The sequence below is a fragment of the Enhydra lutris genome, unplaced genomic scaffold, assembly GCF_002288905.1.
Source record: "Enhydra lutris kenyoni isolate GAN:26980312 unplaced genomic scaffold, ASM228890v2 scaffoldscaffold40, whole genome shotgun sequence".
In the NCBI taxonomy this organism is placed as follows: Eukaryota; Metazoa; Chordata; class Mammalia; order Carnivora; family Mustelidae; genus Enhydra; species Enhydra lutris.
In genome coordinates this window covers 6,736,584-6,871,906 of record NW_019154124.1, presented here as the reverse complement: position 1 = coordinate 6,871,906, position 135,323 = coordinate 6,736,584, and the positions used below count along the sequence as shown (strand labels likewise).

General features: G+C 37.2%; 1 protein-coding gene across 6 annotated transcripts; it reads right to left on the bottom strand.

Annotated features, from left to right (window-relative positions):
- Positions 1-13,636: 13,636 nt before the first annotated feature.
- LOC111155257 (protein tyrosine phosphatase, non-receptor type 12) lies at positions 13,637-102,524 on the bottom strand. 6 transcript variants are annotated; one of them, XM_022515361.1, is made up of 19 exons: positions 102,306-102,312; positions 101,780-101,902; positions 63,273-63,381; positions 54,178-54,254; positions 52,035-52,130; positions 51,176-51,214; positions 49,090-49,161; positions 44,460-44,519; positions 43,110-43,252; positions 39,129-39,195; positions 36,187-36,264; positions 35,951-36,049; positions 28,619-28,707; positions 23,484-24,460; positions 19,325-19,402; positions 18,362-18,429; positions 17,518-17,548; positions 14,732-14,839; positions 13,637-14,500 (listed from the first exon to the last, which is right to left on the bottom strand). In XM_022515361.1, exons 1-19 carry the CDS (start codon positions 102,306-102,308, stop codon positions 14,439-14,441), a joined length of 2,379 nt encoding a protein of 792 aa, XP_022371069.1. In that variant the 5' UTR covers positions 102,309-102,312; the 3' UTR covers positions 13,637-14,438. The 6 variants fall into 6 exon arrangements, with proteins under 6 accessions (XP_022371069.1, XP_022371071.1, XP_022371073.1 ...); XM_022515363.1 differs by having other exon boundaries at positions 28,619-28,704; XM_022515365.1 differs by having other exon boundaries at positions 36,187-36,254; positions 39,129-39,175; positions 43,233-43,252.
- Positions 102,525-135,323: the final 32,799 nt, after the last annotated feature.

Below are 135,323 nucleotides of genomic sequence, written 5' to 3'. Positions count from 1 at the left end.
TTGTATTTGACATTACTGTATTAAAATTTTTAGACATTTAAAACATTTAGACAATTTCAGTAAAATTGTCTTTGTTAATGGACATGGATTAATTTTCCTTAACATGATTAATTTCTAAATGTTTAAAAAGCACTTTGTATTTGACATTACTGTATTAAAATTTTTAGACATTTAAAACATTTAGACAATTTCAGTAAAATTGTCTTTGTTAATGGACATGGATTAATTTTCCTTAACATGATTAATTTCTAAATGTTTAAAAAGCACTTAAGGGACGCCTGGGTGGCTCAGTTGGTTGAGCGGCTGCCTTCGGCTCGGGTCATGATCCCGCCATCCTGGGATCGAGTCCCACATCGGGCTCCTGCTCAGCAGGAAGCTTGCTTCTCCCTCTGTCTCTGCTCACTCTCTCTGACAAAAAAAAAAAAAAAAAAAAAAAAAGCACTTAAGAAAGTTTATACAGTGAGACTATGAAATAGTTATATGATTTTTTTTTATGTTTATCGTAACTGCAATGAGATACACACCTCACACTGTCAGAATGGCTAAAATCAAAAACTCTGGAAACAAATGTTGCAGAGGATGTGGGAAAAAAGGAAATTCCATGCACTGTTGGTGGAAATGCAAATTGGAAACTGGAAAACCGTATGGAGTTTCCTCAAAAAATTTTTAAGGGGCACCTGGGTGGCTCAGTGGGTTAAAGCCTCTGCTTTCGGCTCAGGTCATGATCCCAGGGTCCTAGGATTGAGCCCCGAATCGGGGTCTCTGCTCAGAAGGGAGACTGCTTCCCTCTCTCCCTCTCTCTCTGCCTGCCTCTTTGCCTACTTGTGATCTCACTCTCTGTCAAATAAATAAATAAAATCTTTAAAAGAAAAAAAAAAAGAGTACACTTATGGTGATGAGCACTGAGTAACATATAGAATTGTTGCATCACTAGATTGTACACCTGAAACTAATACAACACTGTACATTACACACTGGAATTTTAAAAATAAATAAATGTTTATCTTCCTAGAATATCTATTTTACAAACTGGGGCAATTGTTAGCAAGTTAACTAGATTCTTTTTCTTTTTTTTAAAGATTTATTTATTTATTTGACAGACAGAGATCATAGGTAGGCAGAGAGGCAGGCACAGAGAGAGGGGGAAACAGGCTCCCTGCTGAGCGGAGAGCCCGATGTGGGGCTTGATCCCAGGACCCTGGGATCATGACCTGAGCTGAAGGCAGAGGCTTTAACCCACTGAGCCACCCAGGTGCCCCAATTCTTTTTTTTTTTTTTAATTAGAGAAGCAGTTGTTTGACAATTTCTGACAATTAGTCAGGCTTCAATGCAGAGAACAAAATCCACCCTTAAGTAATTTAAGCCCAAAGGGATTTATTGCCTGGTATATTACAAATGGCAGGGCTGTAACCTGAGCTTCAGGAGTGACTCACAAATCCATGCTTTAGGACTGGGCTGTCAAAGGACCGCTGCTCATGTCATAATTAGGGAGCCGCCTGCTGAACAGGGAAGCCGCCCTTACAGCCACTGTTACAGTCGCATCACCTTCACTGTAATACGCCCCATTGAGGAGGATGCCTCAGAACCTGGCCCTCCCCCCTGCAATTCTAGATTTTTCACAGTACACGAGTGCCTCTAGGGGGTGGAATTTAAATTATATCCATAACTCAGCTGCAAGGGAGTTTGAGAAATACATTTTTAGCCTTCCTGATGCTAAAGCCTAGGAAAGCCTGTAAAGAGGAAGATGGCATGAAATGAAAGGCTGTTGGAAACTTGAGTGAACAGATCACAACAAACAGGCTGACAGTACCTGAACACACTGATCAGCATTACCCCTAAGACTTAGACATTATGACCCTTCTGACGCAAGTAGTAAGTAGGTAGCAGCATCTATGAAGCATTCTTGCCTCAAAACAGCAAACCTGAGAGCCTCCAGATCCAAACACCAAGTTTACAAGAAATAGAGGGATAGAGGCACACGTTAACACCACCACAGGGTTGCAGCTGGTGCAGCCTGCAGTGTGGGAAACTCTACAGGACAAATGACCCAGATTCCTCAATGAATACATGGCAAGAAAAAAGGGCAGGGAAGAGAAAATTAAAGGATTTAAAAGACATAGCAAGTAAATGCAGCATGGGGCTTGATTCAAACAAACCAGTTGTCAAAAACATTTTATGAGACTCAGAAATTTGAACACATACTTGAATAATTGGTCACAATAAAGAATTGTAAAGATTGTTAATTTTTTATTTTAAATTATTATTATTATTATTTTTAAAGATTTTATTTATTTGACAGAGATCACAAGTAGATGGAGAGGCAGGCAGAGAGAGAGAGAGAGAGAGGGAAGCAGGCTCCCCGCTGAGCAGAGAGCCCAATGCGGGGCTCGATCCCAGGACCCTGAGACCATGACCCGAGGTGAAGGCAGCAGCTTAACCCACTGAGCCACCCAGGCACCCCTTAAATTATTATTTTTTAAGATGTAATTTATTTGACAGAAAGAGAGAGCACAAGAAGGGGGAGCAGCAGGCAGAGGCAGAGGCAGAAGCAGGCTCTCCACTGAGCAGAGAGCCCGACTCAGGGCTTGATCCCAGGACCCTGGGATCATGACCCAAGGCAGATGCCTAACCAATGAGCCACCCAGGTGTCCCTAGAATGGTTGTTAATTTTTTTTTTAAGATTTTATTTATTTATTTGACGAGAGAGAGATCACAAGTAGGCAGAGAGGCAGGCAAAGATGGGGAAGCAGGCTCCCTGTTGAGCAGAGAGCCTGATGCAGGGCTTGATCCCAGAACCCTGAGATCATGACCTGAGCCGAAGGCAGAAGCTTAACCCACTGAGCCACCCAGGCGCCCCAGTTGTTAATTTTTTAGATGCATAACGATATTACAGTTATGTCAATAATCACTCCAATCACTTTTACAAAAAGCTCTTTGTCTTTTCATATTGTTATACATTGTTTCTTTCATAATTAATTTATGGCTCTGTGTTTTATGCCAGAAAGTTTATTGTGCTATGCATTTTATGTATGTTAAATAACTTAATCCTTATAGCAGTGTTTGTGAGGAAGGTAAATCATAGTGTTCATTAAGAGAAACATCACAGACTTTCTGGAAGTGGATAAAAATAATTGTGTATTTTAAAGTATATTTGGTATGTCTAGGAATGAAGAAGAAGGCAGGCAGCCTTTCAGAAGTAACACCACTAATTATATGGAAAGTAAATTTTCAGATAATATCTCTTTTTTTAAGACTTCCCAGTTTTTATAGAGTAAACATTAGATTTGATGTTTAAAATATTTTCTTACTGTTCTTTTCATCCCTGAATATTTGAGAGTGCACTTTGTCTCATTTTAAAGAGGAAGAATAGGGGCCCCTGGTGGCTCAGTCAGTTGGATATCTGCCTTTGGCCTGGGTCATGATCCCGGGGTCCTGGGATCAAGCCCCACGTCGGGCTCCCTCCTTGGTAGGAAGTCTGCTTCTCCCTCTCCCTCTGCGCCTACTACCCCCACCTCATGCTTGCTCTCTCTCTCTCTCTCAAATAAATAAAATAAAATCTTGAAAAAAAAAAAAAAAAGGAGGAAGAACAACTCAAATCACACTCCCAGCCAGGTGAGATGAGTGTGAGAAGCACAAGGAGACCCTTGGTGTTATCAGATGCAGCCAAGGGGATGACACAGGGGCGATCTGTGCCTCCCAGAACTAGCTGGCTGCAATCTTGAACTTGCAATTCTCTCTGTTAATGGGCTTAGCCCATGCATTCTAAAATTCTGTCCTAGGGGGCAACAATGGTCTTAGACATTACAGTGGACTGTGCCCTTCCAAAGCTCAATAGGACCAACAAAATATTATTCCTACTTCTCTCACTAGGGAGAATTTTAATCTATACTTTCTCCTATTTTTTGGGGGGGGGGGGGGGGGGAATAAGGGACCGATAATAAAAAAAAGTTTCAAAGACACTGGCTTAGGCCAACAGATGTTTTATCTAGGATACGGTGATTATGTCCTTTCCCCCCAGATTCCGAATAGCTTACAAAATCAAAATGCTACCTTGTTTTTCTAAAATTAATCCCCCAAATGCCACTTTCTTCAAGGAAAATTGTGGCATCTCTGCCTAATGGAAAATTGGCGATTAGTTGGTTAAAGGGAGGTCTGAATAGTTCCCTTGGGGAACTGCAGCCCCAGTTAACTTGAGCTATTCTTTTTTTTATTTTTTATTTTTTTTTTTTTAAGATTTTATTTATTTATTTGACAGAGAGAGATCACAAGTAGACAGAGAGGCAGGCAGAGAGAGAGGGAGAGAGGGAAGCAGTCTCCCTGCTGAGCAGAGAGCCCCATGCGGGACTCGATCCCAGGATCCTGAGATCATGACCTGAGCAGAAGGCAGCGGCTTAACCCACTGAGCCACCCAAGCTTCCCAACTTGAGCTATTCTTACAGCGAGCTTATTAACTAGTGATCACTAGTCTCTACTAAACTTTGTGCTTCATAAACAATCTTAAAACCTGTTAGTAGGTAACTATTTAGAGTTAGTGTCCTACACCTCTGGATTTCACTCCCTTGCTTATATGGAACTGCTAGAATTTTCTAGCTTGAACCGAAGACATGAATTTGCTATTCCTTACCCTTAAACCAACACTGCGCTGAGGTAATACCGGAAGTGTCATTCTGCTTGTCTCTAAAATTTATATAACAGGGGGCGCCTGGTTGGCTCAGTGGGTTGGGCCTCTGCCTTCAGCTCGGGTCATGGTCCCGGAGTCCTGGGATCGAGTCCCACATCGGGTTCTCTGCTAGGCGGGGAGCCTGCTTCCCCCTCTCTCTCTGCCTGCCTCTCTCCCTACTTGTGATCTCTGTCAAATAAACAAATAAAATCTTTAAAAAAAAATAAATAAAATAAAATAAAATAAAATAAAATTTATGTAATAGGATTTGAGCCTGAAAAAGATTTCCTCTTCCCCCTGACTGAATGCCACTTCTATTCACATGATTTTATTGCAACTAATGTGTTCACAATGTAGAGAGAAAACTGGGTTAGGCACTCAGGAGGTTTGCAAGATAATGCAGAAGATACATTTATAAAACAGCTCATTTTATTATATATGTTTTTTAAGATTTTATTTTTAAGTAATCTCTACACCCAATGTAGGGCTCGAACTCACAATCCCCTGAGATCAAGAGTGGCCTGCTCCATTGACAGAGCCAGCCAGGCTCCCCCTAAAACAGCTAATTTTAAATGATGTGGAAAAAAATTGCTTAGCATGCTAGAGCTAAGGAGACTTGATGGAAGAGCAGGTCACTGGGCCAGAAGTCAAGGCACTGATGCACTGAGAAGTAGGAAGGTTTATGAAGAGAGGACCGCTGCTGGACTGTGAAAGGTAGGCAAGTGCACACTGCTCTTGAAGAAGGTGGTGACAGTATTCCATGCAGGGGCTGGATGTTGAGGAGACCCAAAGAACAAAGCACAGAGGTGAAAAATTCCAAGGTATATGTGCGGGCTACATTTCTCTAGCTAAAGTGTAGGGTGGCGAGCCAGTGGTGGCAGGTGGAGCTAGAAAGCTTGGAGCCACATCGTGGATCTCAAATGACGCGCAAAGGCCTCCCTGCTCTTGTGGTTAGTTCCCAGGGTTACTGAAGGGGACTGTTATTTGAATACATAATGCCGCCTAACCCCATATCCGCCTCCACCGCCACTGTCTTCATCCAGTAGAAAAAGACCAAAATTTTGGTGAGTGTGATCTTGGACAAGTTAGTTAACCTCTCTTTGTACCCTGACTTTCTCTTCTATAAAATGGAGATTAAAGACAGTGCCTACCTCATTAAATGAGTCATTCACAATAGTATGTGGATATAGGAGGCATTATAAGAGTGTTTGTTAAATAAGTTATTTATCAAAAGTTCTCAATCGTTTTGAGGCATGGGGGGAAAAAAAGGGACGGATTTTAGATCTGTGTTACCTCCCAACCAGGGGCTTAAGACTTCTCTCATTAAAAATTATTATGTATTATGTAGCTTGAATATAATACCTAAAAGGACTCCTAGGATGTCCTTTTATTTTAGAGCTCATGTAAATGGTTTTCCTGCCCTAAGATCTGCTTACAGAGGGTTATTAAATGGGTGTTACATTTCAGGGTAACTGACTGGCTGTTGGAATAGCATGAGACTCTTGATCTTGGTGTCGTGAATTCAAGCCCTACACTGGGTATAGAGATTACTTGAAAATATATGTGTGTTGTGGATATATGTATATATATGGTGTGTGTGTGTGTGTATTTATATAAATATATAAATAAATATTTATATTTATTTATTTATATATACATATATATAAGTTGGGTACATTTCTAATTCCTTAAGGCGGGATTTAAAACTTTGGAAATTCCTTTGCTTTAAGCTACAGCCTTTTGACATTTTCACTGTGCATCAGCAACCACATTTGAGAAAAGGCAGTGAAAGGACACACGGTTATTTCATACACCTTTGAATAGTGGAAAAGTAACAGTAGACAGGAAAAAAGTCGAACCTACCTTAAGTATTCGTAGACTTGGGACATTTTTGGTTTTCCATTGTTATTATTTCACTTATATTGACTTATATTCACTTATATATTGTTGCATAATAATAAACCACCATAAAACATAGCAGTTTCAAGACACTTGAATATTTCTCACCGTTCTGGGGACAGGAAGCGTGAGGCGGGATGCTTCTCTCCCACGTGGTATTGGCTGGGGCTGATGCTCCACATAGTCTCTCAGGAGTGGTGTGGTTAACTTCTTTACATGCCAGCAGCAGGGCTCCAGGAGACGGGAGGAGTCTGACCTCTTAGGTTCTAGAAACAGAATCAGTCCAGAAATCAGTCCACATCTGCTGTGTTTTATTAGCCAAAGCAAGGTAGAAGGTCAGCCTAGGTACCAAGGGTAAGAAACCAGACTCCACCCCCATGGGAGAAGCTGCAAAATACTGTGGCCATGATTTCCAGGCTTCATTGGTGTTCAGGCCGTAGGTTTTAAAGCTTACAAATGACATTTGACCTAAGTAACTAGCCCCTTTTCTAGTCAGTTAACGTGCAAACATTTCTTGCCTGCTGAAGCCTACACCCCCTAGCTTCTCTGAACAGAGGCATATAGTGAGGAGTTAAATCCTTAAGTTAAGGATTTAAGGATTGGGAATAGGAGCTAGGTTTAAATTCTGGCTTTGCTTCTTTGTGCAACTTGAAATTACCTAAAGTCTGTGTTCTTCAGATTCATCCATTAAACAGGGATATTTACCTGGCAAGGTTTTTATAACAATTAAGCAAGGTTATATGTGTTCAGAGATTATCAGGGTGCCTGGCACCTGGTAAGCATTTAGCAAAGTTAATAATTTTTATTAGATAAGTCTGAGTCTACCTGAAGGCTACTGATGCCTTAAGATTTGCTCCTGCCTCTTGCAAAGTGGGACACTTGGTATTAGGGCCTTGATAAACATTCTCAAACAGTGAAGCCACTCACAGAAGCTTTCAGGCTGTTAGTTTTCTCAATTTTCTTGAGTGCCTTTCCTGACTTTTTTGGATCCATCCATTTCCTCTTGGTTTGCTTTGCTGCCCCCTTCTGGTTGAATGGGGAAAAGTTCGATCATATTCCAATGTTTACAGCCACAGTAAAAGCTCTATTTGAAATCCTTTGTCAAGGAATCCAACTTTCAAAAATCTTTGATCCTAACTTCCTAAGTAAATTCAGATGAAAGTAACATCTAAAGATAAAACTTGTACATATACATTTCAGTTTATTTCTGTTACGGGCAAATTGATAGTGACAGAGGGAACAGTAACGTTAAAATGGACAGCTCACTTTGGGTGGAAAAGATGGTAAAAAATACTTTGTTATGCTGATTAGCAATAGGAAATTCCCTAGAAACTGCATTTCACTTTTCTGAAACAAATGTGTATGTAGAAAATTTTAATTTTAAAAATGTTTTTCTAATGTTAATCTCAGCTAATGTCTACATCTTTCAAAGTATGACATATGTAGTATCCCTAGATTGGTAGTTTCAATTTTTTGCACAGAAGCTGCATGAAAATGTTATTGTATGCTTACTTCAAATACAATAAGAGATGCTAAATACTTAGATTTTATATTATATATATTATAATATATATTATATATTATAATATATATTTTATATTAAGCTCCCTGCTCAGAGGAGAGCCTGCTTCTCCTTCTCCTCCCTACTCATGTTATTTCTGTCTCTCTCTCTCTCTCTCAAATAAATAAAATCTTAAAAAAAAGTGAACATATTCTAATAAGTTATATATAAGTAGATAAAGCTACAATTTAAAAGGAACAATACTTTAAAATATTACAGAGGTCTAGATAATCTGCACATTTGTATATTTAATCCTACTGAAGAATTTTTCAATCAGAAAAAATGTAATATCGAGGGTCAAGGTAGGCAAAATGGGTGAAGTGGGTCAATCGTACAAACTTCTGGTTATAAAATAAGTCAGTCATGGATATGTAATGTACAATGACTGTAGTTAATACTGTATTGCATATTTGAGAATTGCTAAGAGAGTGGATCTTTAAAGTTCTCATGGCAAAAAAAAGAAAAAAAGATTAACTATGAAAAAAAAGAATTACTGATTTAAAAAAAATAGTATTTTAAGAAATTTAGAACTGTTTTCCTGTTTCCTGCTTAGCTCTTTAGGCATAACTCTGTAGTAGCTAAGAGTATGTTCTTGTTGACATTTTGGCAAACACATTTTCAAGTCACAAATGCTACTTTATTAAGTCATGATAGCAGTACATATGCCATGCTATCTCTAAAAAATGTAAAATGACCTGACTCTGGAATTCCCTTCCCCCACTAATTCAACAAAGCCCAGATTTGTTATAGTATAGAACAGAGACACACCTCCTGGAGCTACTCAAGCATCGCTGCTTTTTGCTGGTTTAATGATCTAAGTACTGGTGATTTGCAGTAATCCCATACATTTTATGGGATTTGTGCACCTTAAAGACAAGTAACTGAGGAAACAGATTGCAGCAAATCTGTTAAGAAAATACAGTTTATATTCAAAACTACATCTGCTTTACACTTTTAGGAAATATGCAAGGGCTTCTTATTGAGTGGATATGTGCCAAAATCTTAGTTTAATGCTTTTGCAATTCTCCATCTGCCAGAATGAAAATTTGAGCTTCAGGCCTTTAAGAGCTATGTAACAAAGATCTAGTATTAGAGAATAGAGAATTTAAAATCAGAAATTAATTCACATTTCATTATTTGGAAAGCTATTAATAGGGCCTGGGGGCGCCTGGCTGGCTCAGTCAGTAAAGCGTACAACTCTTGATCTGGGGGTTGTGAGTTTAAGTGCCATGTTGGACACAGAGCTTACTTAAAAAAAATTTAAAAAGGAAAGCTATTAATAGAATTTTTGATATCCAATGTAACATCACTAAAAGCAGATATTGAGGAGATATCTGTATAAGAAAACAAAAGCAGCAAGAACTTTTCCCAAACTAGCATAATAGTGATTTAATTCAATTTAATCCTATATTTAGGATTGAACCAGAATGATTTCATGGATTGCAATCCATGTACCAAATACGTACCATATTTCAAGAAAAATATTACAATCAGAACACATTATTGGGTTCAGTATAATAAGATGGCGTTCTTCCCTTAAGTATGTCTCAAAAGCTTCAGATTGCAAATTGCAGTTATTCTTTGTATTGCTCCCTTCCCATTTAGCACAAAACAGTCTTCTTTTAGTTTAATTGTGAAAAAGTCCTTAATATTTATGTATAGTGTCTTCAGAACAGAGCCAGCTATTCGGTTGTAAACTATGGATATATTCTTGGGAAAGTACTCACAGTTAGTGGGTCACGTTTTTGACCACTCCTACTTTTGAGCTGACTCCAGGAGCAGGGACAAGTATATAAACAACGTATTACTAAGCTTCACTCCCTGAGTGTATTTATGTGGGTGCTTGAAATCACATGTCAAAAGGTATGAAGTTGGAAAATACAAAAACTTAATAGAAGGGTGGTTGGGAATATAAACCAAAATCAGGTGTGGACTAACTATCTTAACACGTGCTATGGACTTGGATTCAGTTCACCTAGTCAATGGACATTTATTTTTTACTCTGTCAGGACACTGTTTAGGAACATACATATATCTAAAATTAGTTCTACTTTGTACATTTAGATGTTTTCAAAGTATATACATATATACCAACATTTTCACTGAATATCATGATCATTTCTCTCAAGGGGCTAGGTTAGTAGAGCAGGTCTAAGTACATTGACAGATAAATGGGGTCCTAGATGACTAGTATGGGTAATGGGAGAATGAAGACACCATTCACCAAGGTGGGGGATAGTGCCCATGTTTAACCTAAATCAAGTTTCAACAAATAGAAACGTGAAGATTTACAATATTACTACAAAAGTTCATTTAAATATCAATCTCCTGGGGTTTTTGTGCTCTCAGGGTTTCATTCCTGGCTGTGTTAATTCCCTATGATTGATCTCTAGTCTGGACATGTCTTTTTTTTTTTTTTTTTTAAGATTTTATTTATTTATTTGACAGAAAGAGGGAGATTACAGGTAGGCAAAGAGCCAGGCAGAGAGAGAGGAGGAAGCAGGCTCCCTGCTGAACAGAGAGCCCGATGCGGGGCTCGATCCCAGGACCCTGAGATCATGACCTGAGCTGAAGGCAGACACTTAATCGACTGAGCCACCCAGGCGCCCCATAGTCTGGGCACTTCTTAACCAACTGAGCCACCCAGGCGTCCCTAGTCTGGGCACTTCTTATTGAACTTCAAATCTGCCTATGGACTAAACATCACCTCCTGGGTGCTCTGGGGTTATCTCAAACTCAACATATTTAAAATTGAGATTTTCCTTTCCCAACCAGAATTCTGGGAACCAAGATACCCTCCCTTTCCCTCATATCCATCTAGTTACTCAAATAGGAATAAGAACTTGACTCTCTACTTATTTGTAAATTCAGTCTGAGAAGATAAAAAGACAAACTGATATGCAGTAAACTCTTCACATTCAAGAATTTAACCTTCAGTTTCAACGACTTTAAGTGACCCCAGGGATTTAGAACACAGATTGTGATTTCCCTCCTGTCCCTCAGGAACTGATTTCCCTCAGGTCCTACCTGAGGCTGTTATACTTAAGTTACTTAGCTAAAGACTGAGGCTGGCTCAGCACGGACCTAGAACTATGACTTTATTGCTGTTTATCAATATATAGAGAAAACATCCATAAAGTAGAAAGTACTAGAGTGAAAAGTACTATTTATGAAAAATTGCTTCCAAAGGAAAGCTAACCTGATTATTATGGAAATAGAAAGATTTAAAGATTTAAAGGCCTTTGTAGCCTCAGCTATACAAGGTGGAAGTTTTAGATAAAGAGGCAGGAGGAATTTGGCAGTGATTTAACTCAGATACAAAAGAATTACCAGGGGTGCCTGGGTGGCTCAGTCATTAAGCGTCTGCCAGGTCATGATCCCAGGGTCCTGGGATGGAGCCCTGCATTGGGCTCCCTGCTCAGTGGGAAGACTGCTTCTCCCTCTCCCCCTCCCCGTGCTTGTGTTCCCTCTCTTGCTGTGTTTCTGTGAAATAAATAAAATCTTTAAAAAAAAAAAAAAGAAAGGAACTTACCATATGCTTTACATGAAAGAAGAAAAATGAGTAATTGTTCTACCAGTGTTCCAGGCAATATAAAAATTAACCCGTGAGAGAAAGCTAAAGCTAGAAAAAGGCAGAATTTAAAATATCATCCTAAGAAGGATGCCTGGGTGTCTCAGTCAGTTAAGTGTCTACCTTCAGCTCAAGTCATGATCCCAGGGTCCTGGGATCAAGCCCTGTGTCCGAATCCCTGCTCACTAGAGCCTCTGCTTCTCCTTCTCCCTCTGCCCCTCCCCCTACTCATGGTCGCATGTGCTCTCTCTCAAATAAATAAATAAGATCTAAAAAAAAATATCATCCTACAGATAGGCAATAGAATGCAAAGGAAAAAAAAAAAAAACAACAAGAAATATACTTGCAGATCAACAGATACCTAACTGGTATCAATGGATACCTGACAAAACTGTGACAGTGGAGCAAGGGCATTAAATGGTGATTGATCAATGGGAAAAAAAATCTACATCATTCCCTGAACCAAAAAATGCAGTCTTAGATAAAAAATATAAATTCCTTGAGACTAGGATAGGTAGTTCATAAAAAAAGAATATCCATGTGGTTGGTCACAAGCACATAAAATGTGCTCAACATCATTAGTCATGAAGGAAATATATATTTGGATCCTAACCAATACCACTTTGTACCCATTAGGAAGGCTAAAATGAAAATTAAGGGCAATATCAAGAAATACTTAACAGAGCCACTTAGGACAATTGTTTTAAAGGAGACTATGTATGCATACATCATAATCCCAAAATTCTACTCCTTGATATATAGCCAACAGATTTATGTATATACGTACACCAAATAACACATTAAAGAATGTTCGTAGTACGCTTGGTGCAGAGTCTGCTTGGGATTCTTTCCCGTTGTCTCTCAAATAAATCAATCTTAAAAAAATTGTTCAGAGTAGCATAGTTTGTAATATTCCCAAACCAGAAATAACAAAATGTCTATTAATAGCAGAATGGGTACCCTGGGGTACATGCATACAATGCAAAATTCTATAGCAATGAAAAATAAGTAACCGCTACTCACGGGACAACAAACAAATCTCGTAAGTCCAAGGGGAAAGCTTCTCAGTGGCTGATCCCATTCTGTTCAACCTAGATGGTGGTCACACTCACACATGTGTGTAAACTTTGTGATGATTAATATGATTTTTGCACTCTTCTGAATACATGTTATTTTTCAATGAAGATGTTCCAAGCAACTGCTTCCTAACAAAAAAATGTTTGTAAATGATTTTAGTACATTACACAAATCATCCAGTGTGTGGAGGAGCTAAATATTTTTTTTAAGTTACACTCTATTTCAGTTTAAAGATTTTTAGGAAAATGATATGCTACAGAGGTGTCTGTGTCTCGTGAATGTCAAGGGTCCACTGTATTCACATTTCCTTATGACCAAAATATACGGGGGAAATGGGAGATTCTAAGAACGAACATGAAGACCATTGAGCTTAAAGAAAAACTGACAAGAAATTATAGTATTATTTTCTCTTCCACAGTAATCCTATTCATATAAGGTCACTCTGTCTCACTTTAGTCTCATAATTTCTTCTTTCTTTTGTATACAGAGGGAAAATACAGACGTCCATTAACTTCAATTCCTGGTGTCAGAATTCAACCTTGAGACTTACGGATGGGAGCCATGCTCCAGTTGTGGAGTGGGAAGAAACCAGTTTCCCTTTCCTAGCCTCATGTCTCTTTGCTTGGTGTTTTATTTTATCTTAGTAGGCAATAACGAGAAGGCTGCCTAGGGCTGACTTAAGGATAAATATTAACATTAGTAGAAATATTAAAATGGTGAAGCCATGATTTTGCAGACGGTGCTCCCTACTCTTTAATTAAGAGTTTAAACCCCATTCACACTCATGACTTCAAGGCTGAGCCAGTAGGAAGGTGGATACTAACTCTAATTTCCTAGGAATGAGGAATGAAAAACCGAGACAAGTAGGCACTGTAAAATTGTTTTTGCTTTTTTAATGCAGGTCAAATATCCTGAAACATACATGTATTTTGATATCAGTCTGCTAATCTCACTTGAGTTCAAATATTAAAGTAACACACACGAGCTAAGAGAATTCAATATTGTTCAAAGGCACTTACTGAATCTCCATGACTAGATGAAAACAAGGACAATTAGGAGGACAATTAGACAGTATATAATATAAAAATAACTTTTTGCTTACAATTTACAAAATGTATTATTATTACAATCTTTGATCTCTGATAACCTGCAAAGCTGGCTGCATGAATCCAGCAACTTTAAAATTCAGAAACTATTTTCTAAAACTTCAGGGCAAATAATTTACAAATAAGGTACACAAAGATTTAGACCATGCAGAATTTCTTACATCTTCTGTTAATAATATTTTGACTGCAACTTTATCAAATTATATACCTACTTGCCCTGTACATATACAAAATAATGCATACATGATAAAACATTAGCAAAAGAGTAGTCCTTAAACTCAATTTATCATAAAAGTATTACTATATTAACATGTCTACAAGCAGCGTGTAACAGGGTTAAGAGACATTAAGGCAATAATACTTGAAGTTACAAAATAAACCATATGTAATACTTTTTCCTAAGTGTAGTATAAGGCAGGTAGATGGTCCCAGCAAAAAAAATACTAAGGTAACAATCTACACTGCTGTTAGTCCCACATTTTTTAAGATGGAATACTATAAATCTGGCTTTCAGTGGCACTTGAATTTTCCAGTATAATTTAAAGTGTCTTTTAGCTCCCTGAATCATGTCCATTCTGAAGGTGGTTCTCTTGGTCCTTTGGGTTTTCCACAGCGATTACGAAAACCTGTAATCAAAACACCAGAGTAACTGGTCAGTGTCTGGAAATGTATTTTCATTTACTAAAAACTCTTAATTTGCTTTGGGTAGTTCACTTAAGAACCTGAATAAATCATGGCAAAAAGTTTGATAAGCTTGGCCTTCAGGAAAGCGTGTCATGATGGCAAATAACCTTTTCTCATTTTTGCCAGCATTAACTACAGAACAAAGTTTTAAACTTATTTAGTAAACAAATTACCAATATCTGTGGCCTCTGTTGGACTTTCTGAAATTTGATCTTTCTTGTTACTGAAAATAGGTGGACATTCTGTACAAGTCTCTGTGTGAATACCTCCTGCTGGATGATCTAAAATGCAAAATAAAGCCATTGTTAATCACCATCATTTGTAGCATCGTATGTAGAATCCTCTAAGTGTTTTAATGTCTGTATTAATTTAAAAGAGCAAGTTTTCTCTCTTGGGTATCATAATTTCAGAGGCCCAGATACATACAAATGCAATGGTAGTGAACACAAGAAAATGTGTTACGGGTTCCTAGGGGTACACAGAAATCTTCTGTGAGTTGTTCTGCAATGTATGGATACTCCTTATGCTCGTATTTAATAAATCTCAATCTTGCCATTTCATATTTCCTTAAGGTAGTTATACTATGTGCCAATGTCTGAAGGCAAAAATTGCAAGTGAAATGCCTTATATGGAAATCAATGACAATCAAGTTCATAGTTAATTAATGAACTACTGGCTTTTTGTTTTTTTTCTGGACTACTGGTTTCTAACTGTAATTATTTTCTTTGAAAGTTTTACAGCACTTAAATTTTAGTTTACTTATTTAATTACCAATGCCTAAGATTAATAACAAAAGAAATTTTGTTAAAGATACTTTTACAGAAACCTGGGATACAGATTGAGGAATGTAACTTCCTTGTCCTTAAGCGCTTATAGTTTAGACAAGAGTCACCAAACTTTTTCTATAAAGGGCTATAGAGAATAACTATTTTAGGCTTTGCAAGCCACGTACAGTCTCTGTCACATATTCTTCATTTTTGCTTGTTTCTTTGTTTTTAAACAACTTTTTTTTTTTTTTTAAGTAAGCTCTAAACCCGAAGTGGAGCTTGAATTCATGATCCTGAGATCAAGAGTCCCATGCTCTACCAGCTGAGCCAGCCAGAGACCCCTATACAACTCTTCAAAAACCTAAGAATTAATTAATTCAGCTCAAGGTCAGAACAAAAACAAGCCGAGGCCTAGTCTAGTAGGAGACTGACAAGCACATTATCATTGTACTTGTGTGCTAAGTTTTTTTTTTAATATTTTATTTATTTATTTAAGAGAGGGAGAGAGCATGAGAGGAGAGATGTCAGTGGGAAAAGCAGACTCCCTGGTAAGCAGAGAGCCTAATGTGGGACTCGATCCCACGACTCCAGGATCATGACCTGAGCCGAAGGCAGTCACCCAACTAACTGAGCCACCCAGGCGCCCCTGGTGTGGTAAGTTTGATAGTAAAATGATGTACAGTGCAGTGGGGACAGAGAGGAGATGCATGACGATGAAACTAGTGGTTTCAGGACTGACTTCTAGAAAGAAATGAGGATCTAGTCAAAAGGCCTCGATTTTCTCAGTGAAGTAAAAGGTCATCTACTGAGTAAGAGGACTGATGATTTTATTTTATTTTATTTATTTTTGGTGGGCAGCAAAGCGAAGTTTATTGAGGGATAGTACAAAGTTCCCGACGAGGGAGGGGACCTGAGAGGGTTGCCCAGAAGAAATTAAAGATTTAGAAAATTCAAGAAAAATAGAAAGGATACCAACCAGAACATGTAAGATAAAGCAAAGCTAAAGGCCGAACTATGGATGTAGATCCAGAACTGCAGGCTCAATCTGTAAAGCGGAGTGATGTTCCCCAGCAGCAATGAGGAGTTTCAAAGGATAAAATAAAATGGTATGGGAGTTAAGAGCAAGAAAGTGGAGGATAATTTAGAGTGTGACTAGAGTAATGGAGGAGTGTCTAGATGGACTAGAGAATTCAGAAAGGAGTTAGCATACATTAAGAAATAAAGGACACAGGGATCCAGCAATATCAGCAGAAGTAACAGAATAAAGACAGTAACAGTAATAGCCTGGCTTCCGTTTGAGTGCCTATCATGTGACGAGCACACTGCTGATATTCCATGAATGTGATCTGATTAACTTCCCACAACAATGCTCTCAGGTAGGTGCAATTATTACCTCCATTTCTCAGAGGAAAAACAACAACAACAACAAACAGGGCTAAGATGAGGTGACTTGGCCTAAGTCACACAGTAAGTAAAATGGTAAAAATGAAATTGCAAACCAGGTGAGGCTTAACTCTAAAGCTTCTGTTCTTTCCTTATGATATGTTGCCCCAGAAAAGGAGACAAAAAGTAATAAGAATTTATGAGAGGGAATGGAGCCCCATTAAGCAGAGATGCAGGGAGCGGCCAGCTGAAGCAGAAGGGAGGGCAAGGGCAGAGATGACTGATGAATTGGGGGAACTATACAGGCTAGGCTGTTTGATGAGCTGCTTTCATGGCACCGATTCATAGAAATTAATAATAATAATATATTTTACCATGATAATATAAGAAATATGGCAGAAAAATTTTCTAATTTGGGATTATAACATTGGGCTGAGCCTCATAATCTTACTGGTCTTCACGGATGCGAAGTGCTAAAAGGAAGAATTCCAAACAACTGATTTCTAGGGACCTCATTCAATAATCTAGATGAATTTGGGACATTTATTCAAATCACAGTCAGATCTAGATTCTAAGTGTTTTTATAAGCAAAAGAAATTAAAACATAGAAAAAATATTTTTAAAATAAATTTTTCTCCATTAGCCTGTAACTACCAATTATAAATGTTACTTTCCAGATTAGTAATATCTGAGACAGTAATTTAGAAGAATTATACTACATAGTTCAGGTTCAGTACACCATGAGACGTGCTATTTTATGAAGATTAATCTATATAATCTATAACAAAAAGGAACAAAATCTAACTTACCACATTTTTCAGTGCCAGAGGGTATCAAGCCCTAAAAGGAAGATATTTTAATAGCTATTACAATATATCCCTTTTATAACAAATAAGAAAAAATTTGGTCTGAGTATATATCCCAAGAAATCAAGATCTACTAAAATTCTCACTGTCAAAGGGAAAGAAAACAATGGTGTTTTCAATTAGGCTTAAAATTTTTAAATGTTATGGTATTTTATACTGAGATGAGAAAGATAGGGGAACTACTTTTTCCTTCTAGATGAAACGGAAAATGCAGGAGCTACTACACAAAGGACGATACAACTCCATTTTGCCAGTCCTCTACCATATTCATCAAATTATATCATAAGATATAACATCATTAGTACAGGTTACCACTATTTTATATGCCAAGTATATTATGTTTCTTAATCAACTGTAAGATGTACCCTAATTTGGGAGACATTATAATATGGGGGAAATATGGAAAATATTAATATTGATGAAAAATGCTATTTCCCATGACTAATATATTTAGCTACCAAACATTTCCTGAATGTGAAAGGAAATGTCTTGCGACCAGACAAACCAAAGGATGGGACAATGTACTTAGTGTTAGTGGGAGGGAACATCTAAGAAAGTATTATGACCCTGAAAATGTAACTCCTGTTCTAGTCACACCTCCAAAATGATTTAAAACATGGCATAATTCAGAAATTTCAGAAACAGTCTAGAAAATGACACTCTGAAGTCATGATCAAAAATTATATCTAATGGTCTTAAGGTGACAGTTTCTGTAACAAACTAAGATAAAATAACAAAAGAACAAAAATACTGAGTATATAGCTGTTCCAGTCCCAAAAGGACTCACTTCGGATATTTTTTGTTCAGACTGTTCCTGACTTTGAAGTTCACTCCATTCAGATCTCACAGGTGTATCTGAGAAAAATGAAATCTTACAATTAACATGTTTAATTCTTAAATTTCTTGCACTAAAGACACAAATAGTCCCTATTATTTTAGAAACTATCACTTCCATAAAATATTCTCTTATCTATTAATTCAAGAAAATCCCTTTAGGTTTCCTTTCTTAAAATTTAAAGGAATTCAGTCATCCGAGTTTATTATGTTACTTTAAATAAGCTCATTGTAATCTACACATGTAACAGACTTAGATGTACTCATTTAGTAGTATTGAAGTATATGGCTTCAGGGTTTTTAACATTCTTGAAATCAGCTGAAATTAATAAAATATTGGTAAAATGTAACTCAGATAAGACTAGGGAGGACCCCACTAAGCATGAGACACTGTAAACACATTAAAGCTGTTTCTGTACTCTTTTTTAAGAAGAGACAGAGGAGAAATATATTATCAAGGCTTTGAAATATTATCACTTTCTCCCAGTTCTCACTAATACTCAGGTGGCCTAACATCTCCCTCAATTCACACCAACTGAACTGATGCCCACCTACAACCCAATTTAAATATTTACTTACCTAAAATGGCACCCAGTGAGGCAATTAATGCCTTTTCATAAATAAGTGCTATATTTAGTGAATGAAAAGACACCAACTGGCAAATACAACTGTACTGAATTTAACTAAATTTAAGTAACATTTTAGCAATCTTGCAAATAAAAAATATAATTTTCAAATATTTTAAAAAATGAAGTTTTTTTCATATAAGGAATTAAAAACATTTGTCAGTATCAATTCAATTCAAACCTCTTGAACTTTATTATGCAATTCAGCAGCAACTAGACTAAAATCAGCCATGTTTTTTGGATTTTATTATTATGGTATGAAGTATGTAAAAAGCAGAAAAGACACTCACTATGTTCACTTGCTAATACAAAAGATTCAGGAGTTCTTTCAGGTAGCGGAGGAGGTGAATCTTCACTAACGTCAACATCTATATTAAATACATTAAGATTCAGACAATTATAAACTTGTTAAAGAATATTAATTCATTAAAGAATCAATCTGTTATCTAAACAAGAAAACTCTGACATGCTAAAAATCAATTCCACAAGTATCTAAGAAAGCCAGTTTTTTAAAAAGCAAAAAACAAACAAGAAATCCTTACTACCTGACTCGATATCAAGAATTATGAAGCTTAATGAACAAAAGCTTAATGAACAAATGAACTCCCATCACTGCTGCACTCTTCCTGACTTTCCAGACACCCTGCAGATGTTACTCACTCTGCCCTCTGAGTCGGAATGCAGTTTTCAGTAGAAAGCAAGGGTTTTCAGATGATGTTTTGGTTCCATGAAGGAAAGCTTTGGTCATTTGACTTAAGCCAGTGTTTCCCAAACTGGAATCAACTGCTTAATTCCTTTCACGAATTGTGCCATGTTACATACCACCATCTGTCCTATTTACTTTTTAAGTCCCACTCATTTTTAACTTAACTATGTCCTTTGGTCACATTGTATTAATTTTTCGGGTCATATTTTTTTTTAAAGATTTTATTTATTTATTTATTTGACAGACAGAGATCACAAGTAGGCAGAGAGGCAGGCAGAGAGAGAGAGGAGGAAGCAGGCTCCCTGCAGAGCAGACAGCCCGATGTGGGGCTCGATCCCAGGACACTGGGATCATGACCCGAGCCGAAGGCAGAGGCTTTAACCCACTGAGCCACCCAGGTGCCCCTCGGGTCATATTTTAAACAGTAACGACAAATACCAAATTTGAAGTGTTATTTTTCTAATATACACAGAACTATTAAACTTTTTCGAATGTTCTTTTATTTAATGCCTAAAATCTTCTGAACAGTGGCATATGACCTACTCTGAGAATACTGACTGAAATCTTATTAAAGCTTTTCACCAATAAAAACAAAATCACTCTTGGAAAAGATAAAGCACTGAGTCTCATCAGTTAACTTATAACATAGACTATATTAGATTTCTTTTTAAAAGATTTTATTTAGTTATTTGAGAAAGAGCACATGTGCACACAATCGGGGGGAGCAACAGGCAGAGGGAGAGGGAGAAGCAGGCTTCCAGCTGAGCAGAGAGCAGGACGTAGGCTTGATCCCAGGATCCTGGGATCATGGCCTGAGCTGAAGGCAGTCACTTAACCAGCTGAGGCACCCAGGTGTCCCTGTATTAGATTTTTTGAGGTTTCACTGGAGGCAGAGAAAGGAAATGTGAGGATATAATTCTGTGTATGGATTCTCAGTTTAGAAAGGATAGAATGAGGAAAGGGAAATATAAGAATCCTATATTATTTTGTCTGGGTCCAACAACTATTCTCTTTAAAAAATGAACAATCTTGGTTGTTCATTTCATTGAACTTGAAATCTTTTCAAGTTTCAACTAGCATGAGCTAGGTAGGATTGCTCTTCTCCTTCCTACATTTATTTAACTAAAGACCAAAGAAAATACAGCTTCTGGATCCTGCTGAGAAAATAATTATAGCTCATTACTTTACATACAGTCCATCACTGGAACTGGAACTCTCTCCTGCATATAAAGTTAAGCCACTATAGAACAATCCACCTTATCCAGTGGTAATAATTAGAGCCATCACCATTCTTCCCTTGCCTTTATATTACTAAGAGCTTACAACCGAAGGGACGGCTGCTGGAAGGAAGGGATGCATAAACTCGCATTGTGCCATTTCATAATAAAGTGAACAAATCAGGAAGAGCAGTCTTGCTTAGTTTACATCAAATATCAGGTATCTTTCCAGAAACTCTGTATCTCTTCTTCTCATGACAATCTTTATTCTTAAAGGCTTTTATTTTCTAACTATGGCTCTTGCTTCTCAGCTCCATGTTTTTCCTTGGATTTCGGCATCGCCTTTCCTATGTTATAAACTTCTGTTTTAGAGGGTATCCAACCAGAGACTGCATATTTTACACAGGCTTTTTGCAAATCATACACTGAATGGGGACTTAGTGTAGCCAAGTTGGAGAAATCTTTCAGGAGGCCTGAGTCAATATTAAAATAAGAATTCACAGCCAGGAATTTTTGTCAGGCAGTTAACTTACACAAAAGGGTGTTTAAGGAATCAAAACGGAATTATTCTGTTTAACTCCCTAACAAGTTCTAGAACAAGCAAACAAAAACCTAATTCTTATGCTAGTGATTCATCTATAAAGCAAATAACTAAACATTAAAAATAGGACTACTTGTTGTCAAGTCATAGCATGGAATACTTACACAGGAAAATTTTCAGTTAATACCAAACCCATTTAGCATAGTTAGAATAGGGCAAAAGGAAACCACAAATCACATTTATAGCTATCTTTGCCTTGGCATACGAATAAAATGGAGAGAATACAAGTGAGGTGGTATACAGCAGGATGATTCCAACTCTCCTTACATAGTATTTTGTATTTTAAAGGAACTCCTTCTGTTATCACAGAAAGACTCATCAGGTAGTAATAACTTTTTATGAGCATATCCTTTCTGTCCTCACACCAAATTCTATTTCCACGAATGGTTTAAAGAAATATATTTCCTAGGTACGAGATGCATGCCTGACATGCTACAAAAGCCTAAGATGAAAATTTCAACTCATTTTCTTGCATAGTTGTACCTTGGCAGTTATTTTTCAAACTCCGAAGTGGAGGAAGAAAAAGATATTAACAATTTTAAATTATGGCTAACTGGTAAAGTAGTATTTATGGCGGTAACCATCATCTTCTGAAGATCCAGAAGAGGGGCACCTGGGTGGCTCAGTCAGTTAAGTGTCTGACGCTTCACCTCAGCTTGGGTTGTGATCTTGGGGTCCTGAAATGGAGCCCTGCACTGGGCTCTGTACTCTGCATGGAGTCTGCTTGTCCCTTTCCTACTGCTTCTCCCTCACCTCCACTCTCTCTCTGGAATAAATAAATAAAATCTTAAAACACACACACACACACACACACACACACACACACACACACACACAGAGAGAAGAATCAAGACTACAGAGAATCCTGTAAATTTAAGAAACTACCTTAGATTCTCCATACTCTACCAGATAGTCTCAAGATTAAAAAACACAGTATGTGGGAGCTGGGGGAAATAAAGGCACCATAGTATGAGTGGTACTTATTAGGTAAGAAATAGAAAAACGAAGTTATCTTTCAAGTTCACAGTACTTACTTTGCCCACACTTTGTAAATACCAACCTATGTAAGTCAAGACCAAAGTTCACTGACAAGTAAATGACCACTGATAATCAATCTACCTGTAATAGCTTTTGTGTTTATTACATTTGCTCTCAACTTTATGGCCTATTTAAGAAGGCAGCCAGGATTTTTTTAGATTAAGGATGAGTTTCAACAACCAACAATACATCTTGGGAACCAAATGTACGTATTACCTTGAAAACCTAAGACAGTTTTAAAAAGAGAGTCATTAATTAAATAATAGTAGCAGTGACTTAGGTAAGGAGGATATATCACATTCACTACTGACTGAATTAAATTTCCTGTATTCTGCTAAGTAGTTGCAATTTTGCTTCTGGGTTAATCTCAGAGTTGAAAGTAGCTTCATTTGCAAGTATTTTGTGAAGAGAATTGTTTTAAAAGGTGTTTTGTAGTTAAACAAGCAAAAAAAGATGATTAACCAGTATTTGTGATAAACGTGGATGAAATTAAATGGCCAGTCAAGCCATCCCACATTATTTGTGTCACTGTTACTTTAAGCCATTCTATCTTCCCCAAAGGATTTCTAATTATTCAGTGAGCTAAATCTCTGACCCCACAGAAAATACTAAAAACTGTAACATAGGAAGGAAAAAAAAAAGCACAAAAATTTTCAGTTACATCAACTAAAATACCTGGGAAACACAAAAACTAGTGATTCAATTAACCAAATTAAGGAAACAATATACAAAAGCTTACTTTTAAAAAAAAGTATGTAAGATACTGAAATTCTGCTGTAGGTACTAGAGTGAAATGTGGAATAGAACATAATTAATATAGATAAGTGCTTAGAACAGTGACTGGCACAGAATAAAAATATTTAAGTGTTAGATACTGTTATTATTACCTTTTTCAGCACCTGAATGTATTGTTCCTGCTATATCATGTCTAGCAATGGACATTGGCAATACTTTCCTTGTAGAAATGCTTTCAGTACTAGTGGCAGCAGAGACCGTGGCACTTGCTGTTGAAATATTAGTTTTATTCGTGGTCACAGCACCATCAGAGTTTCTCTCATCTGAGTCCGAATCATCAGAGTGAAGAGGATTAGTGAAACTGAGGGGTGCTCTGAATAGAGACGGACTGTTGGGATGATCTGCAAGATCCTGGGTCTCAGCTGGTGTTGAGGGGCTCGGTGTTAGACTCACAGTTTTCACTGCTTGACAGTGGATATCTGAGGATTTGCCTTCTGATGAATCAGGCCTGGGTAGGGTATTTTCAGGTCCATGAAATGACCATGTTACATGTCCTTTCTCATCAAGAGGCAAGCGGTCTGGCCTTGGAGGTGTGCATGAATTCTTCTGTGATTCTTCTGGAGGAGTAAGTGGAACTTTATTCGACTGTGTTGCACTGCAGTCCACACAAGAATTCTGAGAAACATCATCAACTTTTAGATCCCCTGAACTCAATTCCTGTGACTTAGAGATTTTATCAACTATACAAGGTGGAGTTGATTTAATTTTAATGGCATGTCCCCTATTCAAAAGTGTGTTCCCATCAAAACTTTTTGGTCCCTCTTGGAGGGGGACCTTCTTAATCTCAAAACTTAAATTTCGCTCCAATTTTTTATCCATCTGTTCACCAGCTGATTCATTTTTCCCTGGAAGATCTGCTGATTTGTTATAGTTTCTGTTGAGGTCTGTTGAATGTTGTTCTGATGAAACCATATGCAACACTGGCTTTGGATGGTATCTATCATTGTCCTGCCACACAGTAGTGACTGTTGGAAAAGCTGAAGGGGGAGAGGGTGTCAAGATGGGTGGCACTGGATGAGGTTCTGGTGGCTGAAGTATTTCTTCCTTGGCATCCCCTTCTACAAGGCAACTGGAAAACAGTAAGAAAAGAGTATAATAAGAATATTCATCCCTTTATGAATAAAACATTATAAACTGTCAAACAAAACTTAATGGTTAATAAGGTAATACATGTACACTGTTTACAAATACAAGAATTTTAATGAAAAACAGCAGTCTCCTCCCACAGCCCTTCCGCTATCCAGAGACATGAACTTTCAACTTTCTTAAATAGCTGCTTCTAAGATTCATTTCCATAATTTCAAAATATTTCAAAATGCATAAATTGCTATTTCTTGATCTCCCTCACACATTCTCCATTGTCTTCCTACTGTGTATCTTTTCCATCTTCTCAATACTGTTCTACTGTAACATTTAATTCAATCTTATGACTACAGATATTCTTACAGATTACACCATGATTTCCTATATTTTCTTCCAAAACTTCCTGTTTTTCTTAATTGTCTTGGGTTTCAGAAGGCTTAGTTCTCTATGTATCATCAGTAATTCAGCCCTTCTTTGAACTTTCTAACAGATTTGTACACCTCCTTTTAACTGGTCAATCAAGCACACTAGGTAACTATCAATACCACAGATGTCCCTCTTAGATCCTTGGGCCCTGTGCTCCAGTGTGTACCACTGACTACCTAGGTCACCACAGAGCTGATTTCTTTCCTGTGTCAGACCCTTCTGTTTTCCAGGTCCCATCTTAGTTTCTCTAGTTCCACTTCCTTGTTTTGGTGGCCATATCCTCAGTTGCTTCTTAAAAACTATATATAGGAGGCAGAACTGCCTGGGTGGCTCAGTCAGTTAAGTGTCTGCCTTCAGCTCAGGTCATGATCTCAGGGTCCTGGGATCAAGCCCCACATCGGGCTCCCCATTCAACAGGGAATCTGCTTCTCCCTCTCTTCTCTGCCCCAACCCACCTCCACTCGTTCACTCTCTTGCTCTCTCTCAAATAAAATCTTTGGGAAAAAAAAGAATGGAGTATTAAAAATGACTGGAAGATGTCTACATATTATGTAAGTGGGAGGGCTTGAGGCTTGGGGCTTAGTGGTCATCTAACTGCATGGTAACTGAGTACCGCCCTTGCAAATCACTGGTGGGCCACAACCATGAATAAGTATACATTTCATCTCTTGGGTTGGTTAGTTCTTCCAGAGGGAGATTCTCTCCCACCAGCAATCTGGCAGCAAGGGAGCTGGAGGATCTGACCATTCAGCATACATATTCCTGTTTTCAGTAAGGCACTACAAACCCCACCATCACCTGGACCTGATGTCCTTGAATCCAGAGACTCCCTGGTTCAACTGCTCCTGAGTAAATCCTTCCTGTGTGCCCAAATGATTTAAGAAGAAGCAGTCCTTTGCTCAATTTAATGTAAGGAATCTAGTATCATGAACTCATTAATACTCGAAACACTCTATAGAGTACTTAAATACTCTTCTTGTTTTTAGTCCCATCCTACACACCAGCCTTAAGGAGGCCTTCCAATTTCTGAGCGTTTCTGGGGGTTCTTTGGGAAATCATGTTGGTTCTTACTGGTTTCCCCCACCTACGGGAAAGCAAGTTTTAGCTTTCTCTGTTAAGTCCCTTTTCAATGGTCATGTGCTTTCTACAATTTTGTTGACGTATCTGATGCCACCCCTCTCCAATTTTGTTTTTTAATCTCTATACATTTTTATATCCCTTCACTATAATTTTAGGAAGTTCATGGAGGGACCAGAGTTAAATGTGTTCAAGCAGGCTTATTTAACCAGTAATCTTTTTCTTAAGATTTATTTGAGAGAGTGTGTACACACATGTATGCGTGTGGGTGAGGAGAGCCAGAGGGAGAGAGAGAATCTCATGCTGACTCCTGCTGAGTTTGCAGCCAGACACATGACTTGATCCCACAACCCATGAGACCATGACCTGAGATGAAATCAAGAGTCAGATGTTCAACTGACTGAGCCACTCAGGTACCCCTTAACCAAGAATATTCTAAGTGCTTTTTGGAAGCAGTCTGTGTAGGATATGTTGATAATTCACATTTTAAAAAATAGCTTTACTTAGGTACAGTTGATACACAAAAACCAATACATTTTATGTATAAATCTGATGAGTTTGGACATGTGCATATACCCATGATACTATCACCACAATCAAGGTAATAAACATATATCCATCACCCCCAAGTTTCCTTGTGTCCCTTTGTGGGTTTTTGTGGCTACTCAAATGTGACTGGTAATTACACTAACAAACTTTTTTCCTCATCCTTCCTTGATGTAAGGTTACAACAAGGCTTAAAACACTTAAATAGCACTTATTCTAAGCCCAGCCACAAAAAATATATGCAACATATGGATTGTCCACTATAGTGTCCAACACTCACATTTTTTTTTTAAGATTTTATTTATTTATTTGAGAGACTGAGTGAGAAAGAGAGAGAGAAGGAGCAGGGGGAGGAGCAGAGGGAGAAGGAGACTCCCCGCTGAGCAGGGAGCGGGACATGGGGTTCGATCCTCAGACTCCAAGATCATGACCTGAGCCGAAGGCACATACTTAACCGACTGAGCCAACCAGGTACCCCAATGTCTAGCAAACTTTTAAGGAGGAAAAAAATTGTTGAATCCTATATAAAAGAAGTCCTACTTTGAGGGATGGCCAATCCATTTGGGCAGATCTTTGCTTAAAACAAGACCCTGGATAAGTCATTCTAATAGTTTATTATTACAGATCTTCTACTGTGCCTCCTTTTAAAAGTAATTCAATTATACAAGCTGATGCAACCACTCTGGAAAACAGCAAGGAGGTTCCTCAAAAAGTTGAAAACAGAGCTACCTTACGACCCAGCAATTGCACTACTGGATATTTACCCTAAAGATACAAACGTAGTGATCCAAAGGGGCATGTGCACCCAAATGTTTATAGCTGCAATGTCTACAATAGCCAAACTATGGAAAGAACCTGGATGTCCATCAACAGGTGAATGGATAAAGAAGAAGTGGTATGGGTGTGGGTGTGTGTGTGTGTGTGTGTGTGTGTGTGTAAAATGGAATACTATGCAGCCATCAAAAGAAATGAAATCTTGCCATTTGTGACAACGTGGATGGAGCTAGCGGGTATTATGCTTAGCGAAGTAAGTCAGTCAGAGAAAGACAATTATCATATGATCTCCCTGATATGAGGAATTTGAGAGGCAATGTGGGGAGTTTGGGGGGGTAGGAAAGGAATAAATGAAACAAGATGGGATCAGGAGAGAGACAAACTATGAGACTACTGTCACAAAACAAACAGAGGGTGATGGGGGGGAGGGAGAGGGTGGTAGGGTTATGGACATTGGGGAGGGTATGTGCTATGGTGAGTGCTGTGAAGTGTGTAAACCTGGCAATTCACAGACCTGTACCCCTGGGGCAACATACATTATATGTTAATAAAAAAATTAAAAAGTAATTCAATAACACCATTTTAATTCTACACTATCATGGGAAAACGAATATGTAATGGAAATCTAATATGTGCCAAGTCCCATATGTAGCATTTTCACATAGTTTATCTCATTTCATCCTTAGGACAATACTTTAAAAAAAACCAAAACCAACCCAGGATCAAGTAAGTTAAGTAACTTAATCACAACTTCAAAGGTGGTAAACAGATGAAAAGGACTTGAAACTAAAGCTTTCTGATTTTACCTATATTCTTTCTATACTACCACGTAACTGACTTAGCAGCTACCCTAAAAGAAAAAAGAAATAAAAAGGAATACAAGACTATATCTTGACTTTATTACAAATGAGTTTGGTATGAAAGTAATAAAATGCTGAGAGAAATAAACTCATCTTTGCTAGTAATATTATTAATTTCTTTAATGCACATACAATTTTTGACAATATTACTTTTTTAGTCATTATGCAAAAACAGAAATCTTTATAGAGTATTTAAAAATTTAATTGTACTACATACCAAAATATGAGCTACTATCAATTTCACAGTTATGTTCACTACCCTGGTACAGGGTACTACTGAGATTTTACCCAAAGTGCGACAGAATTTTTAGTACACCAGTAACAAATCAGTTGCCATGTACATGCCAAACCCAAGACAAAAGAATGATAAAAGTTATAAAAATAACTTGGAAATAATCAGAATTTAATTAACGGTGGGTAAAATAAAAATATCCTTTCAAAGAAAATGTGACGTACAATACCTGCGGGTCCTTGGTGGTTTTGGAGGAGGAGAATCTTGTTTGTCAGGATCTATGGAGCTGACCATATTTTCAGTGTTAATTTCATTCTCCTGAGAGGGGAGGAAAAATGCTTCATTAAAGTTAGAAGAAAATTAATTCTCCTTTCTCATGTTTCACATAAACTGCCTCTATCTAGGCTTTTCAATTTTTAAAATAATGCCAATTTCCCCAAACAACAAAATGAGTTTTATATTCTCTATATTTTAGATTAAATAAGGGCCAAACTTCAATGAGAGAGATTAATATCAAAGAACAGTCTGGCAATTATCATATGATCTCCCTGATAGAGGAATTTGAAAGGCAAAGTGGAGGGTTTGGGGGTAGGGAAGGAAAAAATGAAACAAGATGGGATCGGGAGGTAGACAAACCATAAGAGACTCTTAATGTCAACAAAACAAACTGAGGGTTGCAGGGGTGTGTATGGAGGGGTGTGGTATGGAGAGGGTGGTGGGGTTACGGACATTTGGGGAGGCTGTGCTACGGTGAGTGCTGTGAAGTGTATAAGCCTGAGGATTCACAGACCTGTACCCCTGGGGCAAATAATACATTATATGTTAATAAAAAAATATATGTATCTTTAGAAATATATAAATAAATAAAATTAAATGATTAAAAACAAAACAAAACAAAAACCAGTCTGTGACTCCTGGCTGGCTCAATCAAAAGAGCATGTGACTCCTGATCTTGGGGTCATGAGTTTGAGCCCCACACTAGATAGAGATTACTAAAAAATAAATAAATAAACTTAAAACAAACCTAGTCTATCTCCAGTTACCGAAAACTTAATTGTGTACCATGGCTTTTCAACACATTTCAAATGCTACTATAAAGGAACAGATTTCCAAGAATATAAAGATAAAAAAAGATACCACCTTTTTCAGGCATCACTACCAGTATAATCTTAACATGTACAGAGGCGGGGGGGGGGGGGGACAAAGCCAACAAAATAAGGCTTCTATCTTTTACTTTTCCTAATTTTTGGGGATTCCTCTTGCTATCTAGTACTTTTAAGCAGGCTCAGATCGCATTTCAATCACTCTTTGCCCTACCCTTTATCACCACAGAGTGCCCTGCTCCATTAGCATATATAGCCCTTGTATCACTCCCTAACCAAATAAACCCCAAAAAGGCAGCGAGAGCCCAATTCAGGGATTTCCTTGTTCTTGCTGGTCTTGAGGACCAGTAATATTCCTTAACATGGATGTTCCAGAGTCAATACAGTTTAAAGAATCTTAGGTTGTGTTTAGGACTGTGAATAGAAGAGTTGTGAAATTAATACATAAAACACTGCCTTGAATTAGTTTCACCCTCAAGGAAGTAACTCAGTTTTATCTGGCTAGGATATGTTAACAGGCCAGAAGACAACGATTTTTACCCTTGCCAACATCTCAGATTAATTTTAAAGAAAAAAAGCTATCTTTACACACACATTATGATTAAAGAACTCTCAAACTGTAGTTGCTTTTTTTTTTTTTTTTACATCAAAAGACACTCTTACTGTGTCCATCGTAGCACTTTCTCTGCCTTTGTAACTATTTCTTGCCAGTGACTTTTTTTTTAACTAAGTATGCCCAACTAAGGAAAACAGAGATCTCAGCTTTTCCACAATTTTCAGTGCACTCCATCTCCTGATACATAATCAGATGTATTAGAAGAGTTTTATGCATCTTAATATGTATCTCACTCTGACGAAAACAGTAACATGGAATGGATATTTTCACTCTTAATTAAAGCCACCTAGCCATAACAAAGGCATCTGTTGTAGGGATATCTGCTAAGGTAGGGTACCAGGTAATCTATTGTCCGAATCAGGGCTCTTTGAGAACGGAAATGGGAGCACTAATTATTATTACACCTAGACAAATATAAATTGGTATTGCCTCAGGTAAATCAGGTCTTTTGGATGCCAAACTTGGATCCTCAAACATCACCAGAATTTAGACATTCTTTGCATCATAAAGATAATTCATTTGCTTACACAGTCCCAAAACAGTTAATATTTTTGTATCAAAATCTGTACACATTCACATTAAGTAGGTTAAATAAAAGTTAACCATATGAAACTGCTTCTAATCTGTAAAACACACCGATTTTTTATAGTATAATATGAACAGCCTCAAGTCAAGTCAGGTTTTCCTGTCAAATGAGTATAGTACCAAACCAACATTCTCACCTCTCTTTTCCCCCTTCTCTTCTCTCACCCCTCCTCCCTACAACTTTAGGTTTTCAGAGCATTTTGGATTCTGGAATAGTAGGTAAGGCAATGTGGATCAATATGAGACATGCACTAAACAGTAATCACTAGAGAGGATACAAAAATGTAAAGTACCTAGTACTTAACTCCAAGAGGTATAGTCTAGTAATATTACCAAATTAGGAAGTAAAGGGGTAATCATAAAATCATAAAGTAGTGAAAGTGGAGATGTTGTTTAAAGGTGAGAATATTAAGAATATAGCTAAAAAAAAAAAGGATATAGCTGAAAAATATTAAGAAGTTGGGAGTATTAAGGCAGCATGTAGAATGACATTAAGAGACAGGTAAGAGGGGCACCTGGGTGGTTCAGTGGGTTGGCCATCCGCCTTCGGCTCAGGTCATGATCCCAGGGTCTTGGGATCAAGCCCCAAATTGGGCTTCCTGCGCAGTGGGGAATCTGCTTCTCCCTCTGACCCCCCTGCTGCTCCTGCTCACTCTCTCTCAAATAACTAAATAATATATTAAAAATAAACAAGAGAGAGATAGTAAGATATTGAGAAGAAAAAAGAAAAGAACAGAATGTGGAAGGGAACAGGTGGGAAGGGAGTAAGAAGATAAATTAAGGGCATTTTCAAACAAATATGACAAAGGAAAGAAGGCGTCATGAAGGATTCCTCATTTTGGATAAATGAGAGAACGGTGGAACCATTAACAGAAAGGGCCAAAAGAGGAAAACAAACTCTGGGGGGAGGTAAGACTTTTGAACATGTTGAATTTCATCTGATGAAAGAAATCAATGTGGTAGAATAGAAATGCAGCTCAGAGAACCATTGCCTGCACAGCATGAACAAATCCTCCTGGCTATTGGACTTCAAAAAAGGACAATGTTCTTCTTAGATTCCTTATTTTTCCTATAGTAATGTTTGCTCTATTCATATCTCCTGACACTATTAACTATAGCTTTTGTCCTCTCATTTGTCCTAATGTATATAGCTCTCTTAAGGGGCTTTTATTACCAATTGAAACAATCACCAACTTTTGAAGGTGAAAGGAATTTTAGCAGTTAAATAATCTACTGAAATTAGGTTCTAGTATATTCTTTTGTTTCAAGAAGAGCTTACTAAAGTTATTTTTTTTACCTTTGACCACCTTCACTCATTTCACTAATTTTGTGTCTTAATATTTACTACATAACAGCCATATCAGAGGCTACAAAAAAAGATCAGAACCTAATTATCAAGTACTTAAAGATATATTATCAACTGCAAAACAAAATAAATATTAAACCAAAGTGGGGCGCCTGTGTGGCTCAGTGGGTTAAGCCTCTGCTTTCAGCTCAGGTCATGATCTCAGGGTCCTGGGATCGAACCCTGCATCGGGCTCTCTGCTCAGCAGGGAACCTGCTTCCCCACCCCTCTCTCTCTGCCTGCCTCTCTGCCTACTTGTGCTCTCTCTGTCAAATAAAAAAAATAAAATATTAAAAAAAAATTAAACCAAAGTGCTTTAAAAACAAAGGACATTATATTTGAGGAAAAAATACTCAGAATTCAGTATCACATCTAAAATGTACAGGGGCGCCTGGGTGGCTCAGTGGGTTAAAGCCTCTGCCTTCGGCTCAGATCATGATCCCGGGGTCCTCAAATCGAGCACTGCATTGGGCTCCCTACTCAGCGGGGAGCCTGCTTCCCCCTCTCTCTCTCTGCCTGCCTCTCTGTCTACTTGAGATCTCTGTCAAATAAATAAATAAATAATCTTAAAAAAAATAAATAAAATATTCAATAACAACAGAAGGATGATAACACAAACTATTGTTGCTATTACTCCATCATTCTAGAATTGAAAATCCTGGTATTGATAACTGGTTTTTTATATAAGAGATAAAAAGGCATGCATGTACATCTTACAGATATTTGCTTACTGAAGTGTTTCTAAATCCCAGATCAATAGGCTACTCAATTCCAGAATAAACTTTTTTAGATCTCCTACTCTGGAAAGTCATCTTGGTTGTAAATACCTCTAACAAATATCATCTATTATAGAGTCTTATATTGTTGACCAGCATTCCAACCAAAATTTCTATGAAAATAATTCTGGAACATACATTTTAAGAGGTTTTTGTTTGTCTGTTTTTTTTAAAACTTTACCTTTAAATCAGAGAAATAATAAATATATTTATAACTGTTTCTCACAGCATAGGTTCAGAAACGTTAAGTAATATATTTCTAATCATTTTACTCAACCACATAGTTCTAAGATGATTTTCTCCAAATTTTAGATTCCAATTTTTTTCTGACTGGGATTTATGGTCTCCAGCCACATATAAACCTGCTATAAAAACAGTCAACTAGATTCAGAAATACCTAGAAAGCAAGATTTCTTAAGAGGACACTATCAAAAAATTACCTAGAACGATAAAGCTATCTTTTCTTCTATTCTGTTGTCCTTCCCCTTTTCAAATCCATTCATCTACTGAGTTATATAGTTACATAGTGTCAGACACTACAGTATACAACCTTTGGCAATATGGCAATATATTTATTCTTACCAAATACAGTTTTCTCAGAATGGATTCCTTGGAAAACTGTTTTTCCTTTTTACAAAACAGAAATACCCATCTCACCCAGAGGTAATCCAGCAGTCACCATTTCAGCTTTAAAATGCAAAGACATAATCTAACATTTTAAATTCAGTTAGCAAACATTTAGTGGGTGTCTCCTATGTACCAGGCAGAGATAAGAAAGTAGGCTTGAAATAACCATTAATCTGCCATTAGGTGGTATTTCATCTCATCCCGTAACATGTGTACCATCTTTCTTCTATTCCTTATCTGTAAACCTCTGACGTATCAAACAGAAACATTCTATAACAAAATTATAATCCTAGTGTGAAATTCAGACTAATGGAAGTTTAATTTATGGAATAAAACCTAAAAACAATCAGATAATGAGAAAACAAAGATGAAAGAGCAATGCAATATTTATCACATATCATTTTTTGGAGATTACTTAAATACACTTAAAAGCTTTGAAGGTACTAAATACTGCATTAAAATTATTTTCAAGTAAAGACAACAAAAGCAAAAATAAACAAGTGGGACTACATCAAACTAAAAAGCTTCTACACAGCAAAGGAAACTATCAACAAAATGAAAAGGCAACCTATGAAATAAGAGAACTGAATAGCAAAAAAAACCCAACAAACAAATTGATTAAAAATGGGCAGAAGACTTGGATAGACATTTCTTCAAAGAGGACATACAGATGGTCAACGGGAATATATGAAAATATGTTCAACATCACTAATCATTAGGGAAATACAAATCAGAACCACGATGAGACCTGATACCTGTTAGAATGGCTAGCATCAAAAAGACAAGAAATAACAAGTGTTGGAGAGGATGTGGAGATAAGGAAAACCTCATGCACTGTTGGTGGGGATGTAAACTGGTGCAGCTATATGGAAACAATGTGGAGGTTCCTCAAAAAAATTAAAAAAAAAAAAAAAAGAACTATCATATGATCCAATAATCCCATTTCTGGGTATTTATCCGAAGGAAGTGAAAACAAAAAGACACATGTACCACCATGTTCACTGTAGCCTTAGTTACAAGAGCCAAGACATGAAAGCAACCCAAATGTCCATTTATCAAAGAATGGATAAAGAAAATGTGACATATACACACAATGGAATATCATTCAGTCATAAAAAAGAAAGAATTCTTGGCATTTCCAGCAACACGGATGGATGGACCTTGAGAGCATTATACTAAGTGAAAGAAGTCAAACAGAGAAAGACAAATACCATATGATCTCACCTATCTGTAGAATCTAAGAACAAACAAACAAAAAACTGAACTCAGAGATATAAAGAACAGATTGGCGCTTGCCAGAGGGGGGAGGTGGGTGAAATGGGTATAGGAGGTCAAAGGACACAAACTTCCAGTTATAAAATAATCTATAATTATCACTTGGCTAATAAAGGAAATACACAGTCTCTAAAACTCATGGATCAATATTAGATTAAGACACTGAGATCAGCATTTGGTAACAAGTCTCTCATTTATAAAACCAAGAAATTTCAAACAAATAGTCTGGGAAAATGCCAAAAACAATGTGAAGAAGAAAAAGGAAACAAAGGTTATAAATTTTGCAACTTATTTCCTCATTTTACTTCAGTTATTGAGACTAAGTTGATTTATCATTTGATGGCTATCAGGTTCAGGGATAAAAACATAAAGAAATTTTATCAAAAAAAATAACTCAATACTTTCAAGGACAAGATGATTACAGAAAGACAGCAAATAAAAGAACTAGTTAGAAAAAAGAGGCACACATGAGAACACTATGAGAACAAACTATTTTTGTCAGGTCAAAATGTCTGAAAGTCCAATAAGATCTTTTAAGGCTAAAATGACACTGAACTAAACACATGCCCAAAAGGGACTTCGCTGCAGGCTGTAATTCTGCTTAATTAAAAAGTCTGTACAAAATTAACTACAACACTTTTTATCACCATGACCAAGAATACAATTCAATTCATGTAGAATCAACTTAAAATTACTTTTTAATTTTAAGTAGGGGTAGAAGAAAAGAGAGAACAATGCAGTTAATTTTGTTAAAAGCAATTTATATGTGAAACAGTAAAGATTTTTGACATAAGACCTATCTTCCTAACTATATTCTATTTTGAATATTATTTAACTTGTACTGGAGTCTTTAAATATTCATGACAATTGAGAGATGCAAACAGAAAGAAGGAAAGGAGTTAATAAAATCAAGGTCAAATAAAAATAACTGTCACAGATATACTCATGTCAGGTAAAACATAGATGACTATTAAAAAGCTAAATATTACATCTTGGTAAAAAAAAGTTTTCAGGGTGCCTGGCTGGCTCAGTCATAGAGCATAGGACTCTTGATCCTGGAGTCAAGTTTGAGCCCCACACTGGGTGTAGAGATTACCTAAAAAAATTAAAAGAAAAAAGGAAGGAAGGAAGGAAGGAAAAGAAAGAAAGGTTGGTTTTCTAGAAGGAAAGAAAGAAAGTAAGAAAACAAAGAAAGAAAGAAGTTTTCTAAAATTAATAGGCCAAGAACACCTACCACTCCTTCAGCAAGTTTCTGCGCTCCATGAATTTCATATAGTTGTAGCTGTTTTTCAAACAGTTGGGCGATAGCTCTATGAACAAGCTCATACTGCTCCTATTAGGGAGATGACATGATAAACAGGGGAAAATAAACAAGGGAAAGACATTTGGAAAAAAAAAAAAAAAACAAAAAATAAACCAAGAAGGCATAAAAAAAAAATACAGTCTATAAAGTGAAACAAAAAACGGTACCTTAGTTTGCACTGCAGAATGCCTTTGTGTTCTCATTTCTTGTATTAAGTTAAATACATTAAATTCCTCTGGTATTTTCTAAAACAAAGAATTTAATACATCAACTCTTTCATATAGACCTTTAACGTTTCAAACAGACCTTCTATACATGCTGGATGACTGAAAACATTTACTGAGCACGACCTACCATCCATCAGACACTGTTGTTGGCATTATAGACAGAAAGTGAATCTGGACCCTAAGCTGTCAAGCTAGTGAGGTAGTGAACAAGTAAGTACCCAGCCACAGTATAACTGCAGTGCAGTGGGAATAAAAACACTGACTAGCACTGATTGGTGTGTGGAGTAAAAAGTTAAGGAAATACACCTAAGCACGGCAGATTAAATGTATAATCGGTTTGGGGAATTGAGAAACTTGATGTGGATACAGCCTAAAACTGAAAGGAGAGGTATTTAAGGAGGAAAGAAGACAAGGCTACCTGGAATCAGACTGTAAACATAATAGAGCTTGAACTCATTCCACAGGCGACTGTTTTCTGGGCTGGCTATGTAAGGACCAGCTAAGAAAGTTGGTAAAATACAGATCCCTCAGCTATATCTCTGGAGACTGTGAAACATCCCCAACAATTCTTTGGTACATCTGGAATCAGAACTACTACAGTAGGTAACACTGACATGAGCAGATTTGACATTCAGTCTGCTTTGCAGCAGGGAAGATAAGAGTCTGAAGGGGAGAAACTGGTAGAAGTTTACTGAAGGAATCTAAAAAAAGAAAGATACAAACAGATTTGTTCTGAGGCAGAACAATTAGAACTTGGTGATCAACAAGAATATTTTGAAGTGATAAAGACGAAGAGTTAAAAAGGTTCCCAGGCTGGGTGCCTGGGTGGCTCAACGAGTTAAGCTTCTGCTTTTGGCTCAGGTCAGATTCTAGGGTCCTGGGATGAAGCCCCGCTTCCCCGTCTCTCTCTGCCAGCCTCTCTACTTATGATCTCTCTGTGTCAAATAAATAAATAAAATCTTAAAAAAAAAAAAAAAAAGGTTCCCAGGCTTATTATTTGAGAGTCTTTATATACTTCAAAAGATTTTTAAAGGGTGCCTGGGTGGCTCAGTCAGTTAAGCGTCGTGCCTTCGGCTCAGGTCATGATCCAGGGTCCTTGGATCTAGTCTGTCATCAGGCTCCCTGATCAGCAGAGTCTGCTTCTCCTTCTCCCTCTGCCCCTTCCTCCTGCTTCTGCATGCACTCTCTCTCTTATGAATAAATAAAATCCTAAAAAAAAATTTTTTTTGACATCAAGTCTTAACCTAAAACATAAGATTATATATATTTAAGCCAAACACAATCAAATGAGGACTATGTTCAAAATACATAACTTCTGGAATGACCAGATTTTTTTTTAAAGATTTTATTTATTTATTTGATAGAGAGATCACAAGTAGGCAGAGAGGCAGGCAGAGACAGAGGGGGAAGCAGGCTCCCTGCAGACAGAGAGCCGGATGTGGGGCTCGATCCCAGGACCTTGAGATCATGACCAGAGCTGAAGGCAGAGGCTTAACCCACTAAGCCACCCAGGTGTCCCTGGAATGACCAGATGTTTATTCTGCTTACTGGCATTTATTTAAATGCCTCTTTCCATCCCATTTTTAATCTTTGACTTTCATGTTAAAAATAGGTTAGAATCCTAAATTTTGTTCAATTAAAGATTTTCATTTGAGGGGCGCCTGGGTGACTCAGTGGGTTAAAGCCTCTGCATTCGGCTTGGGTCATGATCCCAGGGTCCTGGGATCGAGCCCCGCATCGGGCTCTCTGCTCAGTGGGGAGCCTGCTTCTTCCTCTCTCTCTGCCTGCCTCTCTGCCTACTTGTGATCTCTCTCTGTCAAATAAATACTCTCTAGCAACACTGAAAAATGTTAAGGCAGGGGAAAAAAGAAGGAATAGAGGGAGGAAAGAAGTTAAAAAGAAAAAACCCTAAATATTTTATTAATTCTATTTGATATAAAATAAAAATTGACATATTCACAGAAACACACCTTAAAGCTACAAAGGGGGCAAAGCCTGGCTGGCTCAGTGAGTAGAGTATGTGACTCTTGATCTTGGGGTTGTGACTTCAAGCCTATGTTGGACATACTGTTTAAAAAAATAATTTTTTAAAAAGCTGTAAGAAATAGTGCATTGAAAATGAATACTACAGAACGAGCAAGAGAAGCAAATCTATATACAATGAGACAACCTAATGTTTTTCAAATCTGTAATAAGGGCTATGTTTCATTTACCTCTATATCCTCCATAGTATTGAACACAACATCTTTGAAATAGTAGTGGTAGTAACAACAATTAACACCAGTTTTAATGAAAACTAACATTGAACTGAGCACTTGCTATTTGTAGGACACACATAGTTCTAGGAACTTTACAAAGGTTAATTTATTTTTTACAAGTTATTAATATTTTTCAGTTGAAAAAACTGAGGCACAATGAAATTAAGTAACTGAACCCAAATCCCACAGACAATAAATGACTGAATTTTAATCTGGGCAGTTTGGTCCAGACTCAATATCCTTATAACCACTATAAAATAATATTTCCATTTAGGCATAAATATTTATTGAACTGATTATACTTACACCTAGAATAAATATAAAAGACAATGAGGATTCTGTATTTGGAAAAGTCAACCCGGAGTTTCCATTCTAAATGTAGGTATCAATTCACATAGAACAAGGGGTGGTAACATGTTTACTTTTCTGCCTCACAAATTATCTCAATGTAATATACATCATTTATACCTTTTCCAGTTCCATTACCTTTTTTCTTACATAGTAAAGCTATTTCTAAAGAAGTAACATAATGAAACACATGCTATAATTTACTACAATTTACCCTTAAGTTGGAAAATAATAACAGATCAATTGAATATAATGCTATATAAAAATTATTCTTACCCCAGCTTTTAGTAAATTCCACGTATAATCTATGGCACAAATGGCACCTGTTCTTCCACAGCCTGCACTATAAATATAAAGTTTGAAAGAACAATTTGATTTTTGTCATAAAATAACTATGAAATAAATATGGATGAACATGTTAATTTTTAGTGGCAAAAAAAATCATTTAAGAAACCTGACAATATTCTACTATTTTAGTACACAAATCATAACTTAAAGTATATGCATGGCAAACATCTTAAACATTAGTATTTACATCTTGTTTTTATTTAATTTAGGGAACTTCTAACATTCGGAGAATACCTAAGTGATTCACAGAATATCTAGCAGCTTTTAATTTGGAAATCTAATTCTATCTCAGAAAATCCTGTCTAGCCAACATAATAACTTGAAGAGAGAAATTTATTTTACATCCAATATGGCTCTGGTGCCTTAGAGGAGGAAACAATACACCGTTTCAATCTGCAAAAGGTACAGAAAAGATGAGGAATACCCAAGCCCTAGAAATTGGTTTGAACACTAGCAGTGATTTCAGCAGAAGAACAAAGATGAGTGACACACTCATCTCCTAAAGAACTCATAGAACCCAGAGAATGTAAAGTGAAATTCTGCAGGGTTTTTTTTTTTTTTTTTTAAAAACATGACAAAGGTACATTAGAGCAACTGCTCTCAACTAGAGGGAGATAGGAGATGTGCATTTCAGGATTGGGAATCACTCTGAGTAATTGAAGACATTACTGACATCACCAGAATAGTTTTTAGATAGAAAAAAAGTTGGGTAGCATTTTAATGCATATTTTGGAACCTTTAGAAACATCAGTAGTTTGTCAAACATGTCATCTAAGATTTCCTGATAAAATAAATCTATAAGCAACTTAGTATAATTTTTAAAAAGCTCTTAATAATCCATAATATTAATTTTTAACTGTTGATACATTTATCAATTCTTCATATCAAAACATTTCTAGAATACTGCATTGAGTTACTAGGGGTTAAATGACATATATTTAAAATCTGTTGGTTAAAAGTGTGACTAAGGTCACACAAAGATATACACAACCAGACTGATGAAACACACTGCCAAAATTGAAAAACAGATCTGAGTATATGTATGTATTACATAATGGTGGAGTCTCCCATGAAAGGGTAAAGATTAGACCATTCAATAAATGATACAGGGAATGTAAGCCTAATAAGAGCAAAACCTGGATTCGTACCTCATACCTTAATCATAAAAAAATTCCAGATGGATTAGAAATACGTTTACAAAAAAACCTATAGAAGTGCTAAAAAGATAGTTTATGTATTACTATTACAGAAGGACTCTCTAAGCATCTCAATGGACGGAACTCATAAATGAAGATTCACAACTCTGACTACATAACAACTTAAAATTTATGTGTGGCAAAAGATTGTTAGAATAAAAACCACTTAAAAACCATGCAACTGGGACGCCTGGGTGGCTCAGTTGGTTAAGCAGCTGCCTTCAGCTCGGGTCGTGATCCCAGCGTCCTGGGATCGAGTCTTGCATCAGGCTCCTTCCTTGGCGGGGAGCCTGCTTCTCCCTCTGCCTCTGCCTGCCACTCTGTCTGCCTGTGCTCGCTCTCGCTCCTCTCTCTCTGACAAATAAAAATGAATAAAATCTTTTTTTTTTTAAGATTTTATTTATTTATTTGACAGAGAGAGATCACAAGTAGGCAGAGAGGCAGGCAGAGAGAGAGGAAGAAGCAGGCTCCCTGCCAAGCAGAGAGCCCGATGCGGGACTTGATCCCAGGACCCTGAGATCATGACCTGAGCGGAAGGCAGAGGCTTAACCCACCGAGCCACCCAGGCACCCAAAAATAAATAAAATCTTAAAAAAAACAAACAAACAAACAAAAAAAAAACCATGCTACTTACAACATGACTAAAAGTTAACAACCTCAATATATAAAGATAAATAAAGAATTTGTAACATAATTGTTAAGAGATAAATGCCTGCTATGAAATAACTGGCAAAGTATACAAACAAGCAATTGACAAAAGAATATAAACAACCAAGAAAAAAAAAAAAAGCAGTTGGTTAAGCAACTGCCTTCAGCTCAGGTCATGATCCTGGAGTCCGGGATCGAGTCTGTCATTGGGCTCCCTGCTTGGCAGGGAGTCTGCTTCTCCCTCTGACCCTCCCCGCCTTCATGCTCTCTCTTACTCTCCCTCAAATAAACAAACCAAATCTTTAAAAAAAAAAGAAAAAGGGGGTAGCCTGTCATGCCGGCATTAAATCAAAACAAGATAACAGTATTAGGGAGAGTACGGGAACACAGCCACCCCACAAACTAATTATAATTAACATTAGCTTTATGGGTAACAAAATTTAAAATATGTATTAAAAGCATGAAAAAGTTTATGTTCTTTTTTTTTTTTTTTAAATATTTTATTTATTTATTTGACAGAGAGAAATCACAAGTAGGCAGAGAGGCAGGCAGAGAGAGAGGAGGAAGCAGGCTCCCCACCGAGCAGAAAGCCCGATGTGGGGCTTGAACCCAGGACCTGGGATCATGACCTGAGCTGAAGGCAGCGGCTTAACCCACTGAGCCACCCAGGTGCCCTATGTTCTTTTACTTAGAAATTACATTTGCTTATACCTATCCCAATGAAGTAATTACAGATGTGCTCAAAGATTGTACCATGAAAACAGCCACTTGGACATTTAAACTATTGTTTAAAATAGATGAAAAAGGGGATGCCCGTGTGGCTCAGTCTGTTAAGCATCTGCCTTTGGCTCAGGTCATGATCCCAGGGTCCTGGAATCAAGCCCCACATCAGGCTCCCTGCTCAGTGGGGAGTCTGCTTCTCCCTCTGCCTATTGCTCCCCACCTGCTTGTGCACTCTCTCTCTCTCTGACAAATAAAGAAATAAAATCTTTTAAAATAAATAAATGTTTTAAAAAGTTAAAATAAAATAGATGAAAAAGGATGGGGAGGGGTAGTAAATGCCAAGGAATGAAAGTTAAATATAAAATATAGGGTAGTCAAAATTCATTGCAGAAAGAACAGTTACATGATTTAGAAAAAAATGTACACAATTATATTACATGGGGAAACATTCTTTAAATACTAAGCACACATACACTGTGTGGACACAAACTGAAGGACATATACTGAAATTTTAACAATGAGCACCTCTTCTGGAATTGTGAGTGACTTCTTCCTTTTATATGTGTGTTTTCTAAGTCACTACAGTTAAAATACTATTTTGGGCTATTTAAAAATATTAAATGGTCTACTTCATTTTTTAAATGAAAACCTTCCTATCAAATTGGATTTATGAACTATGTACACTGGGCAACACAGAACAAAAAATGATTGTGATAAATCTGTGAAGAAGTCAAGTCAAAGCAATTTCTATAATTAGATTTTTCTCTTCTTAAAACAGTCAACTACTTAATTAAATCGTCAACTAACCACTGAATTAACTATAGAATAGAAAAGTGTTTTTTAATTAACCAAGTTGTCAACTGATTCCCACCTGTCCATCAGCATGTCACCTTTTTGGCCCATAAATAAAAAGCAGCCTTTCCAACTCACTAATAAGCATTACAATCCGACCTACTGGATAAGAAAAACTATCTTTGGTATTCTGTCTCCATTTAAAAAATCTCTGAACTCTTTAACCAGTTAATTTCTGACTCTCAGAAATTTCATTCACTCTTTATAGCAAATGTGAATGCAGACACAAGTCACTTAAAGAAACTGATAGCAGTTTTATGAAATATGTACTATATTTCTAAGTCTTTTAGAAGAAATATAACGTAAATTAAAAATTAAGAGAAGAAAAACTGCCTCAGGATTCAGATAGGTTTTACTATTTGGAAACCAATATAATGACCTATCTCACTTGGCAATCCTAAAAATTAGGTTTTAAAATATCAAACACGACCCATGTTATAATGCCACTTATATTTCAAAGTATTTAAATATTTGGAAAATTCTTTTGTACCTGCAATGAATACAAATAGGCACATCTTCATGTTCTTGGTATTTCCTCATTAAACTTATCATGTCCAGAATAGAATCAAATGATGTGGGAACATCATGGTCTGGCCAGTTCACATAATGAAACTGATATAGCCTACGCGATTCCTTTAAGAATAACAGAAATTCAGCAGTTATAAAAAGATATTACACATTTTAAAGCACACAGAAAAGCCACACATCTCACTTGACTGTCATTTATAAGATATTTATGTGGTATTTAACAATGCTTTAAAAAAAGAAATGATAACTACATTTATTGGCTCTCATATATCAAGTATTGATATAAGGGCTTCACATGTAAAAATTATTTATTCTCCACATGATGGTATGAGGAAGGCACTGTTAATACTATCCACATTTTATAGGTAAGGAAATCAAGACAGAAAGATTAAATAACTTGTCTAATGTTTCACATCAAGTGACAAATGCGGGATCTGAACCCAGGCATCTCCAGAGTATGCACCTTAACCCTTACACTATGCATATTTTTTACGTAATCCACAGTAAATGTTTGAGCAATATAGACTTGTATTTAAATCTATTGTAATTAGAGGACTAATAGAATGTTTAAACTGAAAAAGAAAGTTAGAAACTAACTTGTCTAACCCCAATCCATTTCTTTATTTTAGATCAACGTATGTCTCAAAGTATGGAGTGCTGGAACCATGTCTACTTGTAAACCAGAAGGTAGGAGATATAAGTTTGTTTACAAATTTAATAGTTGAAGAAGACTGATGCACTTGATCGCTATGTTTAATTTTTCATAATGCTTTCAAAAATTAAAATAAAAATACAGAGATCGAGGGAGAAGCCAATAGCATTCACTAATGTCCATCAGATTTTCTTTGATTTCTTCCTAGAAAATTGACATTTTTATATTGATCTGACACACTAAAGTCAAAGGCCTCAAGTAAGAACAATATATATCTAAATGAAAACTTAGCTTTGATGGTGGTTTGTTTCTAAAAAAGTTGTAAACTAGCAAAAGTGGGTAATAATTTTGCAAACAATGCTATAATCTGCTAACTGTAATAGAGGAAAAATATTTGCAGCAAAGAACCAAATATTCCAAATATAGTAAATTTAATTTAGGAAAATTGTTTTAAAAGTTAAAATTTATATTACTTTATCTAATTGGATAAGCTTACAGCTAAAAATAATAAAACGTTACACTCTGATTTTCTTCATTATCTTACATAAGAGAAATAATTAACAAACTTCCTTAACTATGCAAGATAAGATGGCATACAATTTATGTGTCTTCTCTTTAAAAACTATCCTTAGAAACCATCTCTAAATGGAAAATACTTACATTTTGAAATTCAAGTAAGAGTGTCCTAATGAAGTAGTCTGTTCTTGCTTGTTCAGCTTCCTAAAATAAAGGAAAACACTTGTGAGTCAGTGAGAACACTGAAACAAAGACAAACACACCAAAACAAACAATAACCTTGTATTTAAAGCCCACAATATAAAATTAACCATTAAAACTCCAGGTATACCTGGGTCATTACAAAAAAAACCATTCTAGGGCACCTGGGTGGCTCAGTCAGTTAAGCATCAGACTCTTGATTTTGGCTCAAGTCATGATCTCAAGAATTGTGAAATCAAGACCTGCAACAGACTACGGGTGGGTGTAGAGCTGGGTGTAAGATTCTCTTTCTCCCCCTGCCCTCCCCTCCCACCCCATGCTCTCTCTGTCCAAAACAAACAAAAACCATTATAAAAGTCACCAAGTTGTTTATCTAAGTACTACTTACAGTTTAAAAACAAAAACCCAGAAGTGTCTGTTAACCAATTACTTAACCAGGAGTCTGTCATGCATGGTTGCAAAATTACAGCCATCCCCAGAATTATGTAACAGAAATAATACAAAACGTACAATGTTCAGTACCCACTACCACCTTCAACTATTTTATCTTTCCCTAAAGCTTGATTTACCCTACCTGACACTCACCTCTCAGTTCACTGGATGTAGACGTGGGAAGGAAGAATATGCACTCATAAAATTTCAAATTACTATTTTGGTTGATGACAATATAACCACTTTAAAAGTCTCTTACTGGGGCACCTGGGTGGCTCAGTGGGTTAAGGCCTCTGCCTTCGGCTCAGGTCATGGTCCCAGTGTCCTGGGATCGAGCCCCGCATCGGGCTCTCTGCTCTGCGGGGAGCCTGCTTCCACCTCTCTCTCTATCTGTCTGCCTCTCGGCCTACTTGTGATCTCTGTCTGTCAAATAAATAAATAAAATCTTAAAAAAAAAAAAAAAAAAGTCTCTTACTATCATTTGACAAAGTATCAGAATAAAGCCACTGTATGTGTCCCTTAGGAAACTATTCTTTCTGCTTTGTATACAAAACCACATATAATCTATGGCAGTGACTGTCAAGAACAGGATATGGTGTTTTTTAATAAAAAGAATATTCAATAATAATCCTGCTTTAATTTTTTAAGTCACAGCAGTTCATTTTGAACTTTTCAAATAACATTAAGAGGAAGTTTATGTTTTTACTTTCAACAACAAAAAAAATGAGTACGGGTGAAAACATTGGTCCCAAAATTTTTCTTTTTTTTTTTTTAATTTGATTTTATTATTATTTTTTAAGTAATCTCTACACCCAATGTGGGGCTTGAATTACAATCCTAAAATCAAAAGTTGCACACTCCACCAACTGAGCCAACCAGGAGCCCCTAGACTTAACTTTTTCTTCCTAAGAAAGGCTAGATAGCAAATATTTTTGGCAATGTGGACCATAAAGTCTTTGTCTACTAAACTTTGCTATTGTGATAAGCAAATATATAAATTAATGGACATGGTTGTATTCTATTAAATATCTACAAAACAAGCAGCAGGTTAGACTGACCTATGCATAATGTGTTAACATCTGGTCTAAGTGGTTACATGCAGCAACATGTGACTGAGTTCCTCCTAGGTAGTCCTCCCTCTCCCATCAATACTTTACCCTCTTTCTCATCCCCAAACCAAGACAGCTTCTGATACTGTCTTTTCTCAGTCTCAAAAACTGAATGTCAAGTAGTCAAGTCACTTATTATGGTCATTACCACCAACTTGCTTTCTAAACTAAATTTTTGGGGGGCACCTGGGTGGCTCAGTGAGTTAAGCCTCTACCTTCAGGTCAGGTCATGATCTCAGGGTCCTGGGATTGAGCCCCGCATTGGGCTTTCTGCTCAGTGGGGAGCCTGCTTCCCCTTGTCCCTCTGCCTGTCTCTCTGCCTACTTGTGATCTCTCTCTGTGTCAAATAAATAAATATTAAAAAAACTAAAATTTTTTTTAGATTATTTGAGAGAGAGAGTACGCAGATGGAGAGGGAGAGGAGAAAGAGAGAATTCCAAACAGACTCCCCACTGAGTGTGGGAGGCCAACTTGGGGCTCACTGCTACAACCCTGAGACCATGACCTGAGCTAAAATCGAGAGTCAGACACTTAATCGACTGAGCCATCCAGGTGCCCCTATACACTTGATTTTTGTTTACATCAGTGATAACAAATCCTGAGTTGTTGGAAATAGCCACAAGACATACAAATTACCGTCCATGTGAAATCTTTAAGAATTTAGAACTTAAGAATTTAAGAATAAGAATTGCTTCTTTAGCATGGCTCAATCCCAATATTGGTAAGTCAAAGCAGCTACTGCTAATCAAATCAAACCTCTCATAGGGCCTTTTCAAATTATCTTTTAGTTCAATTTAAGCAATCACCCAAAAAAGTCAATTCAAGTTTTTCCAAACGATAATCTATTTCTTTCTTTCCTCTAGTCATTATTTTAAATGTTGTTTACTATTCTTGAACCCCAACACTTCAGAAATTTCAACTCATTTAGTTGTTGAATGTTAAGCAATATTTGTTTTCAGTTGAAATGTAACATTTAGTAGATACCTTATTATATTTAAACTTACAAATGTTCAATACAACTATATTGCACAGAAAATAGGTTTCCCGAACTGTCCAGGAACTTGACATTGTAGAATAGTTTATGGATTGCGGAGGAAGGAGTTGTTGCCTCACAGAAATACACAATGTGGTATGTATTATTTTTATCCATTCCAACTAACAGGAAATGCAATAGGTTTTTAAAATTTTATGTTTAACCCACAGTTAATTCTAACCAGGACTTCAGAATACTGGCTACTTATTAAATCCAGGCAATTCTTCACGTTCCTGTGAATGTGTTTTTGGGTGAGATTAAGATTTAAATCAGTGGACTTTTGAGTAGAGCAGACTGCCTCTATAGTGGGGGTGGCCTTCATCCAATCAGTTAGGGCCTGAACAGAATAAAAGGACCAGTCTTGCCCAGATGAGAGAATTCTCCAGTATACTACATTCATTTGCAACACTGCCTCTTCCTGTTTCTACAGCAGACTGTCTTTAAACTGGAAACGAGTATCAGTCTTTCTGGGTCTCTAGCCTGCCTGCCTTTGGACCAGAACCACTACCCTAATAGCTCTCCCAGTTTCGGGTTACTGGTCTTCAGACTGGAACTAAAGCATCAACTTTCCTGGGTCTCCAGTCTGGTTAACCACCCTGTGGACATTGGACTTACCAGCCTCCATGATCCTGTGAGCCAATTCCTTAAAATAAATCTTTTCTCTTTACATATATGCCTATCTTACTGGTTCTATTTCTCTAGAAAACCCTAATACAGGGAAGTTATTTATTTTTCATCTATGTTGTCATAAATTTTGAGTTTGAGTAAGCAAGACAACATATTTCTTTCAGGTGATTAAGAAAGATGCCATTGGGTATAATATTAAAAGCAAATTGTTGGTTCTTTCTAAAGCTCACTTGTGTTTCTCTTTTTTGCTTTTCCTTCATTATTTTTGTTTTCTAATTCATTTTCTCAGTTTTCAGCTGTGTTAGTTTTAGAACTTGAATTTAGCTCATTTCCAGAGCTTATTAAATAGGTGTATATTTTAAGTTTCATAATTAATAATCTGCCATATAAGATCAATCTTTACTCCTAGGACAGCAGTTCTCAAAACCATCTTTGTATATAATTACAAAAATTCTGGATAGCATAACAAACATGAAAGATTAACATGATACACTAAACTTCAGTCATCAAAGGTCTTTCCCATTTCAGCTTGAAACTTTATGCCAATTACCTTGAGATTAAGAGTCACATGCTTCACTGATTGAGCCAGCCAGGTACCTCAACTTTAATACCAATTTCCAAATAGATCACTCAAAGCATAGCTAGGTTACCCTATTTTCACTTTATATACATATACATTTGTTATCGACTTATATACAAAGACTAACAGAAAATTAACACAATAAAGTAAAAGGAAATTACACATTTATGAAGTCATTTTCAAAGCTTTTAAATTTAAAAGCAGTATAAAAACAAACACTGTTTTTTTGAAGATTTATATATTTAAGAGAGATAGCAGGAGGATGGGCAGGAGAGGGAGACAGAGAATTCTCAAGCAGACTCCCTGCCCAGCATGAAGCTTGACCTGGGGCTCAATCCCAAGATCCTGAAATTATGACACGGGGCCAAAATCAAGAGTTGGCCACTAACTGACTGAGCCACCCAGACCCGCCAAAACCAAACATTATTATTAATATATTAATATATATTTGTTATAATTAAGTGTACATGGAAATACTGAATGCTTGGCTTATATAAAACTGGCCTCATACCATATTAGAATTATTTATCAGTCTAGCATCCCAATTTTCTTTCTTTTTTTTTTTTTTTTTAATTTTGTTTATTTGACAGAGAGATCACAAGTAGGCAGGGCAGTAGGCAAAGAGAAAGGGGGAAGCAGGCTCCCTGCTGAGCAGACAGCCCAATGCGGGGCTTGATCCCAGGACCCTGAGACCATGACCTGAGCCGAAGGCAGAGGTTTAACCCACTGAGCCACCCATGTGCCCCTAGCATCTCAATTTTCTGAATAATATATACATAACTAAGTACTTACACAAGAAATTTTAAATGGTGCAAACGTTATAGGTTCTTCTCCATACAAAGGCCAATAGCGTTCACATTTTTTCTGTTGTACAAAAAAAAAAAAAGCCAGTAAGTAATCCATATGGTAGTTTTTCCTGAACTTCTATAAATATTTTGTGCCCTAGTGTTCAGCTTGTTGCTCTTCCCAGAAAACAGAAAAACTGACATTAGTAGGCAAAGTGTTAGAAGAGCTTAGACTTACACAACTGTTCTTAAAGGTAAGCTACTATTTGCTTTCCAAGATTACTCATAAGAACTTTATTAATATAAATGTCTAAGCTGTTCACTGCTATCTGCTTGGTCAACAGAGTAGATTCCAAAGATCCTCCTGTAGAAAAGAAACACTGCTTTAAAAAAACAAAGTGCCTGGTACAAGAAAGTCTGTTTAGTATAAAGGTTGCCAGGCAAGTTTTAATGCTTGTAAAATGACAACCTCTATAACATCTAGCTGAATTCCCATTAGGTATAAAATCTGTGGGATAGTAGAAAAGAACACTCTACTTGCTATAAGAAGAATTTCCCAAGTTGTAATTAAGTAAGGAATATGTTGGTATTTATATTCCGAGTATAAACTAATAAACAATTGACACCAAAAACTATGTGCTAAACATCATACATTGAATAATCTATAATCATATTATCACAGTCATTTCAGAGACAAGGAAACTAAAGCACCAAGGTGAAAATCCTAGTAAAGTGTAGGTTTATTTGATTTCATTACTTATGTTCTTTCCATTAGGTCTTATTCTAGGTCAAAATCAAAGTCAAGCTTATCAAATAAATTCGTGGGTCCTAATTCACTGACAATTTACTACTAACAAAATACTATGATCACAAAATCTTTAGCTTCAAAAATTCTGTACTCAATATGACCTTTTTTCATCAAGTATTACTACTGAAATACAAGTGGCAAATATTAACAGAATGAAAGGAAAAATGAATCCTAAACCTTAACAGTAACTTAAAAAAACAGTAGGAGAGTGAAATTTAAATTTTCTAATACAAACAATTAATAATACTGGTACTGAAGTACATCCTGTCAATTCTTAAAACAGATAACCTAATTTACTGGCTTATGTATTTTCTAATCTTAGACTGTTAATTTCCTATCCAATATTATGTAATACTTCTACTACTGGTAAAGGATTTAATGAGGAATGACAAAAATTATTAGTTAAAATAAGGTTTCCCAATGATTTATATTACAATGTCTCACATAACTAAAAGATGCACTACTTTGCTTTATGTAATATATCCTTTACTGAAAAAAATTTAACAAGAATTTTTACAAATTTTTTGCCAGAGGGGAGGTGGCTGAGGGGATGGGTGAAACAGATTTAAAAAAACTTTAACTAATCTACCACATTAGTATAAGAAAAATTGAAATCATCACATAATTTGTTTCTAAGTCTGATGTGTGTGTCACATTTATAGAAGACCACACTTGTTTTATTTAATATCTATTCTCTGTAAATATATTAGCACCTCCAACATTAAAAACTTTGTTGGTCTTGAAGCTGCAGGAGATCACAATGGTTTTAAAACTAATTTTACTTGCACAGAGTATAAAAATACCAATGATAAAAATTTCAGATTAAGAAATTTTGTTTTTGTATGAACAAATAAACATAATGGTACTCTCAGATAGAAAAATCAGAATATTCCAGCTATAAACTGATATAATTAATCAAAATTATTTTATTGAACTCATTTTCATTTGCTCAATGTAATTCCTATTTTAAAATACCTCTCTACTTCAGTCCATAGTGTTCTACTTACAACAATCATTAAACATCAAAAGACTAATGATATAGTATCTATTATTTTAAGTGTGTCGTAAAACATACCTATGAAATATTAAAAAAAAAGCTTATGCAGTTTTTAGGGATGATGATGTTTCTTTTATCAAGTAAAACCAGTAACAGAACACAAAAAAGAAGTATCTACTTTAACTACTTGGGCTCAGAATATAACAAAGGACTAGAACTATATATGCCTAGAAATGAAATGATAAAAACGATCCTCCACAATTATTTTGTGTTAATAGGTATACATACCCTTCCCATCTCAAATTCTCGACAGGCCATCACAATGATCTAAAAAGAAATGAGAGATGGGATGAGATGAAGACTGTATCAATTAAACACAATTTTACTTTTAAAATAAAATACGAATTCTAAGAATTACTTTTTACTGAGTGTAATTATACCTAGCCTATTTTAATATTAAAAGTAGGAACTAAAGAAATGATCAAAATCACACCTTGTAATCAAGGAATAACTATATAGCAACAAATTAAATTGGCTTCAATTATCATAATGTATTTAATTTGAATTAAATTTTATGATCCTTATAGACCAGCCTCTGACTTTGAAATTACATTAAAATATCACTTTTAGGACATTTACCCAAATAGCACTATGAAATATTTTAAATACATTTAATAAAATTATCTTAAGGCTGAATACATTTAATACTGTCTTTAAACAAGAAGGCTATTAGATTTGCTTCTTTATCCCAACATTTTATAATGTAATGTTTCAAACATATAGCAAAGTTGAAATAGTCTTAACAGTAAATTCTATATAGCTACCATCTATATTCTACCTTAACACTTCACTCTTTTTCTATCACATAGCTATCCCTGTATCCATCTAACTTGGTAGATATCTTAACAGTTACTGACTGATGAAAAGATTTAAAGTATTATCATACTCTCCCCTTAAAATATTTCAACTAATTTGTGAGAATCAAATGAAACATCCTAGACTTCAGTTTCGGTCTTTTTAGTAAACGTAAGTTATAATTAACACATCATTATAGCTAAAAAGTCTTCTCACCCCTTATTTAGTAAAACATCGTATGTCATGACATGTAATAATTGTCAAAACAGATTATGAAAAGTTAATTACTTACTACGACATTGTACTCCCATATCATTCTCCAAAAATCTATTACTGTATTTGCTAAAGGTCCTTGGGTTGCCACATATGCTTTTGGCCCATAAACACCCTAAAATGGTTAAAAGGAAATTTCATATTTATTACAATGACCAAAAGTATTTCCTTACCTAATTTTAAGGTTGAAACCTTAATTTGAAATTTGAAAATTTTATTAGTAATACTCCTCTTTTCACCTTAAGCATTTCCAAATAATATACTATTTTTGTGTATTTATTAGAAATGGCACACAGAATTGATAATTGAACTGCCTTCTGCTAATTTACAAATTATTATTTCCCTGGCTTCGAAAAAAAAAAGCCCCAATACCTAGTCACCAAAGCTAACTAGACAGAAACATAAAAAGCATGCTTTGATTCTAAAAATAACAGTAAAACTACCTAATAGTTCTTTCTTAGCTAGATTACTCCATAGCTACCTTCAATTATTTACACAACTTAAAAGGTTTTTGGGGTGTCTAATATATATATGTATCTAATAACAAGCCTGGGAATATACCAAATAAGACAGCAGACTAAAATACTAAACTAGCACATAATTAAATCACATGATAGATCAGTGTTACTAAGTAGAATTAAAAACTGGAGCTTTTTTTGGTTTTTAAAGATTTTATATTTAAGTAATCTTTATACCCAATGTGGTGCTCAAACTTACAACCCTGAGATCAAGAGCTGCATCCTTCATTGACTGAGCCAGCCAGGTGCCCCACAAAACTAGAACTTTTAACAATGTCCTTATAAAAAGAATACCAACATTGACAACATTTGAAACAGCAAACCACCTACATATTAGTTTTTGTTTAACTTCTTATTCTTAGTTTTGGGTTTTGTCATAATTTTAATTAAATTGATTTTGTTGGTGGGGGATTATATGAAACCATGACTGTTTAATGTTGCCATGGGTAATATTAATTTTACCATGTAACTTGTACCACTCGTAATATTTCTATCAACTAAATATTTTTATTTTATTTTATTTATTTATCTGACAGAGAGAAACACAGCTAGCAAGAGGGAACACAAGTAGGAGGAGTGGGAGAGGGAGAAGCAGGCTTCCTACTGAGCAGGAAGCCTGATGCAGGCCTCAATCCCAGGGCTCTGGGATCATGACCCGAGCTGAAGACAGAGGCCTAATGACTGAGCCACCCAGGCACCCCAAGAAAAAAAAATTTTTTTAAAGATTTTATTTATTTCACAGAGAGCAGGCAGAGAGGCAGGCAGAGAGAGAGGAGGACGCAGGCTCCCTACCGAGCAGAGAGCCCCATGTGGGGCTCGATCCCAGGACCCGAGCCGAAAGCAGAGGCTTTAACCCACTGAGCCACCCAGGCGCCCCCCAACAAAGTATTTTTTTAAAAGTATCTATAAATACCATATATAAAAGCATTGAAATTATACTGTCATTCAAAAACCCAGAATAACTAATGGAACAAAGTAGTTTTTATTTCATCAAGTAGCAATTTCAATCTGTCTATTGGTAACTACTATGCAAGAACTTGACTGCTTTCGATATAAGAGTATCCAAAAATGGTTATCTACATAAATGCTGTATTTAATCTTGTATTCAGTTGGCTTGTCACTCGAACACAATGACAATTTTCAAAAAGTTTTAATCTAAATTTATATTCTATAATTTTAAATCAGTATTACTCAGTAATTACAGCCCTGATAATTTATCCTAAGAAATTATTCAAAAGAATAACAAGGTTCAATGCAATATTACCATCAAGAAAATTGGAAAAGACCTATATAGTTCAAAAACAAGGAATAACCATGTATGTACAGTTGTGCATATAAACCAAAGGGACAATGGAGAAGATGATTTATCAAATGGTAAACTGTTCATAAGCCTTCAATGTTAAAAAAAGAAAAGAACAGAAAAAATGGAAAGCAATCTCAACTGTCATGAAACTAAGCAAAACTCTTTCTTTATGAATAAGGTTAGAAGAAAGGAAGGAAACCACACAGAGTCGGGGCTGTGATCTTTTTGTTTTGTCTTTGCTACTGGTATAATATTTAGGCAATTTAAAAAACTTTAATAAAACTAGTATGTAGGAGGACATTAAGTAGGGCAGAGAAACATCATTTGAAGTTAATACATACCTTAATAAAATTTGCATTGATATAGTCTGAATCTTGAGAAGGAGTCTTTAAAGTCAACTTAACTCGGCTGTGATCAACTATAAGAAAAAAAAAAAGGATTTCATAAACTACATCCTATTGGTAAACATGTGTTTTCTAATAAACTATATAACTTGAAAATATTTTCTTTGAAGAACAATTTCTAACATCATATTTATAGAAAATAAGTCTATAAAACCAAAAATCTGATGACGTAAAGCTGTATTTTAAAGCTATAATCAGAATAATCTCAGGAACTCTTTTAAAATACAAATTCCTGGGCATCATCCCAGATTTGCTAAACAAGAGCCAGGACTGCAAGTTTTTTAACAAACATACGAGGTAGTAGACACTAACCACTAATGCACAAGCTCATTTGCCAAAATTCTTAGTAGGAAATGCAGCTTTCGTGTTTCACAAGAAATTACAACAATTGAGCAAATTATGACAAACGAAGTAAGATGATGCATAAAAAGTGCTAAATACTGCACTTGGTAATGATATATATTATTAGATAATACCAAATTAAGGTAAAAAAAATCTTTACCAAAAAGTTAAAAAAATATAGGGGCGCCTGGGTGGCCCAGACGGTTAGGCGTCTGCCTTCAGGTGGGGTCGTGATCCCAGGATCCTGGAATCAAGCCCTGTATCAGGTTCCTTGCTCAGGGTGGGGCCTGATTTTCCCTCTCCCTCTGCTGCTCCCCCTGCTTATCCTCTCTCCCACTATTTCTCTTCTTGTCAAATAAATAAAATCTTTAAAATATACATATATAAATTTCATTAGTTTTATAAATTTTCAATTTTATTTTTTCAAATAAAATATGTATATGATTTTTAAAAATCAGATTTTAAAGAAAGGTTTTTTTTTTTTGGTTTGTTTTGTTTTAGTTTAAGCAGGCTCTACGCACAGCATGGAGCCCGGTGTGGGGCTTGAACTCACAACTCTGAGACCAAGACCTTAGCTGAGATCATCAAGTCAAACACCTAACCAACTGAGCCACCTAGGCACACGTTAAAGAAAGGAATAAAATGAAAAGTAATCTTCCCCTGTCCTTGAAGTCCAGGTATCTCTTTCCCAATAAAGACATTATTAAGGTTCTTTTTCCCTTCCAGAAGTAATTTTTATGCATATACCTACATTCTTTGAAAACTATGCAAATGCAATCATCCCATTCTCTGTTATTTCACTTTTTAGTTAATCCTATATCCTGGAACTCTTCCTAGAGCTAATATAATACAGGTCTATTTTATTCACATGTTACATAAAATCCACTGTATGGGTGTTTTGTTATTTATTCAACCAGCTACATTTCTGATGGCCCATTTCTTTCTATTAAAACCTAACACACTGAACACTGCGGTACATGTATCTGCTTTCACTGTGGTATAACCTAAGTTCCTAACAGAAGAAATGCTACTTGCCTTCTAAAAGTTGTATACGAACTTACACAATACAAATGCCATTTGTAAGAGTGACTGGGTATTATACTTTTTAATAGGTGATATTCTAAAAAGTAAAAAAAAATTAGACATGTATCTCTTGAACTATGCAAGTGGTCACACATTTTCATACAGTTACTGATTATTGAGGTTTCTTTTACCATATACTACTTCTTTATATCCTTTACACATTTTTACCTATGTCTATGTTTTTCTACCAATTTATATGAAAAAAGAAAAATCAGTCTTTAGTCTTAAGTAATGCAAATAGTTTTGTTTCAGTTTGTGTTCTTAAAAATTTTTTTCTCTTTCCAGGATCCCACATTACATATAGTTATTATTTCTCCTTCATTTGTTCTAGTCTACAAAAGTTGCTTTTATTATTTTTTTTTTAATGATTGGAATGAGGCTTATGAATTTTTAGCAAGAATACCAGGGAATGATGACGTGTCCTTCTCAGTGAAAAGACACACCAAGGGGTTTATGATGTCAATTTCATATTATTTGTGATATTAATCCTGAATACTTGGTTAATATGGTATTACCTGGTTGTCTCCCACTATAAAGTTACTACTTTCCATTTGTAGTAATAAATATTTGGGGGGAGATACTTTGAGCCTATGAAATCCTAAAGCAGTAGGACTGCCTAATATTCACAAGTATCTAGATTAGAAAGAACCACAGCATTTAATATATAAGATGCCATTATCATATTATGGTCCTGTCTAATCCAGGGATGAAGAATATTAAGGGCAATTAGAGTAGAAAAAGACAAATACAGAAAAAGTAACAGACATGAATAAAACTTTTTAGCAAACCCTTAAAGTCAACTAATGAATAACTAATTTGTCAATGACTCAAGTTGTTTTTTTTTTTAAAGATTTTATTTATTTATTTGACAGAGAAATCACAAGTAGGCAGAGAAGCCGGCAGAGAGAGAGGAGGAAGCAGGCTCCCTGCTGAGAAGAGAGACCGATGCGGGGCTTGATCCCAGGACCCTGGGATCATGACCTGAGCTGAAGGCAGAGGCTTTAACCCACTGAGCCACCCAGGCACCCCAATGACTCAAGTTTTATACATTAGTGCTAAGGCCCAGTTCTGCTGATTTTATTAATTTTTGGTGAAATCTTTGAGGATTTGTAGGAAGAGATACAGAAGACAGACATATTAGCCTCCAATTAAAATCATGTATCTCTTTTCCCTGTTTCCAGAAAAGAGAATGTTTGTATGTTTATCAATGCTCTGTTTCTTATCTCACTTGATCTTCTGGTAAATGGGAATATTTAGTAGTCAGGATAATGACAGTTAAGTAACTACACGAAGCTTCCTCTCACCATTGTTTACCAGTAACAAGGAGTCCCAATTAATTACCCTTATTCATGTGGAATATTAGTCTCTAGTTAAAGTATCTCAAACACGGGACCCAGTACAATAGTTGGTTTACCACTGGATCCTCAGTAAATGTTTCTGGGGATTGTGAACCCAAATGAGAACAGTGGCTCCCAAATGATAGTCAATACTGGTATCAGGCTGTTACATCCATGCTGGTAATTTTTTTTTTTTTTAAAGATTTTATTTATTTACTTGACAGAGAGAGAGATCACAAGTAGGAAGAGAGGCAGGCAGAAATAGAGGGGGAAGCAGGTTCCCTGCTGAGCAAAGAGCCCTACGTGGGGCTGGATCCCAGGACCCTGAGATCATGACCTGAGCCGAAGGCAGAGGCTTAACCCACTGAAACATCCAGGTGCCCCCATGCTGTTAATTTTTTAAAAATATTCATTGATGAAAATTTTATGCATACACAAAAATAACAAACTAAATCCCCATATAATCATTGCCCTGTTTTAATAATGTCAACATTTTTAAGTTTTTATTCAAATTCCAGTTAATTAACATACAGTGTAATATTAAATAATTTCAACATTTTGCCAATCTTATTTCATCTGTCTCTAATCATAACACCTGGAGGGCTATAAAAGCAAATTAAAATACAAGATTTCTAAGTACCATATTATTATTTTTTTTTTTTTAGATTTTATTTATTTGACAGAGAGAGAGAAAGAGAGCACAAGTAAGCAGAGCAGCAGGCAGAGGGAGAGAGAGAAGAAGGCTCTTTGCAGAGCAGGCAGCCCGATGCGGGTCTTGATCCCAGCACCCTGGAATCATGACCTGAGCTAAAGGCAGACAACCAACTGAGCTGCCCAGGTGCCCCCTGAGTACCATATTCTGTAAGAAGTTTGATTCAGTAAGTTCAAGATGGGGCAGAAAAATGGCTTATTTTAAACTCTAAACCACAAATTTTGTAGTCACTGCTTTATACTAAGTAATCATAGTATATTACTGATAATTTTATAAACCAATGTTGGTTGTTTATATAACATAACACATGATCACATGTATTTTCAGTTTTTCATTGGTGCTCCTATGAAGCATAAACATGTGTATAACTTAAAGAATATTAAAGAAATGAAAACAATCATTCCTCTCCATGGTTTTGCTGACTGCCTCTAAAATCTCCCAAGAATCCAATTCCAAACAGATAAAACCAAGATTGGCCACACAGGAGGCTCTCTAAAGCAGCAACTTTTCCCCCCCAAATAAACATCAACAACCTATGGCAACAAAAAGAAAATATTTAGATATTGTCATCTCCAAAGAAACTGAAACTTCTTATTGATTAAATCCTAGGCCTCAGGGAAAAACAAGAATCTTCATAATTAAATTATAGTACAATATTACACTGATTCATCACTTCTAAAGGCTAGCCAGCTTGACTTTAGTCCTCTAAGCAAACAAAGCACAGATCATTCTTGACTAAAGAGCATCTAGATATTTCTTAATTCTGGAACTGGCCTCAGTATTCTACTATAAAATAAATCAAATCTCTAAGATAGCTCTAGAAAAACCTATATAATCTTTGAACAATGATGAAACTACTTTTAATGGAGCAGAAGCAAAAAGTCTGCTCTTGGCTATTTCAACATTGTACTAGAGGGTCTAACTAGCAGAACAAGGCAAACGAGGCATTCAGATTGGAAAGGAAGTAGTAAAACTGTCATTATTTGGAGATAAAATGGCTCAGTATGTAAAAAAAAAAAAAAATCCTAAGGGATCCATAAAAAACTATTAAACTAATAAATGAGTTCAGGAGGGTCACTAGATTTTAAAAAATCAATACAAAAATATAACTTTTATTTCTATGTGCTAGTAATAAAGAATTAGAATAAAATAATTTCATTCCGGGGCACTTGGGTGGCTCATTTGGTTAAGTAAGTGTCTGCCTTTGACTCAGGTCATTATCTCAGGGTCCTGGGACGGAGCCCCACATGGGGTTCCCTGCTCAGTGGGGAACCTACTTCTCCCTCTCCCTCTGCCTCTCCCCCAGCTGTGCACTCTCTCTCACACAAATAAATAAAATCTTTAAAAATTTTTTTTCATTCAGATAAAGAATTAAAAAAATAAATACAAGACTTGTGCACTGAAAACCATAAAACACTGCTGAGAGAAATTAAATATTTAAATAAATGGAGAGACACAATTTTTTTTTTAAGATTTTATTTATTTATTTGACAGAGATCACAAGTAGGCAGGCAGGCAGGCAGAGAGAGAGAGAGAGAGGAGGAAGCAGGCTCCTCGCTGAGCAGAGAGCCCGACGCGGGACTCGATCCCAGGACCCCGGGATCATGACCTGAGCCGAAGGCAGAGGCTTTAACCCACTGAGCCACCCAGGCGCCCCCGAGAGACACAATTTATGTCATAGACTGAAGAATCAATATGGTTTAAGATGGCTTTTCTCCCCAAGCTGATCCACAGATTCAATGCAATCCTTATTAAAATACCATTAGGGTTTTTTGCATAAATTGACAAGCTGATCCCACCATTTATATGTAAATATAAAGGAACCAAAACAACCAAATATGGGGTGCCTGGTGGTGGGAAAATAAATGGACACAGCTACTTTCAAAAACAGTATAGCGGTTTCTTAAAAAGTTAAACATAAGCTACCACAGATCCAGAAATTCTATTCTGGGGTATCTATCCAAGAGAAAGAGAGCCATATGTCCATATAAAGATTTGTGTGGAAATGTTCATAGTATCATTATTCATAATGTTCATCAACCAGTGAATGGATAAACACAATGTGATATCCTTACAATGCAATACTGCTTAACAATAAAAAGGAATGAACTACTGATAGATACTACGACATGGATGAATCGCAAAAACATGCTTCACGAAAAATCCAGACATAAAAGACTACATATTGTGTACTTACATTTACATGAAATTTCCAAAATAGGAAAAGCTACAGACAGAAAGCATTAATGGTTGCCTGGGGCTAAGGACTACAAACTGGCATAAATGATCATTTGACGGCTGACAGAAATGCTCTAAAACTGCATCATGTCAATGGTTGCACAACTCTATATAAATTTACTAAAAATTATTGAATTGTATATTTAAAGTGGGTAAATTTTATGGTATGTATATTATACTTCAAAACTTTTAAAAAATACTGTCTGAAAGCACTGGATATGCTAAACATATCATAAAGGAAATTGGAAACATAAAGGAAACATAAAGGAAATTGATAACTTACTTTTTTTATATATATATTTTATTTATTTATTTGACACAGAGAGAGACAGACAGTGAGAGAAGGAACACAAGCAGGGGTAGTGGGAGAGAGGTAGGCTTCCCACTGAGCAGGGAGTCTGACATGGGGCTTGATCCCAGGACCCTGCTTTTATGACCTGAGCTAAAGTAGATGCTTAACAAGTGAGCCACCCAGGCACCCCAACTTATATTCTTTTTATGACAGAAAGCAAATATATATCTCTAAGTCTAATTGCTTTTAATATAATTTTCCAAATTAAAATGACTAGAAATGTATTGGAAACTGACTTATCAAACCTTAAATAACTTAAAAGGAAAAAAGATATTGCCAGTCTGACTATAGCACAATGATGAAGAACTCAGGATCTAGGGCAAGGCTTCTCAACCTCAGCACTACTGACATTTTGGCCTTGTGTAATTCTTTGTTGGAGGAAGAGATACAGAAGAAAGACATACTAACCTCCAATTAAAATTGTATCTCTTTTCTATGTTTCTAGAAAAGAGAATGTCTGTCTGTTTATCAATGCTCTGTTTCTTATCTCACTCGATCTTCTGGTAAATGGGAATATTTGGTAGTTACGGTAATGAGAGTTAAGTAACTACAGGAAGCTTCCTCTCACTATGTTTGCCAGTAATGAGGAGTCCCAATTAATTACCCTCATTCATGTGACTGTAGCCTCTGTATTACAGGCTGCAGCAGCATCCTTAGCCTCTACCCACTAGATACCAGTAGCAGCCTGCCACTCCATATCCCAGCTGTGACAACCAAAATGTCTCCAGATACTGCTAACTGTCTCTTCTAGGGGCAAAATCACCCTAGTTGAGAACGAGTGCTCTAGACAGGAATTACCGGAGTTTAAATTTTCATCTATTCTATTAGCTGCGTGACAAGCTATTTAATTTCTCTCTCAGTTGCCCATCTGCAAAGTGGCATATACTAGTACTTACCATAAAGTTTTGTTGTGATGATTATGGCAAATAATCCATTTACTACAGAAACTGACAAAAATACAAATTAAGGTTTTTATTTATTAGAGGGCCAATTTTATAGCACACCACTGAACTTCTCCCTCTGTCACTATTTAAAATTGTCAAGCTTCCCTCTTCTAGTCTCAGCTTTCTCTATGTGCCTCATCCCCACTGTATTATCCTCAATACCACTAACCACCATCTGAGACACCATAGAGGTTATTTGTATTTATTGCCCATTAACCCTTGACTAGAATATAAATTCCACAAGGGCAGGGATTTTTGACAGTTTGTTCTCTGCTGCATCTCCAGCATATAGTATAATGCTAAAACCTTTCTGTAAAATGAATGAATAAAACAAAACATATGAAAATAGAAAGCTGGAGCTGTTTAAGATTCATCTCCCCAGATGACAGAAAAAGAAGTAAAGAAACTGTCTCTTTAAGACTATGTGCATTAATTCCAGAGTACATTAAGAGTATGTTGAGATTATGCTGCTTAACAAAACTGTCCAGAAACCCAGACCACCCACCATTCTGAGTGGGACTAGTAAGAAAGTGGAGTGTGTTTTCCAAAAGCTGAATGTGTAGATACTAGGTGCTAGGTATAATTCTAAGCTTTTTAACATGCACATGTATTATTATTTCAACCTCCATTTTATAGATAAGGAAAAAAAGGAACAGAGAGATAAGTTCAAAATTAAATAAACAGCGGGTGGTAAAGCTAGGATTTGAACGTCCAGAGCCAAAATTCTTCACCAGTATACTATGTACACTTGCCACTTAGTAATTCTGCCAATACTGGACACCCAGTTTCCAGACGAGAATACAGTTGAACAACAAGAAAAAGATGAAGGATTAAATTTACGCAAAAAAGACAGTGAGAAAGAGAGGTACGAGGCAACTTGAAAGAAGGGTATCATGGAAGAAGACAATTTCAGAAACAGACACGTCAATGGCACTGGCAGCAAAACAGTAACAGAAAGGAGTAAGCACTGAAAAAAAGACTACAAAATCTGGAAGAAAGAAAGTCAATGGAAACTTTATCAAATTCATCTTAGAGAAAACAACCTTTAAAAATTAATGAGATTTGTCAATTATATCTCAACTTAAGGCTGGGGAAAACAACACATGAGAGTTGAGGGAATGGTACCATGGAATGTAGCTATTTCGAGACAGTAGAAGGAAAAGAAAAAGACTATTAGCATCTTTAAGAGATAGCATGTACAATGTAAAGTTTTTATATAAAACAGGAACACACTTACGTATGCATGCTGTTTTAAAAAAAAAAAATATTTTATTTATTATTTGACAGAGAGACACAGCAAGATAGGGAACACAAGCAGGGGGAGTGGGAGAGGGAGAAGCAGACTTCCCGCTGAGCAGAGAGCCCAATGTGGGGCTGGATCCCAGAACCCTAGATTCATGACCTGAGCCAAAGGCAGATGCTTAATGACTGAGCCACCCAGGCACCCCAAGTATGCATGCTTTTAGAGTTAAAGGTATTTTGCTAAAAAACATGTTTTTTAAAAATATAATTATATTATTATAATATAATGGTATCAGTCTAAGGTATACTCTCAGAGACACATATTCAGACTACTGAGAAAGCAGGTAAGCAGGCACGAATCACCTTATGGTTCATTTTTTCATGCATAATTAATTAAGGTTCTACTTGTGAACAGATAAGAATACTTTTAGCATTTTATAAAATCTATTCCATTATATTTACTGAATTATCTATTTTATTTTATTTTAACAAAATACCTTCTTTGAACAGGGAGTGCACAAAAGACATTCCTACTTGGATTTTTTTTTTGTTTGTTTAAAAGTATCAGTAATCGTGACACTTAAAGAAGAAAGCAAACAACAAAAACTACTTTCAAAAGAACAATGAAGCACAATTATAAGCTATCTTACAGTGTACTTTAAACAGAGAAGTTAATTACTAACTCCTTTACAGTCAAACTCATTAGGAAGAATAAAACTAGTTTAGGTTACAAGCTGCTAATGAACATTTTCAATCGTCCTATAAGAGCATTTCAAACTTACATGGCAGTATGTCCTTATATCTGTTCTTTTTAACATTTTCTTCTTTTTCTCCAGTAGCTGTGGGATAAATCTTTTCTGTTCTATATTTGGTAGACAATCTTCTTAATCGCTTAAAATATAAACAAAAAAATTCAAGTTTATAAAAACAATATTTTCAAAATTTTAACGATTTATAAAATATAAATTCCTTACAACTCATTTTCCTGTTTTTCTAAGCTCACAGTATCTCCCTATCCCTTAATAATTAACCCTGGGGATAATTTTTTTTAACCCTAAAACACAAGATTAATTTTCCAAGTAGCATTGAAAGGGGACACTAAAAGTAAGCAATTTTATTTAAAGAAATCATTAATAAGTTGAGGCAGAATATTTAACTCGGTCCTTAACTTACTCAAGTAACCTCTATGTTTAACTATGGGTCCCTAAAATCAAGTAAATCATGCCTAAAAGATTATGTACAAGTTTCTTTATTCCTTCTCTCAATAAACCTTGGGCACCCATGATGTGCCAGGCTCCTTCCAAGGCATAAGCTAATAATTACTTATAAGACACTGCAAAACAAAGTTCTTTCATATTGAATTGGAAATGTCCAACAAAGACCAATTCTGCTTATTCACTGCATTACAGAAGTGGTTTGTGAGTTAGTGACAAATTCTTACCACATATGGCAGTAGGGATGTTCTTTGGGCTGGAATATTTCTGCGTGTCAGTAATACACTTCCTGCTTTCAGAATCAGTGAAAGTCAGCATTGTGAATTGTTTAAATTCACTACTCAACTACATTGCTGAAATTTAATTTCAAAGAAGCCTACTTTCTTCCAAGCTTAAAGACATATTGAAGGCATTCTGGTTTTACTATTCAACAAATTATTGAATACAAATGAAATGAACAAAAAGTCTGGTAACATTTAACTTTTTCACCATTTTACTTTTGCTACTTGTGATGCTGATGTTTAAGCAACAGAACTTTTTTTTAAAAATCACAGAACTTAAGATTCTTAACTTACTATTGTTATGATATATTTCAATATATAGCACTTGAAATAATCTTATAAGCAGACAATTTTACACAGAATAGTGAATCTTTTTTTCTTTGAAAAACTACTAAATTTTATAATGACAATAAGAGACCTAAAACAGAAATGCACATTTTTTTTTTTCAGTAAGAAAAAAGACTTATTAGAATCTTGTTCTGCCTTGGCACAATGCTAAAATTAAATTACCCACATTTATGATGCTATTTTCTATGGTAATAACGTTCTCAAAAGTAGGTTAGGGAAAAAAAAACAAACCTACATTTAAAAGTAGATGGGATGTGGGAGGGTGTGGGAAAACCAAAACTTCAATACAATGCTGGTAGAAGAGAACATTAACACAAGCCCTAAGGAGGGTAATTTGACAATTGCAAATACACATAACCCCTTAACCCAGCAAGTGTATTTCTAAAAATTTATCCTCTAAACGGCACATGTGAAATGACATATTATGCACAAAGTTATTTACTGCAGCATTGTTAAAACAGCAAAAGACTGCAAATAAAAGTCTATTAATAGAGGACTTGCTAAATAGATTTGTCTCATTCATACAACTAAATATCATATAATTGAAAACAAGGAAGCTCTTTATATACAGTGATATGGAAATGCCTCAAAATAAATACTAAGTGTAAAAAGCAGGGCACACAATAGCGGATATAATACACTACCACTGGTGTTAAGAATAAAAATATATTTGCACTTCCTTGTACACGTGCATAAAGTATCTCTGGGAAAGAAACTGAACAAGGTTGTTATTATGAGTGAAGAACAGAAATGAATAGCTATAGGAAATGAATGGGAAAGAAACATAACTATATGTATTTCCTACCTATTAGAAAATATGAATATTTTGCCTATTCAAAAAATTAAATGCTAAAGGGGCACCTCACTGTTTCAGTTGAAGGAATGCAGGGTCATGAATTTGAGCCCCATGTTGGGTATAGAGATTAGTTAAATAAAAACTTAAAAAAAAAAAAAAAGATTTTAAAAATTAAATGCTAAAAAAAATTAAAGGAAAATAGGAAAGATTACTCGTGATTTTCTTAATCCATATTAACAAGACCCTCCCAGTTATACACATACACATCTTACATATTTAATTACAATCTCTATTTTTTTGCTCAAAGATTTTAATTTTCAGTTATTTATAAAATCTTAATGCGTTACAAAATATTGTATGTGACTGACTTACAGAAGGTTATCAAGGAATTAGGTAAAAATCACTGAAAATAAATGTATATAACTACAAAGAAAAGGGAAGAGGGGATGAATTTAATTATAAAATGTTAATGCACTTCTGGAATACCTGTAATCACTCCAACATTTCCTTTTTTACATGACGAATTATGTTGATTGAGAAATGGGCAAAATAAATTTTTATGTGGAATGACTACATTTTTCAAATAAACTTAAGAACGCTATGATGTACAAATAAACATTGAGTCTGAATTTTTATATATCCAGTTTTCTTAAAGCCCAGCACAGCATGGAATGCTTTCTACTTCAAGCTTCCAATGTCCTATTAAACTAAGTCTACATAAGTAGTATACTTAAAAAGTTTCATACTCATCAGCAATACTCATCTCTGGTGTAGAATAAATAAAACAACGGTGGTCCATTAAACATGAAAACTTTGTACATTAAAAAAAAAATTCTACCCAAGTGTTTTTAAAAGATATCAAGTAGGGTCTTATTTCCTAACAAAACAAAAAAAAATAAATCCAGCTTTACAGTTAGTTGCTTGAATTAAAATTCTGGATCTGCCACTTTCTAGCTGTATGACAATGAACCTATTTAACCTGTGTCATCTTCTGTAATATGAGGATAATACCCACACTCAGTAAACAAGCCTCCAAATCTTATCCATCTTTTAAGTCCCGGCTCCTTCAAAGTTTCTTAAGCCTCTCATGCAAAAGTAATCTTTCCCTTTTGAATTCTTCTTAGATTTTATATGCCCTCTTAAAACATCATTTCTTTCTCTTTATGATAAATACATAAAGAGAATACATCGTATTTACCAACTAAACTGTAAGCTCCATAAGATTATAATCAGATTAATATTTGTAATATCCTGTACCCCAGAACATATTAACAGCTTGTACGTTAAAAACATTAATCTTAGAATAAGATTTGAATGCCGGCCTAAACAAAAGATTTTGTTCTTTTAATACATCAAAGTTAATGTCCAAATAGTGCTAGAAGTAGAGGTAGCACCAAAGCTCATATAACTATATGAAATGGAAGTATCTACACGTAATTTCAATTTAACTTCCTGGCCACAAATTCCATTGTCTCTAGGTGAAATTAATTACTAGGAAATTAATTAATTGAGAAATGCTGTAAAATACTAAGGAATCTTATTCATAAATATACCGCCTGTGACAGACTGTGTGAAAACAGCACTGAACTAAAACACCAATAAAGTAATTCATTTATTGGGACACCTGAATGGCTCAGTCATTAAGTGTCGGCCTTCAGCTCAGGTCATGATCCCAGGGTCTTGGGATTGAGCCCCACATGGGGCTCCCTGCTCGGCGGGGAGCCTGCTTCTCCCTCTCCCACTGCCCCTGCCTGTGTTCCCTCTCTTGCTTTGTCTCTGTCAAATAAATAAATAAAATCTTTAAAAAAAGTAGTTAAGTTTAACATAATTATTTAATATAAACCTAAGCAAGAAAGTACTCTGAATCATTTACTATCCTAACTGGGCAAATTGTAGCCAAACGGTATTATTTACATAAACTTTTAAATACCATATCCTGTTACCATATGGATTTTTCAACATGCAAACAAAACAAAAAGACTAAGATTTTCAACTGTCTACCCTTAACCATCTTGAGAAAGTCACATAATAAATTCTTTTAAATAATTTCTTATCTCAGAGTTACTGTCCTAAAAGGTAAATCCAATCATTTTTAGTCCCTCACTTAAAAATCTTCTGGGTCCATCATCTCCAAGATAAACTACCAATTCCTTGTTTAATTATAACATTCTGAATGCTGCCTATTCAATTTCGTAACTTCTTTTCTTAACACTCTCTTACTTAAGAATCTGATGCTTCAGCCACATAGAATCACTTACCACCACCACCACAAACAATCCTCCGCCCCCTCAACATCACAGTTTGACAATTTTTACCCTTGCTAGTGAGTTAACAGTAGAACCCTGGCTAAAGTGTTACTTCCTTTGTGAAGCTTTCTTGACCCATCCCTTAACGGTTCCTCAGCCCCCAGCGTCGAAGAGTCCGAATACATTGCTGTATTACCGCTTGTGAGATTTCAATCTTGCTGGTCTCATCTACTGAACTATAAAGGCACAAACAAGATTATCTTACTAGACTTGACAGACCAAGATCTAATGCAAATCACATTTTAAAATGGGTGAATTCATTAACTTATTGAGCTTCCTCAGACAAGTCATACAGATGTCTCTAATACATTAGAATTTATGATGCAAATAAAAACGAAGTTTAATATTCAATTGTTTTAAAGTTCCAAATTATTTTTTACTTCTTAAAACACAAAAGTTTTATTCCCTTAATCCTAAATCAATAAACTGATTCTCAAAAGCTTCTAAAAGTCACACGCAATGTAACTATCCTCTTTTAAGGTATCCATTTGTGTGTCAAGATTTGAGTTTCTTAACAAGGTAGAACAGTTTCATTGTTTATCTATGGCTCTAGCTAATAAAAACGTGTGTTGTGTGATGTTTGCTGAATCTCTCCAAAGAGCTGTCTACTGGATTGTCCACTGGGTGTCTCATGGGCATCACAAACATGTCCAAATAGCACTACCATTCAACAGCTGCTCTAGTCTAAAAGCTAGGAATCATCTTGATTCCTTCCCTTTACCTCGCCTACAATATCCAGTGCATCAGTAAGCTGTATTAGCTCCACTTCTAAAATATATCAAATTCTCTTCATATTCACTGAATACTTAGAATTCAAAATATGTAGAGATAAGAATTAAACTTAATTGGGTGGACTTTAAATCAGAACAACTAAGAAAACAATGGACACAAAAAGTAATAGAGACGGATGGAACATAATTAATTAAATACTGGAGCTCAAGACTTCTTATGCTGTTACCAGGCCACACACTACTGCCCCAAATTCCTCGACGTCAACACTTAAAAAACGGTATAAGTTTCATAAGAGTACTTTCAGTAAACATGCACACAAGAATATACAATTCAGAAAATTGTACTTTAAAGTGAAATAAAAATCAAATTACACTTTAAGCTTAAAGGTTATACTGTACCAAAATATAATACCTAACCCATAAAATAGTAATGCATTTGCCACTGACCTGAAAAATTTCTGAGGCAATTACTGGAGAATCCATCTGAATTTTATTTTATTTAAAAAAAATTTTTTTTTTAAATATTTTATTTATTTACTTGACAGATCACAAGTAGGCAGAGAGGCAGGCAGAGAGAGAGAGCGAGAGGAAGAAGGAGGCTCCCTGCTGAGCAGAGAGCCCAATACGGGACTCGATCTCACGACCCTGAGATCATGACCTGAGCCGAAGGCAGAGGCTTAACTACAGGCGCCCTAAAAAAATTTTTTTAAAGATTTTATTTATCAGAGAGAGAGCACAAGCAGGGGGAGCAGCAGGCAGAGCAGGCAGAGCAGGCAGAGGGAGAAGCAGGCTTCCCGCTGAGTAGGGAGACCGATGCAGGACTCTATACCAGCACCCTAGGATCATGACCTGAGCCAACGGCAGACGCTTAACAGTCTGAGCCACCCAGGCGTCCCTATTTCTTAAATTTTTAAAAAAGACTCTATTTATCAGAGAGAGAGAGAGAGCACGAGCGCACAAGGAGAGAGAGCACAAGCAGGAAGAGTAGAAGGCAGAGGGAGAAGTAGGCTCCCTGCTGAGCAAGGACCCCCCCCCCCACCCCTGCCAATGCAGGACTTGATCCCAGGACCCTGGGATCATGACCTGAACCGAAAGTGGACACTTAACAAACTGAGTCACACAGGCATTCCTATTTAAAATTTTTTTTAGAGGGAGCAAGTGTGAGTGAACATATGTGAGGGTGGGGGTGGTAGGAGACGAGGGAGAGATTATCTCAAGCAGACACCTTGCTGAGTGTGGGGCTCCATCTCACAATCCCAAGAACCCTAAGATCATGACCTGAGCTGAAATCAAGAATCAGACACTTAACCAACTGAGTCACCCAGGGGCCCCGAATCCATCTGAAAAAATTTTAAAGATTTATTTATTTATTTATTTATTTATTTGACAGAGAGAGAGAGAAGGAGAGAGAGAGAGAGAGAGAGAGAGAGAGGAGATCATGAGAAGGCAGAGAGGCAGGCAAAGAGAGGGAAGCAGGCTCCCTGCTTAGCAACGAGCCTGATGCGGGGCTCAATCCCAGGACCCTGAGGTCACGACCTGAGCCGAAGGCAGAGGCATAACCCACTGAGCCACCCAGGCACCCCTCCATCTGAATTTTAAATGGGTGGGGGCTTCGCACATGTGTGGCACTAAGTAGTAACTGTTAAATGAATAGATTCATCTGGTTTTATACCTGAAACATGTAACCGTCATCTGTCACAAAAGCCACTCAACTGTAGTGTTACTAATACTACTATAGAAGTTATAGATCATTAAGACAAAACAAATTTTTTAAAACCCCAAATATAAAGTAACAGCAACAAGTAGTAAAATCAGAGTCTAATTTCCACCAAAAGTATACTATCTCTAACCAGCTTTACTTAAATCTTTACAAACCTATTTATATAAAAATATGCATATCTGTAATACCCATTTACAATCAATCAAAACAACCAAAGGGTCTTTAAACTATACAGCTGCAACATCTACCTTTAACTGCAAAACATGCAACTCTGCCTTTCAAAATGCATCTTCCTATCTTTGTTCACGCTTTACCTACTGCTATACAACAGACTAACTTGTCTGCCATTCTTCTTCGGAGAGCAAGCTGTGTGTTCTTACTTGAAGCTAAGTCAGGACTAATGGCCAAAGGACATATTTTTAAGTAGTGCCAATCATATGAGTCTTTGGGTAACAAAATGATTTTATTATTTATTCATATTGATTTTAATGCTTTAGTTATTTTCCTAATAGTATACAATCAAATAAACTCCTCACTTTCTTCTAGCTCACTAAAGAAATCCTCTCACTAAAACATTTCCTGAGACTAGTCCTAAGCACGAAACCTCATCTTCCACTTCCTCCCAAAGTGCTTCCTCATCTCTACCCACAGCCCGTTATATTTACCTCTAATCTAGGACATACCCCAATGTTACTTACATATGCATATACCATTAGAACACGAATTCCCTGAAAATGCAGACCATGTCTTCTTTCTATTAGTATCAGCTACTACAAGCATAATCCATGACAAACAGTAGTGAGTAAATACACTGTTCAGGCCTTCTCTGGTGGTAATGTTCAGAGAAAATTAATACAAATCAGAACTGACCAGGATACTTAAGAACCAAATTTCTCTGCCCTCTTAACATTTTATTAGTACTTCACAATGGGGCAGGTTTGAGTCAGAGGAACTAGGGTTCAATTCCTAGTTCCATCAACTACTAGCAAAGGAGATCTCTTCAACACAGCAGTTTTTAAAATACTCCCTGAAGGGGTAGCAATAGACCTTAATTTTGAGAACTTGTCTTTGTTTTTTAAAGGTTTATTTATTTGAGAGAAAGAGCGTGCACACATGTGCGAGCGTGTGACCACAGCGGGGGCAGGTGGAGTGGGGAAAGAGGGCGAGAAACCTAAGTAGACTCCGTGAGCATAGAGCATGACACAAGGCTTTATCCCCTCACCTTGAGATCATGACCTCAGTGGAAATCAAGAGTCAGATGCTTAATGGACTGCGCCACCTAGGTGCCCCTTGACAACTTGTTTAGAATAAAACTTTGTACTATATGCTTTGTATTTAAAAATAATAAATACAGCAAAGCATAAAAACTAAAAGGAAAAAAGGTTATAAAAAAATTCACAAGTCTATAATCATTTTTTGTTTATCGGGTTTTTTTTGCACAACCTATTCAACAAGCAATACTTCCTTAAAGGAAAGGTTCCTGTTCTTGGGTCGGAGAAGAAAATGCAGTGCTTTCTCAAGATCAAAGTAAGTCAAGGGCCACCTGGGTGGCTCAGTGGGTTAAAACCTCTGCCTTCGGCTCAGGTCATGATCTCAAGGTCCTGGGATCGAGCCCCACATCGGGTTCTCTGCTCAGTGGGGAGCCTGCTTCCTCCTCTCTCTCTCTCTCCCTCTACCTGCCTCTCTGCTTACTTGTGATCTCTCTCTGTCAAATAAATAAATAAAATCTTTAAAAAAAGAAAGATCAAAGTAAGTCAAGAAGATGTAATGAAAATTTATCCTCTACCTGCAAGTTATATTCTTATGGAAATAAAGTACAATTTCATTTGAGTTAAGAGGACACTAAAACTGCTTTGTTATATATATTAATTTTATTGAAATGAAGGTATTTAATACAACAAATGGCAAAGAAAAGTCTTCCTAGATTTGATTAATTTATTTGTTTCTACACACAGGTTCTCACCTTTTCATTCATTCCTTCTTCATCATCCTTTATTTATCTAATGCTCCTGTAGCCATTTAACTCATGAAACCACTGGTTCTACGTTTTGCAGGTTAATTCAAATTCAAATATTTTGTCCCATTGTCTCCAAATCAAACTGCTCAGAAATTCCAGAATTTGGGTAGTAAATCTATGGCTCCTGACCATGATCTGGTGATGTGTCCTGATTTAACAAAACACTGTCATTAAGCCCCTGTTACCCTTTTGTTTCCATAGGGGAATACCCTACACCAAGCCCAGGCTCTCAAAGTATTCCAAAGCAATCAGTCACCAATCTCATTATTTCATAACATAGAGTATAAACATACTGTAAAATTGAGAATACAGAGTTCCAGCTTTAACACATTAAGCCACAATAACATCAATTGTCCAACTAAAAAATTAAGGACAATCCCCAAATTAATAGCATGGTTGCAGAATTCCTGTTCGTCTTTGCAAAAACAAATATAGCACAGGAAGAGTGACCTTAGCAGTTTAAGAGTTCAATATGTATTTACCACTATATGGAAATAAATTATTTTTTTGCTCAGCCAGGCTGCCACAAAGCTGTGGTCAACAGACCACAGTTCTAAAGAGAAACCTGTACTTACTGGTGAATCATTAACTCCCAAACCCCTTAAAAATTTCAATCTTCTCTTTACCAATTCTACTGAAACTACTTTTATGAAGTCACCAATAATCTCCAGATAGCATCAAAGTCTCAAAGCCTCAATTTCTATATTTAAAACAGGTGATCCTCCCCTTTTTTAATTCCTTTCTTAGATTCTATCAGAAATGGTCTCTTGATTCTCCTCTTACCCTGCTAATTAGTCTTTTCTGCCTCCTCTGCTTCCCAACCCCTAAAATGTTGTGTTTTCTATGGAACTATTCTTTCCTCAGACTTCATCTTTTAGCAAGTTTATCCCCTCCCCATTGTGACTTTAGCCAAGTACATTTATGATGATTCCAGAATCTCTATTTCCATATTCTAGTTCCATATTCAAATGGCTTACTGAACATCCCTGAACATCCCCAACAGCAATTTAAACCTAACTAGATAAAAAGAAACCTACCTGATTTTTCAAATGATTCTATGTCTCTTTTTCATGGCACCTCTGACCTCCTTACCCATTCAGGCTTAAGACCTGGTAGTTTTGGCCTTTTCCCTCTTACCCCACTTGCTTCCTCTCGCACCTAATCATTTTCAAGTTCTGGTGAGTGTAGCTCATTAAACAACTCCCAAACCTGGACCCTTACTTTCCAGTCCCACCGCCAATGAAGACAGAAAACTATTTTAATATAGGATATAGGTAAGTTAATTTTCTTTGCTCTAATTACAATGTCCTTTTGATTAAAAACGAAAAGATTTAAGAAACACTTTGAATGAGGGAAAAGAACTTGGTGGGTGTAACAATATAAACACTATAAATAAATGAATAATTTATTTATGTAATAATTATCTTTTTTTTTAAGATTTTATTTATTTGACACACACAGAGAGAAATCACAAGTAGGCAGAGAGGCAGGCAGAGAGAGAGGGGGAAAGCAGGCTCTCCGATGAGCAGAGAGCCCGATGTGGGACTCAATCCCAGGACCCTGAGATCATGACCCAAGCTGAAGGCAGAGGCTTATCTTAACCCACTGAGCCACCCAGGTACCCTGTAAAATTATTTTTAATGTGACAATTAAACTAATTAATATAAATCAAGGAGTAAAGACAGAAGAAATCCATTTATTAAACCATGCATGTAAAGCACCCAACATAGCACCTACCATACAGCATGTCTTTAAATACGGAAAAATTGAGATGAGCGTGTAAGATTTACTAATAGGTGTGGAATTTAAGGGCAATTTTTATTTTATTTTAATTTTTTTAAAAAGATTTTATTTATTTATTTGACAGACAGAGATCACAGTAGGCAGAGAGGCAGGCAGAGAGAGAGGGAGAAGCAGGCTCCCTGATAAGCAGAGAGCCCGATGTGGGGCTCCATCCCAGAACCCTGGGATCATGACCTGAGCTGAAGGCAGAGGCTTTAACCCACTGAGCCACCCAGGCGCCCCTTAAGTGAAAATTTTAATTAGCTGCCTCAGATTAACCGAATTGGCAGACACCAAATTGCCTTTATCTGTATACTCAAATACTGCCAAAGTTTTGTTCTTAAAGAGCATTTTAATCCTCTTCTGTGTGTACCCTAAGATTTGATGCCATACTCGGAGTAGGATACTTGAGACCACACTGATTATTAGCAGCTCCAGTTCCTCTCTAAAAAACTCAGAAAGCAATTTTTAACTGTATACTGTAAGTCTACTTAGGCCCATTAAACAAAATAAATCATAAGCCAAAATCTAAAATGGTACAAAACAAACTGTCATTGATGTTCTCTCTAATCTTTCCACAATCAATCTATATACAGAGACAACACAAGTCCAAATTGTTATATATATCCAAAGGCTTGCAAATTACCTGGCAAATCAGAGTAAGTCTACAAGCCACACATTTGCACCTTTCCATTTCAACTTCCCAAGTCTAGTTAAATACATAAGGCATTACTATTAAGAAATCTGCTTGCCAATTTTCCTATGAATGCACAAAAACACTCTTTGTTTAATAAAAGGTATTTGTTTTGAGATATAAAAAATTAAGTGTAATAAATGATCTGCTGAACACAATCATTACCACTTTTCTAAAAGGAGAGACCAAGGAGAGATAAAGTCATGCTAAGTTACCAAACTTTTGTCTGTAGAATTAGGTTTTAAATTCCTAATAGAAACACAGTTTGGCAATTCCTCAATAGGTTAAATATAGAGTTACAACCCAGGAACTCCACTCCTAGGTATAATCCCAAGAGAATTAAAAATATGTGTCCACACAAAAACTTATACACAAATGTTCATAGCAGCATTATTCATAAGTGCCAAAAAGTGGAAATACCCCAAATGTCTATCAACTGATGAATGAATAAACAAAATATGGCCTATTCATACAGTGAGCTATCGTTCAGCGATAAAAAGGAATGAAGTACTGATAACATACTCAACAGATGAATCCTGAAAATGTTATACTACGTAAAATACACAAAAAGTGTATCTTATATGATTCCATTTATATGAAATGTCCACACTAGAAAAATCAATAGAGGCAGAAAGTAGATTAGTAGTTACCTCGGTATTGTGAAAGGGAGAAATAAGGTGTTACTGGTCATGGGCTGGGGTTTCTCTTGGTGATGAAATGTTCCAAAACTACATAGTGATAAAAGATGTCCAGCTTTGTGAGGTGCACTAAAAACCACTGAAATGTATATTTCAAAGAGGTGAATTTTATGGTATAAATGAATTAATCTCAATACATGTGAATGTACCTCAAAAAGCTGTTACAAAAAATCCTTAAAAGGAGGTTGTCATATTGTTAATAGTAATTATTGACAGCATCAGGGCACGCTAACCAAGGCATCCAGTTCCATCCAGTAATAAAGAATATCCATCCTCCTCAAAATGGGTATTACTAAGCTCCTGTTCTTTACTGTAGACTTTCTCATTAGAATATTAATTTGACAGGGTCAAACATAACAACAATGCAGAATTCGAATGAAATAGGAGTAACAACAAGAAAGTACAAACAAACAATTAGGTCTACTAGAAACTTTGGCCAGTGAACTTATAGTATGTAACTTTTTCAGGAAAGGTTAGTAAGTACGATGAGTAAGAAAGATAAAAAATACAGGTTTTAACATAACCTGATGTCCAAACTGCACTAATAACCTAGAAGACTAGATATTTAAGAGGAAGAGAGAAAACAGAAAATACTGAGGGAAAATGCTAAGCTATCTAAAATTAGGGTTAAAATCTAAATGCTATTGCTTCTGTAACTCTAACCCAAGATAGGAAAGAAGACTAAAATCAAAGAATTAAACCCAAACCTGGTAATTAAACAAATATGTGATCTTAAAGCTTTTGTATATTTCTCTGAGGAAACAAACTGGATGTTATTTTTGATATCAAACATTCAGATTACTTGCAAATAGTATTTCATTCTGGCATTATTTTAAAAGCCTTAATCCTGAAAGGCCAGATAATGAATATATGCACCCCAAGTTACTTAGGGCATTAGTTTGTCTTCAAATTTCTCTTTGTAATAATGATATTATTATGTGCTCCTCTTTCTTCCAACATGTAAAATCAAACAAAAATGATTTGTTTAATGTAATACCTAAAATAAAAATACAAACTTATGGGGCATCTGGGTGTCTCAGTCAGTTAAGTGTCCAACGCATGATTTTGACTCAGGTCATCATCTCTTGGGGTCTTGGGATCAAGCCCCATGGTGGGCTCTATGCTCAACAGGAAGTCTGCTTGAAATTCTCTCTCCCACTCCTGCTACCCTCCCCCAATCATGCATGATATCTCACATGCACGCTCTCATTCTTTCTCTCTTGCTCTCTCTCTCAAATAAATAGATAAATCTTAAAAATATACAAACCTATGATATAAGGGAAATACATAACTAAAAAGAACTTCCAAGTATCATCTAGAATGGGTGTCTTACCTTTTAAGGCAAATGCAATCAAAACACAATGACATATCATCTCACATCCACTACAATGGCTACTACCAAAAAGTTACAAAATAAGCCAAAGTTTTAAATAAAAGATGCAGTATTTTGACAGCTTTTCAAACTGTGTGGTCAAAGTCACTGAAGAGAATATACTAATATATTCACCAGAAGAAACTTTACTGAGACAAGCATAAGGTATGTCAATTGTAAAACAGTCTTGAGAGGAAAATGATAAATAACTGAAACTTCAGCTGATTTTAAGAACTAAAACTAAACTAGAAATATGATGCCACATAACTATCCTGTATGATGAGAGCATTTGAAAATGAATCATGGGGCATCTGGGTGGCCCAGTGGGTTAAGTAAGCCTCTGCCTTCCACTCAGGTCATGATCTCAGGGTCTGAGATCCAGCCCCGCATTCGGATCTCTGCTCAGCGGGGAGCCTGCTTCCCCCCTCTCTCTCTGCCTGCCTCTTTGCCTACTTGTGATCTCTCTCTCTGTCAAATAAATAAATAAAATCTTAAAAAAAAAAAAAAGAAAATGAATCATAAGTTTTGTTTTATTATGACTGGTAAACATTTATAAGCTGACTGAAGCTTCTCCGTGCTACAGATGAATATATAGAAATACCTTGATATAAAGGGCTCCCACAACCCAACAACTGCAACAAAAACTAAACACCACAATTAAAAAATAGGCAAAGGACTTGGGTAGATACTTCTCCAAAGAAAATATACAAATAGCCAACACACACAGGATTAGATGCTCAACATCACTAGTCAGGAGGCAAATGCAATCAAAACACAATGACGTATCATCTCACATCCATTACAATGGCTATTACCAAAAAAATAAAATAACAAATGTTGGTGACAATGTAGAGGAACTGGAATCTTTGTGCACTACTGGTGGGAGTGTAAAATGGTACAGCCATTATGAGAACCAGTATGGCAGTTCCTCCAAAAATTTTAACTTGAATTACCAGATGATCCACAAATTCCACTTCTGATAAATAAATAAAATCTTAAAAAAAATTAGATCGTTTGCCTCTACTCTTGAATGTTTGAACAGTTATAATTTTCAAAATACATCTACTTTTTCAGTTTGCTGACATACTGGATTCAGACACTTACAAAAGGAAGAGTGATACTCAATTACCACCTTCGTGAGGATGACTGATCCCACATAATTTTCTCCTAATCTAGCCCATATGCCAGGTTTTCTCTTAGGTGCTATAGCTACAGTGATAAACAGGACAAAATCCTGACTTCATGTAGCATACGGTCCAAAAGTATACCCTAGTTGTACAGCATTTATCATTTCTGCCTTTTATATCCATCATACATTTACATGGTTTAGCCCATCACTACCACAGCTGCTGCCAACTAAGATTATAATTCCCTGTGACAATTTTTTATATTTCTCTTTATTCACCGACAGTGCCCAGTGTTTTCCATATATTATATATCAAATAAAGCATGGGAAGTCTTTTAGATGTAATGGTAACAGGTAAGCACATTCAGATCACATAGTCAATGAAATTGGACCCTACTGTCACAGTTATAACACATTTAGTTCAGATAATATAGTCTGCGTAACTGGAGAGTATATACTTAAACCCCTTTTATTTGGTTATTATATTACCTACAATGTCACCAAGGAAAGCTTCAATCTTCTATTACCAGGGGAAGGTATGCAAAATAAATGGGTCACATAATACACACATATAAAAAAAACCTATCAATATATCCTTAGGAGGTAAGGCATATTTGTATGTACCTTATGTATATACATACACACGTAAAATTTAAACATGTAATACATTAAATTTAATATTTTAAAATTTATACAAGCAATACATGCAGATGCTAAAACATTCAAACCATACTGACAAGTTGTGTCATGTATTTCCAAGACCACCCTCAGGTTCAATGATTCACGACAGGTCATAGGACTATATATACAGTCATTCACAGCTATGATTTATTACAGCTAAAGGATACAAAGCCAAAGCAGCAAAGGAAAAGACGCATAAAGCAAAGTCCAAAAGAAACTAGGGATAAGCTTTCAAGAGTCCTCTCCTAATGGAGTCACATAAGACCCATTTAATTCCTCCAGTAACAAGTTGTGACATTTGTGAAATGTTGTCTACCAGGGAAGCTTTTTTAGAGATTTAGTGCCTGGTGTTTTCAATGGGGCTGGTTCCGGCCTACCATGAGCCAAAACTCCAGATTCCCAGAAACAAAGTAAGTGTCCAGCATAAACCATACACATATAGTAAAGACATGGTGAGCCACTCTTATCATGGAATGATGGGAACCCTCCCAAAGGGGCAAGTTCCCAGAGACTCTCCAAGAGCTAATCTTGCAAGCAGGCCTTTCTAAGGACAGCAGTTTCAGGCTTGCTATGTTAAATCTCTTATGCACACAATTATAAAATGAAAAAAATAACTCCTCCTCCTCCTCAATATTCTTTTCCTTAGAAGTAGCCAACCATGTTAAACCTCTTTATTGACAGATATTTTATTTTGTTTCACAAAAACTGCTACAGTGAAATACTTGGACGTACTATTTTATGTACATAGCAAATATTGTAAAGAAAGGATTCTTTAAAATATTGACATGCTGGGTCAGAGTACATACAACAATTCTACTAGAAGTGCCAAACTGCCTTTTGGAAAAAGGTTTCACCAGTTTACATTACTATCAACAGATCAAGAATGCCAGTTTTTCTATCTTTTCCAACATTTGTTGTCTCAATTTTTGAATTGCTACAATTATCAATTTTTGGATTTTACAAAATTTGGTAGAATCTGGTGAACATCTTCCCCCAAATTTAATGTTGATTTATCTTTCTCTAATTATTAGAGAAGTTGATGACTTTTCTCCATGTACAGTAATTATTTACATTTTTCTTCTGTTAATTACCATTCATAACATATGTTCGTTCTTCTTCTGGAGTGTTCTTTTTTCTTGAAATATAGAAGCTACTCATGTTTTAGATAACCCATCATCTGGTAAATGTATTGAAAACATTTTCTCTTAATCTATTGCTTATTCTTTGCATTACCTTTTGTTATCATAGAATTTTTTTTTTATTCTTATGAGGTCAAATCTGACTCTTATTATATTTGTGCTCATTCTAATTCAGAACTTGGTTTTACCCCTAAATGATGTTCCACTAATATCCTTACATAGGCATACTGACTTCCTCTAAGCAACTATTTATTACATTAAAAAAAAAATAATGGTGGATATTACGTCTTTTTTGAACTTATTTTTGAGGTGGGGAGGGGCAAAGGAAGAGGGAAATAATTTTAAGCAGGCTCTATGTCCAGTAGAGAGCCCAATTTGGAGCTTGATCTCACAATCCTGAGATTGTAACCTGAGCTGAAACCAAGAGCTGGATGCTTAACCAACTGAGCTACCCAGGAGCCCCTGAACTTGCTTATTTTAAAATAAAATGAGGAAATCTTATGATTCAGCTACTTTTTATATTACAAAAAGAAGTTTCAGGCAAAGTGGTATTCTTCTACATCACTTTGTGAAGTGACAATTCTCAGGTACCCAGCTAATTTCTAATAGGATGAGGATATCAGAGTGATTCAGTACTACACTGTCAGTTTGATTCCTTTGAGACATACAATACTGCTTGTATAAGCCTTAGCATTTAATGTGTAGTGTGGGTATGCTGACAATCTCTGGGGTTAAATTATTTTAGAGCATATCCCCCGTAATCATATCGTTTTTAAAAATTTATTTAACCGGGGTGCCTGGGTGGCTCAGTGGGTTAAAGCCTCTGTCTTCAGCTCAGGTCATGATCCCAGGGTCCTGGGATCGAGCCCCGAATCAGGCTCTCTGCTCAGCGGGGAGCCTGCTTCCTCCTCTTTCTGTCTCTGCCTGCCTCTCTGCCTACTTGTCTGTCATATAAGTAAATAAAATCTTAAAAAAAAAATTTTTATTTAACCTAAGGGCACCTGGGTGGCTCAGTGGGTTAAGCCTCTGCCTTCAGCTCAGGTCATGATCTCAGGGTCCTGGGATTGAGCCCCGCATCAGGCTCTCTGCTCAGAGGGGAGCCTGCTTCCTTCCCCCTCTCTCTCTGCCTGCCTCTCTGCCTACTTGTGATCTCTCTCTCTGTCAAATAAATAAATAAAATCTTTAAAAAATAAAAAAATAAAAATTTATTTAACCTAGAGAGGGAGAAAGTGAGAGAGCAGATATAGTGTGACAGCAGGTGTGGGGGAAGGGGCAGTGCAGGGGAGAGGGAGAGAGTCCTAAGCTGACTCCTCATCAAACCCAGAGCCCAATGTGGGGCTCAGTCCCACAACCCCAAGATCACAACCTGAACCAAATCAAGAGTTGGATGCTCTAACCAACTGAGCCACCCAGGTGCACCCCTTCTGGATTCACTTTAAAACTCTTTTCTTATAAAGCATTCTGTGACCTAACAGTATGTGATTTTTCCCTTTTAGGAATCTTCATTGCACAAAAATGTGAATATACTTAATGCCACTTAACTATACACTTTTAGAAATGGTTAAAATGGGTAAATTTGATGTACATTTTACTATAATTTTAAAAAGTTGCAAAAAAAAAAAAAAGAATCCTTAATGGCACTTTGTTCTATAGTATTATGCTCAGTTTTTGCATTAGTGATTTTATACATCATTATTTCCCCATCTCTACTGAAAATTCCCTTAGGAAAAAGATCACATATACAGGAAAGAGAACGGAATTTAAATGGGTTGAATTTGCCAAAAAACTCGGAATAACTCACTTCCCTCTGAAATGAATCAAATTTAGGATAATTCTACATACAATTCATTCCAACTCTGATGTGATTAAGAAATACAGAGGTGACCACTTAACATGTTTTTATAACTTCAGTAGGTGAAAAGGAGCCTATTAGCCTTACTTTTACATATTAAATTAGTGCTGACCTCTACTTTCAATGGAGTTTTGGTTCAATGAAGTTATTACACTGATAAAAGAGATTTTAAAAACATGATAATTATTTATCATCATATACCACTGAATAATATTTATCAAAATATACACTAACTAGGAGAATATATATGAACAGAAATGTTTTGATTGATAAGTTTGCAGAGAGAAAGCCATCTCCCACTCCCACCTGTGATTAAAAATGGTTAACATGGGGGCGCCTGGGTGGCTCCGTGGGTTAAAAGCCTCTGCCTTCAGCTCAGGTCATGATCTCAGGGTCCTGGGATCGAGCCCCACAACCCGGCTCAGTGGGGAGCCTGCTTCCCCCCTCTCTCTCTGCCTGCCTCTCTGCCTACTTGTGATCTGTCAAATAAATAAATAAAATCTTTTTTAAAAAAATGGTTAACATGTAGCATGTAAAAAAAAAATTCCATGCTAAAAGCTATGGGACACTAACATGTTCAATCTACACTCAAGTGTATTTAAGGTAAAGGATTCTGACAAATAGTTGTCAGCCAGCAGATACGTTAACAAATCCTAAGGTGTCAGACAACCACTTATTTTAATAGGTTAAAATATTGTGCCAGTCACTCACTCTCTCAAATTAGGAATGGATGATCATACTGCTGGTGGCAACAAGTGCACTGAAAGAGGCAATAAAACATAATAGTTAATAGCAGAAGTTTTATAGTTGGGATTGTTCTGCCACTTACTATCCACGTGACCTTGGGCAAGTTCAGATTCCTCATCTGCAAAAATAGGACTTGGGTCAGTCTGAGGATCCAATATAAAGAACCTGGTAACATTTCTTGCAGAGTTCATTATATAAACAAAAGATACAGCATTTAATATATACACACCATTATTTGTGTTATCTTGTAAATATATTTTATAAGTACATTATAACAATTTATTTAACAAGATTCACTGAGCACCTATCATGTAGCCATTGACTAGGTACCAGAAATATAAAAAGATAAGACAGATCCAGGCCACTGGATCTTAGAATCTCTGAATCTGGATCTCTGCTCACTGAAGTCCTTACAACCCAGTAAAAGGAATGTATAATTGCAGTATGATGTGGCAAATTATAATAGAGACAGATGCAAAGTACCATGGGAGCAAAAAAAAAGAAAGGATAAATATGTTATACCTTTACTCCGTCGAACTCTATTTACTTCATCAACAGTGGTAATCATTAGATTACCACTGACTGATGCACCTTTAAAGGGAAAAGTTCTGCATGGCATTACCTACTATTTGAGGTATACTGCTCCCAACGCCCTTACCATGTTGAAGGACAACTTTGGTATCAGTTTCCTCATCCGTAAAATGGCCATAACAGCTTGCTCATTGGGTTGTAGTAAGATGTATGAGAGTTTATTAAGCACAAACTGGCACCACCGCAACACTGTAGGGTTTTAAAATCACTTCCTTGATTCCATAATCCCTGGGCTTTAAGCCAGCTCTAGCTGCAATGGATGACCACCTTGCTTCAGTGGCAGAAAGCAATGTAAACAGCAGCACAACGATGGCAGCAGAGGGTAGAAACGGGAGAAGAAGGGATCCAAGGTTTAGAGAATGGAGAATAATAAGCCAAATCAATAGACCTGCAATCACTCCCTTCCCCAGTTTCTTTTCCCTAAAATGACTATGGCAGGTTTACCTTTCAGGACAACTCATATGTACGACAGGATTTCACAAACATGGTAATTCTCCTACTGCTTTAAAAAGTAAAATAAAAATCTATTCTAACCTATTAAAAACTGCCTAAAACTCCCTTAGTATCTCCTATTCCTCAAAAAAATGCAAATTTGTCATACCCTCTTCTCAGTGCTTCTGACAAGGTCACCCATGACTCCTAATCACCAAATCCACATTTAAATTCAAATTCTCTTTGAAAACCGTCAGTCCATTTGGCCTCCACACTAACCTCCAGATTCTGTTCCTAACTCTCTAGCAAGCACTGAGAATCTATCAACCTCAAGTAAACATGTGTCTCTAATGTTCTGTATTCTTCTCTGTTATTCTCAGTATATATTATCTCAGAAACATCACCTTCTTCCATGAGTTCACTAATTACCCATACACAAAAAAATTAAAGATCTGTAGGAGAAACCAGAACACTGATCTGAAATCTATGTTCACCTCAAACTCAATACATCTACAACAGAACTCAGCAGTACCCAACTCCTTATACCTTTCCTCCTGTATTCTCTATCTCAGCACTATCACTCAGTGTCCAACTTAGCTTAGGTGAGTTCTTCCTCATTTTTTTAAAAAAGATTTTATTTGTTTATTTGACCAACAGAGATCACAAGTAGGCTGAGAGGCGGGCGGAGAGAGGAAGGGAAGCAGGCTCCCTGCTGAGCAGAGAGCCCGATATGGGGCTGGATCCCAGAACCCTGGGATCACGACCTGAGCCATCGGAAAGCAGAGGCTTAACCCACTGAGCCACCCAGGCGCCCCTCTTCCTCACTTTCTAATATGACCAAGTCTTGTGAATAATACCTAGGAAATGCCTTCCAAATTCATCCTTTTTCCTCATACTCACTGGCATTATCTTGAGGCCCTCCTGCTTCAACTAATGGAAAAGCTTTAAATGATCTCTTATTCAGTCCTTAACTTTCTGCATTTTATTCTCCACACAGCAGCTAAGGTGATCTGTTAAAGTTAACATCATACCTAAGAGTAAAACCCAAAGGTTCTCATCTTACTTACAGTAAAAGCCATTCTTACAATGACCTACAAGAACCTAGACAGTTGGCCCTAACTCCCAACCCAACCACAAATATAGTACTTTCTTCATCACCTACTCTGCTCAAGCACAATGGCCTCCTTCAACACTCTTAACTTAGGTCCATGGGCACTTAATGCTGTCTGGAATGCTCTCCTCACAGATAACTGAATTTCAAGCTTTGGTTCAATGTCCTAACCAGCTTTTCTAATAGTATCTCCTATACCTATCATATGACAGATAGATCACATTAAAAGCCTATTTTTCATCCTTCCTGTATCAAAATCGTATGTGACTTTGCAGTTCTTTTGTTAAAAAGATGAAATCTACTTCCCCACTCCTTGAGGTGGAGATGGCATTGTAGCTTGCCTTGGTCAACAGAAAGTGATTAAAGTGACACTGTGCCAGTTCCAAGGCTAGATAGGTCTTGCATATTTTTTCTCCTTACCTGTACCTCTGCAACAGCTGGTAACCTATTGGGGAACATGAAACATGTAGACAAGGGACAAGCAATCCTAGTCATCCCAGCCACAGCCAAGCTAGGTGGGTTGACAGCCAGCCAACCCCCAGAAACATGAATGAACCCAGTCAAGATCAGCAAAACTGCTTAGCTGACAACCAACAGCATGTAAAAATATTTAACATATGCCACTAAGGTTTGTGGTTGTTATACAACACTACTGTGGTAATAGATAACTGATAGATTCTACTCCTTTTACTCCTTGCTGTTTTACTATTCTCCATGGCACTTAATATCTGACCTAGTTACATTTACTTGTTTATTAGGTTATTCTCTGACTCTTGCCAACAGAATGTAAGTTCCATGAGGAGTTTTAGTCTTCAGCCTAGAATAAACCTGGCACACAGTAGGCATTCAGTAACTATTAAATGAAAACTTAAAAAAAGCATGATGATTTAATAAATCACTTGTACCTATGTATCTTTGTCAGGTATCTTTTTTTTTTAAGATTTTATTTATTGGGGCGTCTGGGTGGCTCAGTGGGTTAAAGTCTCTGCCTTTGGCTCAGGTCATGAGCCTGATCCAGCATCCTGGCATCAAGCCCCACATCAGGCTCTCTGCTCAGGGAGCCTGTTTCCCTTCCTCTACCTCTGCCAGCCTCTCTGCCTACTTGTGATCTCTGTCAAATAAATAAATAAAATCTGAAAAAAAAAAAAAAAAGATTTTATTTATTTATTCAAGAGCAAGAGCACGCACAGGCAGCGGGGAGGGGCAGCAGGAGAGGAAGAAGCAGCACCCCACGGAGCATGGAGCCCATGGTGGGGCTTGATCACAGGCCCCTGAGATCATGACTCCAGCATAAGGCAGATGCTCAACTGACTGAGCCACCTAGGTGCACCTGTCAGGTATCTTTTTTTTTTTTTTTTAAGATTTTATTTTTTTATTGATTTGAGAGAGAGAGAATGAGAGCGAGCGAGAAGAGAGCATGAGAAGTGGGAGGGTGAGAGGGAGAAGCAGACTCCCTGCTGAGCAGGGAGCCCGATGTGGGACTCGATCCCGGGACTCCAGGATCATGACCTGAGCTGAAGGCAGTCACTTAGACAACTGAGCCACTCAGGCGTCCCATGTCAGGTATCTTTTTAACCTACGGAAGCCATTAAACTCAGAGCCAGTCTTTCAAACACTATTTCACAAACTGTTAAAATCAAGATTTTTATAACATATTGTAATTTTACTTAACAAATATACTTTGTCATTAGTGAATTTTTTTTAAGATTTATGAATATTATTTGTATAGGCTTTATCTCATCCCATTCTAATTTTTATATGTATTTTATAATAATAAATTTTAGCATAGTTGTAGAAGTACGTAATTTATAAATTAATGAAACTATATTAAGAAGATGCATGCTTAAAAGTTTTTATTGTAATCAAAAGTTTAGAGATCACTAGCTTAGAGGATAAAGCCAAAACTCCCAAGTTACTATCAATGATATTGTCAGACCATCACATTAGATACATTATTTTTTTCTCTATCATCAAAGAGGTCCAAAAGAGAAAAAGAACAAGGGGTTGCCTTTTCCCTTCACATTTATTTTACTTCTCACTTAATGTCCTTAATCATTCTTCATTTCTAACTGTCATTTATTTAGAATAACATCTAACACTACATTATGTCCTTTATTCATATTATTACTAATTCTCAAAGTGCAAAATATTCCTGTTTTATAAGGAAACTCAGATTTAGAGTAGCTTAAATAACTTACTCAAAAATTACATAGATATGTAAGTAATGGCTAAATTTAATCCAGATAAAACTCTTGTGATCTACATTTGCTAGAGTATCCAATATAACTTAGCACCAGACACTCAAATTGCTAAAATCAAATATATCACAAAAATATGCAACTATTCTGTCTGGTTTTTTCTTTCATGACATCTACACATTCCTTCCTTGACCTTCTATAATTAAATTCCCTCCCACCAGTATCAAAGATTAGTTTTCTTAGTCACAACATATTTTAAAGATAAAAGTGACAATTTATATATCTATGTTAGAATAAAATTTTCTAAACCTTTAATGAGAAAAATAATAAATGGTGAGATAATTCTAGGGCATAATTGAAAATATTAGATATGGTATAAACAACATACTGTTTGCAACCAATATATGGCTTATAAATAATATAAAAACTGGCATATAATAGAGTGACAGAAAGTTAAGTGTATTGGTTAAGTATTCATCCTACACTTGTAGTTTAGATTAAGTTACATTTTCCAAAAATACTTTAAAAATAATCTGTCAGTCATCACAAGAATGTAGAGTATGAGAAAATAAGCAGTACTTTATTTTTCTTTAAGACTCTTTAGCAACATTAGAGTAATCCATATCACTATAGTCAGTTTTATAGGATTAGTAAGATTCCTTCTCATGTCTAAATATTCAAGTATTCTGTTATATTTCCCACTGGACATGCCAGGGTTAAAAAATAGAAAGTATGTTGCATCTGAGCCACTATTAGTAGAGAGAGACTTATAGAGGTAGGTTTAAAAAAAAAAAAAGTATAAATGCTGCTTCAACATCAAGATAAGGACTTTAAAAAAGAAAAAGATAGTGAACAGTGCTGAATGCTAAAGAGGCATCGACAAATATACTACTGTAAAGAATCTACTGGATGTGTCCAGGGCATGTGAGGCAACCATAGTAAATGCTATTTTGGCAAAATGGTAGACCTTGAAATCAAATTACAATGGGGGAAGTTAAAGGAATGAAGAAGAGGCTGAGGATGTGGGGTTAGCCAATGCTTACCTAATTCCTCAACAAGAAAGGAAATAATAGTTCCTATGAATGTTGATTTTCACAAATACAAATTTTTTGTTTCAAGCTTTTGAACTATTAAAATACCCATCCTCCTTACTTTTCCACAAAATGAAAAGACTAAAGCATCTGGTATATTAAGCATTAAAACCACATTTTTCTTACTTTAATAATCTTCTATCCATATTACAAATTAAACAAGAAAAACTTTTTATTTTGAACATTTAATAATGCCAGTGAATAGGTTTAGCGTTAAGTGCTTCAACATACCCAGTTACTTCGGTTACAGAATCCTATTATTGATCTCCATCTACTCTATGTTCCTCCTTGGCATTTATTTATAAGCTATTTACTATATTAAAAATAAAGAATTACAGAGATGCCTAGGTGACTCAATTGGTGGAGCCTGTGACTCCTGAGGTCAGAACTATGAGTTCAAGACCCATCCATGTTGGGAGTAGAGCTTATTTAAAAAAAAAAAAGCAAAGAATTACAAACACTAGGCATAAATAACAGGAAATTTCTAAATTGCACAGTACATCCTGATCTATTTCTAACAGCCATTTCCAACACACATTAACAAATCTCAGGCACACACAGGTCAATGGACAGAGTAGAGAAAAGGTGAGTAGACAAAGGTGGCAGAGAGAGGCAGAAAGGCAAGCAGATACACAGGACAGGCACACTGACAATAAGGAAATATATTACAATACTTAATTTTTATATGATTGGGGAACTAAAGGAATTATAGATTTATTTTATTGATACATAATTATGAAGAAAATATACTGGTCTTTCAGACAGTGATATATTTCAGATTTATAGTCAAGGAGTCAACAAAGATTGACTATACAGTACTTCAATAAAACTGACCTTCAGAACAGTATTTACTTACAAGAAGGTAATGTTCTGGTTCCACATTTTAACACTAAAAAAATACAATTTAAATTTTAGATACCATAAATATGCAGCTTATAAACTATCTTAATTTTAGTTTCCACACAAACGAAAACTTGTCTAATGTTTAACATGTACCGTGTATGTGAAATAATGCTCTACCAGAGCCAAAAGAATGTTCTCTCAAGTTGTAAGGACTCTTTATGCTTCTTTTTCCCTTCTCTGAAAGAAAGTGGGTAGAAGTTTATTTGGGGCCAAAACCTTAATAGTTAAGAAAAAATTTTTTTTCAGTTTTGCTTCAAGGAATTTTGTACTAGGTGCTCTTCAGACTGCCTGCCTAGTTAGTAAACTGTCATTCTCTTTCCCTAAGAAAAGTCCCTTCCCTTACATACACTTGAACAAGCTCCCTACCTCGGTGACCTCACACAATACTCCTCTCACTGGCAAGTCGAATGATTCTTTCAGGGATGTGAAAATGAGATGCAGCAACGCTAGTCTTTCTGCTCTCTTACCCTAACCTGAAATAAAGTGAGTAAGATAGGTTAGACAGCAAAAGGATGCCTTTATTCAGAATATACAGTCCCAAACAGTGAAAGCCAAAATGCAGAGAGAATAAAACAGGTGCAAAGAAGCAAAGACAAGCATCCAAACAGCCCTCTAGACACACAGAAACTGATAAATTATAGAAAGAGGGGCTGTGAAGAGAAAAGGCAAGATTAGTGACAGCTCTCTATTTCTTGATTCCTGTCCTTCAAGCAGTATTCTATTACAACATTTTTTTTTTCACTTACACTAGTTTGGAAGTAGCCTGCAAACAAAAATCTATACCAATAAAGAATTGTTCTGTATTTCTCACGTCCACTTTTTTCACTGACCTTTTCCCTAAATAGTAAGAATGCAATTGTTGGCCTAGGAGACATCATGTCATAGAAAAAGCATCTGCTTTTATAACTTGGGACAAACTCGACTCTGCCAACTTCTAACTGTAAAACATGCAATAAACTCCTTAATTTTTAAACAGTTTTAATGTTTCTTTTAACATCAAAAGGTCTATAACTTATGAATAAATCCACTGTACATAATGGGAGGAGAAGGTATCCAGAAAAGCTATTCTCCACATGCTTGTATCATGGACTCTAGAACTCCTTTCAGTTTCTCACTTTGATTCTGGTCCCAAATGTGTAGTCTCAAAACTTCTTGAGTTATCTTATGCAAAATTTGAGAGTTACCTTATGCAAAACTCACATCTGCTAAGAAATCCAAACTTAGCAAGAAGTCTATCACTATAAATAATACATGTAGGTCCTAAAGACTTTTTTAATGTAATTTTTTTACAGGGCACTTTTAACAGAAGCCAATGAAAAACCCTAATCTAATCATCTAAGAACTATATACACAGAGTACTATTTTATATATCGGAGATAAAGTAAAACTACCAGATTTAAGAATACTGATCATATGGTTGGAACTCAGTTTTAAGATCTTTCATACCAACCAAATCGTACACTGCAAGAATAAACAACTACGCCATAATAATGAGACATCGGGGCACCTGGGTGGCTCAGTGGGTTAAAGCCTCTGCCTCCGGCTCCGGTCATGATCCCAGGGTCCTGGGATGGAGCCCCGCATCAGGCTCTCCGCTCAGCAGGGAGCCTGCTTCCTCCTCCCTCTCTGCCTGCTTCTCTGCCTACTTGTGATCTCCGTCTGTCAGATAACTAAATAAAATCTTAAAAGAAAAAAAAAAAAAAGAGACATCAAAATACTCTTCACCAAAACACTCAGGGATGCAAAGGCCAACTTCACATTCATCTCAGACTCAGCATTTAAGTTGTTCTCCCTTTGGAAATCTCCTCTTATTTCAGTATATGGGCTTTGCTTATTTTTTATTTATACTTTGCCACTCTTGTTCCTCTCTTCTAAAACCCAAAATTCTTATCTCTATGTTTGTGAGCGCTATTAGTTTTCTATATCTGAAATGCCTTTTATGCTAGTCCATCTGACAAACTCTTCCTTCAAGAGTCAGCTCAAATGTGGTCTCTTTGCTCAAACAGTCCATATCCTCCCTCTAAGGATTAAATATTGAATACACTTCCACTGGAATAGTAAGACCTCTTGAATAACTACTGATTATCTTGTATATACTATGTTAGTGGCTTTACAAACAAACTCTCTTGTTCTTGGTCTATCCAGGTAGGTATTATATCTACAATTTCCCCATATAGCCTGCCTATAATCATAGCACAGCCAGGATAAAAATTCCTGTATGGCTCCAAACCTTGCTATCTACTAGCCTAGAAATTCTAAGGTTTTTGGAACCCAAGCCCCTTGAGAATCTTAGCGCTATGAACCTTCTCTATCCCACCCCCCCAAAATGGGCTTATACACAAAATATTATGTATGATTTGAAAAGGTTCAGACCCTCTGAATGTCATCCAATACCCCCCAGAAAAACTTCTTGCTGCTTCTCACAAGTCCGTTCACAGTTGGTAAACTTAAGGAAAATGACTCCTATTTTCAATAGCCAATTCTACAACACTACCTAGGGCATAGTGGGCACTCCAGGAATACCTTATATATGAAGAGTGGATGGCAAGAATCATGGAAAAATGATAGGGATACATTTTTGCATTCCTTCAGAGCCTGTAAGGGTAGCTAATCAAATGTTGTTAAATAGCCTTTCAAATGCAGATTGCATCTAAGAACAGTTATTATAAGAAATGTAATGTAGCATATATCCCAAAGCCTCTGAGATTAATATGATCCACATTCCACACTCTCTAGGAAAAACTCTGAGGGATGAACTACTTCTATCTGCCATAAATCAGCTCATAGTATAGTATTATAGAAATGGAAACAAGACTTTTATGTATTTCATAGAGAAGGAGATAATTGTCAGGGTTGGACTGCATGAATCTAAAAAATTATTTTAGAATTTAAAGAACCTAAGAATCTAAAAATACTACTGGTTAAAAATAAATAAAAATAAAAATCCCAGGAAATACAAAATGTTGGAAGAGAAGTTCAACTACTTGGAAGAAAACGTAGGGTCTTAAGGTGTAGGATAACTGCGTACTACTGGACTTGTAGTAGGCAAGTCTTGAACTCAAATCTAATGCAAGGCTTTTCTCTATGACATTAAAAATCAAATTTTACAATGGAGGTATTATTACAATATGATTATTAATAGAGATATCATTACATGAGATATTACAATGGAGAAGTCCTTAAGATAAACTGGGCTAAAATATTTACCCCAGAAAGTGAGAATTAATTACATTTTTGCTTCTGAGTTCAGGGTAAACATAGTAAAATCATTCTAAATTTTTGGTGGTTTTTAAGATTTTGTTTATTCATTTGAGAAAGAGAGATACAGAGAGAGAGCATGTGCAGGGGGAGAGGCAGAGAGGCAGAGGGAGAAGCAGACTCTCCCCTGAGCCGGGAGCCTGACACAAGGCTTGATCCCAGGACTTGGAGATCATGTCTTTAACCAAAGACAGTTAACCATCTGAGCCACCCGGGTGCCCCAATTTTTAGTGTTTTGATCTTCAAAGTACTGGTCTATCAGGAAAGTTTTCTAAGTAATAGAAAAAGTATGTTTAATAGTACAACAACAGATAAGATTTCATTCATTCAGTGGGTATGCTCAAGGATAAGAAATAGCTTACTCTAGAGGTAAGGGGATATATACTACAGAGTACAGGAGTTTAATGCTGCAAATGTAACATGAGACTATGTTAAGATGACTCTGGAATGCCAAGCTAGGCGTAGACTTTATCCTACTGGGCTGTGATTCTAAACTAGGGCAAACGTTATAAAATTGGGAGGACAAGAGAAAGGGAAATTGGGAAGACAGCATATAATTACAGTTTGAAAATAAGCAGAGCTTGGATCTGATGCTCTGATTTGGCTTAGCCATTTAAAATTCTAATCATTTTAATGGTCTTCCAAGGGAGCCTTGAGTTGTTTTTGAACTTACATTTTTTGGATAAAAATAAAGCCATGTCTCTTTCTTTCTTTTTTTGTAGGCTACACACTAGGCATGGAGCCTGATGTGGGGCTTGAACTCACAACCCCAAAATGGAAACTTGAGATGAGATCAAGAGTTATGAAGCTTAACCAAATGAGAACCCAGACACCCCAAAAATAAAACCATGTTTCTGATACAGTACTAAATAAACATATGAAAGAAAACAAAACTAAACATCAACACAGGGACTAAAATTCACATATCCTGACTTTACAACCAGTTTGCTTTCTATTATCCCACAGATGCCAACACTTGAAAATGGTATTTTAGGAAAGTGAGTATGATACGTGGAATGGATTGGATGAGGCAAGAAGAGAGCAGCTACTGCTGTAATCACTCCCAAAACACCCACAAGTTACAAGATACTGCTATTTTTGAAGAAATGCCAGTAACAAGATATTTGGATTTTATTTTATTTTCAAGATTTATTTGTTTCTTTATTGGACAGAGAGATAGAGAGAGCATAAGTAGCCAGGGCGGCGGCAGAGGGAGAGGGAGAAGCAGGCTCTCCACTGAGCAGAGAGCCCAATGTGGGGCTCCAACCCAGAATCCTGGGATCATGACCTGAGCAAAGGCAGCCACTTAACCGACTGAGCCACCCAGGTGCCCCATATCTGGATCTTACTAATGAAATCTAAAATCGAAAGTTAAAAGTAGGTATTTTAATAAAATTAATATTCTAAGATAATGTTCTCCAAGTAGGATTCACGGGGTGGGGAGATAAGTAAGCAGTTACTTTAAATGGTTCCCTGAATCCTGAGCATACTAAGCAGTTTCCAGAGAAAAATATGTACTATTTTACATATTTATGCAGAAGATATTACAATTAATAAAACCCTATTTAAAAGTCTTCCTGAATGCAGCCTAGTACTTTATTCATATTTCTTTTTCAGTGGATACTGAAAATACAACCACATTGCGTAAGCACACACCAAGTGTATACACATATCAGGGGGAAAAGCAGTTCTCATGCTCATCTAAGACGACAAGCCCCTTGGACCATTTGAAGAATCCATCTGAAGAATAAATCTGTCTTACAGCTTAAAGCTAACTACAACTTCTGCTCATGCAATGGCCATTAATGCCTATTAAGTGCCAGGCACTATATTAAGCAATGAGGATACAAAGATAATTAAGTCCCAGTTGCTAGCCCTGGAGGCTCTCAGTCCGGGAAAGTCAGAAACGTAAATGTTTATGAATCTAATGAACTGAGTGCTAATAGAAACACAGAAGTGTTTAACATATGAACAAGAAATTTTTAATCTATCTAAATGTTAATGCCTTACTTTCAGTTTCAACCGTCAAAAACCTTTTCCAAACTAAATGTCAAATATTGAAGGGAAAAAAGCTGACAGTATTCTAAAAGTAAATACATACAATAAAACATTCTTGAGAATTAACACTTTTAAATTTGTAGTATGCTGTTTCTGGTAAACCATGTGGGGAGAGTTACTTAAAAGTTTATTTCCAATTGCAAAGTTCGTTAGAATCAAAGTATGTTTGCTTGGGTATCCAGTCGCAAATCTAAAAACAGAAAATATTTCCTATCACTCTAGGTTTGAAAGATATATTAAACATACAGCACCATTTATATAAACTTACTATTTTTTTAAAAGATTTTGTTTTTATTTATTTGACAGACAGAGATCACAAGTAGGCAGAGAGGCAGGCAGAGAGAGAGAGAGAGAGAGAGAGAGAGGGAAGCAGGCTCCCTGCTGAGCAGAGAGCCCCATGTGGGGCTTGATCCCAGGACCCTGGGATCACGACCTGAGCCGAAGGCAGAGGCTTTAACCCACTGAGCCACCCAGGCGCCCCTAAACTTACTATTTTAAAAAAACCTACAAGCCATCCACAAGATACACTTCACCCCACCAGGATGGCTATAATCAAGAAGAAGACAAGTGTTAGGATGTAGAAAAATTGGTGGGAATGTAAAATTTGAACTCTAGTAGTTCCTCAAAATGTTCAATGGTTACCATGTCACTCATTAATTCTACTCCTGGATATATACCCAAGGAAAACATATATTCTAACAAAAATGTGTACATAAATGTTCAGAGTAGCATTTTTAAAAATACAAAATACTCTATTTTACGTATTATTATACAAAGAAAAGATTCCAAAAAGCGGAAACAACTCAAATGTCCATCACTGGATGAATGGATGAACAAAATGTGGTATATCCATACAATGGAATATTATTTAGTCATAAAAAGAAGTATTTCTGATTCCAGCAACACATGGATGAACCTTGAAAATATTATATTAAGTCAAAGAACTCAGTCACAAAACACCACATACTGTATGATTCCATTTATATAAAGCAAATCTATAGAAGGTAGGTTAATGGTTACATAGGGCTGGAGGGTAGGAAAGGAGTGACTGCTACTGGGCATGGGGTGTCTTTTGGAGTGATAAAAATTGATTATAATGATGACTGCAAAATTTTTTTAATATACTAAAAACTATTAAATTATACAGCTTAAATGAATGAATTTTATGGTAGGTGAACCTCTAATAAAAGCTGTTACTGATTTTTTTTTAAAATCTACAAGCCGCAATATTAAACAGTTTAACATGAAAATTTTTATACTTATTTAGGCCGTGCAGCATAAAATCTTCCAGGTTTCCTGTCTTTCCTCCCTTCCTTTTTTCTAACATTTCAAATCCAAACTTTAAATAAAAAATTTCAGAGGTCTCATTCAACCAAAAGACAAGTTCTTATTATCTGTCTTTCAAAATTACATTTAAACAGCAATTATTTCACAAAAGAGGACATACACATAGTTAAGAAACATGGAAAATATTGTACCTATCTTTTCTTTAAAAAAAAAAAAAAAAGCAGGATGTGGGATGGGAGCTCTCCTTCAATCTGTCTTCCTCTAGTGTCTACCATCTACTTTCAGAATGTTAAATGAAAATGTTAAGAATTTATACCCTAAAATTACCTATTTTTTCCTCAATTAACTATAATCTAGATTCTTCCCAAATCACACCCAAACCACTTTTTGTGGTCACCAAATCACTCCTACTTGGCAAACAGAGTGGGGACATTCTCAACCTCACCTTACCAGTCCTCCAGAAGTACTTGATTTTGCTAACTACTCCTTTCCTGAAACTCTCCCAGGCTTTTCTGACATCCTCTGTGCTCCGTTTCCTCCTCTCTGAGCACACTCTCAGAGACAGTCACTGGACCTCTTTTTCAGGCTGCTCTTTAAATGTTGCTGCTCTCCAATCTAAAGCTGGTCACTCGTATGCTTGTCTGAATAAACTTAATTCACTCCCATGCTTTCAACTACCTCTTACATGATTATATGACAACTTCCAAATATTTAACTACACCCTATCACAGCTCTCTTGAGCTCTGCATTTGTACTCAGTATCTCAGGCACCTCAGTTTACCACATTTAAAACTAAACTAACTCTCTTCTATCTTGAGATTTCCTCCAACCATCTTCTGCTTGGTCCCCTCTACTTCTTTTTCCTCCCGTACTCCGAACCATACCAAATGGTATCTTCTAACTTCGGTGATGGTATACCAAACTAGGAACCGTGGAGACATACTGCAAATATTCCTTTCTCCATGACTACCCACATCTAGTGAGTCATTGAGACTTCTTTCTTAATCCTTATCAGATCATACATTCACTCTATATTCCCTGTCTTAGTTTAAGTTCAGGCCCTCATCTCACTTCTTCTATTTCAAATGCTTTCAAAATGCTCTCCTTCATCACTAATTCCATCCTTAATACTGCCACCAGAATCAACTTTCTACAACATGAATCTGTCAAATGACTGCTTACTCTTGTTAAAACATACAGTGGCTCTCCAGGGACCCATAGTACTGATTCTTAGCTTTTCTACTTGAACCTATGTGAATGATAAAAGTGAAGACTCATACTAAAGCAGGCTGAGGGGGGTTGGTGAGTGGGGAAAGGTGGGGAAACACTGCTAGAATGTTCAGTTACTATGTGTATTTTCTTAACACCTGCCTGCTGTCCAGGTGACTCAGAATTGTAGTACAGAACTATTCAAAATTACTGGTATTGAACTATTGAATAAATTACAGCATAGATGCAAGAACTTTCACAATCTAACCCCTACCTAACTTTCTCAGCATCACCATTAGCCCTTACCATGCATTACTTCACTGGTTCTCAAAGTATGACTCAGGGACAGCCTACCCCTTGACCATTTCAGCAAGTCCACGAAGTTAAAACTCTTTTCCTAGTAAGACTAAGTTATGTTTCCTCACCTGCAAACACACAGACCTTAACACAGTAATTTTTAGGAGTGTACAGTGTACACTACAGTGTACACTTAGGAGTGTACAGTGGAATTTTCTAGAGTATATGACATGTCATGCTATGTGAAATGTAACACTGCAACCATATGAATGAAGCAGATATGAGAATCCAGTTCTCTTCTATTAAGCCAGACATTAAAGAAATTTGCAAAAATATAAAAATTCTTCTTCTCACCAATTACTTTTGTTTTGAACAATTATTATACACTTAATACAGAATGGGTTTATTATTATCTTCAAGTGGATTATTTTTTAAAATATTTGTTTTTAATTTATAGTACAGTAAATAAATAACCTTTTTGGAGCCCTCAATCATTTTTAAGACTGTAAAGGACTCCTCAGACCAAAAGGTGTTAACTGCTGTATTATAGCTGATTACCTACCACTCCCCTAAACATGTTCAACTTTGCTGTTTTTAAAGATTTATTTGAGAGAGAGAGAGAATGTGTGTGTGTGTGTGTGTGTGTGTGTGTGTGCGCGCGCTCTCACACAAGTATGCACGTGGAGGGAGGGGCAGAGGGAAAGAATTTCCAGTGGACTCCATGCTGAGCCTAACACGGGCCTCATCCCTGGACCCATAAGATTATGACCTGAGCCAAAACCAAGAGTCCAACATTCAACCAACTGAGCTGCCAAGGCGCCCCAAACAAGTTCAACTTTAAAACCTCCATCCCTCTGCATAGTGATGCACCCTCTACCACAACCCTAGTCCTAGCCAGGTCCCAAAGAACCTCAGAGGTATCCTGGAGAAACCGAACAAAAAGAACAGTTTTTGGGGTGCCTGTCTGGCTCAGTTGGAGGAAAATGTGACTCTTAGTATCCAGGACATGAGCTGGAGCCCCATGCTGGTTATAAACATTACTAAAATAAATAAACTTTAAAAAAAAAAGAATAGAGGTTTTAAAGTCAAGCGGAGGGGTGCCTGGGTGGCTCAGTGGGTTAAAGCCTCTGCCTTCAGCTTGGGTCGTGATCCCGGGGATCATGGGATTCAGCCCCATGTCGGGCTCTCTGCTCAGCGGGGAGCCTGCTTCCACCTCTCTCTCTCTGCCTGCCTCTCTGCCTACTTGTGATCTCTGTCTGTCAAATCAATCAATCAATCAATCAATCAATCTTTAAAGTCAAGCTGAATACTTAACTTCTCAAAGTGTGAATTTCTTCTCTACTTAAAATAATTTGTAAAGTCACTAACATTAGTGTAGTGAAAATTAAAACCATCTAACAATTATTTAATCATAACAAAGCAGACTGGTTGTTTTGAACAGTTCTGTCAGGATTACTATTTGTAGAACAGATGGTTCTATATAATAATCCCCTGAAATGGATAACTTCTATGGTAGTTCTTGGCTATCACTGATAGATAAATTAAGTTCAGATTATTTTAAAACATCAAAATTATTTTAAATAGCATTTTAACATAGGATGCATCACTTGCTATTATACCGCAGTTAAGCCTTAGAAAAATGTCCTTACTCTCCTCCCAATATTTCACAAAAAAGTACTAGAATTCACACCTCTACTGCATCCTGTTTTTTAAATACTCCACTGAATTCACTCATTATATTTTTGTTTTCATCTTCAGAAAAGGAGAGAGAACTGGTTTTTAAGCTCAAACTGCTATTATTTGCTTGTAGCTTAAGTGTCATCTTTTATGATTTTTTTAAATACCCAAGCGTTAAATGTAAATTAGATAAATTTTAGTCTGATCAAAAGAAATCTACTTCTTGTTTCAATGCTTTTGACATTATAAATCTTTATTTATTTATTTACTTATTTTTAAGTTAGCTCCATGCATAGCATGGAGCTGGGGGGATGGGGGCTATTGAACTCATGACCTTGACATCAAGACCTGAGTTGAGATCAAGAGTTGGCCACCTAACCAAATTAGCCAGCCAGGTGCCTCCTGACATTATAAAGCTTTAAAAAGCACAAGAGAATGGCTGAAAACAAAAGCCCAGATACCTCTTTCCTTCTATGTCCAATTATCTGTAACTGACTATATAAATCAGCTGTATAAGTCTCCACAGATCTTAGTACAATAATGTGTTAGATGATGACCATAAATATGAGTCCCATACCTCAGCCCTGTGAAATATGTTGCATTTTTATTCTTTAAAATGCGAGACAAATCATTCTTCCTATTTTCCTCTAAGTGGCCTGCCCGAGCTCAAACAGCTGGACAATGAAAGAGATGAGATAAAATCCAGGTTTTCCAAACATGAATACATACCACTCTACCATATACATTTGCTTGTCATGATCACTGTCTGCCATCTTGCAAAAAAGACTTAAAATCAAGATAGCTGAAACCGAGTTCTAGATCTGCCATAAATCAGATGTTTAACCTTCAACATGTAAGAATCATCTTGGTGCTATAGTTTACACCATCTCAATATCTTAGTTTTCTCCTCTTTAGGGGTGGGCTGGGGAGTACACAACACACCAAGGCCCAGAACAGACAACTCGAAAAATAGCTAATGACAAGTAGAAAATTTTCTATCCTTACTAGTCATCAAAAAATTCAAATTAATAAAAGATACTATTTCCCAACCATCCAATTATCAAAGATCAAGATAATTAAATGAACACTCATGCATTACTGACAGTTGTATAAACTGATACAACTTCTTCAAAAAGTTATTTATAATCCTGTATTAAATGTTTATATTCTTTAACCTAGTACTTCCACTACTGGAAGATATCTTATGCAACAATCCAAAATAAGGAAGTTTTATGATAAATGTTCAATAGAGAATTATAATATGTAATAGAAAACAAAATGCCTAAACATTCAACCACAAGAAAATGGTTAAGCTGTAAAATAGTTGCCAAGTCGACTCACAGACCTGTACCCCTGGGGATAAAAATACATTATATATTTATTTAAATATTAATAAATAAATAAATAAATAAATTTTTAAAAGTAGTTGCCAAATAAAATATTATACAGCCACTGAAATGATTTTTACAAATGAAACACTTATCAAAATGTTAAGTTGGAAAAAAAAACCCAACAATATAAAATGAAATATATAGCATGGTCACACAGATGCATTAAAAAACATTAACAGAGACCACCTTTGGGTGATGGGACTGGGAAGGCTGGATACAACAATGGGAAGAACACAGTCTGGATGTCCACCCCACTTTCTTAAGAGTAAGGCATTATTAATTATCATTCTATAATCTCCAAATTTGAAATAATGAACACTAGTACTTCATAACTGAATAGGATTATAGTAGCTAGATTATTTCTAAGGCTCAGTTCTAAAATGCTAAAATTTAAAAATGCATTTTTGATCCACATAACAATTTAAAAATAACAGAACACTTAAAATTATTAGCTGATCTTCTACTCTCTTTCCATGGCAGAGGGAACATGGTTTCCCTCCAGCCTTCTACTCAAGGGAAAAAGCAGCACCATCTATCAGTCTTAATTATAGCTATTGCTTATCAAGTCATGGAATAAAAAAAGCAAGCACTATAAAAGAATAGCCTTAGTCATCAAATCTCGAATGTGGAATCACCTAGCTATCCCTAAGTATTATGGAAGAAAAAAGTAACTCATTCAGTCATTCAGAAATGAAATCTCCAATAGGAATCCCTGATTCATCCCCAAAGCATGAACCCCAAGGCTACTTCCCCTGTACAGAAGTTCAGAGACTGGGCACCTGTCCTGATGGCCTTCATCACCAAACAATGCTCTTTCCTGACAGGATATGCCCAGGGATAACAAGATGACTAGCAAGCAAACTAGAAGTGACCAAGGACCACACCACCTCTTCTTCGAAAATAAGACTGTAAAAAACTAGTTTTAAGCTTTTAAACTATCCTAAGTAAATATTTTCTATTTGCTAAAAAGTAGCGAAAAGGGGACTCCATCCAATTACTGTTAAGTGACTATCCAAAAGATACCAACACAATAAAAATTCTCACTAGTAAGAAGAGAAAATGTCCTTTTTTCTTTACCTTCCACGGATCAAAAATTAATTTTTCAAAAATACATAGACTAAATATCAACAGAAAATGTTTAAAATATGGCATAGATTGTTTTATCTATATTTTTCCACTTTCAAAAGATTTGAAATCTTACTCCTATCCTCTATTATTGGTCTAGGAAGGCGGGAATCACAAAGCTCAACAAATACTATTATAATATTGTATAAGGTCAATGATCTATTTTATAAGCGGTTAATAATTTTAATGCTAGAACTTTACTAGATCCTACCTAGTCTCTTTAAAATGTGAGAAAGTATTTCAGTGCTAAAAGTCATTTCACCTGCACCTTGTAAACAATTAAACCGTACTTTGAAACAAAAACTAGCCAATGTTTGCTGCTCATTCATTTTTATAGACATTAACTGTGTATCCTTTTTACAATCAAGAATTTCGGAGTTAAGTGATTATTCTTGGAGGTGTATCTTGTCCAGGAGCAAAATTTACCCTAGCTTATTTCCCATTCCCAAACCCCGCCAAGGCTAAGGAGCAACCACTTCCCAAAGTCCCACTTCCTTTTCCATTCCCCAGACCTCCAGAGTTTCCAACGCCCCAGTCTTGCGCAATATCCGTAGGAGCAGCAGCCGCAACCACCGCCTCCAAAGCCGAGAAACAACCCTAAAGGGGACATTGTCCAGCAGAAAAATAAAAGGTGGGGGGGCAATGTAGGAAGTCGACTTCTGGTCCCACGCCTTTGGATCTGACCCCCTCATAAGTGATGTATTTAGAGCAATTTCACGAACACGACTGTTAACCTCCCCTCCAGCCTGCCTGCCCAAGCAGAGGGCGGAAAGGGGGGGCGGGGGGGCTGAGAAGGTTATCTACCAGTTCAGGGCTTCGGCCCGTTTCGTTGCCTCCGCCCCACCAGGACTATTGTTCCCAAGTTCCCCCCCCCCACCCCGGATAGGAAGTGATAGTCACATCCCCTCCGCCTTCCACAATATCCCCTAGGGAGTCCGAAGTAGGCTTCCTTCAGGATAACCAACCCCTTCACACACACACTTACCCCTCTAACCTAAAGTCACCATGACTCCAACGCCATCTCAAACCTGAGTCTCAAGAGACAAGAGGTGGGACGAGGATAAATGAACTGGGCAAGCCACGGGATTCCCTACGGACAATCCTTTCCCAAGCCTTGGAGATAATAATTGCGAACCCCAAAACGGCAGAACTCCTACCCTGCCTACTTCTGACACCAGCTTGAGCAAAGGGACCCCACGAGTTAATGCTAACCTCAACACCCCCGTTCCTCCATCAGCCGCGATCTGCTCTCCTCCATGGGTGGACACCTTGCCTCGACCCTACAAGGAGGGGCAGGCTGGATGAGGAGTGGGGGGGTGGAGAGACGAGTCCCCCAGCCCTGAGTCTGCACCTCAGTCTCCTCCGGCTCCGGGCCCGAGAAACAATAGGTGGTCGCGGGCGGCAGTGCACAGTGCGGGCTCGGCCGGGGCCGCTCCCTTCGCGCCCTGGCCGCCCGCGGACGGGTCCGCGAAAGCGTGAGGGGTGGAATGAAGGCCGAGGGACGGCGGCGGTCTCACCTCCCGCCGGCCTCCGAGACCACCCGGCCCTAGGAATCGGTGCGCGCCCCCTCCGCCCCTCTCCTCACAGCCGCACACAAAGCGCTGGCGGCCCGGGCCGGCCGGGCGAGGCGGTGGTGGGCTCCAGTGCCGGCGAGAGCAGGCGACAGCAAGGGGAACGACTCACCATGAAGTCCCGGGCGAAGTTGTCCTCCCCATTGTGGTCCGGACTCTTCATGGCCTGGACCCTCTGGATAAATTTCCTCAGGATTTCCACTTGCTCCATCCTCCCGCGTCCCCCCGGCTGCGGTGGCTGGCCCCCCCGCCGCCGCCCGCCCGCCCGGCGCAGAGCCCGCTCAGTCTTCCCCAGCTCGCTTCCCCAGCCCTTCCCCTCCCTCTCGACCCCCGCCAAGCCTCGCCGCTCCCTGCTCCTCCCCACCGCCTAAGGCGGCGGCAGCGGCGGCACCAGCCCGGCTCCCGACCCCACAACTTCCAGGAGCAGCCGCCGTTCTCCCACAGTACGAGGCGAGCCGCTGCGGCTAGCGCCAGCCCCAACCCCCAGCTTGCTCCATCCTCCTTCCCCGCCCTCCTCCTCTTTCGTTGGAGACGCCGCCACCGCCTCAGGAACAAGGCTCTCCGCTTGCCCTGCCCCCCCTTCCCGGTTCCTCCCTCACCCCCCCCCTCCCCACTAGCAGCCGCAGCCGCCTCTCCCTACGGGCGCGGCCCCGCCGCCACCGAGACGCGCGGCCCCGTGCTGTGGCTCCGCCCCAGGCGGGGGGACGCCCGATCCGCCCCCGTCCACCTCGCCTCTGGACCACTCCCCCAAGCCCGCCCCGCTGGTTCCAGCCCCTTTCAGAGTGGCTGGAAGACTCTTGGTTGTCGGCTGGGCGACTTGACTCTACTTCCGGGGCGTGGTCTCGGTCGAGCTGTATGTAAATTTGAGGAAGTCTGGAAGGAGGGAATTAGCCTCTGAGCAGGGTGAACCCTAGTCAGTCGCATAAGATTTTAGTTGGAATTTGCGGGCTCCTGGCCTACTAGTGGGAAAAGCATATTTTTAGAGTGCTTCCGCCCCGCCCACGGCTGAGGGCTAGGACTACAAGTCCCGGCCCGGGGGAATCCAGGAGTGGGGGCGGGAGAGGGCGGCGGTGGGATGGAGAGGCATGCTGGGAACTGTAGTGTCACCTCCGCGTTCACAGCAGGTATGTCTTCATCTTACTAGTGGTTTGGTGACTGTTGACGGCAGATACACCTTGCCACTTTAGGGAATGGCTATGACCAAGAGAAATGAAACGTTTCTCGAGTGAAAGGACTTTGCAAATCCGTCGAAACCCTGACGAGTGAGCACCTGAGATTTGGAGTGCATCCTCATACCTACCACGCATGAGGCGAGGGCTCAGTGTTTGCTGAATGAAAGGGAATTTGTCCTGCGCTTAGATTCGCAGCCCTTCAAAAGTGATTAGGAGACGTTTCTCCATAGAATGTATAAATCTTTATACATCTTTGCAAGTCTTGTAGTAATCAGAGAATATCTGTTTTAGTCTAATTCACTATTTTACAAAGAAAGCGATTTGTCTAGTCCCCTCAGCATATTCATAATGCCAAAACTAGAACTCAAATCTTGTTGGTTTCAGTACAACACTTATATTGCCTCTTACTAAGGAAGATAAACATGTGGTAATGTGACAGAAGTGAAGGATTTGATCCGTGGAATTCTTTTAGTCCCTTATACCCGCAGAAAACATTTTTTACAGATAAGCTTAGGGAATTTGGTTAAATAGGAACCACAAGTGCTAGCCCCCTCTTCCCAAATGAATGTTTAGAACCACTATGAAATTTAATGATAAATTCCATGAAGAAAACAGGTAGACACAGTTTTTTTTTCTCTTTGTTTCAGAGAACAATATTTCTCTTTAAAATAATAACTAATGTGTACCGATCCAGTCCCCTCTCTGAAATATGCATTTCCAAGTGTGCCCTTCTAAATCGTACGCATTTATATATTGTACGTGCATATAAAAAGATACAGTTTTGTTCTGTATTTAAACATTCAGTTAGAAGAATAGTTCAGTTTCTAAAGTAAGCTTTATTTGAAGCCAGGGTCTGGAGTATTTTACTTTAATCAGATACTGAAACTCAGTTTTCACTGGATATAAGAAAAGATCAGGATCTGGGCTTGCTCACCTACTAAGACAGCTCACTATAGATAACCCTTTTCCCCTGGAACTGGGGAAGAAATTAGACTCTAAGTAACGAAATGGACAGATGATCAGGAGTGCCTGTACTTTTGATATATCAAAAGAATGAACAAACCAGAGGGTGACAAAGACTGTATGCTAGACAAGTTGTCTAACAGTCTGATGGAAAGTGTTACTTGTTTTGAGTTATTGAGTCTCATTCTAGCTAGTGTTTTTGGCGTATTTTTACTTTTCCTCTTACTGGCAATTTTCCCTCTGTTTCTTGTAAAACACGAGGGTTTTTGAGTTCTTAACAGCTACCTTTGGCATCTGATAAAGGTTAGGGAAAACAAATGTAAAGTATCCTTATGTATTACAACTCTTTTGCCAATGCTTTCCTCATTTTAGTATACTTAGGTAACATTTTGACCTACAGATAATTTTTGAGCACCTCAGAATATAAGGGGTTGTGCTGTGTGTGTGAGAGAGATACAAAAATGTTTTAGGGATGGCTTCTTACAGTTTATAGCCTGGTTCAGGAGACAGGAAAACAATAAACTTAGTTATATCGTGAGTTACTAAATACCAAATGAGTGATACAGATGTTGAGTGGTTTAACAATTCTGAGAAGAGAGAATTGTGAACTGGTTAGCCCATGCTGTGGTCACAGGGGACCATGAAGGACATGTGAAATTGGGTTTAAACAGAAAGAACTCCCAGGTAAAAGAAGTGTTGAAAAAAAAACATGAAGACAGCAAAGCAGAAGTTTGAATCGGAACTTTTATATGCGTGTGAAGATGCTAAAGTAGATAGGGATTGGACTCTGGAGAGCATTAAATGCCTGGTTAGGGGTACCTGGGTGGCTCAGTTGTTAAGCGGCTGCTTTCCGCATAGGTTGTGATCCCAGGAAGCCTGCCTCTCACTCTCCTACTACCCCTGCTTGTGTTCCCTTTCTCCCCGTGTCTTTCTCTATCAAATAAATAAATACAGTCTTTAAAAAATGAATGAATGAATGAATGAATGAATGCCTGGCTTATGATTTGGACTTTATATTGTCAGTGGAAGCCACCAAAGATTTTTGAGAATAGAAGGAAAAATTAGGAAAATAATAATCTGGCATTTTTTTTGGATAAATTGTGACTTAATAAGGGGAGAGAATGGAAAGAGGCATTAGGAGCCAATATATGAAGCAACAAAAGCTGTAACTAAGGTCATAGCACTGCAATTACAAAGACATAGATAGATAGATAGATAGACGGATAGAGAAAGAACTCACAGAACTAGGTGACTGACTGACTGACTTAGTGGACAAGAAAGAAGGTAGAATTAAAAAGGACTGAAATTACCAGATTGGAAGAGATCAGAAAGTTTGACAGAACACAGGGCTATGCTTGGTTTGGGCAAATGGGAACTTTCATGAACAAATGGTGAGAGAAATCTGCATGTCTTTGGAAGGAGTCTGGCCATAAATGTACAAAAATGGAAACATCATGCGTGTTTTGGCTGAAAATTTTATAGATATTATTTACAACTGTATATACAAACACATATGCTTATTGTAGCCTTATTTGTAATGGCAAGAGTAGAAACAACGTGCCTGCATATCAAAAGGCACTGGTTAAAAAACAAAATCACATATCTATAATTAAGGTTTTCTAAAAAAAGTTTTTATTATTTATTTATTTGACAGAGAGAAGGAGCACAAGCAGGGAGAGCCGCAGGCAGAGGGAGAGGGAGAAGCAGGCCCCCCACTGAGCAGGGCACCCAATACAGGGCTCAATCCCAGGACCCTGGGATCATGACCTGACCCAAAGGCAGCCACTTAACTGACTGAGCCACCCAGATGCCCCTAATTAAGTTTTTTGAAGCCATTCAAAATCTGAAAAAAAAAAAAAAATCTCTCTATATTGATGTGGAATAGGTCCCAAGATCTACTTACTGAATGAGAAAAGCTAGGCATTGTGTTTATGGTATTCTTACTTTTATGTAAAATGGAACGTGGATAAAATGCTTGAACACAGAATTTTTCTGAAGGATATTTCAAAAACTGTTAGCTGTATTTGCCTTTAGGAAGTCCTTGACAATCTTGGGTAGAAAGGAGACCATTTCCAATGTGTATACCCTTTTATATTCTAAATACTTTTCTGTGTATGTATTACTTTTCCAACAAAATTAAATCTGTTCAGATTTTTTAGACTTTCAATCTAGGTGATAGGAAGAATGACAGTATCTTTAATAAAAACACCCAAATGAAGAAAATGGAAGCAGATCTTACTTAGATTTTTTTAAGTGGCCCAGGCTAAGTTTCGGAATGCCGACCTTTTTACACACAGTTCTCAAGAAATGACCACCTCATTCTCAGCCACAGCTGCACTTGACCCACATTAACCAATCCATGTAAACTGGCCAGCAGCAACCTGTGACCTGGTGTACGAACACCACCGTGGCCAATTAGTTCTCCCTGTTCAGAATCTAAACTTAGAAACCTAGGGAGAATAAGTCATTAAACAGCAAGGGCAGAAGCTGAATGACATGGGATGCAATTAGGTAGGGCAGGCCTTGTAAGAATAGAAATTATACAGAATCTGGTTAGTCACAAAAGGAACATTAAGCAAGCATGTAGAGATAGGTAGAGATGTCATGATATGACCCTTGTGGCCATGAGAGAGATGGGGCGATTCTCTGGGACAACTTGACTCACGAGGACTTTTCAGGACAGGTTTGGTTGGCATTTATTCCATAAGTAAATTCTGCTTTTCCTGAAACAGAATAGGGCAAGAATAAAGAGCCTGGGCCCTGAAGTGAGAGAGAGGAAGTTTCAAACGCCCACTCCATTTCTTGCCCGGTGTGTCACTTCAGCTCAAGCCTCGGTTTCGTCTTCCAGGAAAGTGTGTTGCAGAATTAGTGTAGCAGACATCGCCCTTGCTCCCAGAAAACACAAAATAAGAACCAGTTAAACAAACAAGCAATGAATGCTTTCTGGACCTTTTACTTTTTTTACCCCCTGTCTCTTCTTCTTTAGGCTCTTGCCCTACTCACTAGCCACCTTCACTCTGGGTAACGATCTGAGGGATGAAAAGAAAGCCAAAATACCAGTTTCAAAATTTATCTTCTTAGTACGTTTGTGAGGGTTGGAGTGAGAGTTTGAAACCAATAATTCAGAACGGGTTTCAGAATTGTCTACCTGTTTAATATTCACGGTATCCCTTTCCCCTCTTACTCAGGTAGAAGTAATGCTTTATGTCTGTGTAGAAATTCTAACTTCTAAAGTATTTTTACAACAATTTTCTCACGAAAACTACCTTTGTTATGACTTGTGTGGCATTACAGCTCTTCGTGAGTTCTGTTTTGTTCTTTTTAACAACTCGGGGAGGTAATTTGGCATCATTGTCCTCATTAACAGATGAAAAACTAAATAAAACACGGGAGTGAACATGACTAGCTCAGTTGAAAAAAAAAAAGTCAGACACATATCCAGAACCCACAGGTCCTGAGTTTCCGGCTTATTGCATAAACCACTGAGTCACAATGCTTCAATACCTGGTGTCATTTAAGTGAAACTACAGATGAGGATTCACATCATTCCTGAGATTCTCCCAAAGTGGCACTTCTAATATTAAGTTGTCATTAGAAACATCCCTCAGTCGTCTGTACTAAAGGACTCCTAACTAGGAAGTTATGGGAGAGTAAATAAGAAAGAAGGGAGGGAAATTCTTCTCTAATTTATTCTTGGTGTCCCTTACTCCCTCATTCCTAGACCTGTTCACAGCAAAAAAGCTGTTGACCATTTTTAGTCTGTGAGTTTATTTTTGAGGTATGTAGTCCCATAGATAGGGAACTAGGGAAAGTAACAGTATAACTTTTTAGTCTAGTGTGGCATAACAGTTTTAGAAGACATAAAAATGGAAAGAAGTTTGGAAAGGATGATATTTCTTTAATATTTAATATGTATTCCTAAAACTAATATTTCAGAGCTTTTTGACATAACCCTCCCCATTTATTCTCATAACTCTGTCCTAAAGTAGGTAAGTCAAGTATGATTATCTCCTTCTTTCTTTATGCATTAGAATGCTACTGGGAATAATAATGCCAAGCTTAAAAGAATTAAATGATCTGCCCAAGGTCATATAGATGGCAGAACTGGAACCAAAATCCAAGTGACTCTCTACTCAATGAAAAATTTCCAGTGTTATATAACAAAGGTCAAATAATGTCATAATAAATACTAATTGCAGGTGAATGCAGTAATTAAATCTACCCTCTTAACTTTTTAATCTCATATTTCTTACATGGTTTCATTTAACATTCAAAGAAAAATTAAAATTTTATAAAAAATTTCAAAGTCAAGAAGTATCTTAGCATCTAACTAGTGATCCTTCAACGTGATGACATTTACTTTCTATATTCAGGAATGGATCATTAACAAGGGCTGTGAAATATGATTGTACCATATAAAGTCCATCCAGTGTATGGATTGGACTAAGACCCAATTATCAACAGAAAGCCCCAAAACAAAACAAGCAAAAATCCCTTTCGCTCAGTGATTGCTAATATTTTAGATTAAAGATAAATTGTAGACAGAGACAAATACTGAACGGTCTCACTTATATGTAGACTTTAAAAAAGAAAAAAAAGAAACCAAACCCGTACAAAAAGGGATCAGAGTTTTGGTTACTAGAGGCAGATGGTGGGGGAGAGAGGGATTTGGATGAGGATGATCAAAGAGTACAAACTTCCACTTAATAAGATTAAATAAGTACTAGGGATGTGATATGCAACATGATAATTATAGTTAAACTGCTGTATAATACATAGGAAAGTTAAGAGTGTAAATCCTGGGAGTTCATTTCCCAAGGAGAAAGCTTTTATTTTTCTTATCTTACATGAGGTAATGGAGGATAGTCGAACTGATTGTGGTAATCATTTCACAATATATATAAATCAGCTCATCATGATGTATGCATTAAACTTATATAGTGATGTATGCCAATTATTTCTCAGTAAAATTAGAAAAAACATAAATTGTGATTCCATTTATGTAAGGTAATTGAAACATTCAAATTCATAGAAATATTAAGTGGATTGGTGATTACTAGGGACTGAAGGAAGGGGTAATAGGGCAGCTGTGGTTTTTTTGGTTTTTTAATTCCACTATAGTTAACGTACAGTGTTATATTAGTTTCACATGTACACTATAGTGATGCAACAATTCTGTACATTATTCAGGGCTTATCATGAAAAGTGTATTCTTAATCCCCTTCACCTATTTCCCATATTGCCCTACCCACCTCCTCTCTGGTAACCATCGCTTTGTTCTCTATAGTTAAGAGTCTGTTTTTTGGTTTCCCCAGGTTTTTGGTTTTTTTTTAAGATTCTATTTATTTATTTGACACAGAGAGAGATCACAAGTAGGCAGCGAGGCAGGCAGAAAGAGAGGGGGAAGCAGGCTACCTGCTGAGCAGAGAGCCTGATGTGGGGCTCGGTCCCAGGACCCTGAGATCACGACCTGGGCGGCAGGCGCCCCTCCCTTGTTTTTTTAATTTGATTGTTTTCTTTCTTAAAATCCACATATGAGTGAAATCATTTGGCATTTGTTTTTCTCTGACTGACTTATATGGCAAGATTTCATTCTTTTTAGTGGCTGAGTAATATATACATATACACCTATTTATATATATATATATGCCATTTTTTGCCATTTTTTTCTTTATCCATTCATCAGTCGACGAACACTAGGGCTGCTTCCATAATTTGGCTATTGCAAATAATGCTGCTATTAACATAGGGGTGCATACCTTTTCAAACTAGTGTTTTCGTATTCTTTGGGTATTCTCAGTGTGCAATTAGTGCATCATATGGTAATTCTATTTTTAATTTTTAAAAAGATTTTATTAATTTATTTGAGATAGAGAATGATTGAGAGAGAGAGGGAGAGAACGAGTAGGGGCAGGAGCAGAGGGAGGAGCAGATTCCCTGCTGAACAGAGCCTGACATGGGGCACAATCCCAGGACCCTGGGATCATGACCTGAGCCTAAGACAGACTCTTAACTGACTGAACCACCCAGGTGTCCCTACTTTTAGTTTTTTGAGAAACCTCCATACTGTTTTTCTTAGAATTGCATCAGTTTGCATTCCCACCAACAGTGCACGAGGGCTCTTTGCTCTTCACATCCTTACCCACACTTGTTTCTTGTGTATTTGATTTTAGCCATTCTGACTGGTGTGAGGTGATATCTCATTGTGGGTTTGATTTGTATTTCCCTGATCATGAGTGATGTTGAGCATTGTTTCATGTGTCTGTTGGCCATCAGTATGTCTTCTTTGGAGAAATGTCTGTTCATATCTTCTAACCATTTTTTAATTGGATTATTTGGTTTTTTTTGGGTGTTGAGTTGTATCATTTCTTTATATGTTTTGGATACTAGCTCTTAACTGGATATGTTATGTGCAAATTTTTCCTCCATTCAGTAGGTTGTCTTTTAGTTTTGTTCATTATTTCCTTTGCTGTGAAGACACTTTTTATTTTGATATAGTCCCAAAAGTTTATTTTATTTATGTTTCCCTTGCTGCAGGAGCCATATCTAGAAAGATGTTGCTATTGCTGATGTGAGAGAAGTTACTGTCCATGCTCTTTTCTAAAAGTTTTGTGGTTTCACATCCCACATTTAGGGTCCTTGATCCAGTTTGAGTTTATTTTTGTGTATGGTGTAGGAAAGTGGTCCAGTTTCATCCTTAAGCATATAGCTGTCCCTTTTTCCCAGCACCATTTTTGAAGAGACTGTCTTTTTCCAGTTGCATATCCTTACCTCCTTGGTAAAGGTTAATTGACCATATCATCATGGGTTTGTTTCTGGATTTTTCTATCCTGTTCTATTGATCCATGTGTCTTTTTGTGCCAGTACCATACATTTTGATTACTACAGCTGTAATATAACTTGAGATCTGGAATCATGATGCCTCCAGCTTTTCTTTTCTTTTTCAAGATTGCTTCTGTTATTCAGGGTCTTTTGTGGTTCCATACAGATTTTAGGATTATTTGTTCTAGTTATGGAAAAAAAAAATCCTATTGGTTTTCTTTTTAAGATTTTATTTATTTATTTACTTGAGAGAGGGGGATAGAGAGAAGGAGGGAGAGAGAGAGAGTGCTCGAGTTGGGCAGGGGCAGAGGAAGAAGAAGAGAATTTTGAGCAGACTCTGTACTGAGCCTGGAGCCTGACACAGGGCTCAATCCCATGATGCTGAGATCATGACCTGAGCCAAAATCCAGAGTTGGACACCTAACAATTGAGCGCCCAGGTGCCCTGCTGTTGGTTTTTTTATAGGAATTGCACAATTTTTGATAGTACTTTGGAGTGTAGACATTTTAGCAATATTTGTTGTTCCAATCCCTTAGCATGGAATATCTTTCCATTTCTTTGTGTCATCTTCAATTTCTTTTATCATTGTTTTATAGTTTTCAGAGTACAGGTCTTTCTTTGGTTAGGTTTATTCCTAGGTATCTTATTATTTTTGGTGCAATTATAAATTGTGATCCCAACTGTAAATGAGATTGTTTTCTTAATTTCTCTCTGTGCTGCTTCATTATTGCTGTATAGAAATACAACAGATTTCTGTAGATTGAATTTGTATCCTGTAAAATGATTTCCATGTTTTTTGGTGTAATCTATTGGGCTTTCTATGTAGAGTATCATGTCATCTGCAAATAGTGAAAATTTTACTTCTTCCTTACCAGTTTGGATGCTTTTTATTTCTTTTTCTTGTCTGATTGCTGTGGCTAGGAATTCCAGTACTATGTTAGTAAAAGTGGTGAGAGTGCACATCCTTGTCTCGTTCCTGACCTTAGGGGAAAGGCTTTCAGCTTTTCACCATTGAAGGTGATGTTACCTGTGGGTTTTTCATATATGGCCTTTATCATGGTAAGGTGTATTCCCTCTAAACCTACTTTGTTGAGAATTTTTATCATGAATGGATGTTGTACTTTGTCCAGTGCTTTTTCTGCATCTGTTGAAATGATCATTTGGTTCTTATCCTTTCTCTCATTGATGTCATGTACCACATTGATTTATTTGTGAATATTGAGTCATTTTTGCAACCCAGGAATAAATCCCACTTTATTGTGACAAATCCCACTTGAATTTTTTAAAGAAGTTTATTTTTTTTTTAATTTTATTTTTCTTAAGTACGTTCCACGCCCATGTTGGAGCCCAATGTAGTAAGGCTTAAACTCAAAACCCTGAGGTTAAGACCTGAGCTGAGATGAGTAGTTGGATGCTCAACCAGCTAAGCCACCCAGGTGCCCCTACTTATTTATTAAGTAATCTCTACACCCAACATGGGGCTCAAACCCAGACCCCAAGATCAAGAATTGCATACTTCTCCGACTGAGCCAGCAAAGTACTCCGTGAATGATTATTTTAAAGTATTGTTGGATTGGATTTTCTAGTATTTTGTTAAGGATTTTTGTATCTGGGGTGCCTGGGTGGCTGAGTGGGTTAAAGCCTCTGCCTTCGGCTCAGGTCATGGTCTCAAGGTCCTGGGATCAAGCCCCACATTGGGCTTTCTGCTAGGCAGGGAGACTGCTTCCTCCTCTCTCTCTCTCTGCCTGCCTCTCTGCCTAGTTGTGATCTCTGTCTGTCAAATAAATAAATAAAATCTTAAAAAAAAAAAAGGATTTTTGTATCTACATTCATTAGAGATATTGGTCTGTATTTCTCTCTCTTTCTCTCTCTCTCCCTCCCTCTCTCTTTGTAGCGTCTATCTGGTTTTGGTATCAGAGTAATAATGCTGGTCTCATAGAATGAATCTGGAAGTTTTCCTTCCTTTTCTATTTTTTTGGAATAGCTTCAGAAGAATAGGCATTAACTCTTCCTTACAGGCAGTTAGTTCTCTTACTCATTCTTGGTACTCCTGTGGTTCCACAAGCCCTTCACCCTGCTTCCTCGTTCCTAGAGAAAAATAGGAGTTACCAAGTTTGAATCTACTCACTCTCTCTGCTCTCCAAGTAAAATTTAGAGATCATAAATTTACTCTGTACTTACTTGTTTCTCTCCATTATTACAGTTCTTGGTCCTTTCCGTGGCTAATCTCTTTCCCTGTCAAACCTTCTCTGCCCTCTTTTATCTCTTTCTAGTTCTACTGTACAAAGTTCTCCTCTCCTTTATCTGTGTTCAGCCTTTTCTTCTCTACAGACTCCCTTTATTCTACGAAATGCTCAAGACTCCCATGAGCCCTGGCCCATCTATCGTGATCTGTTTAACAGTCTGACTACTGGCACGCTTCTCCTAAATGGACTTCCTACTTGCCAGATGAATGATCTCTTAGTTTATACCCTGCTCAACTCATGTGGAGCATCTGACCATTATCAACAAATATCCTTCCTTCCTTTCTTGAATTTCTCCCCTTACTTAGTTTTATTTTTAGTGTAAGGTGACTTTATTTTAGTGTGAGGTTCATTTTAAAGTGAACAAGTCAATGGCATTTAGTACATAAGTTTAGTAACTACCACCTCTATTTTTCTAAACTACTTTCATGACCTAAAAGGAAACCCTATATCCATTAAGCAATTACTTCCTACCCCTCCCTTTCCCCACAACTCCTGACAGCCACCAGTCTGTGCTTTTTCTCTGTGGATTTACTTATTCTGGATATTTCATATAAGTGGAATCCTATAATAGTGACCCCTTGTACCTGGTTTCTTTCATTTAATGGAATTTTTAATTTTTTTTTTTAAATCTCAAATTCTAATATCTTACCATATTTGCTTCAGATTTTATTTAGATAACAAAACTTTACTGATAGAATTGAGATGCCTTTGTAGTCCTTCCCTTTCCTCCCTCCCCAGAAATAACTATTATCTTGGATTTAGAATTTTTATTGCTGCAATGTCCAGTGTTACATTGAGTGGTGTCTTGCCTTGTTTAAAAAAAAAAAAAAGACTGTGGTTAAAAAAAAAAAATTGACATAAAATTTACTATCTAAGGTCCCTGAGTGGCTCATTCAGTTGGGTATTTGTCTTCAGCTCAGGTGGTGATCTCAGGGTCCTTAGATGAGGCCACAAGTTAGGCTCGGTCTCAGCAGGTAATCTGCTTCTCCTTCTGCCTCTCCCCTACTTCTGTATGCATACACGCTCTCTCTCTCAAATAAATCATCTTTTTAAAAAATTTACTATCTTAACTCTTTAAAAATGTGCAGTTCAGTGGTGTTGAGTATATTCACCTTTTTGTGAAACAGATCTCCAGAACCTTTTCATCTTTCAAAACTGTATTAATAACAACAGTCGTATTTGCCTTATTCATGGCCCCAGATAGTCACCATTCTACTTTCTGTATGTATGCATTTGCTTACTTTAGATACCTCAAATAAGTGGAATCCTACAGTATTTGTCTTTTTTCTGACTGACTTATTTCCCTTAGCATAATATCCTCAAGGTTTATCCATGTTGTAGCATGTGAGAGATTTTCTTTCCTGTTTAAGGCTGAATAATATTCCATTTCATGTATAAACCACATTTTGTTTATCTGTTCATTGATGGACATTGTTTCTATCTTTCGGCTTTGTGAATAGTGCTACTGTAAACATACATGTACATGTATTTCGAGCACTATCACTAGGTTGTATGGTAATTCTGTGTTTAACTTTGTAAGGAAGCACCACACTGTTTTGCCCAGTGGTTGCACCATTTTACATTCTTAATAGCAATGCACAGTGTCCTAATTTCTCCATATCCTTGCCAACACTTGTTATTTTCCTTAAAAAAATGTTTTTTTTTTTTTAATCTTTAGCCATCCTTGTGGGTTTGAATTTCATTTTGGTTTTGAATTCATTTTCCCAATGATTACGATGTTGAGCATTGTTCTGTATGCCTGTTGGCCATTTCTGTATCTTTATTGGAGTATTGTCTATTCAAGTTCTTTGCCAATTTTTTAGCTAGATTCTTTGTCTTTTTATTGTTGAGCTGTAAGAGTTCTTTATATATTTGGGATAACTAAACCCTTACCAGTTATATGATTTGTAGATATTTTTTCCCATTCTATAGGCTGTCTCCTTTTGGGTTTTCTCTGCTCTTTTTCTCCTATCACTCTTTCAGACATTAACTTTATTCACTAGGATAATTTCTGATCTCTCAGTATATTGATGGTCACTGTTTTAGGTACTGGCAGTAAAAATACAAATATTATTTACTATCTGACACCTTTTTATTTCTTTTGTTGTCTTCTGTATGCCTGAATATGATTATTTTCCAGAGTTAGGTTGCCTTCTCTATGGAGCCTTCCCACCTTCTTTTTGTTTGAGAAAAAGCCCATTTAATCTTCAGGGCCCAGTCTGAACATTAGTCCTCTGGGAAGATTCTGGGATTTCACCAACCAGTCACTCTTCCTTTGCTCATATAGCACTTTATACATTTAGCACAATACCATAAACCTTACATTGCTTTATAATTGTTTGTTTACATATCTAGGATATGAGCTCCTTAATGTGTGTTATCTTCATAGCTAATAAATCTTTCCCAAGTGCTGAGTAAAAGTTTGGCCCAAGTATTGAATGAATTATCAGGCCCTGGATTTTTAAAACTTATTATTATGAAAAATTGTAAATTTATACAGAAGTAAAGAGAATAGTGAAGTGAATCACCATTCTTCATTAATTAGCTTTGACAATTATCAATATAGGGCTAGTATTCTTTCATCCAAATCCCTTCAATTCTCTCTCCCCACAGGATTATTTTGAAGTAAACCTAAGAAATTATTTCATTCATAAATACTTTCCTTACATTTTCATAGGAAAAATTTGGACATTAAATATAAAACTTTAGTGTACCTGGGGTCAGCCAAACTGAACGTTTAAGTAATTGTTCTTCAGTTTTAAGAGAACAAGACAAATTATAAGAGATGATCTGCGATCTCAGAGCTTAAAATACTCAACTTTGTAGGTTCTAGTCTTTAAACAATTGCAGCACAATCTACTAAATTACTACACTTAGAAAACCTCAGACAGTAAACTGATATTCATTACATTGAACTTAAAGTATCAAAGAAATACCCAAAATAAAATGTTTTACTTAAGAAAGTAATATTATTTTAGGAACACCTGGGTGGCTCAGTTGGTTAAGCGTCTGCCTTTGACTTAGGTCATGATCCCAGGGTCCTGGGATCCAGCCCTGCATTGGGCTCCTGGCTCAGTGGGGAGCCTGCTTCTCCTTCTGCCTGCCACTCCCCCTGCTTGTGTACGCGAGCTCTCTTTTTCTCTGACAAATACATAGAATCTTTTATAAAAATTATACTCTTTGGGACGCCTGGGTGGCTCAGTGGGTTAAGCCACTGCCTTCGGCTCAGGTCATGATCCTAGGGTCCTGGGATCGAGTCCCGTATCGGGCTCCTTGCTCAGCAGGGAGCCTGCCTCTCTCTCCGCCTCTGCCTGCCTCTCTGCCTGCTTGTGTGCTTTCTCTCTCTCTCTCTTTCTGACAAATAAATAAATTTAAAAAAAAATCTTAAAAAAAAATTATACTCTTTTTTGTGGCAGAGTTTTTTTAAAAAACATTTTTGTTGAATCTCATTTTACCAGAAAATAATGCTTCAATTTATTTATTTGGCTCCATGCCCAGTGTGGAGCCCAGCGAGGGGCTTGGACTCACAACCCTGAGGTAAAGACTTGAGCTGAGATCAAGAGTTGTCAGTGGCCTAACCGACTGAGCCATCCAGGTGCCCCACTTCATTATATTTAGATATAAAATGGCATAGCTAGAACCCCAAGATATTTTTTTAATTGCATCACATGGTGAAGTAGTTTTATAGGAGTATTGTTAAGAATATTGAAAATTACTACTCTCTACTTCGTTTAATCTAATAAACATTTTTTTAGTTCTGTTTCCCATCTGCCAATTTGGTGCTCTGTTTGAAACTTATGACTGTCTTTTATGATACATCTTATATTTCCATTTTGCTTCTACCTTTGGCCAAGCCACTCTCTTCTCTCACCTGCCTTTTTTTTTTTTTTTTAAAGATTTTATTTATTTATTTGGCAGACAGAGATCACAAGTAGGCTGAGAGGCAGGCAGAGAGAGAGAGGAAGGGAAGCAGGCTCCCCGCTGAGCAGAGAGCCCAATGTGGGCTGGGTCCCAGGATCCTGGGATCATGACCTGAGCCGAAGGCAGCGGCTTAACCCACTGAGCCACCCAGGCGCCCTCTCACCTGCCTTTTATGATCTTTCCCTGCCTCTGCCCAAAAGGTTAGAACAGTCCTTTTCAGACATTTCAGGTTACATCCCTCCTCCACTCAAAACTTCTAGTGGCTTCCTATCTCACTAAGAGACAGCAGGTAATATTCTCAATGGGACTGGTATTGTTCATTATGGTGTATTTTGGAAATCTTTGACAAACATTTCTGGACATAGCGTGGATTGACTAACATTTAGTATATGGGGGCCTGGGCTGCTGGCCCATCCTGCAGATTCTCTCACTTGAAAGAATTCTCTCTCGTCCTGCATGACATTTTTAAAAATCAATTTTTGAGATACAGTTTATAAGTATAATTTTTGAGGGTTAGTGCTGTAAAATAAAATATGCCATTTTAAGTGTACACTTTGATGCATTTTGAAAAATGTACACATACAGGTAACCACCGCAGTAATCAAGATAAAAAACATTCCCCTCAGCACAAAAAGTTCCCTCGTGTGTCTTCTGCATAACTTTTGAGTATCCTTTGGACATTTCTGGAGGTGGAGAACCTGTTTATAATGATCTGGGCCTGGAACCTAACTCCATTTATGTATAAATACAAAATATGTTTTGCATGGTTTTAGTGTACACTTGCTTTTCCAGAAATGCAGCTATCATGTAAATTGAGGGGAGATGATACGCCATTCAGAATTTTACCAGAGGTTTGCCATTTTGGAAAATCATGTCAGATACTGCATGAGCATCACCATTTGTGGCATTTGAGTTTCCAAAAATACATTCCTCTCTCAGCCTGTACTTGTAGCTGTCACATTTATAGTGATTCTACATAAGGTGACATATTTCATTATGTCGTTTGTAGAGTTCATGTCTGAACATTGACATATTGCGATACAAATTATTTTATTATGAATTAGTTTCATATATTACTCATTTATGTTATATGTTCTTTCATTTATTTCTCATTTGTATTGGTTCTTTTGAAGTTCAGTGTTTAGGTAGGTTGTATTATCTGTGAGGTCAATTTCAGGATAGTAAAGGAGGAATACAAAATATTTGTTCTAGAAAGAGAATACTGGGCCTGTAAGATTAGAGAAGCACTACCCTTTGTATTCCCCTGTCCCTTCCCTCCCCTAGATTACCTCTGATCAAATCTCTCAACTGTTTTCTGCGCTCTCTTGTTGTAATCACATTGGCCACTGGCTTCCCTGCTGTTCCATGACAGCTCCAGGCTTATAGCCTCCTCTGGACCTCTGTCTGCATTTGCTGCTTATTTCCTCTGCTGGAATTCTCTTCTGTGGCTATCCACGTGACTCATTCCCTCTTCCTTACCTTTAGCTCTTTGCTTAAATGCCACCTTTTCAGTGAGGCTTTCCCTGACCACTCTATTTAAAATTGTACCTCTACCCTCCCGCACTCCTCGTGTTTTTTCCCTGCCTTATTTCTCTTGTAGAACTTAGTAGTCTCTGGGCAGACTTTATATTTTACTTGTTTACTTGTTTATTTTTTTGTCTGCCTCCCTCACAACCACACTAAAATGTAAACTTCATTAGGACAGCTGCAAAATGTGGGTTGGTGCCAGTGAAAAAAATTATTCAGTTCCCCAGCAAAGTGGCATTTGTTTTGACATGTTACATAATCAGCCCTAGGCTCCCTTCTTATCTTGTAGCCTGGTATATTGTACTGGCTTCCCCCAACCCTTAGTCTCATTTTACAAAGGCAGCAGTATTCCTGGAGTTTAGAGAGGTATCCAGCACATACTAGGTGCTCAATAAATTTTCCTGAATGAATGTCTTTAGAACTCCAAGAGAAATGTTTTTGTGTGATTTTATCTGAAAGTTTGAAGACTGAAAATATTTTTACTTTTATATTAATATACTTTTCTAGAGAGAAATACAAAGTATATTACCTGGAGAAGTGCCATTTACGCTCCCTTATGTTGTAAAAGTTGGTTGATGCATAATTAGTTCTTTAAAGGTCCTATTGTATTCTTTTCCTCATTAAGAGGATTGACAGCTCTAACCTAGTGTTATTTATAAGCTATACCCATAGGCACATCGAAGTGTGTCCTACATATGGTATAATTAACCTGAGTCATAAATTGCTTATCACTCATTTGCCCCTAGGTGTCAGAGGCAATATATGGTGTCTTAAGAATAAAACTGGGGAAACATTGTTAATACGAACATACCTCATTGATTTGAGCCCCTGCCATTTCAGAAATCGAGTTAATTTGCTTGACCTGAGCTAACATTTTTAACCCTTGCCTGACTCATGAACAAAAGCAAATGAGTGGTGTGAAGAGAATTACAGAAAAATGATCATCCTATTTAAGGAGAAAAACCTATTTGTAAGTAATCATTTGAAGTAATCATTAATTTATTCATTCAGCCAGTATTTATTAAGTGGTCACACATTACAATTACGGCACCAAGCATGAGTCTGGAAATATAAGGACCAATTAGGTAGAGGCCCAGCCTTGAAGGAACAACATTATATAGATGGGAATACAAGCAAGTAAACAAAGAGGAACAATAAAATGCCACAACTGCCGAGATAGCAGTCTTACAGAGGACAGAAAGGGATAGAGTTCACATCTAACTGCAGGCCTGGGAATGAGGCAGAAAAGTCTTCAAAAGGAAAACAACACTTGAACTGACTCTCTGGAGTTAAGAATGTGGTTGGATGGGCTGAATGGATGAGATGAAGACATTCTAGGCAGAAAGAGCAGCATGATCTAGAGGTTTGCAGCAATCTACCTGGTTAGCAGAATTGTTGGGCAGATTGAGAGCATATGCTACTACCACTGATGGTGTCAAGTGAGATCAGGCTGGAGTGGTGGTTGGGGGTCAGGGCATGGATGGTCTGGTTCCATGGACTAAAAGAATTTGAACTTTACCTCGTGGGCAGTGGAGAACCAGTAAAGTCGTTTCGGCAGGATAATACCATCAGCTTACTTTGCTGATGGGTCAGCAATGGATTAGACAGGTGGAGCTAGGGGAGGCTAAACTGTTAAAGACAGTCCAGATGAGCAATGATTGAGATCCCAAAGTAGTAATATAGCAATCAAGAGGAAGGGGAGGGAGACAGATTGGAGAAATGCTAGAATCTATAGGACTTGCTGATTGATTGCAGTAAAGGGATGGCAAGAGGAAGGATTTAGGACAAGAGTTACAATCTCAGATGCCTGGAGAGCCAGACAGATGACACAGATGAAGAAAAGGAGCCTCAGCTTCCATGGTGGCCGTTACAACTACTGTATGACCTAAGAGCTTATCTGAGTCTACATGGACATCTGTTACTCAGCCGTAGCTGATTGTTCCATGCAGATAGGACCCAATGTTGCCTCATCTTCTGATTTCTGAAGAGACGTTAAATCTGTCTTTCTATGGGAAATGTCCCAAGTCTGAAATGTTGGCACAAAGTTTTCTAAAGTTCTCTCTGAACCAGACAAAAACAACTTCAATGAGTAAGCAGAGAAGTTGCAGCCTGTCTTTTAGGATGACTCCTGTTTTCTAGTTTGAATGAGTAGGAAAGTATGGCGCCATTCAATAAGATAGGAAAGGGAGGAGGAGAAGCAGGTTGGGAGGTGACTGGGGAAAGCTGATGATGACGTTCTGAACATGTTGAGTGTGAGATGCCTTTGTTGAATGCAGGTCGGAAACACAAAGAAAAGCCTGAACTGGAAAATAAAGACCTGGGAATTGTCAGTAAGTAGATGGTAGATGAAACTACTGAGGTAAAAGGGTCTGCTTATGGAAAGCAATGTATGAGTTGAAACGAGAGCCAGGAACAGAATCTTAGAGAACACTATCATTTAAGAGGCAGGCAGAGAAAGAGTGGCTAGCAAAAGACAAAAAGAAATTGTCACAAAAGTAGGAGAACTAGAGATCAATTATGTCCTTCAAGTCCAGAGAAATGAATATATTTTAAAAGTGTCAGATTTCTTAAGTCAAATAAGGTAGACTAAAAGAAGAGAAAGTGTGGAGGGGTATGTGTGTGAGAGAGATTACAGTTGATGGGTCAGGCTTCAATTTTGACCACTTGCTGAGGATGATAGGCAAACAGGCAGGGTTGCACTGTTTCTGAGAATACAGTGCCAACTGACATTCCATTGGTCCTATTTTGTTTTCAGCGAACTTTAGCCTTTGCTCCTCTCTCCAGTAGAAAGCTGAGAAGTTATTCTCATGTTTCTAAAGAAAACTGTCATAGGCAGTTAGCAGGAAAACTTACCCAGCTTTCTATAAGGTGAACTCCTGATAGAATCATAGATGTCTGAATTAGCAATAAGGCCTGGAATTGGCAGAAGCCATTGGGTCTCGACCCTAGTTACATATTAGAATCATCTGAGGGGCTTTTAAAACTACTGTTGCTCCAGCGCTGCTCCAGATCAATTAATTCATTTGCTCTGTGGGTTGGTATTTTCTTAAAACTTCCCAGTTGACGGGTACCTGATGGCTTAGTCGGTTAAGCATCTGACTTGGGCTCAGGTCATGATCTTGGGGTCTAGCCCCGTGTCAGGTTCTGCACTCAGTGGGGAGTCTGCTTGTCCCTCTCCCTTTACCCACTCCCACCCCCGCCAGCTCATGCTCTCTTTGTCTCTCAAATAAATAAACAAAATCTTAAAAAAAAAAATTCCCAGTTGATTCTACAGTTGATTCCCAAGTTGAGAATTAGTGACCCGGTGGAACTGGAATCACCTTAAACTGCTTGGGAACAATGATATAAGACAGAGTTGTTCCCACATGTACAATAATAATGGCAGTTGCTATCATTATTTATAAACTGTATAAGAAAAAAACATTTCTTGGGGTGCCTGGGTGGCTTAGTCATTAAGTGTCTGCCTTTGGCTCAGGTTACGATCCCAGCGTCCTGGAATTAAGCCCCGCATCCAGCTTCCTGCTCAGCGGGGAGCCTGCTTCTCCCTCTCCCACTCCCCTTGCTGTATTCCCTCTCTCATTGTCTCTCTCTCTCTCTGTCAAGTAAAAAAAAACTTGAAAAACAAAGAAAGAAAGAAAAGAAAAATACATTCCTTCACCTTTTTTTAAAAAGAGATTTTATTTATTAAAAAAAAGATTTTATTTATTTGACAGACAGAGATCACAAGTAGGCGGAGAGACAGGCAGAGAGAGAGGGGAAAGCAGGCTCCCTGCTAAGCAGAGAGCCCGATACGGGTTCGATCCCAGGACACTGGGATCATGACCTGAGCCGAAGGCAGAGGCTTTAACTCACTGAGCCACCCAGGCACCCCTCCTTTACCTTTTTATAACAGTTTAAATTCTGCTTTGTGCCTCCAACACCACCAGGTTGACAGAAAACTTAAGAGCAATCCTTTAAACCTCTGTTCCTTCCCTAATTATGCTAAGTTCTGGTATCTTCCACATTGCCAAGTTGTCAGGTATTGGCACCTTATTGAGGTGATCAGTCAAAGCAGCTTGCCACTGAAACAGTTACCACGCCAGTTTTCTGTGTGGTAGCCTGCTTCCAGCGATTCTCACCTCCTGACTTCCATTCTCTTGTGTCACCCCCTCCCCCATCGTATGGGGTTGGTCTGTGTGACGAATAGAATTCAGGGAAATAATAGCCTGTGACTTCAGAGACTGGGTCAAAAAAGAGACATCGCCACCTTTGACGAGCTCTTTTGGATGTCTCATTCTGGGTGAAGCTAGCCACCATGCCCCAAGGATACTCAAGCAGCTCTGTGAGAGGTACACGGGGTGAGGAACAGAACGCCTACCAATACCCAGCACCAACTTGCCAGCCATGTAAGGGAGCCATTTTAGAAGTGGATTCTCTAGCCCTAGTCGAGTCTTTAGAAGGCTGCAGGCATGGCTGATATTTTGATTACAACTTCATGAGAGACCCCGAGCCAGAAGCACCCAGCTAAGCCACTGCTTTGCAAGGAAAATGTTTGTTGTTATTTTAACCCTCTAAGTTTTGGAGAGGCAATTTGCTGTACAGCAATGCATACCTAATACATCACGGATCATTCAGATATCAACATTGTCTTTTGCTTACACCCCGTTGACCCCCAACACACCATGTAATTATTCTTTCACTGGGATTGTACCTTCCTATTTTCTGTGCTCTGGAAGCAAAACCTAAGTTCCCCATTTTCCTAAAAACAGACCTATTCGCAGACCTCCTCCCCCCATCCTTCACTCACAGCCTGGGGATAGTTTGTTTCTGTCTTGGAGAAATCCTTACCCACCTTTACAGCCATAATATTTTGTTCTTTTGATCCTCTCATCATTCCCAGGACTGTTAGAAATAAAAGCCAAGGGCGCCTGGGTGGCTCAGTGGTTAAAGCCTCTGCCTTCGGCTCAGGTCGTGATCTCAGGGTCCTGGAATCGAGCCCGCATCGGGCTCTCTGATCAGCAGGGAGCCTGCCTCCTCCTCCTATCTCTCTCTGCCTGCCTCTTTGCCTACTTGTGATCTGTCTGTCAAATAAAAAAAGTAAATAAATAAAAAAATAAAAGCCAAAAAACTTGCTGGCTTAGCAGTTTCCAACCATGTTCTGATCCCTTCCCTGAGAGAGTGAACATGTAGCTATCTCTTTGAATTTTGAGTGGTGGAGAAGGGAAAAGGAAAATGGAGGGAAGAAAAAATCATGGGTAAATATCTCAAGATATATACTACTATAATTATCAGTATGTGTTGAGTGCTTATATGCACTGGACACTCTACTGAATGCTTTTGGATATTTTATCTCACTGAATCTTTATAGTAAACTACGAAGTAAATACTGCTAATCATGCTCATTTTACAAACAGGAGTTTTGGGTTTAGAGTTCAGACTTTTGGTCATTACTGCGTTGTTTTCTGTTGAGCATGAGAGAGGGTGGATCCCAGGATGCTCGTCTTTGGCTTCATTTGCTCACGTAAACGTGCATGCCAATTGTAGCTAATATTTATCTGCTCATCAAAACATTTCTGACAGGGGGTGCCTGGGTGGCTCAGTGGGTTGGGGCCTCTGCCTTTGGCTCAGGTCATCATGGTCTCAGGGTTCTGGGATCGAGCCCCACATCGGGCTCTCTGCTCAGCAGGGAGCCTGCTTCCTCCTCTTTCTCTGCCTGCCTCTCTGCCTACTTATAATCTGTCTGTCAGGTAAATAAATGGAATCTTAAAAAAAATAAATAAATAAAATAAAACATTTCTGACAGGCAGTTCCACTCTGTGCACTTGAACATTTTAAAACTGCAGTTGGAAAATACTGTCTCCTACAATTTCATTTAGTTAAGCTGCCACATAGAATAATTGAAAAGCAGAATGGATGCTTATAGACAAGATAACAAAAAGTTTGTTTTCCCACACTAACAGGGTAGGAGGATTAAAACTGTCACCTCACAGGGGGAATCTTGTCCACAGATACGCTTTGTTCGGTGTAGGTTTTTTTGTGGGATTTTGTTTGTTTGTTTGTTGTTATTGTTGTTCTTAATTTGAATACCTTTAAGCAGGCATACATCCTCCAGTTTCCTGTCTCCCAGGCCCACCTCTTCATACTGGGTTTGACTGGACTAATCACATAGTTAGGTTTCCTACCTACCCCTGCAGACATTTGAGTTTATTTATTTATTTATTTATTTGCTTCAACAGTGGGGAGTTACTGGACAATATTTTACAGCAGAGATAACACGAATGCATTTGCTCTTTTAGAGAAGACCATTTTGACTTACTGTGGAGGATGAATGGTGAGGCATCACATGGGAAGGGGAGACATGTAGTACAAGATGAAGAAACTTATCAAGGGGCGCCTGGGTGGCTCAGTGGGTTAAGCCTCTGCCTTCAGCTCAGGTCATGATCCCAGGGTCCTGGGATTGAGCCCTGCATAGGGCTTTCTGCTCAGCAGGGAGCCTGCTTCACCCTCTCTCTCTGCCTGCCTCTCTGCCTACTTGTGATCTCTCTTTCTGTCAAATAAATAAATAAAATCTTTAAAGAAAGAAAGAAAGAAAGAAAGAAAGAAAGAAAGAAAGAAAGAAAGAAAAACTTACTCAAGTAGCCAGGGGCAAGGAAAGTCATGATTCCCAGGTTCCCGCTGAATGAACTGCATGGTGCCATTCACTGGAAATGGAGGTTTTGCTCTATACATTATACAAAGTCATAATGCTTAGGAGGTATTCTGGAACATTTGCAAAGACTCCACAAAATGGATATCAGAGATACCTTGATGAAATTTACCAGGAGACTTTTTAGAAGTATCTTAAATGTACCTATAGATATGGTGACATATTTATGTCACAAATCAGGATACATGTTGGACATGTTGGAGTGTACCAATAGTAACAATGAGATGAGCTATCTAAAATGGGAACTGTTCTGAAAAATCTGGAGTATGTGATCACTGAACATAAGAATTAAATTTTGGGGGGTGTCTGGGTAGCTAAGTCAGTTGGGCGTCTGCCTTTGGCTCAGGTCATGATCTCAGGGTCCTAGGATTGAGCCCCACTTTGGGCTTTCTGCTCGACAGGGATCCTGCTTCTGCCTCTCTCTGCCTGCCCCTCTGCCTACTTGTGATTTCTCTCTCTGTGTCAAATAAATAAATAAAATCTTTAAAAAAAAAGAATTAATTTTTTGTCTCATTTGGGCTTCCTCTAATCGAAGTTCTCTCTGAAATATCGAAAATATCGACTACCATTAGAATGTACATGTTTAAATGGACACATCTCAGGTACAGCTAGTCAGTCTGTAGCTACAGTTGTGCCCCTCCTCCATCTGTGGTTTCAGTTACCCATGGGAGACTACAACCCAGAAGCAGATGATCCTGTTGTCAGAAGGTCATGAGCAGCCTAACACTACTTCACAATGCCTGCCTCATTCACCTCACTTCATCTCATCTGGAGGCATTTTTTAAGAAATTTATTTATTTGAGAGAGAGTGAGGAGAGCATGAGAGGGGAAAAGTCAGAGGGAGAAACAGACTCCCCACTGAGCGGGGAGCCTGATGCAGGGCTCGACCCCAGGACTCCAGGATCATGACCTGAGCCAAAGGCAGTTGCTTAACCAACTGAGCCACCCAGTCATCCTCATCAGGGAGGCATTTTATCATCTCATCATCACAAGAAAAAGGGCAAATACAGAACAAGAAGATATTTTGAGAGACCACATTCACGTAACTTTTATTACAGTATATTTTTATAATTGTTCTATTTTTATTATTATTGTTGCCAATCTCTTTCTGTGCCTAATTTACAGATTAGACCTTATCATAGGTATGTATGTATAGGAAAACCAGTATACATGGGTTCAGTACTACCCACACTTTCAGGCATTCATTAGAGGTCTTTGGCCCTGCAGATAAGGAAGAGCTGTATTTCCTTAGTCTCATCTCAAATAATAATTTAGATAATAATTTCAAACTCCTTTCTACCCTACTTTTCCCCAGAGCTGTAAGTGAGTAGCTCATCAGGTGACCTGACTTTCTTTCCTCTCTTTCTCTCTAGCTCATGTTCAGTGGAGACATTAATGAGAAATAAGTCTAAAAGACATAAAAGACAGGAAGCAGAAGAGACATGGGTAAATCTTCAACCTAGGTACTAAGTAATCTTAAATCCACACAAATCTCTTCTGTAATCTATAAAGTATCTAGTTCTCAAAATACAAGGTAGATATAAAAAGGAAAACTACATTGTAGCAATGTCTCCCTGTTACTTTTTATACATATTAGTATATTATAATTTTAAAACTACTTGTAAACCTCATTTTACATTAGAAATAATGTCACAAACTTTCTCAAAACTTTATTATTTTTTTAGAAGATTTTATTTACTTACTTGACAGAGAGAGAGAGAGAGATCACAAGTAGGCAGAGCAGCAGGCAGAGATAGAGGGGGAAACAGGCTCCCCGCTGAGCAGAGAGCCCAATGCGGGGCTTGATCCCAGGACCCTGAGATCATGACCTGAGCTGAAGGCAGAGGCTTAACCCACTGAGCCACCCAGGTGCCCCTCTCAAAACTTTAGAAACACGATTAACATAACAAAAATACTGAGTGAGATACTATACAGAATGTAAGGATGTATGACCTGATTTCTTCTAGGAGTTCGATAGTTAATAGAGGAAATAAGAGGCATTTATGAAAAAATAATAACAAGCTACTATATGGTATCAAATAAACAGTTCTAATGATAAGTACACACTTTACAAATAGCATGATAAATAGTACAAATGATAAGGAAGTAATATTTTGTTTTGTTTTGTTTTGTTTTTTTATTTATTTGACAGACAGAGATCACAAGTAGGCAGAGAAGCAGGCAGAGAGAGAGGAGGAAGTAGGCTCCCTGCTGAGCAGAGATCCAGATGCGGGGCTCGATCCCAGGACCCTGGGATCACGACCTGAGCTGAAGGCAGAGGTTTTAACCCACTGAGCCACCCAGGTGCCCCAGGAAGTAATATGTTTTTTAATCAAAGGGTCCCAAACAGTGTTTGTCAATAACGTGGACTTAGGCTTTTTACAGGGAATGCATGCTAATAGGAATGCTTTGCTCGTCAGTGTAATAATGTGTTCATGATATTCACATAATGACAGTGTAAGGCAGTCTCATTTTTTAAAATAAATCAAATATTGTATTACCAAATTCTAGATCAAAAAGTAATCAGTTCATAAGAAAGTCAAATATTGCTCACATTTAAGTCTTTTCTAAATTATGGATAATAGAGTTTAAAGATAGCAAGGAAATTATTGTTTCTAGCATTACAACTTTGATAATAACTTGTATTTTTTTCTTATTCCAAAAGTAATACATGTTCATGCATAAAATTTATGTATAAATAAGGAAAAGTTTTAACATTATAAATGCCCTGACTATTAATGGTAGACCAAGTTATTTGAATCTTCCTTCTAAAAATCACTAAAAATTCTAGAAAAAATGGGCACCTGGATGGCTTAGCCATAAGCATCTGCCTTCGGCTGAGGTCATGATCCTAGGGTCCTGTCTGCTTCTCCCTCTTCCACTCCCCCTGCTTGTGTTCCTGGTCTCTCTGTCTCTCTCTCTCTCTCTCTGTCAAATAAATAAAATTTTAGAAAAAAAAGAAAAGAAAAAATATAAAGAAAGAGTTTAAAAACATCGAAAATACGGGACAACTGAAACTCAGAGAGGTTAGAGCACAGAATCCATTTGCTAAAAACACCTGCTGATCCCTAGCAAACTTTCTACTTTAATTTTGATAGCTGTATGGAGCCAAGGGCACAGAAATCAAAGTGCTTGGGCCACACATCAAGGAGTCTATAGGCAATACGGACTCACACAGTTTGTTGAAACTCAGAAAGAATACACCTTTGTGGTAAAGGTAAACTGGAGATAAACCAGTGCTCAGCACACCAGCTTGGGAGACCTCTGTCCTAGTGTTTCAACTTACACAGTACAGATTTCTAATGTTCTTCCATTTGCACAAAGGTAATTAGTTCTGGCACTTGTCAATTTATATACACTGTAAGGAAGTGAAAACAACCTTAGACAGTGAAAAGAGAACTGATCATTAGATCCCTGTGTCTAGGGATAACTTCAGCTGTGAGTCAAAGACCCCAGTAACAGGAGCTTAAAGAAGATAACCTTTTGCTTCGTTCTCCCATAAAAGCCTGGAGGTAAGGTGGTCCGCAGCTGTTGTAGCTCCATTTCCAAGATCACTTCATGTTCCACCTGACTACCACAGCCATCACAACCACATTCCAGTCTGTCTGGAGAAGGAAAAGAAGAATCAAGGATAAAGGATACATGCTAGCTATATTTTAAAGAAGATTTCAGTGCCATACTTTGCTTACCTAGAAGAAAGAGAAAAGCAGTCCCTGACGTCCTAGAACTACTCTGGTGCTCATAGGCCTTGGTATTCTGTTAAGCACATGCAATTTCAAAGAACACCAACATCAGACAAGGCCATAAAAACAAGACTACTCCATAATTATGCCTGAACACAAACAAAAATAATGAACATTGTCCAAACCACAAAGTGACCAGACATCTCCCTATTCTGCCTAATAGGAACGACTGCTACTTTGTTACCAATTACAGCTTTGGTTGTGTTTCATTCCTCCTGATAATATTTCAAGATACCTAATTATAGAATTGCCCCTGCTTCCTGACAGCATGCAAACCAAAGTAAAGCTCTGCTTCTTCAACACGTCCTAAAATGGCCCAATACAAGCCAGATTCTATACTAAAAAGTCTTTCTAACACCCTCTTACTGAGATACCATGGTTTCCTAGGATGTGCATTACCCCTCCTGACAACAAACAGTGAACCCACCTTGTTCAACTACTGGCTTTTTCCTGTCTTTGGATGAAGGTCATGGACACCGGTTATTGGCAATGAATTAGTGGTAAGACCACATTCAGTCGTGGGGTTGCTAAGAAGTGCCATCCTTCCTTTGGACCACCATGTGCTCAGTGAAAAGTGGGATCTCTATTGCCATAGGAAAGAGAGAGAATAGATATAGGGACCAAGAAACCATCTTTTACACAGTCTCTAAACTTAAAAACCCCAAAGACTTTTCTAATATCACTGTCCATAATAAAGGAGTGCTAGAAGCAAGAAGATGCCTTCAGGAAACAGACCATGTAATTGGCTTGAGTCGAAGAAGCCAAGTTGTAGGCTCAGTCTCTTTCAAAAAAGGGAAGGATGTCTCAGGTGAGAAAAACAGACTCCACGAAGGTGGGCAGGCCAGGTACAAAACAGAAATCAGTTGGACCAAAATCAAATTCAAAGAGTACACTGCAGAATAAGACATCCTTTGTGAGCTCCATTTGGACAGGAAAAACAAAGTAATAAAAAATGATGATTGTTGATGATAAATGCTGGCTACTGCTAACTCCAGTGTGCTATGTAAGCAAAAACAGAAAGGGCTTGGTTCTGTCTGGAAAACAGGAGAAATCTCAGTGCCAGCCTCACAGAGGAGCTGCGCTTTGAAGAGTGGGGAGGAGTCTGGTCATAATACAAGTTTTAGGGAAACAATAATAAATAAATGAATGGATTTTTCTGCATTGGATATAATATGGGTCATCATTTGTTGGGGGAAAGGCATGCTGCCTGTGTGATGAGGTTTTAAAATTAGAGTAAGGAAGATAGTATTAATGTTGTCTAGATTTTACTGTTGAGGGGGCGCCTTGCTGGCTTACGGAATAGACCACGTGACTCTTGATCTCAGGGTCATGAGTTCAAGCCCCACATTGAGCATAGAGCTTACTTTTTAAACAACAAACAATAAAAAAATGAGCAGCTTAAAAAAAGGAAAAGATTTTTGAGAAGTCGCTTATGATGTCCTTTGGACAGCTCTTTGTGTTTCTGTTTGCTATAGTTAGTGTATTGGATTTTTTTCCAAAAAGCAGCTAAACAAATATTTCTGAGCTCATTGCTTAAAGAAACAAAAAATCATTGTAATAAAGTGAGCTTCATAGATGTTTCTTCAAAGATCCATGTTAAAGTCCCTTCAAAGTAAGGATCCTAGGGCACCTGGGTGGCTCAGTCAGTTAAGCATCCAACTCTTGTCTTTGTCTCAGTTCATGGTCTTGGGGTCCTGAGATCCAGCCCCGTGTATGGTTCCCCACTCAGTGGGGAAACTTCTTCCCTCTCTTTCTCTCTCTCTCTCCCTGTGCTGCTCATGTACTCTTTGTCTCTCTCTCTAAAATAAATAAATACATTTTTAGGTTTTTTAAAATATTTTATTTATTTATTTCACAGACAGCAGAAGCAGGGGGAGCCGCAGAGGGAGAGGGAGAGGTAGGCTCTCCGCTTCAGGGAGCCTGATGTGGGGCTCCATCCCAAGACCCTGGGATCATGCCCTGGGCCAAAGGCAGATGCTTAACCGACCAGGCCACCCAAACACCCCTAAATAAATAAATTTAAGGGAGGGAGGGAAGGAAGGAGGGGAGGAAGGATCCATCCCATGGCCCAATGAAGGTATTCCTCACCTTCATTTCTTGCAGACAAAATAAGGCAGCGACAATGACAAAGTAGGAAGAGAACATTGCCTCTTCCACAGTGTTGGTCTACCACTAAATCCAATGTTAGATGATTAATTTCTGTAGCCTTATGGATAATAATAGTGGTTGACATTTTTTGATCCTTTATGGACTATTGCATCTAGGCCTCCAAACAACTCTATGAACTAGTTATCTTTTATTTTGATTTTACAGATGCTCAGAGTTACATAGCATTTAATTGGCAGAGTTGACACTTGAGCACAGACATTTACATTTTAGAATCTGAACTCTTTTTTAATTTTTTTTAAAGATTTTATTTATTTATTTGACAGAGAGAGCGAGCACAAACAGGGGGAACAGCAGGCAGAGGGAGAGGAAGAAGCAGGCTCCTTGCTGAGTGGGACATGGGGCTTGATCCCAGGACCCTGAGATCATGACCTGAGCTGAAAGGAGCTGCTTAACCAACTGACCCACCCAGGCGCCCCTAGAATCTGAACTCTTAATCATAAGTCCATGATGCCTCCAATTATAGCATATAATAAATAATACACTGGCATATTATTTGAAAGTAAGCAAAAGATTGAGTAAATATGGTATTTAAGGACAATAAAAAGAAAGAAATCAACTGTTTTAAGCAACTTCCATATGCCAGGCCCTTATTTAATCCTCATAAACCTACTGTGAAGTACATAATATTTTTTTATTTTCCATTTTATAGATCAGGAAACTGAGGTTCAAAGAGCTTAAATAACTTATATAAAGTAACTTTAGTTCTATTCGAAAGGAAAGTTCAGGCTCTTAATTACCTGAAAGTGTTGGCTATATATTCATGGTTGTGTTAAAACAGTGTGGAAGATGTTTGCTATTTTTGGTAGGAATGTTCTGTCAAGTCACTTTTAGCTTTCTACATTTTTTATTTTATTTAAAACATATTTTCAGTTGCTGATCAGATTCATCATATTGCCCACATATGTCATTTAGAGAATTGGACAAGAATTTTAGCATTGGAATAAAAGACAGTAAAAATAATTATCATATTTGCTTTAAAATTATCACATACTATAAGATATTATCAATCTACATATAAATGATTTTTCAAATATTTTGTTTATTTATTTGACAGAGAGAAAGATCACAAGTAGGCAGAGAGGCAGGCAGAGAGAGAGAGGAGGAAGCAGTCTCCCGCCGAGCAGAGAGCCCGATCGAGCAGGGCTCGATCCCAGGACCCTGAGACCATGACCTGAGCTGAAGGCAGAGGCTTTAACCCACTGAGGCACCCAGGTGCCCCTATAAATGATTCTTAATTGTATGCTTTTTTGTGTGGTTCACTATATTGTTTCAATTAATGAAATTGTAAAATTCACAGAATTTTAAAAATTCAGAATTTATTACCTAAATTGTATTCAAAAGTCAGTGGATAACCATGACCCAGTAATTGTTTTTCTCATCTGAGTTTTGAATGTCGCAAAATGTCAGGGGTGCCTGGATGGCTCAGTTGGTTAAACATCTGACTCTTGATTTTGGCTCAGGTCATGATCTCAGAGTTGTGAGATTGAGCCCTACACTCTACACTGGGCATGGAGCCTGCCTAAAATTCTGTTCTCTCTCTCTCTCTCTCTTCCTCAGTGCCCCCCACCCAAAGATGTCACAAAATGTCAGAATTACAGAATCCAAAAGTTGGACCAGACTTTTTAAACTATGTGGTCCAACCTTCTCATTTTCCATATGAGGACACTAACGTGTTGAGGGGTTAAAATGATTTGCCCAATGGGACAAAACAAGTTATGCCAAGGAATGGCTAGAGGGCTTGCTACTACTACGTGCCCTTTCTCCTGGCCACCTGAATTGAACCATCTAAATAGAAATGTGTTTACTACGCTACAAAATTTGAAGACCCTAAAATCTATTGGAATTCCCTGGATCACCTTGATTTACTTAAAAACTGTGTTTCTATACACTCATGAATCAAATTGCTACCCTTGTATCTCTTTCTTCTGTATGAATTCTGGAGTCGTCAGTGTGTTAAAGCCACAGTTCCTCTGACTTCAAGTACAGTTCCTTTCCTTATGGTGTTATTACTGAATCCACTCACAACCTACTTACAGTAATATTTACGTTGCACTTACTCTGGCCAGGGACCCTGTTACGTGCTTTATGTATACTGACTTACTTGATCTTTCCATGGACCGTATGATATTCCCATTTTGTAGACGACAGGACGGACACAGAGAAACAGGGAAGTCAAGATCCTGCAAATTTTAAGTGACAAAGCTAGTGATTCAAATGCAGGCAGTCTGCATCCACACACTGTGCTCCTAACCGCTATACAAAGAACTTCACACAACGTAACTTTCATAGGTCTCCAGAAAATTTTTAAATATCCAGCCTCAGAATTTTTTACATATATATATATATTCCTTTGATTCAGAATTAACTCTTTTGTTTTAGGCAAAATTCTTCTTTATTAGTGCTTTTAACCTCACCCTAGGATTATGCCAGCAGTTACACACTCTCTATAAAAATTTTCAATTAACAAAATAGCTAAAGTAAAATATACTCATTTTAAAATAACAATGTAAAATATGTAGAGTGAACATCTCTCCCAGCCTCCCCTTCAGTTCTGTTCTAATTCTTTTTCCAGATACTTCTCAATCTATTTTTGAAGATACATTTATGTGTTATATACATATATATGCATTTATATGTATGTGTGTATATCTATATGTGTACATGTGGTGTAGATACTTATATATGCACACATCTGTGTGTATAAGTATATGAAACTCCTACAGCTTAAAATTTTCAACATATATAAATCTACATCTTTTTAAAAAGTATTTTAAATTTAATCAGCAAATACCTGCATGGCATTTGAAATCAAATAGTAGGGAGTTTTAAAATAGTTACCTCTAAAACCACTCAGCATGCTTAGAATGCTGTTTCTTAGTTTTTCAATTTAAGGCTTTGTATTAGTTATCTATTGCTGTGTGACAAATTACCCCAAAATTTGAAGGCTTAAGACAATACACCTTTATTATCTCACAGTTTCTGTGGGTTACTTCAAGCATGGCAAAACTGGATGATTTTGGGTCAAGGTCTCGTAAGGGTGCAAGTAAGCTCTCAGCCTGGTCTGCAGGCTTGACCACCTAGGGGAGGCGGGGGGCCTCAAGATGGCTCATGGGCTGAGTCACTGGTTCCCTCTCTTCTATCATCTTTAGATACTCGTTAAAATGTCTTGGTGCCACTTCTGATTTTCTGTTGTCTTTGTCATTATGGGTTTATATGCTATTTTTTCCTTTGCTATCATTTAAATGAGACTTAGAGTAATCAGTGCATCATTGTTGACTGAAAGACCACCTCATACCACTTAAAGTCTAAACAGTATTTCACAATATGGATGTACCGTAACTGGTTTAATCATATGGAAAGACATTTGGATCTTGCCTTCTTTCACTTAGATCATCCTTGTTTATAGATCTTTGCATATATATAAAAGTGTTTCTGTGGATAAGTTTTTATAATTTGTTATCATAAAGGATTTGTATGTATATTTTTTAAAGTTACTGCTAAGAGGTGTCTGGCTGGCTTGGGTGGTAAAGGATGCAACTCTTGACCTAAGGGTCATGAGTTTGAGCCCCATATTGGGTATGGCACCTACACCTACTCAAAAAAAATTTGGCGGGGAGGGCCGCCCAGGTTCAGACAGTTAAGTGTCTGCATTCTGTTCTGGTCATGATCCCAGAGTTCTGAGATCTAGCTCAGTAGGGAGTCTGCTTTTCCCTCTGCCCCTCCCCCTGCTCATGCTCTCCATCTTTCACTCTCTCTTTCTCAAATAAATAAAATCTTTTAAAAAATGTTTTTTAGTTAAACATACCACTAAATTATCTTTCACAAAGCTATACCAATTTATCCTGAAATTTAATTTTTGTCGTAGTTCATACATAAACATTC

What these genes read in the sequence shown, in the direction of transcription:
- LOC111155257 (XM_022515361.1), bottom strand. An exon ending in AAACCACCAAGGACCCGCAG is followed by an intron (nt 24,461 to 28,618) that starts GTATTGTACGTC and finishes ACTGTTTTCCAG; the next exon opens with TTGCCTTGTAGAAGGGGATG. An exon ending in CTCTGGCACTGAAAAATGTG is followed by an intron (nt 14,840 to 17,517) that starts GTAAGTTAGATT and finishes TTTGCATTTTAG; the next exon opens with ATCATCCAGCAGGAGGTATT.